Source organism: Aquarana catesbeiana, linkage group LG04, assembly GCF_042186555.1.
Source record: "Aquarana catesbeiana isolate 2022-GZ linkage group LG04, ASM4218655v1, whole genome shotgun sequence".
Lineage (NCBI taxonomy): Eukaryota > Metazoa > Chordata > Amphibia > Anura > Ranidae > Aquarana > Aquarana catesbeiana.
In genome coordinates, this window is record NC_133327.1 from 148,825,607 (window position 1) to 148,969,785 (window position 144,179).

Here is a 144,179-nt window from a genome sequence, read left to right on the forward strand (position 1 = left end):
AAATACACACTGTACACATTTGAGCACATTTGGACATTCTGCTATTACCTATCAAGATAATAATAGGATACAAAAACTTGAAACAGTACCATTTGAAAGTATACAGGCAGGCCCTTGCACTACATGCTTTGGGGAATTCATCCATACATCTGACCACAAAAGAGGTGGGTATAGTGTGTATGGGTTTGGCAAAGTCAGCAGATAGATGATTGAGGATAGATAGAGAATTGGTATCAGCTGACTTAGTAGTTGGGGGGAGGGAGGGTTAATAAAAATGATTTGGGGACACTACAAAAAAAAGCCTCTGGCACTCTGCCTGAATTTAAAGCACAAATCAGATTTCTAAACATTTTAGGGGGTGTTTGGGGTAAAGCACTACTATGGAGCTGATAAAATACATTGTTAAGTGACTACATGAGGTGAATATAGGGCCAGAAGAACATGCTGGGGAAGTTAGTGAAGGCAAATATGTATGAAGGACTAAAAAAATAATGACATAAAAATCTAGCATTCATGAGAACAAAGGGGACATTCACAGCATATTCCAATCATGGTAATTAGGGAATGAGGAAAGAAATACAATATATAGAGAACTGGTCACGCTGAAGCAACCAATTCTTGGTCCATGAACTCCTCCCCACCCTGTTCATGGACTGGACTTGTGTCAAGGTCAGGACCTCAACACCAAGCCACCGCACAGCACGAACTTTACGAGGAGTACGTATACGCAACATTGCTGGAAAACGGTCGGCTGCTCAGAACGAAGTAACAGAACGCACTGAAGAACAGCAAGGCCTGTGAAGAGCGACCTGAAAAACAGTAACGAACGAACAAGAACACAATGACAAAGTCACGCGGAGCTTGCTTGCACGCACTGAAGAGCAGATACAAACCCATAAGCACAAACTGAACTGCAGAAAACGATCTGAAAGCCACAAGTCTGAAAAAGCGCGAATCGTCTCTCACCAAACTTTTACTAACACGAGATTAGCAAAAGGAGCCCAAAGGGTGCCGCGCTTGGTTCTGAACTGGCCTTTTCTAGTCTCGTCGTACGTGGAGTACGTGACCACGTGGTTGGCGATCGGAAATTCCGACAACTTTGTGCGACCGTGTGTACGCAAAACAAGTTTGAGCCAACATCCGTCGGAAAAAATCCGAGGAATTTGTCGTCGGAATGTCCGATCAATGTCCGACCGTGTGTACGGGGCATAACACATAGGTGGTATTATGTTCCTTCAAAAGTACATAAGAATAACACTGTCATCTGAATGCTGGAGAGATTGTGGGGGCAAGGGAACACATGCCCATATCTGGTGGTATTGTCCAATGATTCAACTCTATTGTTTTAAATACAATTAAGATGATTAGCAATTCTGAAATTGGATAGGATCCCTGGCAGTGATTATTCCATGCTACTGGCGAGACAAGGAAAAAATATAAAATGTCTGTTGTTCCATTTTTGTTGAAGCAAGGCATTGATCCTGAAATATTGGAAATCAAAGAAGATTCCAACTATGTTGGAATGGTTTACAAAGGTAGACAGAACTAGATTAATAAAAGAGCTGATAAATTTATAAAATGATTCAAGATTACAAATTATTCAAGATTCTACGGAATATGGAGAAGTTGGTTTGAGTTTAAACAATCTTTGGTTTACATAAGAAATCTAGGGAATGAAACCGTATTGAAGGAGGGGAGAAAAAGATCGGTGGAGGAATCCCCATATTAGGAAAATAGACAGTAGAAGGGAAACAGAACGAGCCCTGCCTGGGTGCTTATCTCCCGGTTTCCCGAAACCCCCCACCCCCCGAGCGATTCAGGAAATTCGTTTTTCTTTCTTGTTAATCTCGGGTTACACCTTCTTTCCCCTTTATGGTGTGTAGTCAATGGAGGGGAGAATAACATTTTAATATTTTTATTCAAAACCCTAGATATATATTCACAGTAATTTGGATTAGCGTGCAGTTCACGGCTATAGAATGCCCATAAAGTGCCTGAATGGGTAATTATGAGGAAGGGAGGGATTATTAAGGGGGATGGGTATGAGTGTATGGTATGGGAAGGAAAGGGTAGAATCAGCGGGAAAGTTAAGTTTAACTTTCCATAGCTTTTTACCCTTATCAAGGGTTTTTCTTTTTTATTTTTTGGCACAGATTCATTTGTTTGGGTTTTCCTTGAATTAGGGCACAAGGAAGTAGGGGGTGATGGGGGCAGGGACGTGGGGGGTGGGGACTAAGCAGAGAGGCCTAGTAATCCCTAGATCTACTTGGAATAAAGATCTGTCAGATTATTTGCATTTAGATGTGGGAAGCCTACACCTCTTATGCTACTTCTCGCTTCCTCTTTGGGGAATAACTATTATATATAACGTTGTTATAATAAGGTCCTCGGATGTACACCTTTTATATGTGTTTGTAAGGCCCCTTTCACACTGGGGCGGTAGGGGGCGTCGGCGGTAAAACAGCGCTATATTTAGTGCTGTTTTACCGCGGTATTCGTCCCCTAGCGGTGCGGTTTTAACCCCCCGCTGGCGGCCGAAAAAGGGTTAAAACCCCTCGTATAGCGCGGCTATAGCCGCGGTATTACCGCGGTATAGCCGCGCTGTCCCATTAATTTCAATGGGCAGGAGCGGTTTAGGAGCGGTGAATACACCGCTCCTTCACCGCTTCAAAGAAGCGGCTGACAGGAGATTTTTTCTTCTCCTGCCAGTGCACCGCTTCAGTGTGAAAGTCCTCGGGCTTTCACACTGAACAAACAGCGGAGGCTGTTTAGGGGCGGTTTGCAGGTGCTATTTTTAGCGCAATAACGCCTGCAAACCGCCCCAGTGTGAAAGGGGTCTTAGAGTATCTATGTTGTGTTTGAGATCTAAATGTTTTCTCTTTTTTTGTGCTTGTTTTATGAATGTTGTCTTGCTTTTTTATTGTATTTGTAAACTTTTTCCAAAATTAATAAAAAAAAGTATAAAAAAAATGTATAAAGCAGAATTGAAAAAAGGAAAGAAATTAAAGAAATTTAAAAATTAAGTAGGAAAGAAAGATGAGAGCGAGAGAAGGATAGGTTGAAGAAAGGATGGAAGGAAAGTTGGTCGAGAATAAGTACAGGGAAGGCAGAAATCAAGTGGAGAAAAAAATGGAGAGAAGGAATTATGGAATGGAAGGGGTGTGAGAAAATAAGAGGTAACGAAGGAAAATGAGGAAAAGAATGATAAAGAAGAGAGAGATGGGAGCAGGTCCAGCGCTACCACCAGGCGGCCTAAGCAGACGTCTTAGGTTGCCAGAAATGGAATGGAAGGGGCGTGACAAAATAAGAGGTGGAATAAAGGAAAATATGAGAAGAAGAATGAAAAGAAGAGAGAAATGGGTCTGGTGCTACCACAAGGAAGCTTAAGCTTAGAGCACCTGGATGGAGGGGATGGGGGAATGGTAAAAAATTATTACAGTGCTGCAGATGTATAGGGGTTTATTTACTAAAGGCAAATCCACTTTGCACTACAAGTGCACTGCAATGCATTTGGAAGTGCAGTCGCTGTAGATCTGAGGGGAACATGTAAGGAAAAGCAAAACAGCATTTTTGCTTGTACATGATTGGATGATAAAATCAGCAGAGCTTCCCCTTATTTCAGATCTTCCCCTCAGATCTACAGCGACTGCACTTCCAAGTGCACTTGCAGTGCACATGTAGTGCAGAGTGGATTTGCCTTTAGTAAATCAACCCCATAGTGTCCTGGAGTGTGGAAGTGATACGCGTAGCTATGAAGCTGCCTATTGTTTCCACCACCGCGTGATGTACCGTCCCCTGCACGACCCCCCCCTTTGTTCATCGGGCATGTAGGCCCAGTGTTGTCATGGCGGGTGTCGCTGGGAAGGGCAGCGGGAGCTCAGCGGACCGCCATCTGCTCAGCCTCCCTCCTTTACACAGATTGGCAAGTGATGTATATTACGTCACTTCCTGGATTGAAGCTGTCATTCTCCGGGATCAGTGCTGGGGAACGCAGCTGATGGAAAATGGTCTGTGTTCCATCAGCTGCAGTGGATTAGAGAAGAAACATCCAGGGTCTAATAGACCCCGGGTGTTTCCATAAAGAGAACCTGTCACCTATATGCTATCACATAGGGGGCTATTGGTCCCCTATGTGATAGCAATAAAAGTTATGCAAGAATAAATAAATAAAAATTAAACCAAAAATGTTTTACGCATATAATATAATAATTTAAGGAGACATAAAAAAATTTAAACAATTGATTGATTTGTGTGATACCGAAGAAAATGTCTGGTGCAGAAGCAGTCCAGACACTGAAAAAGTCTCACACGTGAGGTATTGCCACACTCCGAAGGAGCAGCAGAATGTGTTTAGAGGTGTAATTCTACAGTGCCTTGAAAAAGTATTCATACCCCTTGACATTTTCCACATTTTGTCATGTTAATACCAAAAACAGGGTACCACTAACCTTGTCACAGGATACAAAAGGGAAAAGCAAAGAATAGTGGAAATAAAAAAAAGAAGTTGAAGAGAAAAGAAGTAAGCAACACAGAAAAGGGGTGCTCTTGGAGGTTGTATATAGTCTGTTCTGGAACAGGTTGTGAGGGTAAGTAGACCCAAATGGTGCCAAATAGCCAAGAGGTTGTGCTGCTTTTACCTTACAAAGACCTCTGCAAAGGAGACTTTAATATATATGATACTGTACATCTGTGATAAATAACTGGACAGAAAGCCCCCAAAAAAAATCACACCACAGTTTTTCTTTGTAACCAGTAGTCCATGCTGCTCTCTGTATTGGTGATTTGGTCTCTACACCATTTACAGAAAACCAGCTTTCGTGGAGGCTGAAGGCGAAGAAAAAAAAGGCGGAGCCTGGGTGGCAATGAAAGTGGCTGCCAATAGAAATGGAGCTGCCACTTTCTTTGCCCTCTGGGCTCCACCTCTTGTTTCTTCCTCACGAGAGCTGGTCTTCTGCAAAATGGCGGTGGAGACAATTCACTAGTGCTGGCCCCGGACCTCCAGCGAAATATCAGGAAAACGCAAGACCGGGACAAGGGTCTAAATACCGGGAATGTCCTGGGAAATTCTGGACTGTTGGCAACTATGGGTATATATGTATACATACATACATCATTTTCATTGTAGTCTTGAATAATGAGAGGGCTTGCAGGCACAGATCATGCTCTTTTTGTTAAAACCACCTATGTTATGCATTTCAGTGGTTGTCATTAGGATGAATAAGACACTTGGCGCCATCTAGTTAATATTCAGGCTCCCTTACATACTTTGTACAACCTGTGTTAAAATAAGCCATGTTCTTCAACGATGATGTCTGCATATTTTTTGAAAAAACTTTTTGATGCAAAATAGCTTACTATAATGTGTTGTATTGAATCATAGGTATGCCTACTATTTTATACCTTGTGTAATCACATATCCTTCTTTGGGAGGAATATGGCACTTGTGGGCAATTTCCCTTTGTGATTGGATAGGCGTGTGGTGCCGTCACGTACAGACTCAATACCTCCAATTTGCTGCTACTTGGCTCCACCTCCTCATCAGAATCAGGTAGGAATTGCAACCCAGGGGAACCCTTGTCCAAATAGGGCGATGCATCTAAAATGCTGGATTATTTAAAGATATAGTTGTACTTTATGTGTATGTACTGTGGATTTTTCTGTACACAAGATATTATTTGTAAAACGTTTTTGACATGTGTTCCTTTATTTTTTTCAGTAATCATGACACCACGCCATTTCCTGAAGAAGCCACCTGGCGAAACATGTTGGAATAAAGGCAAAACGTTGGAAACAGTAATGTTACACTAAAAATATTGCTCCTTGTGCTTTGAAAATCAATATTTTGTATACAATGCTTTTATCGTCTCTTTTTTACTTATGTGTGTAAATAAAAATGTATTCTTTTTATTAATTGTTCTTGTTCTATGAATATGTACAGATTGCACCCATAATGTCCCATGTCTCTTCCCTCTCCCTGCTTTATACAAATATAAAGATATCTATCTTTAGCCTACTTGGTTCTTATTACCAGAGATACAGTATGTCTAGCTTTTGGATAGCTGCCCTGGAAATTTTTATCTTTTAAATTGGTCTTGAATTTGAATGATGACCAGTGTTAAATGTAGGCCTTGCATACACTGGAAGTTTTTCAGCTCCTCCTAGAGGCATCTGGCGTTTTTGTTCCTGCCTCTAAATGCCCCTGCATGTTAGCCTATGTGTCCATGCATGCATAGGGGTTGATTTTCAAAAGGCAAATAGTCTTTACTGCAAGTGTCCTGCAAGTGCAGTTGCGCTAGTTTTGAGGGGACGCACTGTAATGAGGTTGAAGCTCTGCTGAATTCTATCATCCAATCATGTGCAAGCAAAAAATGCAGTTTTTCTTATTTGCCTTGTATGTTCTCCTCAGATCTAGAGCAATTGCACTTGCAGTACACAGACTATTTGCCTTTAATAAATCAACCCCATAGGCTTTTAGAGGAGGAAAAAAAAAAAAAAAACTGCCAGCGTGTCCAGGAGCAGCGGAGTATTGGCAGAAAAAACACTTGACACTTCAAAATGCGCAATAACACTGGGCACATTTAATGCCTGAGCGTTAATTCATTTTAATGGCCAGAATAAATTATTAATTTGGCCAATGAAATTAATTAAAGATCAAATGCTTGATGTGGCTAGATGTTGCTAAATGCGCCTAAAACCGTTACACACTTTAAAAAGCGTCAAGAGTTTTTTCTGTCAAAATGCCCCTGCCAGGAGGAAAGCCATCTAGGAGAGATAGAAAAACGTCACGTGTGCATGAAGCCTAAATGTGTCTGGCCTTTGGATATTTAAGACAGTTCTCTGTTTACCTTTTCTTGCTTTTAAAGGCTGTACTTCTTAATAAAGAACATACTAGAAGTATGTCTATTTGAACTGATTGTAAGTATAACTAGTAAAAATGTGTGCTTCTAATGCATGGAAGCTTCATTGTGTGTGTAATACTCTTCTGGGGACGGGGGGAAGTTATAACAAATGGCTCTCCCCAAACAGGATAGTGCTCTCAACCTATAAGTGAATAAGAGATGCAGAACTTTTGCTAAGGCTCCATTCACACTTGTGCGATTTGTCATGCTACTTTGGACATTAAAGACACATGACAAATTGCACACTATTAATTTCTAAGGCACCCATTCAAATCATTGCGACTTAAAGTTGCAGCGGATTGAAAAAGTACCTGCACTACTTTGGTGTGACTTTGATCCACAAAATGTAAACTAAACTTGAATCAAAATTGCATCAAAGTTGCCCTGGAAATCGTGCGACTTTGGAGATGTGCTAGGAGCCTAAGTTGAAGAGTAGTGTGACGGACTGCCTGGCACCTCGCCTGGGTGCTTCTGCCAGGATACTGCTTCTGCCACCCTGGAATCAGGTATTATAACTGCTAATTGCATCCAAGAAATAGACAACACTAGCTTAGGTGCAAACTGGAACTCTTTATTGAAAACTTGCACAAAATGTATACCACACAAAATCAAATAAGACCTTGATCACATTATCCTAAACAATGCAAACTTTAAACTGTAATATCTTCAGTACACCTAACAGTACATCTAATGAACAGGTAGCAGCTAACAGTAACCTAATTAAACAGTGACCCAATTAACAATAAGCTAATCAAAAGCTAGGCACCTTAACAAGCCTTGATTAGTCAGGGAGACCCCCCAGATAGTCCGGCACCAGCATTTAAGAAGACCCAAGGCTGTCCAAATCTCATTAACCAGCTATCTTTTCACATGCATCTTCTCACTGAGTTTCAAGTTGGCAGAGACCATTATGGTTTCCTTGACTGTTAAAAGTGGTAATAACATGTTATCTTGCATTATATAACAGGACATCTTCCTGAATGCAACAAAAAAAAGAAAGCTGCGCAAAATCATAAATAAAACAGTGAATAGATACCCGTGAGACACTCTAGGTATCGTTGCAAGTGAATAATAGAATTAAATAAACAATTCTCAATAAAGGTTAAAATATTAACAGGCCAGTGAAGAAATCCAGTGAATTCTAACCGGAGGGCAAGCTTTAGCAAGCCTGTATAGTGAATCAATATCCAGATTCCATTCCAGCAGCAGCAACTCTCTATGGTCAACACCAACAGCAAGCCAGATCTAGAAAGCTAATCTCAGTTTGACTGGCCTCATAATTGAGAAAAATATCTCTAGTATTGGCATTTAATTCTCCAATAAAGAGGTCCAGATCAGCTTGGCTGCTATCCCATAGGAGGAGGATGTCGTCTATGTACCTAGCCCATAACACCACCTGAGGTTTCTGATGGGCATAGACAATATCCTACTCCCAAAGGGCCATGAAAAGATTTGCCAGACTCGGGGAGTATTTGGCCCCCATGGCAACCCCTCTATCCTGTCTATAGAACTGGCCACCAAACCAGAAATAACTCAGAGATGCCACAAATTGGAGCAATTCCATGATAAAGGAAATTTGTTCGTCAAATAAATCCGAATCCCGCCTTAGGAAATATTCGATGGCAAAGAGTCCCAAATCATGTGGTATCACTGTGTATAGTGATGTGACATCCGCCGTCACCAACCATAACCCTGCCCTTGGAGTATCAATGGAATCAATGCCACTCCCGATCAGGCGTCCCGGGGGGGCAGGTGGGATGTTTATGAATCTTCGGTAAGTAATAAATTACCAGTGTACGTGGTGCTTTAGGCACCAGGTACAGATTTTCTTTCTTGTTTAAGATACCCCATTCGAAGCCTCTCTGGACCAAAACCTCTAATTCTTTTTGATACTTAACCTTAGGATCTGACCGAAGTGGGGTATAAGTATCAAGATCACCTAGAATTCTATGCATTTCTCCCAGATAATCTTTCCTGTCAAGGATTATAATCCCACCCCCTTTGTCAGCCGGTCTAATAAGCAACCCCTTGTTCTCACATAGGGAGTTAAAGCGGTTGTATACCCGCAATTTTTTTTTTTTTTTTTTTTTAACCCTGTAAAGCAAAAGGCATAATGAGCTAGTATGCACTGCATGCTAGCTCATTATTAAATACTTACCTTAGAACGAGGCGTCAGTATCTTACCTGGTCCACGCCGAGGGAGCTGTCATGCCTCAGCGTGTCTTCCGGGTATCGCGGTTCCAGCGCTGTGAGTGGCTGGAGCTGCGACGTCATCACTCCCGCGCATGCGCGCAGGAGACTTCTTACTCGGCAAGGTCCGGCAGCTGCCGGGCTTCAGCCAAGAATCCCCTGTGCGCATGCGCCGCTGCAGTCAGCGGCGCATAGCAAGGGGAATGGTTTAGGAGATATTTTTTTTACCTACAGGTAAGCCTTATTATAGGCTTACCTGTAGGTAAAAGTAAAAAAAAAGGCTATACAACCGCTTTAAGACCGGCCACGATTTCCTTATTAGTTCTCACCCTCTTGATGGGCATTTGATCCAGATCCCTCAGTACTACATCCCTGAAAACCTTCAGGGAGGGAGCTAAGGCCCCTGGGGGATTGAATAAGGAAGCATTGGAGAGTCCTGAGTGTCGAAATTCAGTGGGTAAGGTTCTATCAGTATGGATGGGATTAGAAGCCATATATCGTTTTATACTTAACCTCCGTATGAACTTGTGCCCACGAGGAGGTGCAAACTTTAACCCCTTACTCAACACAAGTTTTTCAGAGTCGGTCAAGACTACTTGTCAGGGAAGACCAGCCAGTACCCAAGATGGCCGACAGAGAAGACGACTTGTGACCTCAGCCCCTGTCAGAACACCCCCGGTGCATCTGCGTGCGTCCGTGCGTGCAAATGCGCACGCACATGGCTAAGAAGGGCACGCCAGTACTCGAGATGGGAATCCAGGACAGCCTGTTTGTTCAGTTAGAATGCCAGTGCGCCGGCGCACGCGCACCTATGACAGCCCTTGGCGCCCAATAGGCTATTTAAACTCAGTCTGTGCTTTCACCCAGTGCTGTCCGTTCTACAGCGTTCCTGTGTGTTCCTGTTTGCTTGCATCTGATACTTGTACCTGTTACCCGTCCAGTCTTGCCTCTGACTCCATTGTTTGCTGCCTGCATCTGACCCGGCTTGTTCTGACCTCTGCACCTGCCTGCTCCTTCCACTACCTCGCTGCCAGCCCATTACCGACCCAGCCTGTGTCCTGACTATGCCTCTGCCTTCACATCTGCTCCTGACGTACCCGCCAGTGAATGACCCGGTCTGCCTAACCTGCCTCTTCTGCTAGCTGGAGAATCCTGCTGAATCACCGTGCCACCTGCCACTGTTTCCAGTTCCACGGTCTGTGATCTGTCAGGCACTCGTGCGACTCCTGTCTGCTTTATCAGGGGGCCTGAGTCAGAGGAGTAAGAGAGGCTGTTCCCTGCATATCGGGCTCTACCATCAGGTACGTGACAGCAACGGACAGCCATGTCTGAGCCTGCGCAGGGACCCTCTCCCATGGAGGAACTTTGCCAGCACCTGGCCGGCCTGGCACAAGCTGTCAAGGACTTACAGTGGGGCTACACCCAGCTGGAGGGACGCTTACAGACTCTGTCGGACTCTGCAGCCACCCAAGGATCATCACCAGCATCAGCCTCGTCACAAGAATCCCCTTCTGCTCCTGCAGTGGTTATGCCTGCACCTGAGCCCAGGGTACCAACCCCAGACAGGTTCCTGGGTGAACGCAGCAAGTTCAGAGCGTTCCGGAACGCATGCGAACTTTACTTCGTCCTCCAACCCCGCACTTTTTCTTTGGAAGCTACAAAAGTCGGCTTTGTGATCTCTTTGCTGCAAGGCAAGCCACAATCCTGGGCCCATCGCCTTCTGGAACAGAAGGCCGAATGTTTATCGGACTTAACTACATTCTTCAGTGCCATGGCCCAGCTGTATGAAGATCCCCAGCAGATGGTTTCAGCAGAAGCAGCCCTTCATACACTACAACAAGGTTGTAAGGCGGTGGAAGACTACGTTTCAGAATTCAGACGATGGGCCTTTGACACCAACTGGAACGACGCCACCCTACGCTACCAATTCCGCATGGGCCTCTCCGAACCGCTCAACGATGAGCTAACGCGGGTAGGTGTACCCTCTACCCTTGAAGCCCTGATTGATCTATCCATTCAGATCGACCGCCATCTGAGAGAACGAAGACTAGAGAGAGCAGCAGTTCCATCCCGTCCGGTATGGATGTTACCCCGGGTACCCAGTTCCTTCAATCCTGCCCCACCAGCTCCAGCCACTCCCGCTCCTGACGCTCTGGAACCTATGCAGCTCGGCCTGCTGCGCCCTTCTCTCTCCACCGAAGACCGACAACGCCGTCGCCAGCAGAACCTGCGCTTATACTGCGGGGGATCTGGACATTACGTGAGGTCCTGCCCAGTGAAACCTCGTAAGTCCCTCTCAACTACTTCTGCCTCGCTAATGCCAAGTTTGCTTAACAACTCCGCTCACCTTACCTTTCCCATCTCTTTACAGCTGCCAGGAAGGACTATTCAGACTACCGCCATAATTGATTCCAGAGCCTGCAGCTGTTTTGTGGACTTAACCTTTGCTGCCAGACATTACATCCCATTGCAACCTAAAGCACAGAGGCTCTCGGTTCACCTGGCCGATGGCTCCATCATTAAATCTGGAGCAGTCACTCATGAGACCATTCCTCTGCTTACCACCATTTCCAAGGACCACCAAGAACTGCTACGTCTGGACGCCATTGCTTCCCCTTTGTTCCCGGTCATCCTTGATATGCCCTGGCTGATGGCCCATAACCCCCACATTGACTGGTCTAAAGAAGGAATTAACTTCATCTCCACTTACTGCACCCAGTACTGCCTACAGACCCCCTGTGGTGTACCCGCTCCGCTATGCCTTGACACAGACTCTGAGATCAATCAGCTTGTGCCCACAGTCTACCATGACTTTCTAGATGTGTTTAGCAAGAAAGGAGCAGAGATCCTTCCTCCTCATCAGTCTTATGACTGCCCTATAGAGCTTCTTCCCGGAGCCAAAGTCCCTTTCGGGAGAATCTTCCCCCTGTCCGAAAGCGAGCTGGTAGCTCTAAAAGACTACATCGATGACAATCTAAGAAAAGGGTTCATCTGCCCTTCTACATCTCCAGCTGGGGCAGGGATTTTCTTTGTTGACAAGAAGGATCATTCGTTACGGCCCTGTGTGGATTACAGTGAGCTCAACAAGGTTACGGTGAAGAACAGGAAGCACCTACATGGTTAACAGAGGACGGAATTAAAATTAGACTTGAGAAACTTAACATTAATAAATCACCGGGACCAGATGGCTTGCATCCGAGGGTACTTAGGGAACTCAGTCAGGTGATTGCCAGACCGTTGTTCCTAATTTTTACAGACAGTCTATTGACTGGAATGGTACCAGCTGATTGGAGAAAAGCCAATGTAGCACCAATATTTAAAAAGGGCCCAAAAAACATCCCTGGGAATTACAGACCAGTTAGCCTAACATCAATAGTATGTAAACTCTTGGAGGGGATGATAAGGGACTATATACAAGATTTTAGTAATAAGAATAATATCATTAGCAGTAATCAGCATGGATTCATGAAGAATCGTTCTTGCCAAACCAATCTACTAACCTTCTATGAGGAGGTGAGTTGCCATCTAGATAAAGGAAGGCCCGTAGACGTGGTGTATCTGGATTTTGCGAAAGCATTTGACACAGTTCCCCACAAACGTTTACTGTACAAAATAAGGTGCGTTGGCATGGACCATAGGGTGAGTAGATGGATTGAAAACTGGCTACAAGGGTGAGTTCAGAGGGTGGCGATAAATGGGGAGTACTCGGAATGGTCAGGGGTGGGTAGTGGGGTTCCCCAGGGTTCTGTGCTGGGACCAATCCTATTTAATTTGTTCGTAAACGACCTGGAGGATGGGGTAAACAGTTCAATCTCTGTATTTGCAGACGATACTAAGCTAAGCAGGGCAATAACTTCTCCGCAGGATGTGGAAATCTTGCAAAAAGACCTGAACAAATTAATGGGGTGGGCGACTACATGGCAAATGAGGATCAATGTAGAAAAATGTAAAATAATGCATTTGGGTGGCAAAAATATGAATGCAATCTATACACTGGGGGGAGAACCTCTGGGGGAATCTAGGATGGAAAAGGACCTGGGGGTCCTAGTAGATGATAGGCTCAGCAATGGCATGCAATGCCAAGCTGCTGCTAATAAAGCAAACAGAATATTGGCATGCATTAAAAGGGGGATCAACTGCAGAGATAAAACGATAATTCTCCCGCTCTCAAGACTCTGGTCCGGCCGCACCTGGAGTATGCTGTCCAGTTCTGGGCACCAGTCCTCAGGAAGGATGTACTGGAAATGGAGCGAGTACAAAGAAGGGCAACAAAGCTAATAAAGGGTCTGGAGGATCTTAGTTATGAGGAAAGGTTGCGAGCACTGAACTTATTCTCTCTGGAGAAGAGACGCTTGAGAGGGGACATGATTTCAATTTACAAATACTGTACTGGTGACCCCACAATAGGGATAAAACTTTTTCGCAGAAGAGAGTTTAATAAGACTCGTGGCCACTCATTACAATTAGAAGAAAAGAGGTTTAAACTTAAACTACGTAGAGGGTTTCTTTACTATAAGAGCGGCAAGGATGTGGAATTCCCTTCCACAGGCGGTGGTCTCAGCGGGGAGCATCGATAGCTTCAAGAAACTATTAGATAATCACCTGAATGACCGCAACATACAGGGATATACAATGTAATACTGACACATAATCACACACATAGGTTGGACTTGATGGACTTGTGTCTTTTTTCAACCTCACCTACTATGTAACTATGTAACTGTTATCCACTTCCACTAGTTCCCGAACTTTTTCAGAGACTTGGTTCTGCTACCATATTTACAAAGCTGGATCTTCGGGGCGCTTATAACTTGGTGCGCATTCGAGAAGGCGATGAATGGAAGACTGCCTTCCGCACACGATTTGGGCATTTCGAGTATCTCGTAATGCCCTTTGGACTCTGCAACTCCCCGGCCACTTTCCAGCACTTCATTAATGACGTCTTCCGAGACTTCCTGGACTTGTTTGTTATTGTATACCTTGATGATATACTAATCTTTTCTTCCTCCCTAGACCACCACCGCAGACACGTCAGAAGCGTATTAGCTCGCCTTCGACAACATGGATTATACGCCAAACCCAAGAAGTGCGAGTTTGAACGCCAGAGTATCCAATTCCTGGGCCTGATCATTTCCACCGAAGGTATCAAGATGGATCCCCAGAAAGTCACAGCTATCTTGGACTGGCCTACTCCCTGTGACAAGAAGGGTGTTCAACGCTTCATAGATTTTGCAAACTTTTACCGAAAATTCATTCGGAGGTTTTCAGCGATCATTGCCCCCATTACGCAACTCACCGAACAAGGTTCCAGATTCCGTTGGTCTCCAGAGGCTCAGATGGCCTTTGAGGCGCTGAAGAAGTTTTTCACTTCCGCACCCGTTTTGAAGCACCCCGATTCGGCCCTACCTTATGTTTTAGAAGTGGACGCCTCGGAAACAGCGGTTGGAGCTATCTTGTCCCAAAGACAGGATCCCAAGGCCCTGTTGCACCCAGTCGCATTTTTCTCTAGTAAACTGTCAAGCGCAGAGAAGAACTATGACGTTGGGGATCGCGAACTTCTAGCGATTAAGGCAGCACTAGAAGAATGGAGGTATCTTCTTGAGGGAGCTGCACATCCAATCTTAATCTATACAGACCACAAGAATATAGAATATCTAAGGACAGCAAGGAGACTGAGACCCCGTCAGGCCAGGTGGGCACTTTTCTTTTCTAGATTTACCTTTCATCTGACATACAGACCCGGATCCAAGAACATAAAGCCAGATGCACTATCACGCATGTTCAGCAAATCTCAAGAAGTCTCTCCCGGACACGATCCTGTCCTCTGGGAATTTCCTTCTTCTACAAGGGGACTTAATGACCCAGATCAAGCAAGCCTCAGTGGGGAGTTCTGTACCACCCGGGACCACCTTACGGACAAGGGAGGGGCTACTCTGGTATGAGGATAAGATCTTTGTGCCGGAGGATCTGCGAACGGCCACTTTGGGTATGTGCCATTATCACGCACTGGCAGGGCACTTTGGTGTCAGCAAGACCTCTGAACTTGTGCAGCGAACATTCTGGTGGCCGGGGTGGCGAAGGACTGCAGGAAATACGTGGAATCTTGTACTACTTGTATCCGTAACAAGAACAGCAAGTCCAGGGCCTGGGGTCTGTTGAAACTACTACCTGTCCCGAATAGACCGTGGACAATGATCTCAATTGATTTCATTGTGGAGCTGCCCCCATCCGAGGGCTACAGTACTATTTTCGTGATCGTCGATCGATTATCCAAGATGGCCCACTTCATTCCCATGAAAGGCACTCCCTCTGCACAAGAGCCTGCATGGATTTTCATCAGAGAAGTTATAAGACTCCATGGGGTTCCGGCAAACATCGTTTCTGACAAAGGGGTCCAGTTTACCTCCAGATTCTGGAGATCCTTGTGTGAATCTCTGGGGATTGAACTTTCATTTTCTTCAGCCTGTCACCCGCAAACTAATGGACAGACAGAAAGAACCAAACACTGGAACAATATCTACGCTGCTTCTCTTCCTTTTCACAAGACGACTGGGTGTCCCTACTTCCCTTGGCTGAGTTTGCCTATAATAATTCTACTCACTCAGCCACGAAGCAATCTCCTTTCTTCGCGAACTATGGTTTTCATCCCTCTTTTCTGTTTAATAACATTCGGTAATGCCCTGTACCCGCTGTACTTGAAACGTTGGATTTCTTTACTCCAACAATAAACTTACAGGAGACGATGGCCAAGACTCAAGCTTACAATAAACAGATCTTCGACAAGAAGAGAAGAGGGGAGCTAATCCTGAACCCGGGGGACCAAGTCTGGTTGGCTACAACGAACCTGAAATTAGCCTGTCCCTCAAGGAAATTAGGTCCCAGATTTGTAGGACCTTTTCTTGTAAAGAGGCGGATTAACAATGTCGCTTATGAACTTGAACTACCAGAGACCTTCAGGATCCATCCTGTGTTTCATATAGCCTTACTGAAGCCCGCCATCCCGAACCCTTTTCCGGATCGGAATACAGCGCCACCCGAACCCGTGGTGGTAGCGGTGAAGAAGAATTCGAAGAAGAGGCGATCTTATATTGCAGGAGAAGGAGAAGTCAAGTTCAATATCTGATTAAATGGAGGGGATACGGTCCTGAGGACAACTCGTGGGAACCAGAGGCCAATATCCATGCCCAAGAACTGATCCAAACCTTCAAGAGGACTTATCCTGACAAGGTGGCCAGATTGGGCATCCGGAGGCTGCCCGTTAGGGGGGGCAATGTCAGGGAAGACCAGCCAGTACCCAAGATGGCCGACAGAGGAGAGGACCTGTGACCTCAGCCCCTGTCAGAACACCTCCGCACATGGCCAAGAAGGGCACGCCAGTACTCGAGATGGGAATCCAGGACAGCCTGTTTGTTCAGTTAGAATGCCAGTGCGCCGGCGCACGCCTGTGACAGCCCTTGGAGCCCAATAGGCTATTTAAACTCAGTCTGTGCTTTCACCCAGTGCTGTCCATTCTATAGCGTTCCTGTGTGTTCCTGTTTGCTTGCATCTGATACTTGTACCTGTTACCCGACCCGGCTTGCCTCTGACTCCGTTGTTTGCTGCCTGCATCTGACCCGGCTTGTTCTTACCTCTGCACCTGCCTGCTCCTTCCACTACTTCGCTGCCAGCCCATTACCGACCCGGCCTGTGTCCTGACTACGCCTCTGCCTTCGCATCTGCTCCTGACGTACCCGCCAGTGAATGACCCGGTCTGCCTAACCTGCCTCTTCTGCTAGCTGGAGAATCCTGCTGAATCACTGTGCCACCTGCCACTGTTTCCAGTTCCACGGTCTGTGACCTGTCAGGCACTCGTGCGACTCTGCACTCCGGCGCCTCCTGTCTGCTCTATTAGGGGGCCTGAGTCAGAGGAGTAAGAGAGGCCGTTCCCTGCATATCGGGCTCTACCATCAGGTACGTGACACTACTGTACTAAGGTTGAATATCCCATCACCTGTTATGGCCTTTTTCTTTTTAGCTCGTAGCCTCCTCCCCCCCTCTAGATGCTCTCTTTGATCTACCGACCTTTTGGTACCCTGATTGGGTTTGTGAAAACCCCAATGTTGGTAGACCTGATTGGATGGACCCGGGCTGGCAAACCCACCAGAGTTACTAGGCAAAGGGTATTGTGAGGGACTATCACCTCCTATATGATCATATTCACCCTGAGGGCCCTCTATATCACGTAAGGGGTAGAAATTGTTATATGTGCTATCATTATACTCAAAATCATTTCTCCTTTCAGGTATACCGATAGGGTCGAACTGGTAGGATTCCAGGACGTGCCTCTCAGGCTGGCTGGGCCTAGGCCCATAATTAGGACCATACCCATAATGCGAATTCGCCCCATAATCTGGGCCGCGGGGAGGTGGGAAACCCCCATCAATGTTATTATTGTACTGCTCTTGTATCCTAGTAGGGGGAGGATGCCCCTGATTTAACCCAACATTGCCATGGGTATTGCCACGACCCCCACCAGAAACATTACCTGCTCCGTGGGGGCGCCGTGATGGCAATGATATGTGGTTGGGTGGTGGCCCACCTCTAACCACATATCATTGCCAGCAACGATACCTAGAGTGTCTCATGGGTATCTATTCACTGTTTTATTTATGATTTTGCGCAGCTTTCTTTTCTTTGTTGTTCTTTCCCCTTTGGGGAATTCCCATGCCGTTTTTATCAATGAACTTCTATGTGTATTGTCGGCAATGCAATAGCCGCGGGTAGTTTTAAATGAGTTTTTTCCTTCAAAATGTCATTTTGCTGTCAGACTGTTCTAAACACAGGAAACATGCGCCCCTTTACAGGCATACTATAGACACCCCCCAGGTACGAAATTTAAAGGGATATTACACTTTTATTGTTTGACTTTAAGCATTATTAAAATCACTGCTCCTGAAAAAACGGCCGTTTTTAAAACTTTTTTTTGCATTGATCCATGTCCCCTGGGGCAGGACCCAGGTCCCCAAACACTTTTTATGACAATAACTTGCATATTAGCCTTTAAAATTAGCACTTTTGATTATTCATGTTCGTGTCCCATAGACTTTAACGGTGTTCGCGTGTTCGAACGAACTTTTTTCCTGTTCGCATGTTCTGGTGCGAACCGAACAGGGGGGTGTTCGGCTCATCCCTAGTGACCACTAAACATGAACACAGTATTACAGACTTCTGGTATAGTGCTGTAGCCAAGGGTTAACTACTATAGTTATTATAGTTGAACAGTTTGTTGTTGTTTCAAATGTGTTTGGCTCCCTCTAGTGGCTGCTGGACTTTGGTAGGATTTTTCCTTATCCTTTGAGAAGGAATGCAGCAAAGTATTGTGGGAGATGTAGTTTGGAGTAGGAAGTGACTCTGTTAGCTGGATCAGCCCTGAACTACATGACAAACAATGCAAAGGGCGCAGAACTGCCTGTTGGGAGAAGTGATAAAAGGGGAGGCGCAGCCTGTTATCAGCCTCTCTGGACACCATTCAACACCTGCCAGCAGGAGGTCTGTGTGTGACCAGGAGTGAGAGACTGTGGCCTATGCAGCGGAGAGCCGGATCACCCGCCTCTGAGGGATCTCAGAGAACATCTTTGCCATCCTAGCAAGCGGACCGGCCTGTGCTTCAGAGCAACTGGAAGCCCCTGCATTTCAGCCCATCCGGAGTTGCAGCACGGCGCGGCGGCACCATCTTCACCAGACGGAGACACCAGGAGGGGATTCTGGATGGAGCCTCACAGCCCTTAGGGTCTATTGTGTTGAGAGGGCAGTATTGCTGAGTGAATTCTTTCTACAGACTGCTGGTGAGACTTGTAGTTCCATGAAGGTGAATCTACTTTTCCACAGGCATCATACAGCTGGACTTTGGGGCCTTGTCTGTTCCCCTGCGCTGCAAGGTCAGTACTGTTATTGCACTCACATATAAAGAGGAATCTACAAGTGGTGATATTACTTAATTTAAGCCATCTTGAGCAAGTCTTTTGCCCTACAGTCATTTATTTTCGTTTATCTTTGTGGATTACAAATACTGCAGTTTAAACATCAGGCTGGCTGAAGATATCCGGAGTTGAAAGAACATTTGCCAGCTTCCTCTTTTCCTAAGCATTGCTGCTACACTCATAAGTTGAACTCTGAATTACAACCTAGGGGGAGCCATTGAGTATATGCTAGACATTATGCCATGTTTCTGAATGTAAAGATTATATACTGTATTTTGGTCTGTGTGTTGAAGGGAAGGTATTTAATATAGGTTGTGAAGATATTGAGTACTTATCCCTCTGTGCACCTGTTCACATATACTCCTTAAATTGACTATAGAGGTATAAGTTCTGTATATGTGCCTTAACTGATAACTGTTGCCAATCATAATTTGTGTTTATTCATGTTCTTCATTGTGTTCCATTGCTTATTTTAGTAAACTTTCATGAGTGGTTCAGTGATATTGTGTGAGTTTCTCATTGCTAACGTCACATTGCAGAATGGAAACCAAGGTGTCAGAGGTAAGAGAGGATCTGCCGAGTCGGGGTAGCCAGTGGGGTATAGAGTCAATCAGCAGCCCTCACGGGGTACCGCTACAGTGCTATAACAGACTGGTATAGTGTATATTTGAAAAAAGGGAACATATATAGTTCTGTCATCAGTCTTTAGATAATATGTATACCCAGAAGCTATGGGCAACAATAATAAACTTTCAAACATATAAGCACTTGCCTAATAGCCCCTGCTTCTGGCCTGGAATCAGCAGCAGCTTTTCCATGGATAAGTGGTCTCAGCTCCTCTCTCTCTCTCTCCACCTCCTCCTTCTGGGGTTTTTAACCTAACCTTTCAGAGACAGCAAGTGCATACATAATTAAAGTGGTTTTAAAGATAATTTTTTTTTTACCTTAATGCATTTCCTGTATTAACCACTTACCGACCGGCCACTGTATATATATACGTCATCATTTTGAAGATGGATATCTCGGTAACGGCAGCAGCTGCTGCCACAACCGAGGTATCCATCTTTAGGGCCAGCAATTCTGTACACGATAATGGTGGTCACTGTGGCGGGTTCTCCGTGAGATCACCGTTATCGGCGGCGGGAGAGGTGCCCACCCCCCTTCCACCGCTCTCCCGCGTCCTCCGCCGCTTACCGGAGCCGTTGGTAGTGGCGGAGGCGATCGGGTCCTCTCACTTCCTAGGTATGGAGATGAGTGAGGCTAAGATGGCCCCTACCCGTCTCCATACCATAGGAGGGCGGAAGCGACGTCATGACTTTTTAAGGGTAAAAGTTTGATGCCATTCCACGAGCGGGCGCAATTTTGAAGCGTGACATGTTGGGTATCAATTTACTTGGCGTAACATTATATTTCACAATATAAAAAAAATTGGGCTAACTTTACTTTTGTCTAATTTTTTTATTCAAAAAAGTTATTTTTTTTTCCCAAAAAAGTGCGCTTATAAGACCGCTGCGCAAATATGGTGCAAAAAAAAGTATTGCAATGACTGCCATTTTATCCTCTAGGGTGTTAGAAAAAAAAACAATATATAATGTTTGGGGGTTCTAAGTAATTTTCTAGCAAAAAAAACTGTTTTAAACATGTAAACACCTAAAATCTAAAACGAGGCTGGTCCTTAAGTGGTTAAGGTCAAAAAGTTTTACCACTTTATGTATCTACCCCCCCCCCCCCCCCCCAACACATACTTAAGTCCTCTATCGATCCAGTGCTGGGCTTGGATGCAGGTCTCCTCTCCTCTCTTTCACAGATTTCTCTGAAATCAGTGGGAGTCGGGGGCCCACACAGTAGAGGAGGAGCAGAGAGCACTGGCGGGGGGCCCCAAAAGAGGAGGAACGGGGCTGCTCTGTGCAATACCACAGAGCAAGTATAACATTTTTATTATCTTAATAATAAAAAAAAATGATAGCCTTTAGAAACACTTTAACTCTGCATATGTAATAGGCATTAGTATTGGAAATATTAAGGAATATGAACCTTTTTCTGCTTTATTTGTGAGCAACCTGTGCCCACCTGGGGATTTTTTACTGCCCTGCAGCCTTCACTTCACTGGGAAAAGTTGCCATAGCAACCAGTAGAATGGTCAGCAACTGCTCCAGCATCTCCTACAGACCAAACTTATTTTATTGTAATCTAGGTTTATTCTATCAACAGTAGATGTGGCAACAGAAAATGTGCAGAGTGGGGCAATCCGTATCAGCTGGTGTCAACATAGTGTCTTCGTCTTTTTTTTCTGTTACCTTTTCTTCATCCAAGATGCAGAAGTCCGTGCAGGGCTATACCACCATGCCCCATTCTAAATTATTCATTGACGTTTGCTTGTCATTCTAAAACGCTCAATTCACAAAAGCATTACTCATACAGTATGTTAAATTACTTTGCATTACGTGCTTTTTATCAATACGATTGATTTTTCATTTCTCTTTAGGCAGTACCACATGAATTAGCTGACTTTACGTCATACTTGCTGTTAAAATCAATTTATGTGAAATTGTGTTCCAAACAACTGGGAGAACTAATTACAGTTATCCTGTGGTTTTAGGTTGTGTTATTTGCGTTTGTCTTTTCATGTAATCCCAGACAAACTCAATACAAGAAAAAAAGTCTGCCTGTGAGAGACCTTGTTAATGCTATAAGAACACCCGGTGTCTTGCCATTGTGTACAATTTTTTTTTTACATTGAACTGTTTTTAGCAATCTTGTCAGTAGAGCATGGCTTTCCCAACCCAGTTTGTATTCCTCCTACAAAGCTTATTCTGTTTGATTTGTATGCCTGTATTTTGACTACTTCAGCTGTCTATGTTCTGAGTCTGAAGCATTTAAAACAAGCTCATGGCTGTTTTGTTCAGCTAGCACACAGCTTTAGTGTAAAAATTATCCTAGGGGGTTGTATAGCTGCCTAATCAATTTTACAGTGCTGCCCGTGTGCCACCACCTTTCTACCTTCATTCCTTTGTGGTTCCCGAGCTCTCCAGTTCTTCCCATGAGCCCAGAACCACAACAAATGCCCTCAGGATGGCAAGTAGGAGGAAACTGTGAAATATCCATTCCCATACCTCCCAACTTTTTGAGATGGGAATGAGGGACACCTATTAGCAAAAGTATGTGGGCATAGGACACACCCCCTGTCATGCCCCTTAAAGAATAATTATACAAAAAAAAAAACACCCGGGGCATGATGGGGTGGTGACGTCATAAGGGGGAGTGGCTTCCATATGACGTCACCGGATGGCCCTGCCCCATGTCTTTATAAGTCATAGCACACGGCGGACCTGGCTTTACACCGGGAGAGAGCGTCAAGGCAACATCAGAAGAAGAACAGAGGGAAAAGACAGCTGAGAGAGGAGACCCGGCAGAGACAGAAGACAGTGGACAGAGGGAGAAGAACCGGAGAGGGCTAGAAGACATCAGCGGAGAAGAACCAAAGAGGGGAAAAGAACTGGCAGAGGCAGAAGACATCAAGCGGAGGAGGGAGAAGAGCTGGAGAGGGGAGTCAGACAACACACTGGCTGTGTGGTATATGTGACCACAATCTCCCGTATGCTTCATATATCTGGGCTATGGGGTAGAGTGGCAAGACGGAAGCCTTTTCTTATGAAGAAAAACATCCAAGCTCGGCTAAATTTTGCAAAAACACATCTGAAGTCTCCCAAAAGCATGTGGGTGACAGAAACCATGAATCAGACTGAGACAGAAGTACAGTCAAATCACACTTGTTTAATAATAATAAAAAAAGGTAAACAGAGTAAACGTAGTCAAAATATAGCCAGAGTTCAGGAACCCGAATGGATAGTCAGACAAGCCAAACGTCAGGGAGCCAGAGATGAATGTAGTAGAACAGCAAGCAGGATATGGAGCCAGAAGGGATGTCAGCCAAGCAAGTCTTCAACAGGAACACAAAAAAACATCTCTAGAGATGTGACTAAGGCGAAGGCAGAGATCATCTGGACTGAACGGCTTAAATAGGCAGGACCGACGAGCAGGATCATCAACAGGTGAGTCACTGTGGAGAGATAGGAGCTGGCAATTAGCTGACAGCTGAGCGGCCAGTTTAGAGAAGGAAGGGCCGGACCCAGCCCTGACAGTGGGAAAATGTGTTATGGTCTGATGAAACCAAGGTTGAACTTTTTGGCCATAGTTCCAAAACATATGTTTGGTGCAAAAACAACACTGCACATCACCAAAAGAACACCATACCCACAGTGAAGCATGGTGGTGGCAGCATCATGCTTTGGGGCTGTTTTTCTTCAGCTGGAACAGGGGTCTTAATCAAGGTAGAGGGAATTATGATCAGTTCCAAATACCAGTCAATATTGGCACAAAACCTTCAGGATTCTGCTAGAAAGCTGAACATGAAGAAGTTTATCTTTCAACATGCGATCCAAAGCATACTTCACCAGAAGAAGATTAAAGTTTTGGAATGGCCCAACCAGAGCCCAGACCTGAATCAAATTGAAAATGTGTGGGGTGATCTGAAGAGATCTGTGCACAGTAGATGCCCTCGCAATCTGTCAGATTTGGAGTGTTTTTGCAAAGAAGATTGGGCAAATATTGCCAAGTCAAAATGTGCCATGCTGATAGACTCATACCCAAAAAGACTGCATGCTGTAATAAAACCAAAAGGTTCTTCAACAAAGTATTAGTTTAAGGGTGTGCACACTTATGCAACCATATTATTTTAGTTTTTTATTTTTACTTCCCTCTACCTAAAAGATTTCAGTTTGTTGTTCAACTGAGTTGTACAGTTTATAGGTCACATTAAAGTGGGGTTCCCATTTAAAAAAAAAAAAAATTAAAATTCAGCAGCTACAAATACTGCAGCTGCTGACTTTTATTTGGACACTTACCTGTCCTAGGGTCCAGGGATGTGGGGGATCGAAGCCCCGCTCGTCCCCCCCTCCGCTCGGTGGCGCCGGCATTCTACCTGTGGGCGCCCGGCTGTGGCTTCACGCGTTGCGCGCTGTCACTGGCCCCGCAATCATCTGGGACCGGTCACATGTCCCAGATGATTGACAAGAGGGAGGGGAGAGAGGCAATCTCCCTTCCTGCACTGAGGGAAGTGATGTCACCAGCCCAGGCACCGAAAGAGGCAGACTACGAGGGACCCCCTAGCAACAGGCATTTAGAGGTGAGTAAAAAACATTTTTTTCTCCAAAAATTTTTTTTAAACACGTTACTAATTTTTTTTTGGGGTGGGAACTCCACTTTAACGGTGGAAAAAGTTCTAAAATTACCGCATTCATCGGCGTATAACGCGCCAGCGTATAACATGCACCCCAAGTTTAGGAGGGAATTTTAAGGAAAAAAACTTTTTAAGGAAAAAAAAAAAAACTTACATTTAAATTGCCATCAATGCAGCCTTATCAGTGTCCATCTGCAGCCTTGTAGGGTCATTTTCAGCCTTTCAGTGTCATTTGCAGCCTTGTGTCATCTGCAGCCTTGTGTCATCTGCAGCCTTGTGTCATCTGCAGCCTTGCCCAGTGACACTGCAGCCTTTTAGTGTCACTGCCGTTTTTAAATATGATGCCGCCAAGACTCTCGGCGGCTCTTGGCTGCTTTCGGCTCCTCTCGGAGCCCTGTGGGTGGAGCCGAGCGCGGCCGACATTCATACATAGCCAAGTGTACTCGGCTAGGTTCGGCTAGCTCTGATCACAGTCACGCCCAGTCCCTGTGTTATGTCCATCTTAGGGCGGGACTGGGCGTGACTGGGCGGAGCTAGCCGAACCTAGCCGAGTACGCTCAGCTATGTATGAATGTCGGCAGCGATCGCTCCTCCGCTCACAGTTAGCGGGGGATTGGCGTATAACACACACCCGCGATTTTCCCCTGATTTTAAGGGGAATAAAGTGCGTGTTATACGCCGATAAATACGGTAATTATCTTTATCTCATTTTTTTACATCACAGAAACCTGACATTTAACAGGGGTGTGCAGACTTTTTATATCCACTGTAATGTTTTGGGGGTTTAAGTAATTTAATAGCCACAACGGAAGATTTTAATGTGTATGAACAATTGAAAAATTGCTCTGGGGGGGAGTGGTTAAACCTATATGTTATCATCACCGAAAGTACCTGTACCTGATGCATGCTGCATCAAAAAAATGTGTGTATGCTTCAGAAAGCTACATGTCCCAATCCCATGATTCCTTGGGACATGTAGTGATGATGTTGCAACAGATTAGTACTTGGATGTATAAATAGTCTGCCTATTAAAGACCATGCATGTTTATGGGTTGTGAAAGACAAGTCAAGAGTGCAAACCATCATCACTTCCTACAGGCCTGGAGCAAAGTTGGGTGGGAACAAAAATGGTTAGCAGCAACCACTGGTCTCCAGCAGAAGTTGCCTCCCTGAGCCAAGAAAATACACTTTGCGGGAGGATTGCTGCTCTGTATGATAGTTATGAAAAGGAAAGACACGGTTTTCTAAGGAAAGAGATTGCTTTTGGATTTGGAGATTCTTTGTGCTACCTGGAATGCTATTTTAACCTATCAAGCCACCAGGTGATACTGCAAGCAAAGAGGAAGTTACATATCCAAGTCATCAGGAACCCCAAAACACCCACAGTATCTCACAAATATCAAAGCACTGGGAAAGTTGGCTACTGTGGGCTAAAAAGAACACTGATAAAGTAAACCGAGTAGATTTTCAAATATTATGACAAGTGGAATATTTCTAGTTTCCCAACGAGAGAACAAAGCAGAATCTATTTTCTTTTAGATTCCCCTCTCCAACTCAAAATATGTAGGGAGCAGGCAGGGGAGAAACATGAACTATACAGCTCTAAAAACAACAGGCTTTATGTGCTTCCTGGATATGAACCTAAATGTTAATATTTATTACATTTTTACCTGACTAAAAAAGAAAACATTTTTAAATTGTAATTTTAAATCCCAAAACCATTGTACATCTAGAGGATGCCTTACTGACCATAAGGCAATGATATGGTCAAACCCAGCAACTTTGTTTTATTATATCTCTGGCTGCACCATCGTCTCAGATCACATAACACACAATTCCATACACCAAACATAAAATGTCACCATGGCAGTGTTTCATTGCACTCAAAATAAATCCATCACATTAGGATTTCTTCTCACAATACAAATTATTGCCAAACAATGGAAGTGTAAACATTGATCCCCCTCTGTAAGAGGAAGGAAAGTGAAGCACAAGCACCAACATTGGAGTAGTGGTGAAGAAGGTTTAAACGAAGACATTTTTCCCACAGCATCAAGTGCAGAAATAAACTGAAAAAGACAGAAAGCAAACAATTAGAAAATATAATAATTATAACTATAGTCCGCACTGAAAAATATTCCACGTATTCATAGGAAAACATCACATACAGTATATAAGCACAAAATGGTGGTCCACCTTCCAGGAAGGTGACAAAGCTACAGGGCCTGAAGTAAATTTGTTGTCACCCTCAACAGCTGCACAAGGTACACTGAGAAGGGGTGTTCGCATTGTCACCGATAACACACTCCAACCACCTATCAATGAGAGCCCTTAAACATGATCCAAGAGGGCACCCTGTGTCCAGAAGAAGTGATTCAGGATGCCTTCTTGGATCCCACCTCTCAGCTCTGGTGGATTGAATACCTCAGTCGCTCCTGTGATGACACCACAGGGGGAAGGGGAGGACCTTGTACTACCTAGGAGATAGTAACTTAAATAAGAAATCAAACACCCCACACCTATGTAGTTAGCACAGCCAAGGCCCTACATAGGGCAGAAATCCCTGGGTGAGATAGTCCAATTACCCAGAAGAGCCAGCTGTAGTTGTCCTGTCTCATTAAACATGGTCTAAGTGGACTGAGGTCATGATCTAAATGGAACGGGAGTGGGATGCAAAAAGACTTTAGGCCAGGGAAAGTGTTCTCTGTCATGAATACTAATACCCCTGGGACTTCTAGTGACACCTGGGTGAAGTGTACATTGCCTGGATATGCAGCTGCAGCAGTCCTGTCTCTGGAACAACATTCAGGAATCATGAGTTGGATGCACAAAGCCTAATGGGCAAGTCACAGCCTTCTGGGTGAGTACTAATAACCTCGGAGAGTAACAGAGTAACATAAAGGAGCTGGATTCAAACACAGTGGTGCTCCAATGGAAAGGAGAGGAATAATAAGGGAAGATGTCTTAACAGTGATGTGCAATGTGTGGCTTTCACATTTGACTGTTGCAAACCATCCACTATTATGCCAAGTGACACTGGATAGTATGTCTATGTGATGTCATGTATCATGGTCATCTCTCAAGTGCAACAGTGCAGAAATTAAAATTTGTGTGGACATTCCTTTCTTGTGAATATAAAGGCTAATGGTTGGGGATGTCGTAGGAAGGCCTATGGCAAGGAGCTGGGCACAATATGAAGAAGGCTAAATAACTACCAGCAGTGGGTTGTTTTCAAATCCAAGAAGAAGCAGGTTTAGCAATTGGCACCAACTCACAGGCAATCAGAAGTCCCCTTACATCTCGATTACAAGCATTCTTGCTGAACATTGTAGTTAAGTAGTCAAAAAAATATGTTTGGGATTTTATGTGATAGACCAACACAAAGTGGCACATAATTGTAAAGTGGAAGGGAAAGAATAAATGGTTTTCAATTTTTTTTACAAATAAATATCTAAAAAGTGTAGCGTGCATTTGTATTCAGCCCCCCTCGTGTCAATACTTTGTAGAACCACATTTCTGTGTAATTACTTCTGCAAATCTTTTGGGTATATCTCTACCAGCTTTGCACATCTAGAGAAATGTTTGCCCATTCTTCTTTGCAAAATAGCTCAAGCTCTGTCAGAATGGATGGAGAGCATCTGTGAACAGCAATTTTCAAGTCTTGCCACCGATTCTCAATTCGATTTATGTCTGTACTTTGACTGACCATTCTAACACATAAATATGCTTTGATCTAAACCATTCCATTATAGCTCTGGCTGTATAATTAGGGTCGTTGTCCTGCTGGAGGGTGAACCCTCACCCCAGTCTTAAGTCTTTTGCAGACTCTAACAGGTTTTCTTCTAAGATTGCCCAGTATTTAGCTCCATCCATCTTCCCATCAACTCTGACCAGCTTCCCTGTCCCTGCTGAAGAAAAGCATCCCCACAACATGCTGCTGCCATCACCATGTTTCATGGCGGGGATGGTGTGTTCAGGGTGATGTGTTAGTGTTAGTTTCCCGCCACACATAGGGTTTTGCTTTTAGGCCAAAAAGTTCAATTTTAGTCTCATCTGACCAGAGCACCTTCTTCCAAATGTTTGCTGTGTCCCCTACATGGCTTCTCGCAAACTGCAAATGGGACAACTTATGGCTTTCTTTCAACAATGGCTTACTTCTTGCCACTCTTCCATAAAGGCCACACTTGTGGAGTGCACGACTAATAGTTGTCCTGTGGACAGATTCTCCCACCTGAGCTGTGGATCTCTGCTGCTCCTCCAGAGTTACCATGGGCCTCTTGGTTGCGTCTCTGATTAATGCTCTCCTTGCCCGGCCTGTTAGTTTAGGTGGATGGTCATGTTTTGGTAGGTTTGCAGTTGTGCCATACTCTTTCCATTTTTGGATGATGGATTGAACAGTGCTCACTGAGATGTTCAAAGCTTGGGATATTTTTCTATAACCTAACCCTGCTTTAAACTTCTCCACAACTTTATCCCTGACCTGTTTGGTGTGCTTCTTGGCCTTCATAATACTGTTTGTTCACTAGGGATGGACTTTATGTTCGGGTTGAACATGAGTTCGACTCGAACATTGGCTGTTCGACGAACAGCAAACAATTAGGGGTCTTCCTGGCAAATTCAAAAGCCGTGGAACACCCTTTAAAAGTCTATGGGAGAAATCAAAAGTGCTAATTTTAAAAGTTAATATGCAAGTTATTGTCATAAAAAAGTGCTTGGGGACCTGGGTCCTGCCCCAGGGGACATGTATCAATGCAAAAAAAAGTTCCAAAAACTGCCATTTTTTCAGGAGTAGTGATTTTAATAATGCTTAAAGTGAAACAATAGAAGTGTAATATTCCTTTAAATTTCATACCTGGGGGGTGTCTATAGTATCCCTGTAAAGTGGCGCATGTTTCCCGTGTTTAGAACAGTCTGACAGCAAAATGTCATTTCTAAAGAAAAAAAAGTCATTTAAAACTACTTGCGGCTATAATGAATTGTCGGTCTGGCAATACACATAAAAGTTAATTGATAAAAACAGCATGGGATTCCCCCACAGGGGAACCCCAAACCAAAATTTAAAAAAATAAATGCATGGGGGTCCCCCCAAATTCCATACCAGGCCCTTCAGATCTGGTATGGATATTAAGGGGAACCTCGCACCAAAATTTTTAAAAAATGGCGTGGGGGTCACCCTCAAAATCCCCTCTCCCCATTTACGTAAACGGGTGACCCCACCTCCTCTGACAACACGGGGAAAGCCATAGGGAAGTCCCCATGAAGTCCCTGTGCATCAGGGGGGGGCAGGGTCACCGGGTGGCCCCGCCCTCAGTTATATAAGAACTGTCAGAAGAACAGAAGCGTCAGAACAGAAGAAAGAAGAAGAACACCGAAGGAAGACCAGAAGAAGATGGAAGAAGAAGCGGGGGGAAGAAGAAGACATTAATAAAGGAACTGTCAAAAACAGTCTATTGACTTTAACATTTTTGACACTTTTTTTGTGAAATGGTAGGGGTACCCCATTACCAATTCACACAGGGGGGCCGGGATCTGGGGGTCCCCCTGTTAAAGGGGGCTTCCAGATTCCAATAAGTCCCCCGCCCGCAGACCCCCACAACCACCAGGCAAGGGTTGTGGGGATGAGGCCCGTCATCTTCCCCATGTTGAGGGCATGGCATGTGGCCTGGTACGGTTCAGGAGGGGAGGCACTCTCTCGTCCCCCCTTCTTTTCCTGCGGCCTGCCAGGTTGCGTGCTCGGATAAGGGTCTGGTATGGATTTTTAGGGGGACCCCTATGCCATTTTATTTTTACATTTTGGCGCAGAGTTCCCCTTAATATCCATACCAAACCTGAAGGGCCTGGTATGGAATTTGGAGGGATAAAAGGGGATATTGCGAGCCACAATGGTATATTGCCTCAAATGTGGAAATCACCTAGATGCCCGCGCAGAACACGTTTCATATGCCATGCAATACAATGTATACAAAAGATACGCTGCGCTAAGATGAAAATGTAAATCTGGAGATCATTAATGCATATGAGGTATACTGAAAATACCGCATAAGCGGCTTATCCAGCCACAGCAAGGCACAAAGGATATATGTATATATATAAAAAAAAAATAAAAATTTTTAAGTAATTATAGGGTGCAATGTGTAAATAGTATACTAGATGTATACCATTAGAATAAGAGTAGCGATGATTAAACTACTAACTGTATATATAAAAAATGAAAAATTATTTATATAATCTGAAATTTACCGTGTAAAATATATATGTAAATAATATCACAGTGATAAGTGCAAAAAATACAACAAAGTGCCAAGTGCCACACAATGAGTGTGAATATCAAATCCAAGATGTGATACGTGGTTATTAAAGTCCAATTTATGAAAGAAATGCACGTAAAGTCCATAAAAACAGTTCATAAAAAATCCAACGTGCGTGCATTAATCTTAGTGTTTAGTGCTCAGAATTCCATGCTCAAGTGCCATCCAATGACCCCCCCGGGGACAGCCGCTCACCTCAGAGCGTGCGACTCAGCTGTGAGACTGAATCTAAACACGCTTATGAGCCATCCCACGGCTCAGTGATGGAATCAAGATACACAGTATTCAGCAGCAGCTCCACATTTAGGAATAAAGGAAAAGAAAAAGAAAAACTGGATAGTGTGATATCGTTTATGTTTATTGGAATAAAAGCTCCCCACATTAGGGTACTCACATTTGCAAGGTGAATATCATGTGACCTGGCTAGCTCTGATAACAAGTAATTATTCTGTCCAGCATAAAAGACACAACTGAGCATGTGCAAGTTGGCAACTCTGCCTGTGTTAGCTGGCTTTCCCCAGATAGACAGTGCAGGAGGGAAGGACCTGTGCATACAGGATAAAACAGCCTTTTTACACAATACAGAGGATTAACCCCTTAAGTTCCACAGTGAGTATAAAAAGCATGCTATGGTGCATATACAGATTTTTACTGTTGTGGGTTTAGTAAAACTTTAAAGTACACACAGGTGGACTCTATTTTCTAATTAGGTGACTTCTGAAGGCAATTTGTTCCTCTCAATTTTACTTAGCGCTATCACTTTTCAGATATTTATTTGTAAAACATATTTAGAAAACCGATTGTCATTTTCTTTCCACTTCACAATTATGTGCCACTTTGTGTTGGTCTATCATATAAAATACCAATAAAATACATTTTTGTTTTTGGATGTAACATGACAAAATATGGAAAATTTCAAGGGGTATGAATACTTTTTCAAGGCACTGTATGTACAGTTAGATCCATATATATTTTGACACTGGCACAATTTTAGCTTTCTTCAGGTATTTACCAAAATATATTCAAGCTTTAGTTAACAAAATGTATATGGGCTGAAAGTGCACACTCTCAGGTTTAATTTGAGGGTATGTACATCCAAATCGGAGGAAAGGTTTAGGAATTACAGCTCTTAAGATTAGCCAACCCCCCTTTTTCAATGAACCAAAAGTAATTGGACAATTAAATCAAAAGCGGTTTCATTGCTAGATGTGGGCTACTCCTTTGTTATTTCTTTATCAATTAAGCAGGTCAAAAGTCTGGAGTTGATTCTAAGTGTGGTATTAGCATTTGTAATCTATTGCTGTGAACCTACATCATGCGTTCAAAGGAGCTGTCCATGCAAGTGAAACGGGCCATTGTAAGGCTTCAAAAATAAAACAAATCCATCAGAGATATAGCAGCAACATTAGGAGTGGCCAAATCAACAGTTTGGTACATTCTGAGGAAAGAAGAACGCACTGGAGAGCTCAGCAACATGTAAAGGCCTGGACGTCCACGGAAGACAACAGTGGTGGATGATCGCAGGATCCTCTCTATGGTAAAGAAAAACCCATTCACAACATCGACAAGTGAAGGACACTCTCCAGGAGGTGGACATATCATTATCAAAGTCTACAATCAAGAGAAGACTTCACCAGAGCAAATACAGAGGGTGCAAACCATTCATAAACCGAAGAATAGAAAAGCCAGATTAGACTTTTCCAAAAAACATCTAAAAAAGCCAGACCAGTTCTGGAAAAGTATTATTTGGATGGATGAAACTAAGATTAATTTGTACCAGAATGACGGGAAGAAAAAAGTGTGGAGAAGGCTTGGGACAGCTCCTGCTCCAAAGTAAACAACGTCAACTGTAAAACATGGTGGAGGCAGTGTAATGGCATGGACTTGCATGGCTTCCAGCGGCACTGGGTCATTGATGTTTATTGATGATGTGACAGAAGACAGAAGCAGCTGGATGAATTCTGCAGTGTTTAGAGATATACTGTCAGCCCAGATTCAGCCAAATGCAGCAAAGTTGATTGGATGGCACTTCACAGTACAGATGGACAATGATCCAAAACAAACTGCAAAAGCAACCCAGGATCTTTTGAAGGAAAAGAAGTGGAATATTCTGCAATGGCCGAGTCAATCACCTGATCTCAACCTAACTGAGCATGCAATTCACTTGCTGAAGGCAAAACTAAAAGGCAGAAAGACCCACAAAGAACAACTGAAGACAGCTGCAGTTACAGCCTGGCAAAGCATAAGAAAGGAGGAAACACTTTCCAGACTTCAGGCAGTCATTATCAGTAAAGGATTCTCATTAAAATATAAAAAATTAACAATTTATATATTTATGATTATATTCATTTGTCCAGTTGCCTTTGAGCCCCTGAAAACGGTGGAACGTGTATAAAAATGGTCTGCACTTCAAATTCACTTGCATTGTTCGTTTTAATTTTATTCTGGTGGCATACAGAGCCAAAAGTATGAAAATGTTGCCTGTATCCAAATTTATATGGACCTAACACATACACACATTATATATATATATATATATATATATATATATATATATATATATATATATATATATATATATATATATATATATATATATATTGTGGCAGATTGTTTCCCTGCCAGGGTCTAGAAGGAGGTTGTGACCCAGAATTCTCGATTGGACAGGTTGAGGGGCTCCAGGTAGCTTGTAATATGAAGAGGAAACTGGCTTTTCAGTTTCCTCCTTTTTTAGAAAATTCCACTTTGGGACCTGGAGCCCGGGGATTTTTGAGAGATCTGGGTGGGATGAAATCCCCAGTCCTGGGTCCTGATTTTGAGAACAGCCAGCATACTAATTGGTCAGGTGTGTGCTGGGCTTTTAGTAACAACCTGACCATGGTTCTGGGTTCCACCCTGGCAGATAGGAAGTCTGGCCAGGAGTCAGGAGGACTCCATGGGGGAGCCAGTGCAGCAAGAGGCTGCTAGCTGTGTGCACCAAGTTGGTCGGTGAAACAGTCTGTAGGAGACAGACAAGGGCCTGGCGTGTAAGGCCAGAGCAGCAGTGCTGCAAATGAGAGCCAACTAGGCTGAATGTCGTTTTGTTGATAGAAAAAGGAATGCTGAAACCCCTGCAAAGGAAACCTATGTTTGTTTGCTGAACTTGCTTTTAATAAGAATGGGCAAACAAAGAAGAAACAGCAAGTGGTGGTGTCCTTAAAGCTCTACATTTGATGCTAGTCCTTTACATTATGGTGGAGAAGTGCTTTGGGCACAATCCAAGATCCCTGCAATCAAGTTCATCTGTTTATATGAACTGTGTGTGTTAGTGCTTCAGACTGCACAATCTGTGTGAACCTGCAAGAGAAAAGCAACGTGCTTTAAAGAGGCAGTGCTCGAAAAAAATTTTTTGCTGGACTATAAAGTCGTTCTGGAGTGACCGAGTATGGGGCAGTCAAAGCTCCTAAAAGAAGCAAGGATCGCTGAAATGAAAGACAGAGCTCTGTGGCTGGAGGGATTGTTACCACCTGATCAAGCCCCGTACATGCCTGAACAGAGTTTGCCAAGGAGAAAGAGGGCTGGTGTTGTCCCTAGCAACAGTGGTGCACAGATGACTGAGTTTGGAGTCCACCAAAATTTGAATCTGCAGTGGATTGGTGCAAGCAGCACCTGGCAGCTCACAACCAAGTTAAAGAGGAGAGCAACCCAACCCTTAGTGCAAGGAGAGAGCGGCTGGATGCTCATACCTGGGAGAGGGGTGTTGTTGCCCCTGGCAACACTGGTGCAAGTAGGCCAGCTATCAAGGTGCAGAGGCCTAAAATGGAAAGCAGATGCAGTGTGGGAAGCCCTGACAAGACATGGAACCAAGTGCGCTGTTTGCGGTGCAGTGAGTGGGGGCATCCAGTCTCCAAGTGCCCTTTATCAAAGCAGAGGTCTGCATCTGTGTTTTGGAAGCCTGCTCTGAGTACCAGGAGTGAGCAACAGGCTTACCAGAAGTTTTAAAGGAGTGCAGTTGCCCATAGCGACAAATATGATGTCAGGTCGGTGGCCTTCAAGACAAACATATTGCCTACAGAGGATTGTGGCAAGTTTAAAGCAACACTTCTTCATAGAGAGAGAAGTCTATGAGTTTGGGAGAGCCAGCAAAGTGCAGTTGAGAGAGTGCCATCTTCCTTAGCAACAGGAGAAAGTCTCCAAGTACCATGCCAGGAATGTGGTCAACTGGGGCATGGGATCTTTTCTTGTCCCACCTTGTGGAATATGGCTGCTGATATTGTTGCTGGGCTTAACGCTTCGCCTGCAAGCCCGGATTCCTGTGTTAAAATGTTTGCAGTCACCCCTGCCAACAGAGAGGAAATTCTTGTTGTGCCTGCTGTAGTTTTATCCCGTGGCCACCAGAGGGAGTGGGCCAGTAGAAGTGCAGTACAAGAAAGTCAACGTACTCAAGTGAACATGGCAAGACCTGTTACACTGATGGTTAAGACTGTTGCTGTTGAAGTCATGGGAAAGACTGACTGTGTGATTGTTCACACTGAAGTGGAAGTGATCCCAGAGGGAAGATCCACTGTTGGTGCAGAAAAGGACTTGCCTCACTGCAGTGCCCTGTCCAGTGGGGAGGCAAATGTTAAAATTGAATGTGATAATGTGGTGCTTAATGAGGTAGGGGTGATATGCTATTCCCCTTAGCAATAGTATATAAGGCTGCAGAGGTGACCTTATAAACCTCAAGGGAGCTCTGTGTGTTGGAGCCAGAGGTTGCCTGGGACAACTGTGGTGCCACTCTGATGGATAAGAGGGTACTTTACCTTGGTGATGAGAATGTGTCAAATGGTAAAACTAAAATGTCTGAAATTACTTGTGATAATGGGTTACTGCGGCCTGTCACTGCTGACAGCAAAAGTCTTCATGAGTTTAATGAAGTGACAACCGAGCAAGGTGGTGAAGTTATGGCATTGCAGCCTGCTGTGTTTAAAAATGTTTTGCCACAGGTTAGTTTAAACAAAAGTGATATGTGCAATGTTTCTGCTGTGGAGCCACTCTGTCCTAGGTCTCCTTTGGCAGTTGGAGTGGTACTGCGTAATACCTCTGATAGGAGCACAGAGAAAGTAGACTGAGACAGATGGGCAACAAGTCTGTTGGCTTTATTGAAAGAAGGCACAGTGTGTAACAGTGGGGCGGACACAATTTCTGCTGTGCTGAATGGAGGGACTACAGAGAAACTTATAGTCCAGGGTGTGTTTGTTGCTGCAGAAGATATCCCTCTGGAGATGGAAGGGCCAAGTGAAATTGAGCACATAGCAGAGGTTGTGCCTACAACCCATAAAGAAGTTAATGGTGTGGTATACCAAACTAATGTTATCCATAAAGAAGACCTGGAACAGATCATTGACACTGCGCCTGTGAGTTTTGTAGTGACTCCCGCACCTGGCTGCGCTCTAGGAGAGCACCAGGTTATTGCATTGGATACCGCCAGTGGGTAGGCGGTACTTTTAAGAAGCACCACCTCTAAGGTATTAGTAAATGAGTCTTTCCATATCCCAAGGAACATGAAGGACCCCAGGAAGGTCTTAGGTGTAGAATCACGGTGCCTTTTTATGACATATGCTGAGAGAAATATTAAAATGTTGGAGTGTACAGCCGGTGTATATCCTGCCATCCTCTCCTGCATTTGGAGAACTTGTACCACGGGTTATGCATAAATGGAGCTGGATGTTACAGGCTGTACGATGCAGAGATTGCAAAGTTGGAAGCATTTAATGCAATTGTTGTTAGTGTGGAAAGTTGTCTCACCGTGTCCTGGATTGCTTCATACGGAGATTGTGTATGAGAGGCACTCTGGGGTACCGATAGTCTGGGCGGAAGTGCCAGAGGGCTCAAGTACATGTGATGTGGTTGGGGTCATCAACTTTGAAATTAGATGGTGAGGATCAGGTATCAGGACAGTTGCTGGAGGAGGATCATGTGGAAGCGACGTTGCCATGGGAAACAACCACTCCGCATTGTACGATTCCCTTCCAGACACTGCCTTGCAGAACTCTGGAGAAATTAGTTCTGATAAATGTGTTGATACTTCTGATAATGTGGAAAAGTGCAACGCACTGGTAAATGTTTTGGTTATCATGGGTGACAACAAAAATAAAGGTAGACCTGATGGTCAAGGTGGAGTGGGTGCTGCTAAATTTTAAAAATGCAGGAAGATGAAAAATGGTGTGACCGACCCAGAAGAGGGAATAGGTGCACTAGAATTAGGCCGCCTACAGGTTCAGGAGGGTAATTTTGGGAAAGATTTCCAGAGGTCCAACTCCCCAAGTTGTAAGAGTAAAAGGTCTGAGGACAATGGCCCACAGCTTAACAGGGTGTTATTAAAAGAGTTTAATTGCAAAATAAAAGAGCCCATGCGTAATACTGAAATGTTTAAAAGTGTGGCCCCTAGGAGAATGAGCAGATGGCGCTTTTGGAAGCACATCTGCAAAAAGTCACAGGGGTATCTTTGTAGTACCCAAGTCAGTGTAGCAGGGGGGCACAGGGAAAGTCACCTGATAAGATTGGGTTTAGCCCTTGTGAGTGATGACTGACACACAGGTGCCAATTTGAAGAGGTTTGGCTAGTGTGTTACGCCTTTCCGAGGTCGAAACAGGGGGGGAGGATATGTGGCAAAGCGTTTCCCTGCCAGGGTCCAGAAGGTTGTGACCCAAAATTCTCAACCAGGCAGGTTTAGGGGCTCCAGGGAGCTTGTAACATGAAGAGGAAACTGGCTGTTCAGTTTCCTCCTTTTTTAGAAAAGTCCACTTTGGGACCTGGAGCCCAGGGATTTCTAAGAGATCTAAAAGAACAGCATACTAATTGGTCAGGTGTGTGCTGGGCTTTTAGTAACAACCTAGCCATGGTTCTGGGCTCCACCCTGGCAGATTGGAAGTCTGGCCAGGAGTCAGGAGGGCTCCACGGGGGGAGCCAGTGCAGCAAGAGGCTGCTAGCTGTGTGCACCAAGTTGGTCGGTGAAACAGTCTGTAGGAGACAGACAAGGGCCTGGCATGTAAGGCCAGAGCAGCAGTGCTGCAAGTGAGAGCCAACTAGGCTGAATGTCGTTTTGTTGATGGAAAAAGGGATGCTAAAACCCCTGCGAGGGAAACCTATGTTTGCTTGCTGAACTTGCTTTTAATAAAAATGGGCAAACAAAGAAGAAACAGCGAGTGGCAGTGTCCTTAAAGCTCTACATTTGACGCTAGTCCTTTATGCTACCTGTTAAAGTTCTTCAGCAATAAATCCTAAAAAGACATCGCCTAACTTGAATTGTTGGAGAGTGTGGGACTGTGCTTGTGTGATTGGCAGGCTCTCTACTATTTGGGAGAACCTGGGCATATTCCAAGCAGCTTCTGACTATAGCAACTGACAGAAGATTGTGAATTTGGGGTGTTTCTATGGACTTTCCGGTGTATGCATACAAGAGAGGGGGGATACAGTGTCTGTCAGCTGTGACAAACTTCTGTTCAGCTGCCAGTTGTGGGTGCATTTTTGATGGGTAAGTGAAGAGTTAACTCTCAGCATGGGAGAGAGTTGCAGAAGTGTCTAACCTGTGTCTCCTTGAAAGAGACTGAGTTTTTTGCAAAGGAAGCGGCTGCCAGTGAGCAAGCATTTTCTGCTGGACAACTGAGAGTTAACCTGCACAGCAGGAGAAGTCCAGTCTGGTGGGAAAAGCTTTGGTCAGTGAAGGACAGAACTGCAAGCCGGGTCACATGAGCTCAGCCTGCCACAGAAGACTGCACACTTAGAGCGGAAGTGAGAGCTCCAAGATGGCCAACGTTCGTTTCTTTGGCGGTGATGACACTGGGAAGTGCCGCATCCCCAGGGCACCTGGACTGGATGGCTAAATGGCAAGGCTGTTTGATGGATACTGGAGTATACTTGGTGCACCATGGATGCTTTGCGCTGGGCACCGTAGGAGAAACAAGCATCCATACCTGGTTTATGGAAGGTGCCAGAAGTTGTACTAGACTTTGGGGTACAGAGTCAGTATGATATATTTTCTTTTTTTGGCAGTGGTAATCTAGATTATGCTAACCTGTTACTACTTAACTGATTGTAGAGTTTTATTTTGCTCAGGTAGGATGTGTTTCTGGTTTCATGATGGTCAGCTGAGACCATCAACATGTCAAGTTATTCTATACCTATACGAATATATCTCACGTATAGGTTTTCTGCACCATTTACTTTTTGGACACTAGATGTCAGTAAAATACTGAAAGTAGCTTTATGAACTTTAACCCCATACCTCAGGGTTATATACCGTTTATATGTCATTGCTTCCCTGGAAGATCATCTCTGTGGAGATAATGCTCAAATGCTGGATTGAAATGTGGTATGCAAATTGTTGATTGTGTTCTCTTGCAGATGAACAGCAGCAAGAGATATGCACTTTAGATATTGTTTATTGATGCACTAACATAGGTGTGCGCAGCTGTGCCGGGAATCACTGTTGGGCGCAGGATGACCAAGAAAAGAATGAACCCTGAGAACAGGATTGGATTATTTAAAATGGGGCAGTAATATTTATCCACAATATCTCCCAGTTTATATGTAAAGACTATTCTTGGTTTGTTTGATTCTAAACTCAACATGTTAGTTGAGAGAGCTGATCACATTGGCCTCTGGAACTGGGTAGGAGCCGGACAGTCTACTCCTACTATAGTTTTTTTGCCTACTAGGCTGAGGAGGGGGGAGATCACTGGTTGTATTGTTAATTGTAATTAGCTCCTGCTATTGTGAGAAGGTGTCCTGTGTTTATACTACTGTGTGAAGCTCGGTGACCACAAGTCTGTGACCTAAAGGTCATGTCTCTGAGTCACCTAGTCTGGGTAAATGATTTAGTAAACTAGCTCATGTTAATTAGGTTTCTGGTTACAGTTGTATTGTTAGAGTAATATGAGCAGGAGGGGGGAACCTCCTTTTTAACTGTATATAAAGACTTGTAATTTTGGTTCTAAAAAAAGAGTCTGATTCCTGTTTGACCCTCCGTACAGAGCCTCGTCTCGTACTTGGGGGGAAGAATTATTCGCATGGGTTTCTTGTTCGGCTAATTGGAGTGTTCGGTAGCTGCCTTTGTGTTCAGAAATGGAATGTCCTAAACGGCTTTAACCCCTTTCATACTCAGGGTGTCGTTACAGGCCCTACCCTGTTTCCCCGAAAATAAGCCCTACCCTGAAAATAAGACCTACAAGGACTTTAAGTAGGGCTTATTTGGGGGGTAGGGCTTATATTGCAGCCATCACCGACAATCACGCTAGGTCTTATTTTTGGGGAAACAGGGTATATATATATATATATATATATATATATATATATATATATATATATATATATATATATATATATATATATATATATACACACATATACACACACACACACAGTATCTCACAAAAGTGAGTACACCCCTCACATTTTTGTAAATATTTTATTCTATCTTTTCATGTGACAACACTGAAGAAATTACACTTCGCTACAATGTAAAGTAGTGAGTGTACAGCTTGTATAACAGTGGAAATTTTCTGTTCCCTCAAAATAACTCAACACAGCCATTAATGTCTAAACCGCTGGCAACAAAAGTGAGTACACTCCTAAGTGAAAATGTCCAAATTGGGCCCAGTTAGCTATTTTCTCTCCCCGATGTCATGTGACTTGTTAGTGTTACAAGGTCTCAGGTGTGAATGGGGAGCAGGTTTTTTAAATTTGGGGTTATCGCTCTCACTCTCTCATACTGGTCACTGGAAGTTCAACATGGCACCTCATGGCAAAGAACTCTGAGGATCTGAAAAAAAGAATTGTTGCTCTACATAAAGATGGCCTAGGCTATAAGAAGATTGCCAAGACTCTGAAACTGAGCTGCATCAAGGTGGCCAAGACCATACAGCTGTTTTACAGGACAGGTTCCACTCAGAACAGGCCTTGCCATGGTCGACCAAAGAAGAGTGCACATGCTCAGCGTCATATCCAGAGGTTGTCTTTGGGAAATAGACGTATGCTGCCAGCATTGCTGCAGAGGTTGAAGGGGTGGGAGGTCAGCCTGTCAGTGCTCAGACCATACGCCACACACTGCATCAAATTGGTCGGCATGGCTGTCATCCCAGAAGGAAGCCTCTTCTAAAGATGATGCACAAGAAAGCCCGCAAACAGTTTGCTGAAAGACAAGCAGACTAAGGACATGGATTACTGGAACCATGATGAGACCAAGACAAACTTATTTGGTTCAGATGGTGTCAAGCATGTGCGGTGGCAACCAGGTGAGGAGTACAAAGACAAGTGTGTCTTTCCTACAGTCAAGCATGGTGGTGGGAGTATCATAGTCTGGGGCTGCATGAGTGCTGCCGGCACTGGGGAGCTACAGTTCATTGAGGGAACTATGAATACTAACATATACCGTGACATACTGAAGCAGAGCATGATCCCCCTCCCTTCGGAGACTGGGCAGCAAGGCAGTATTCCAACATAACGACCCCAAACACACCTCCAAGTTGACCACTGCCTTGTTAAAGAAGCTGAGGGTAAAGGTGATGGACTGGTCAAGTATGTCTCCAGACCTAAACCCTATTAAGCGTCTGTGGGGCATCCTCAAATGGAAGGTGAAGAAGCACAAGGTCTCTAACATCCACCAGATCCATGATGTTGTCATGGAGGAGTGGAAGAGGACCCCAGTGGCAACCCGTGAAGCTCTGGTAAACTTCATGCCCAAGGGGGTTAAGGCAGTGCTGGAAAATAATGGTGGCCACACAAAATATTGACACTTTGGGCACAATATGGAAGTTTTCACTTAGACATTAATGGCTTTGTGTTGAGTTATTTTGAGGGGACAGCAAATTTACACTGTCATACAAGCTGTACACTCACTACTTTACATTGTAGCAAAGTTTCATATCTTCAGTGTTGTCACATGAAAATATAGAATAAAAGATTTACAACAAGGGTGGGTGTACTCACTTTTGTGAGATACTGTATATATATACACACACACACTATATATATATATATATATATATATATATATATATATATATATATATATATATATATATATATATATATATATATATATATATATATATACACATACATACACATACACACACACACACACACACACACACACTCTTAATACTCTTAACACTCTTATACACATGTAAAAAACAGAAGGGCAGTGGACGGTGTTTTTTATTATTTTATTTTTGTATTATTTTTTTACAATTTTATTTTGATTTTTTTTTACCATTTTTTTTAGGGGCCCCATTGGGGGACTTTGGTAAAATCTCAGCAAGGGAAATCTGTGCCCCAGGGCTGATTAGGGTGTGCCCAGGCACACCCCCTACGCACACCTATGTGAACTAATAATTGCTATTAGTCAGTGGTAGGGTTGTACCAGATAGGCTGTATATTAATATGTGATTGTCACATGGTGACTGATTGCCTGATGACACCATCAATGTAAACTATTCAGTGTGAACTATTTTTGCACAAAGTTCTTGTATGTGGAATACCACATATTCTGCTGTAACTATGGTAATGTTTACTTCCCTTCCCTATGCCCTATTATACCAGCATACGCTACTCTCGGGAGCAAGAGCTTTGTGCAGTGACATGGCCCATAAGGACAGGGCCAGATTTTTAGTGGGGAAGGTGGTGGGGGTGTAGGACCCTCTTTTAGTGGGGCTGCTTGGATTAATTTTAGTTTCTGGCTCCACTATAGTTGGTGGAGCATTGATTGTGTTGGTCTGTTAAGGGTGTCCTGAGCTGAGAGTTTGATTACTCCCTCCTGTCTCTGAAAGAAGCTTCCAGAGCATAGGGCAGGGAGATTTATCATGCCACAGCCAATCCCTGGAAGGAGGCATTCAGAAAGTGGCTGGGGAGGTGATACATGCGCAGGAGGCCTGAGCAGAGTGTTCTTCTCCCTCCAGGGAGGGTTCCAGTTCTCTTGGGGCTGTTGCCTCTGTAGGCAGCTCCACTAAAGACAAGAAGCTTCAGTTTGGGCCTCACCAGCTGCTGGACTGAGGGCCTGGGGAAGATTGCCTGAGGATTACATTTGCTGAAGGGCACTGCAATGAAGTCCTGGGTCTGAAGAAGGCGCTTGTTATCTCCCTCACTAAGGTTTTATATGTGGATGCTGGGTGGAAGAAAACTCCTGGTACACTGTGAGTAAAGACCTTGCTGGTGACTGTTAGTTGTGCAAGTATTAGAAGGCAACAAAGAGCCAGAGGTCACTATATGGACTGCTGCTGTAGGGTTATAGATATACTGGCCATTCCCTCTGACCTCCAGAAGATAAGGTAATTACTAGTGCTTTTGGAGTATCTGTTGATCCTAATGTCGTTTACACATGATCAGAATTTCCAATGGGAAATGTTCGATGTGAGCTAGTTGTCGGAAAGTCCGACCGTGTGTATGCTCCATCGGACATTTGCTGTCGGAATTTCCGCTCATAAATGTTTGAGAGCAGGTTCTTAAATTTTCCGACAACAAACTTTGTTGTTGGAAATTCCGAGCGTGTGTACACAAGTCCGATGCACCAAATTCCACTCATGCTCGGATTCAAGACTGAGACGGAAGCGCTCGGTCTTATAAAACTAGCATTCGTAATGGAGATCGCACATTCGTCACGGTGCAAATTTTGAAATCTTTCATTGCAGCGCATTCTCTTCCTCTTTATAATGCTAGAATAATGAAGTTGCTTTGCTGCTGATATTCACACACAGTTCTGACAAACTGATTTCTTATTATTTCTCGTGATTTCCTGAATAATCTTTGTTTTTGTTTGTTTTTTTCTCAAGATCTCCAGAATAATCTTTATTTTTTGTTTATAGTGATCTCCATGATGTTTTTTGTCATTTTGTGTGTCAAGTTACCACAACATCATTATTATCTTGTATTTATTAACCTCAAAGAGGTTGGTTGGTGTTGTGTCCTTTGTTAATTTGACATTGTATTTTTGAAATGTACCTACAGTGCCTACTCACAAATTGTCCTTTTTGAAGTAAAACACATAGCCAAGTATTTGTCCAAACAAAAATTAAACATTTATTAGGGGTCCTAACAAAATAAAGAGGAAGGCAACGCTGGAGAAACAGTTGGAGTTCGTGAAGCCTTTGTACCACAGGGCAGACATCAATTATTTGACAGGCAAAATTGGTAGCCTGAGGAGTCCATTTAATAGGGAGCAGAATCCGATCCAGGACTCCGAGAGATCGGGAGCAGCAGCAGATGACATGTATGTGCCGAGGCCGTGGTCTTACAACAGCCTACATCTTTTGCCAGACCACACCAAACCCAGGCCATCACTCTCAAGACTTCATTGCATGCTTCCTTCCAGGCTGTGGCTGTGGTGTTGGAGGTGGTGTTGGAGGTGTTGCTGGAGGTGGTGGAGGAGTCATATGGTCCAACTCACAGACGTGGCTTTTATTGGTGAGTTCATCCCTCTCCCCCTTATTTAGGGCCTGAAATGTTACCTCCTCACAGATGAGGCGTTGGCCCACCTCCATTAATTGCATCTTACTGACTGTCATACACGCAAAGGACTCCTGGACACTAGGGGTGGTTGTGAGTACCGCAGTAGCCTGCCAAATCAAATTAGTCGCTGACTCCTCCAGGTTCCTTGCCTTCCTGGTCCTTTTTGTTGGAAGGTGGAGGGGAGGAACCTGGGATTCAGTCAGGCTGCTGGGCACGGCCACCTCCAGGCTGCCACTTTTCACAGCCTCCTCCTGGCTGCCACTTTCCACGGCCACCTCCTGGAGGCTGCCACTTTCCACAGCCACCTCCTGGCTAAGACTTTCCTGTGTATGAAAATGGGATATAGTTTTAGTTTTTTGGTCATCAATCACACACAATTTTGAGCTCATGACTGTTGCAAATTGAATGTTAACAAATAGAAAAGATTATCATTCTGACCCCAGCATTTTTCCTTCTTGTCCCAATTATTTTTGGATACTACTGTCTATTGATATGTAAACCACTTTGTTAAATTAGAAATTAGTGATCAATAATAACATCTAATTAACATCAATAATTTTTTGACAAGAAATATGTTGAACAATGCTATACCTGGCTCAAGCTGGGCTCCTCCACATCTTCTTCCTGGGTGGAAGGCCCAGGTTGTACGTCGGAAGCCTTATCTGAGGTAGAAGGAAGAGTGGAAGGAAGGGTTTAGAGTGATGACCTGAGTTCACTCTGGTCTGATAAAAATCGCAGTCTGTCAAAGTACCAGAGTCTGGAAACATAAACGTCATCTGCTGCTGCTCCTGATCTCATGGAATCCTGGACCTCTTTTGCGCTCCCTATTATACGTGCTCCTCAGACAACCAATTTTGCACTTCAAATAGGTGATGTCTGCTGTGGGAATCACCGGCTTCACCAATTCCAACAGCTGATCCAGCGCTGCCTTCCTCTTTAGTTTGATGTTATAAAATTGGTGTTTCACTTGCCACAGACAGGGCAGCTCCCTGTACTTATCAATGAAGTTGGGGAGGAAATCTTGGTCATTAAATTTATCCATTTTCTCTGCAAAACACAACACAAGACAAACCCTAATGTCAGGCTAAACTCTCCTAATCTTGTCCCAATATAGGCCTCATTCTATAAAAGCAGTATAGGCCACTAACCACTGAAGCCCCGGTTAAAATGGTACCTTCATTTGCATGATCGGCGCTTACGCTACTCCGTCCTCCGCTCACAGATCGTACGTACGACACACGTGTGTTATGCTTTATATACACTATGCATGCATGAAACTCCGCCCCTGACCTTCTTTCTAGTGTATTCCCCGCCCCTTGTCTTTCGGTGCAGTGGGAGAGCACATGGCGGAGAGACAACAGGTGCAAGAGAATAGCAGCAATGATGATGAAAGCCCGGATCCAGAAATGTCCCGATCTAGGAGGAGATTTAAGGCCTCAAATATGTCCTTTGTAGAGATGGTGGAGATGGTGGACATCTTGAAGAGGGCCGACTATGATGGGACGTATGGGCCGTACAGAAACCCAAATGTGAGAAAGGACAAGATCATGACTAAAGTTGTGAGAAGTCTGCAGAGGAATTTTGGGGTACGACGATCCAAGGAGCAATTGAGGAAACGCTGGTCAGACCTGAAATTAAGGGAGCAGGATCAGTACAGAAGGATCAAGAGAGTGCTGCAAAAAAAGTATTTGTCGTGTTTTCCTATTATTATTAGTACTTTAGTGCTGGTCCATGTGCTTTTCTTTACTGCTGTAAAGTTTAAAATGGCAAGTTTCAGGTTCGTGGGCACAGTAATCGTTTGTAGTAAACATCGTTCGCTCGATCACTAATACAATGTTTTTGGCAGATGCAGGTTAACTACATTTGTTCATGCCTATTTGTATTAAAAGAAGTTTAGTATATTGTTGTCTAGATGGGTTTGTAACTAGAATGAAATGCAAACATGATTCAGTGTAAGGAGAGGAGACTCAGCAGCTGTTCACACATCTGGACACAGGAGCACCCTTTTTAGGGTGTCCCACACAGGTGCTCCAGTGGATACTAGGGGTGTCTCCATGTGTGATACTTTACCAAAAAAGGTAAGTATTCCAGCTTTAAGAAAGGGAAAAAATCATGTCTTTAGCTTGGAACTCTGCCAAAACAGACAATTGTACGACACTTCCAAGCAATGCTTCATCTTACTATTTCTTGCCTAAGTATACCTTTTTTTTATTCACATAGGGGAGAAAAGAATCGGGACATCTGAGGACACCAGGAACCCCACTACTCAAGAAGAAGGGGAAATCCCCACCACCCTGAAGAAGATGTGGAGGGAGGAGAGGTTCATGAATTGGGCGAAATAGTGACCACAACAGGTCAGTGTCTGAGACCACAGCTTCAGGTAATAGATGTATGCCTGCATATTTATAATACATGGTGTGTTTTTTTTATTTTTAGGTGATGTGGATGTTGTGGAAGAAGAAACTAATTTCAACAGTGCAAGTGCACAGATCCTCATCAGGGAGATCATGGTGTGCAATCAGGAATTAGAGAAGGTCAAGGAAAACATAATGATGTTGAAAAAAGACTCAGCATCATTGATGTTTTAGGCAGAATCTAAAACGCCCAAAAATTTAAGAGATTGTAGTTATATTTTTTATTTTTACTAAAGTGTTAAAGTAATTTGAAAGCCAAATTTTGAAGATGCACACAGTGTGTCTACACATGCTATCTGCCATCAAGGGATATCAATGTATGTGTTTTTGTGGGTGCAACTCCTTCCTCGCAACTAAAGTAGATGAGAGGAAGGGGTTGCACCCCAGAAACACGTCCATTGATTCCCCATGATGGGAGCTAGCACATGTTGACATTAGGCATGGGATCAGGAGGGAAATCCACATTTTGATTCCCAATTTGTGTGCATCTTCAAAATTTGGCTTTTACAGGGGTGACATGACCCCCATCTAATGAAGACCCACAACATAATAGTTAGCTGAAGAAGAGATTGTCACCCCATGTATCAAATAAATTACGTTTGCACTATGGAGAAAAATGGCCAAAAATAAAAGGCCATTGGAGAACATAGGAGACAGCTAAAAGAAACAAGCAGTAAATCAAATGAAATATGAGTTCAGTTTATAAAACAAAAATGTATTTAAAAAATGTTTTACACATTGTCTGGCATATCAATGGCCCCCTACCCACAAAGTACTCTACATGCCCCCCCCAAAGCGGGTGGGCATGTAGAGTACTTTGTGGGTAGGGGGGCAAAGTGGGTGCTTTGGGGGGGCAAGCCAGGACGGCCAGCTTCAAGAGCCGTCAAGGTTGTTTGATTTTGAAAGCCGGCCTCAGTCCCAACTGAGGCCACATAGTTTGGTGCATTTTTCCTTAGAAAATTATGGAGTATGCAGCATGCAAGGACAATATGATTCAGTTCATATTCCGCCATGTTGATCATTGTGAGAAATAGGTAGAACCGGCTGGCCATTATTACAAATGCATTCTCCACCACTCTACTGGCTCTGGCCAGCCGGTAATTAAAAACCCTCTGGTCCGGGGTGAGGGTCTTTATCGGGAACGTCCGCATCAGATGGTCACCCAGCCCAAATGCTTCATCAGCCACGAAGACAAATGGGAGTCCTGCCACGTTGTCTTCAGGAGGTGGCAAGCCCAAGCCGCCATTCTGGGGACGTCTGAAGAACTCTGTCTGGGCGATGACTCCACCATCTGACATCCGGCCATTTTTCCCCACGTCCACATACAGGAACTCGTATGTCACCGACACCACCTGCCAACAACACAATACAATTAAACCCCTTATAATTGTAATAGTATGACCCCGAGTTGGGGGGGTGGGACTATGTGGATGTGCTTTCCATCTATTGTCCCTCTGCAGTTGGGAAATTCCCACTGCTGGGCAAACTGGGAAGCCACAGTCTGCCATTCCTGTGGGTTTGAAGGAAACTGTGGCGTCAAACAAGAAAAATAAAAATTAGTACTTTTACACATAACATTGCAAGCAGATTAGACACAAACATTCTTGGCCAACATAAATATAACATTTATTTTAACAAGTATTTAAAGACAAAAGTATAAGTTCCACTTATTAGATTCCTCACCCCCTCTGATGGCCCATTATAAAAATTTTAGGTGGGGGGAGATGTTTTATACAGGTAACCCTTTCCACTTCATTGAGAGCTGAATGCATAAATAATGTGTGATACTTTGGCCAGCCCCTCCTTACTTACACTATTGGCAGCCCACTGGACAGGTTAAGCACATTTTTACATTATTGGCAGCCCACTGGACAGGTTAAGCACATTTTTACATTCTGTAATTATCTGTTAAGATAATAATAGGAGAACAAAACTTGAAACAGTACCATTTGAAAATATTCAGGCAGGCCCTTGCACTACATGCTTTGGTGAATTCATCCATAAATCTGACCACAAAAGAGGTAGTTATAGTGTGTATGGGTTTGGCAAAGTCAGCAGATAGAGGATTGGTATCGGTTGACTTAGCAGTTGGGGGGAGGGAGGGTTCTAAATGAGTTTTGCCCCCCCCCAAAAAAAAAATCTTGCACTATTCCTGAATTTAAGGACAACAATAACATTTGGACACATTTTAGGGGGTGTTTAGGGTAAGTACTACAATGGAGCTGGCAAAATACATTAAGTGATTAGGCTAGGTGTGTATGGGCCCAGGATAGCATGCTGGGGAGGTTAGTGAAGGCAACTATGAATGAAGGACAAAAAAGGAGCATTAAAAGCTTCCAGCATGCATGAGGACAAAGAGGACATTCACAGCATATTACAATCATGGTAATTAGGTAATGATGAAATAAATACAATATATTAGCAAACATTAAATACATAGAATGTGGTTTTTAAGGAGAAAACTTACCTTAATATAGTCCTTCTGCAGGACCTGTATGATGGCAGAACAGATCTCTGGAATAATGATACCCAGAGCCTGGGGGGAGATCCCAGTTGAGAACTTGATGTCCTGCAGACTGAGCCTCTCCTCGGGAGTGATGGCTTGCCGCATGCAGGTGTCCTGCCTCATAGTATAAGGGGACAGCAAAGCCAACAGATGGTGAAAAACGGGGTCCGTCATCCGGAGATAATTACTGAAATCTTCCGGATTATTCTCCCAGATCTCCCGCAACAAAGGCATATGAGAGAATTGGTCACGCTGGAGCAACCAATTCCTCATCCATGAACTCCTCCTCGCCCTGTTCATGGACTGGACTAGGGTCAAAGCAAGAACTCCAACACCAAGCCCCTGCACAGCACGAACTCTACGACAATTATGTACCCGCAACATGGCTATAAAGCGGTCGGCTGGTCGGAACGAACAGAATGCACTGAAAATCAGAAATGACCTGAGAAGAATGATCTGAAAATAAGAAACGAGCGGATAAGAACGCACTGAAAAACAGATACAAACTATTAAATAGAACGCACTGAAAGACAGGAACGAACTGACAACACGCACTGAAGAACAGATACGAACCCACAAGCATAAACTGACAAGCAGAAACGAGGCTGAAAAGTGCGAATCGTCTCTCACCAAACTTCTACTAACACGAGATAAACACGAGATTAGCAGAAGGAGCCCAAAGGGTGGCACACTAGCTACTGAACTTCCTTTTTATAGTCCCTTTCTTACGTGTTGTACGTCACCGCGTTCTGGACAGTCGGAATTTCCGACAACATTTGTGTGACCGTATGTATGCAAGACAAGTTTGAGCCAACATCCTTCAGAAAAAAATCCACGGTTTTGTTGTCGGAATGTCTGATCGTGTGTACGGGGCATAAGCCTTTCTCCTGTTAAAGTTCTTCAACAATAAATTCTAAAAAGACATCCCCTAGATTGAGCCTGAATTGTTGGTGTGTGTGTGGGACAGTACTTTTGTAACTGGCAGCCTCTGTACTATTTAGGAGAACCTGGGCATATTCCAAGCTGCTCCTTAAAGGGTAACCACTGCTTCGTTTTATCCCATATTAGCTTTGGATATGCTTCACATACTTACTTATAAGGATGATGAACAATAGTGAACACACCACTCCCATGACAATCATCATCTGTGGAAAAACAAAATCATTGGCTGACACATCCTACTAATTATGATTCATGTCCTATTGCTTTAATTATCAAATTTCATGAGAGTAGGAGACAACTGGTTAATTTTTATAATACAGGATTTATACACATCATTTTGCACAGCGCTTTACAAAGATTCTAAATGAATGTTTCTCTGCATTTTCTCATAGGGTAACATGTTTTTCATTGATGCTGTAAAATAGTTTATAAAATGTGTTTAATCAAATAACAGAGCCATGGAATACACAGCACGGTATCACAAATGTCTCCACATGTGTGGTAACTTTTACATAAGTGAATTTTATAATATAATTATTTTGACTCTATATAAAGCTTTGAACATTTTGGGTTTACTTTTGGATAGAGTATGGATCAGGTTATTAAGTATACCCTGAATGTATGCTGTGAATGCATACAGTCCTGTACAAAAGTACCACTAAGATGTACATACATCCTCCATGTACGATAGCCTGTCATGGATTTTGATAGGCTGTTGGCAGCACACTGTATACCCCATCTGTGCCTCCTGGGCACTAAAATATGCCCATTTTATATACTGTACAGGCCAAAGTGCCCATGTGCATGAGGCCTATTGGAAGATACTGGGACAAGTGGAAGAAAATGCCCACAGCCTGCGGGAGAGGAAGATCAGGTAAATAAGTCTACTGTTCCAAATCCAATGGACAGAAATGAGCAGTTAGTTGAATTTTTAGGTTTCCTTGAGTTTGGCTTTAAATAACCGCATGGACAGATGCCAGACCTATAGGATTTGTAGTTGCCAGGATATCCAAAGAGAGCAAAAAAAAAAAAAAAAGGATTTCTGACCCTCATTTTCAGTGATGGTAAAGGTATTTAGAATCTGAAGCAGACAATAGCCCTGTGAGCAGTGATATCGCTTATATATCTAGCTCATCACTGATGAAAAAAAAGATGACTAAAAACACAGTGGTAGTAAATTACATTACAGGCGGTCCCCTAGTTACAAACATCCGACTTCTACAAACGACTCCGACTTACAAACGGAGGGAGACAACAGAAAGTGGGAGAAAATCTGACCCTAGGAATTGAAATTCACTCCTGTAAAGTCGCGTACACACGGGCGGACTTTTCGACCGGACTGGTCCGACGGACCGAGTCCGGCGGACAATCCGATCGTGTGTGGGCTTCATCGGACCATCAGCGGACTTTTCCAGTCAAAAGTCTGACGGTCTTTAGATTTGGAACATGCTTCAAATCTTTACGTCGTAACTCCGTCGGACCCAGAAATCCGCTCGTCTGTATGCTAGTCCGACGGACAAAAACCGACGCTAGGGCAGCTATTGGCTGCATAAGAGTTAATATGGGAAAAAGGTGTCTCCACTGAAGCTTTATCACCAATCCTTGTTTCCATAACAACCTAAAATTTTCAAAATCCAATTGTCATTGGGACAGAAAGTGAGGTGAAATCTTCTGAACAGGGGCACAGACAGCAAAACAAACTTTACAGGGGTGTTAACCCTTCCCTATGCTATCCAAAAAGTTTAAATTTTTTTCTGGCTGGAGCTATACTTAAAAAAATGTACCTGTTCCGACTTACAAACAAATTCAACTTAAGAACAAACCTACAGACCCTGTCTTGTTTGTAACCCGGGGACCGCCTGTACATGGTTCAAAGATCAATATTATAATAATCTATAGTAACCCATGAGAAATCACTTTATTAGTCTGAATATGTTGACCCTATGAACCCTCATATTCGACTGCTTACTTCTGGTAACATTATTACTAAGTTATTAAATAAAGCCCAGTAGGGTCTCTCATCATTTTACTTCTATGACAAATTGTAGAAAAAACATTTTATGATGACTGGACTGTAAAGGATTTCCTACCAAAATGTAAGTACTGTATCCTGAATTTTAATAAATTTATATAGTTCATGCAGTACTAGGTAAATGTGAAAAATGATATCTTTGTTTAAAGAAAGATATTTATTCTCCTAAGTCACATTATCATTGCACTAAGCCGAACATTCCTGAACAAAGCCTAAAAGAGTTGCATGGAAAATGCTCGTCTGACAAAAGGGAATTATGAGAAGGACTTGCTGACAGGACTCAGTGAATATCTACACTATATGACCAAAAGTATTGGCACGCCTGCCTTTACATGCACATGAATTTTAATGGCATTTCAGTCTTAGTCCGCAAGGTTCAATATTGAGTTGGCCCACCCTTTGCAGCTATAACAGCTTCAACTCTTCTGGGAAGGCTGTCCACAAGGTTTAGGAGTGTGTCTAAGGGAATGTTTGACCATTCTTCCAGAAACGCATTTGTGAGGTCCGGCACTGATGTTGGCTGAAAAGACCTGGCTCCCAGTTTCTGCTCTAATTCATCCCAGAGGTGTTCTATCAGGTTGAGGTCAGGACTCTGTGCAGGCCAGTCAAGTTCCTCTACCCCAAACTTGCTCATCCATGTCTTTATGGACCTTGCTTTGTGCACTGGTGCGCAGTCATTTTGGACCAGGAAGGGGCCATTCCCAAACTGTTCCCACAAAGTTGGGAGCATTAAATAATCCAAAATATCTTGATATGCTGATGGCTTAAGGATTCCCTTAACTGGAACTAAGAGGCCAAGCCCAACTTCTGAAAAACAACCCCACACCATAATCCCCCCCCCCATCCACCAAATGATTTAGACAAGTGCACAAAGCAAGGTCTATAAAGACACGGATGAATATGGGCTCCAGGCAGCCATCTTGGGAAGGCCAGCATCTCCAATAGGATGCTGAAATTCCAGGAAATTTGGGTGGCCATCTTGATACAGAAGTGCTTAAATAGCGTTTGTGTTATTCAGGGTGCCCACAGTGTGGGAGTAGGTCTAGGATAGAGCCCTCCTTGTTATGGAGAGAGTAGGGGCAGTGTTTGGGAGAGGTACCTGATAAGGAGGGAAAGAGTAGGTTTCCCTTTACAGCAGGGAAGTCTTTAAGGCAGGGCAAAAGGGGCAGCTGCCCTGGGCCCTGTCATTGTTGTGGGGCCCAAAGCAGCTGCCTCATAGTTGCCAACTATCCCAGTTTAAATTCCCTCGTCCCATGAAGTTTTAGTCCTGTGCTGTGTCCTGATATCTCAGTGTGAAGTGCTGCTATTAATGCTGCCCAGCTCTGCCCTATTGTTGTATACAGATGACCCACCTGCAGACCCAGTGTTTACATGTAAATAACTGGCATTCATATGTAAATAAAGGTGGCATTCATATGTATATCATGCCCCCCTGCAGTGAGAAGATGTGCTGTAACCTCTAGCAACCAATCAGTGAGCAGTATTACTGTACAGTAATCTCTAGCAACCAATCAACAAGCAGAAATAATGTGCTGTAACTTCTAGCAATTAATCAGTGAGCCTTAATGTGTGCTGTAACCTCTAGCAACCAGTCAGTAAGCGGTAATGATATGCTGTAACCTCTGGCAACCAATCGCAAGCTCTGCCTGTTCTGATACAGTAAACTGATTTTAAGTCTAGATGCTATTTATTGTATGTCTCAGAGCGGGTGGAGAGTAAAATTGCATGGGGGGGGGGCCCCCCAGAAAAATTTTGCCCAGGGTCCAATCAATATTAAAGATGGCCCTGCTTTACAGGATATATCTTTTGCCAACTTCTTGGAACAGTCTCCCACCACCAGCCAGATAAACTGCAAGGATTCTGGAGAACTCAGGACAACCCAGTAATCTGGAATTACTCCCCAGGTATTCTGTGGTCTGTAAACTCATTGTACATTGCTCATGAAAAAATGCCTTGTTGACAGACATTACCTTTCTGATTGAAGAAGTGTGTAACCTGCAACATATGTGGTGCCATTTCTGTTAAATCCTTTATTTTATAGTTTTCCACAATATAAATTATTGTTTAAGTATCAACTTGTGTTGACTACCCACTTTTTGGGTATGTTGGTCAAGCCATGCCCACATGTAGCTCACCTAACATGTAAACATCTGTACTTTTCCTGTAGGTTCTTGACCAGTGAATAAAAAAAATTGCATACAGCTTGTTTAGTTCGTGATAATCAGGAATCATCATGGGTAGATAGGGGATGCGTCATGAAAGCGCATTTTTTATCTTTTTGTTAGGGCAGTACGATCTATGAACTTTAACTAGTTTAAGAGTCTTGTGAGTTCCTTAGTACCTTTCCCCTTATTGTACATTTATTAAGTATAAATAAATAACTACCATCAAAATCTAGCTTTATTCATAAAGGATTTCCACTTTGTTGTCCTCAGATTAATGCTTCTCACCTTGCAGTTCTTCCACCAGTATTTCCTCTTAAGTTTGGCTGCACTTGTCTCAAACTGCGAGGCCCCGGCCTGAAGTGCATCTGCCCTGTTATCCAGCTCTGACAGCTTCTGATCACGATCTAGGACCTTGTCCACATTTACACGCATGATGTCCACCACCTGCCACCACCATCAGCAAAACAAAAAACACAGACATCATCATCAGAGAAGTTAATGTGGCGCAAATGACAAAACAGCACAGAATAAACTTTGTGTCCCAGTAATTTCATTTGTTAAAAGATGAAGGTTTTATTCCCAGAAAGACGATGTTATCAACAGTACAAGAAATGTGGAATAGCAGAAAAATAATAGCATACCAAAAGTGGCAGTAAAATAGGATGATACATGAAATAAATAGAATTTAATTACATTCAAGAGTAAATATTTTAGGCTGGCCATGCAGTAACAGACACTCTAATGTGCTAGAAGAGTAGTACATTTTGTGAGGACAGGTAAATTTCCAGGTTTGGCTGGCAGCCAAACCTGGCTGTGTTTTGAACTGGGCTGGGAGTGGGTCAGGGTAGTGCTGGGTGATTCACAGGTAGTATCACCAGGACCTCCCACTTCTCTCCAGAATGTTCTGGTGTTTTCCCGAAAGAGAGGTGGAGCTGCTTGGGGTATCTTGAGGAGCCCTGACCAAACCCCAATCTGGGTTGGCAGGGGGCAGGCCTCCTTAACCACTTCCCGCCCGGCCCATAGCAGATGACGGCCGTGCGGTGGTTCATTTATCCTGACTGGGCGTCATAGGACGTCCAGCAGGATAACACGGCGGAGGCTCTTTACCACGTGATCAGCCGTGTCCAATCACGGCTGATCACGATGTCAATAGGAAGAGCCGTTGATCGGCTTTCCCTCACTCGTATCTGACAGATGCGAGTAGAGGAGAGCAGATCGACGGCTCTCCTGACAGGGGGGGTCTGCGCTGATTGTTTATCAGTGCAGCCCCATCAGATCACCACACTGGACCACCTGGGATCACCACTAGGACCACCAGGGAAGGGGGCAACATGTGGATGGCCAGGTATGTATCCCATGGCCATCCACATGTGCCCAATCTGTGCCAATCAGTGCCCACAAATGGGCACTGATTGGCACCGTTATATTGCAGTGATGCCCAGCAATGCCACTCTTAGGGGCATCAGTGTCATCAGTGCCACCCATCAGTGTCCATCTGTGCCACCTGTCAGTGCCCACCTATCAGTGCCCACCTATCAGTGCCCACCCGTAAGTACCCATCAGTGCCACCCATAAGTACCCATCAATGCCACCTACGAGTGCCCTTCAGTGCCGCCTATGAGTGCCCATCAGTGCCGTATACCAGTGCCACCTATCAGTGCCACCTATCAGTGCCCATAATCAGTGCCCGTCAGTGCAGCCATATCAGTGCCCGTCATTAAGAAAACGTACTTATTTACAAAAATTTTTAACAGAAACAAAGAAAAACTTGTTTTTTTTCAACATTTTTGGTCTTTATTTGTTGCGCAAAAAATAATTGTTAGAGTACAGTGTAGCATGGCCGTGCAATTGTCATTCAAATTGTGACAGTGCTGAAAGCTGAAAATTGGCCTGGGCTGGAAGGTGTCTAAGTGCCTGATATTGAAGTGGTTAAATACCCAGGGTCAGCCCAGCTGGGGAGGAGTTGAATTGGGTGGAAGATGGAGAGTTCGGCTGTCGGGGCATTTGAGGGAGCTCCCCAGTCTGGGGGGGGTAACCTTGGGCCTGGGCTCGGGTGCGGACGGTACCCTCTTACAACCTACAGAGGTGTCCTGACCAGGAGGCACAGGAAGAGCAAGAGAGGACAGCGGGAGAACACTGCCAGGCAAGTCTCCAGGAGTTCCAGAGGCAGCCAAGAGGGCTGGTGAGTGTTCACACAGTCGGGAGGGCTGGGAGGCACACCTGAGAGGACTGAGAGGCAGCAGTCTGGGATGGGTGCAGAGTCAGTCTGGAGGATTGTGGTGGCAAGGGCAGTGGAGAGGGGCAGCTGCAGCCAGGAGGGCTGGAAGTGTCTGAAGAGGTGGTACTGAGAGCTGTAGCAACAGGGAAAGCTAGCACTGTTTTGGGCCTGGCTAAGCCAGTGTCAGGCCTATAGTGCTAGCTGATCCAGGAAGTGCAAACAAGTGATGTGCTGGAGGAGTAAGGAGTGATAGTCTGCAAGCAAGGAAGTGCAGGCAGATAAGAGGAGATTGTATATACCGTGGTGTAAATAGTTGGTCCCAAACTTTGATTGTCAATCACCTGGGCATCTCATAAGTTCCTCTCCTCTTCCAAGTTAAATTCCCTCAATAAAATACAAAAAAAAGAAGTGCAAGGACTGCTTTCTTGTCTCTGGATGCTTGAAAAATGTGTGTGCCTGGGCAGGGTGACAGACGGACCACTACAACCCCTACGGGGGTACCGCTACAAACGTGCTGTTTCTGATTTGAGCATCTCTTACAATAACTACATAGCATACAGGACACATCACAAGCTAAGATGTAGCTCTTAATAACCGAGCCCTATAGCAATATAGAACCATTTAGCCCTAAAAATTGTATCCTGAAGCCTGGTAGACACTAATAGTTCTTTTAAACCTGCTGGGTTCAATGAAAAAAAACCTGACAGCTCTGGTCAGAGCTGCTGTACTAATGATCCAATGTTAGTACAGCGATCTCCCCCGCTGAGCTGATGTGTTCTGACAAGGGGACTGCCCCCCAGCCAGAAAACTCCAGTCAGCACCCTCAGCAGTGGCGGCCCATCCATTAGGGGTGCCGCCCCCCATCCATGCATCCGGCTCCCTAATTTACATGCGGGGTGCCGGACGCATGGATTCTAATGGGTTTTTCTTAGAGCCAGAGGCACTAATAGGCTTCAAAAAAAGGTGGGCTCTGCGCCCCAAGCCCACCCAGGTGTGACAATAGCGAATGAATATTCATTATTGTCACACTGATTCTCAAGCGGGTCTTGAGACCCATTTCCTGATTGCCCGAAAAGAGAAGCAATTCTATTTGCCATGGAGGAGGAGCACGGCCGCCATGATGCAAGGCAAACCGCCGCCCGGAGGAAATCGCTGCCTGCTCCATAGATGGGGTAAGTGTGGGCCTGATTGACCTGCGGGGTGGGGTTTGTGCGATTGACCTCCCCCACCCCCAAGAAAAACCACCAGCGGCCATTAGCTGAGAGTGCTGAGCAAGAGGCGGTCAGCTGCTGGTTTTCCAAATGCTCGTCCGACAGAAGCCGGCCAAACAGCTGGCTTCTGTCGGACCGGCTGACACACATGGGCCAAACATTCCCGACATTCGGCCTGTGTGTACAGGGATTTAGAGTGCATAGAAAGCCAAAACTGTTTTTCTAACTTTTGTGCCCATTAGGGAGATTCACCTTGTCTTTTAGTCCTGGTGAATGCTGTCACTGGGACTTAAGCCCCGTCCACATGGGCCGAATGTCGGGAGACATCAGCCGATTCAATAAGAGCCTGCCGACATTCGCCTCGTGTGTATGTCAGCTAGTCCAACAGAAGCCAGCTGGAAAACCAGCAGCCGACTGGCTCCCGATTAGCGCTCTCAGTCAAAGGCTGAGCCAATGGCTGAGGGCACTGACCAGAGTGTTCTGATGGGGGCCGTCCCCCTGTCAGAAAACAGCAGCTCAGGGGGTGAGACAGCTGTACTAACATCAGATCGTTAGTACAATGGCTTCGACCGGAGCTCTCAGGTTTTTTTTTCGTTCAACCCACTGTGTTAAATGAAAATAAACTATTAGTGTGTACCAGGCTTGTGTGCCAGTTACAGCAGTGCTGAGCTTTATTTTTGTACCTACTGACAACAACGCTAATGATTACTATTGCTGCCACTGACATGAAGGCTGAGGGTTATTATTGCTGTCACTGACTCCAAGGCTGAGGGTTATTATTGCTGCCACCTACACCAACAGTGGGCCTTTTTTTACTGCCAAGTTCTTTAATTCAGCTCCTCAAAACAGTTCCAGACTGAGAAGGACCATCCACATTTTGACTCCACTCTGTCCTGTGTACAGGGGTCATCACTAGCCACCATCACCAGTCACCATATGACTGGTGTGGCTGTGATTAGGGACAGTGACTGATGACAGCATGTAAAATAAAAAAAAATAAAAAAGTAAGCAATCATTTTTATGAATGGCATCCATTCATGTTCCATTGTGTATAATTGTGATAGCTGTGATTGGCCCTGTACCATGTGATCACCATGACCAATCACAGAGATTACAATAGAAAACAATGAATGGCTACGAATGACAAGCCACTGTGTACAACTGAAATGCAATTGCTGTTATTGGTTACAGTGATTACATTGCACTAGGGCCAGCCTGGTACAATGATCTATCTTCTATCTTTCACTGGACACAGCAGATCACTGCTGCGTGGCCCCTAGGGCATGCATGAGGCGCGTGAGTGGAGGACATCATATGACATCCTCCCGGGATAATGGTACTCCAGCCTGGCCATATTATTATAGTAGGCTTTGTGGTAGGTGGTTAACGCTCATTTACTGATTTGTAATGGTTTGTAAATCCTTTAATGTCAATAGCCTGCCCTGGGTTTACTTTAATATTTGAATATAAATCCATTTGAATTCATCACAGTTTACTTTTTCTTACTTCTTCTTCTTTGTATGTATAGAACCCATAATCACCCATTGCTTGCGAAAAGTACAGTAGGTGCCAATAATGTAAAAGTGTAAATACGGTAATACAGATACACAAAACCCAAAATAATACATATAAGCTAGTACATGCAATTACACAGCAAATTGCCTATCACAAAGTACTGCTCAGACATACAGTATGGAAAAATATGGTGTAGAACCTTAACATTTAAAAAAAAACAAAACAGCCTATTTAGGAAATGAGGTCTTCACATGAACCGATAGCTAAAAGACGCATATCTTGGGTTATCATGAACTGGTACTTGTCAAATCACTGCTCTTTGTATTATTCAACACTGGCAATGTGATTATAATGGTTAAGGCCTGGTTCACACCTATGCATTTTTTTTGTGCATTTTCTGTTTTGCAGAGAAAGGACCAGGGACTTGTTTCTAGTTTTTGGTTCCATAGACTTCAATGAATCAAAAGTGTGTATAGAAAAACACAAAATGCACCTGGAATATGCAAAATGCAACCTGCATAGGTGTGAATCAGGCCTTAGAGATCAACAGAATTGTCAGGTCATAACAATGTGACAAATAAGGAGAAGATCATTAAAACTCTGCGATACAAATAAGAGGGTGGTGACACACAAAATTGACACAGAAAATGCATGAAGAATCAAAGATGAGTATAAGGACACTAAAAAAGAAGGCTGGAATACAATGATCACCCATACAAGAGAGGAGTATGTGAGTGGATGGCTGCATCCATCAAAAAATGCAAACATAACAGGTGTACTCCTAGCTATATTTAGAATGAGAGTAGCTTATATAAAAACTGTCAATAACCCATTATTCATTAGTGAACTAGAATTCTGCAAAATTATTTTTTTTCTCTGCAATTTAAAGGCTTAATTCACCTTTAAAAAAATAATAAATACACACATTTTTGCAGGAAAAAATTGTGCATTATTTTTTTCACAGGAGCCTTCAAAGCATTGCACCTACGTTCAATGCATTGCAGGTGCGATACAAGGCTCCAGCTGACACTTCCTTCAGCTCCCTGCCTATACTGGTGTAGCGCTACCCATAAAGGAACCTCTTAGTTATTTGGGTTCTCTGTCCCGCGCCTTGACTCCAAAAACAACCTCATTCCCGCTGACACACTTGATTTAACGAAAGTTATTGCATGCACTTATAAGAACACACATATAGATAACTTTTCCTTGGCTGTGAGTTAGTACCAGGAAATAGTCACAAGGCTGTTTAGTGGTAAATTACCTCAATGTATTGGTACAGGTTAGAACGAATGATGGTTTAAGAATATATGTACATACAGGAAGTAGATTCAGACACAGTCTGCTAGACAGTAATGTCAGAGTAACCTAGAATAGAGTTCTCTACCATTAGACTCGAATCAACGCATAAATCAGCAAAGTCAGCAATAAACAGTGCATATAAGCATGAACTGCAACCTGAATAATAATAATATAACTAGTTCAATAGAGTGCGCTCAAGGAGAATGGCTATCATATGGTGCAATGTCCCCTGAGATGTACCTCTTAGCATAATAGGTAAAGGTCTCTGTGTAGCAGCGGTAAAGGGGCAGTCTTTAGTCCAAACTCTTCAGCCGGCTAGTGTTAGTTCCCAATTATACTAATGGTACACATGAGAACAGTCCCAGTCAAACCTGCAGGCAGCAATAAGGCTACTAAATAGCTGTATGGTTAGTTCTTAAAGGGCGAAGTCTCTCTAGCAGCAGATAGTAAATCCCCGACCACAGCAGCGCACCTTTCCCAGTGATATTGCAGCTCACAATCCGGTCACATACAGCAATTGGTCCACTCTCTGCTCTGCACCCATGTGACTCTGTTCACACCACCAAACTCAGTGGCCTGGATCCTGCTCAGGCCACCGACATGCAGCAGTGATGGTGCACCCTGGACAGCGATGTGCACTCTCTACTCTCCCTTATGGCAAGAGGAAGCTATATTTTGTACAGCCTGGGAAAATGCAACTCTATCCCCTCCTCCTGGCAATCTCCTCTCTGGGGAATGTAGTTCAAAAGTTCCTGCTCGGCGGCTCCCTCCTTTTGCTGATATAGCTATTAACTAGTTCAGCAATGCAGGACAGCAGCTACAGAGAGCAGCTGCAGCCAGTGTTTCTCTCACTCTAAATCTTAGCCAAGCACCTGGCTACTACACTGGGGTATCGGCTTTCAGTTGGAGTGCTAAAAGAAGTATCAATTGGGGGGGAGGGGTTGTATTTGCACTATGTTACAGCCTAAATTTGGGTGTTTGACCCATCCAGAAATGTAGAATACCTGCAGAGAATAGACTAGCAAAGCAGTGATATTTCAAGACACAGTCTGTCAGAAAGGTGTGTAGATGCTCTTCTACCCATTTTTTTATGTAAGTAAACCTGTGGTTAGAGGATCACTTTAGGTAACATTGCAATTTTCTTTAATTTGCATACTTTATAATGCACTACATAGGGCACTTTTAACATGACAGAGCAGTAACCCACTACAACAGATCTTACTTTTCAACAGATTAGTGCAGTGGTAACAATGAACTTTGCTTGTTGATTGCTTACTAGAAAATACTGCACTTTGTGCATTGCGGTCCAAATTAATAAGCCAGGCGCTGTCATGCTAAACAATATGAAAGCTCTAAAATAGTACTTCTCTTTGCAGCATATAGTGCACTTGTGAAATATATTCTAAAACCTTTATCACTGGAATTACCAAATACAGTTTCTAACTTTCCAACTCTTCTGCAAAAACATTTAATCATTAGGCAAACTTCAACCTGTCCAACAGAGGGCCACATTGTTTGCTTCCGCCTTCCAATTGTGGCTTGTGTCCAGGTTGCTAAGCAAGTGGTTTACCTAAAATAAAAAACATGTTATAATTTCCTGTTCTGTGCAACTGTATTGCACTTGTCCTGACCCAACACCTCCCCCCCAGCTCTTCACTGGGAAGATCAGTGTACTGCTTTTTCTTTGCCTCCTGCTGACATGCCTCCCTGAAGTTTCTATACCAACTCCTCCAAGCCCCTCATGCAGATGAGAACAGAACAAAAGAAAAAAAAAAAGTTCCTTTGAGGAAGTCACGGGTCGCGTGACGAAGTGCGTTAGTTGTGGAGCCACGTGACGTCATCACGACTGGAACCGGAAGTAAGTAGCTGTACACTTGATGTCAATGCTGGTTCTCAAGGAGCAATGATATATTTTGAAAGGAGGCGATAATTCTATGTGCACTGGATGGAAGTGCCTTTATACTTGTTTTAACCACTTGCCGCCCGCCATATAGCAAAATGACGTCGGTAAAGTGGTTGTGTTAACCTGACTGAACATCATATGACGTGGTCAGGATAACAAGCCACTGAGCGCCCCCGGGGGCGCGCATCGCAGCGATCGTTGTCGCGGCGTGTCAGTCTGACACACCACCACTCCGATCTAGGTAAAGAGTCTCTGACAGAAACTCTTTACCATGTGATCAGCCGTGTCCAATCACGGCTGATCACGATGTAAACAGGAAGAGCCGTTAATCGGCTTTTCCTCACTCGCCTCTGAGAGACCCATCAGTGCAGCCTTTCAGTGCCCATCAGTGTCGCCTATCAGTGCCCATAAGTGCCCACCAGTGCCACCTATGAGTGCCACCTATCAGTGCCGCCTATCAGTGCCTATCGTCAGTGCCCATCAGTTCCACCTCATCAGTGTCATCTCATTGGTGCCACCTCATCTGTGTCACCTTATCAGTGTCCATCAGTGCAGCTTATCAGTGCCCATCAATGAAAGAGAACACTTACTTATTTACAAAATTTTATAACAAAGAAAAACTTTTTTTTTTTCAAAATTTTCGGTCATTTTTTTATTTGTTTAGCAAAAAAATAAAAACCGCAGAGGTTATCAAATACCACCAAAAGAAAGCTCTATTTGTGGGAACAAAATGATAACAATTAAATTTGGCTACAGTGTAGCATGACCGCGCAATTGTCATTTAAAAAGTGACAGCACTGAAAAATGAAAATTGGCCTGGGCAGGAAGGTGCAAAAGTGCCCAGTATTGAAGTGGTTAATAAAGGGATGATTATATGAATTACTGCACGATAAGAGGCTGTTTTATTCTTTTGGAGTGAATATTCCTGAGGTTAAAGCTAACCAGCGAGGCTCAGTTCACACTGCCGCGACTTGGGATCTGACTTGTGAGACCCCAAGTTGTATGACATGTGAAATCCCATGTTAGTCAATGAGAGCTGTCTTGATTAGCACTACTGAATTTTCTCCGACTTTAGAAAAGGTTCCTGTACTACTTCAAGGTGTTTTCTATCCAACTTGTGCACATAGACTTTAATGGAAGTCCCCTCCAAGTCAGATCCCCATCTATATTGATGTGATTTGGATCCAACATTACAGGAAGGTCACCCAGGCATTCCCTGAAAGTCGCTTCAAAGTCACATCAAAGTAGTAATCGTGTCGTATCAAGTCACCGTACGTCACGTAACTTTCAGGTTGCAGTAGTGTGAACCAAGCCTAAAGGAGGATTGAAGACCATTTTTTATTGACAAATTGAGTGAATACCTGTAGCAAATGCCAGCCCTGGTGAAAGGGCAAGGCACATATTAACTGTACCTTTGCGTAGGTCATATACACAGGTAAGCGGTTTGAGTCGATGATGGTGGCTGCACGGATTGGTTAAGGATGCAGGAATTGTTCACGGATTTGGATGGAATGAATATTTGGCAGAATAATATTGATTTTCACTCTATTGGGTGATATATGGACACCTTAAATAATCACACGGACACTGGTTTGATATTATGTGATTCATATTGATATGAAATCATTACACTGATTGGCTTTGTATTGATTTCCAGTTGCGCTGTGCTTTTTTTTTTTTTTCTATATTCTTTTTTGATGTGGGAACAAATGACAGTCAATTAGAGGCAACATATAAGTATATTTATAAGTATATTGGTTTTTGCACATTGTATGTTAATGCGGGATGTTTTATTTGTTTTTTTACACAGATCATGCACTAAAAGGGAAGTTCAGATCTGTTTCAGACTTGACTGCCTACAACAGACAGAATAGCTTTATAGAGGCAAGTTGTTGTTTAACCACTTCAGCCCTGGAAGAATTTACCCCCTTCCTGACCAGAGCACTTTTTGCAATTCGGCACTGCGTCATTTTAACAATTGACAATTGCGTGATAGGGAATAGATTTATAGCATTTTTATTATTATTATTATTTTTTTTTACTAGTAATGGCGGCGATCTGCGATTTTTATCATGACTGTGACATTATGGTGGACACATCGAACAATTTTGACACATTTTTGGGACCATTGGCATTAATACAGCGATCAATGCTATAAAAATGCATTGATTACTGTAAAAATGTCACTGGCAGTGAATGGATAACACTAGGGGGCGATCTAGGGGTTAACTGTGTTCCCTGGGAGGTGATTCTAACTGAAGGGGGAAGGCACTGACTAGAGGAAGTGACGGATCATGGTTCCTAGCTAATATGAACACATGATCTGTCACTCCTGTCAGAACAGAACAGGGAAGTGTGTGTTTACACACACTCGTCCCTGTTTTGTGTCTCCTGCTCACAATCGCTCGTGGCCGGCGGTCATCGCGACCATTGGCCACGAGCATCGCCCCCCCCCCGCTAAGCAGCGGGCGCGCGCCTACTATACCGACCCCGCGAGCCGACGTATAGCTACGACGGCTCGAGCAGAGGAGCCAACCTGCCGCAGGCTATTGTATTGTACCCCATTGTACTTTCCATTTCCTTTTTAACAACAAGGTTGGTCTTTATTGAGAAGACATCACATACCAATTAACAGTCATATATTGAGCTCTTATGTACAATCCAGGAGTAAGCAAGGTAAAATACAGAAAAGAGATAACAAAATCAGTATAGGAAGGGCAAATGAGCCGTACAGGTCGGTACATTCAGCGTTACATATAACTTCCCAGGTGCCCATGTTCTATAATGTTCAATTAAAAACAGCATCCCTTGTCCGGGGGGGGGGGGGGGGGGGGGGGAATTGCGTCAGCTTATACCATTGTCACAATATCTTGGGGCGGTGCTTTACTCATTATGCGGTGGAAGTATTAGAATTGTTCAGTCCAGGGTAACCATATCCGACTGAACTTCTGTGGGCAGCCTCTGTTAGTGTAGGTCATCTTATATAGGGGTAATACAGCATTTATAGTGGAGTCCCAAGAATCTACCTTTGGGGGAGTTGGTGAAGCCCACTTCTTAAGGACTTCTTTCTTGGCATAAAACAGCAACAATGAGATGAGTATTTTTGTATACCGAGGTCTCTGATCATCCTCATGTATGCCCAATAGGGCCAGTTCAGGCGACACTGGTAACGTCAATTGCAAGCGAATATTAATACTTTCAAAAATCGCTGCCCAAAACTTCTTAATAAGGGGACAGGTCCAGAACATATGCAAGTATGTGCTATCAGGGGATCGACATCTGGGGCAGTCCGGAGACTAGGGATGAGCCGAACACCCCCCTGTTCGGTTCGCACCAGAACATGCGAACAGGAAAAAAGTTTGTTCGAACACGCGAACACCGTTAAAGTCTCTGGGACACGAACATGAATAATTGAAAGTGCTAATTTTAAAGGCTTATATGCAAGTTATTTTCATAAAAAGTGTTTGGGTACCTGGGTCCTGCCCCAGGGGACATGGATCAATGCAAAAAAAGTTTCCCCAGTAAGATTATAGAACTGCGAGAGGAGAGAGGCCAATCTGGGGGCCAACAGCTCCTGATGCATTGAGTAAAACTCTATGGGTATACCATCCGGACCAGGGGCCTTCCCTGCCTGCATGCAACCCATGGCTTTCTGAATCTCTTCCAGTGTTATGTCTTCATCCAGAGCTTTGCTTTGGTCTGGTTCAAGAGTGGGTAACGGTATGAGGTCTAAATAGTCAGACAGGTCAATAGCTGTATAATTAACCCTAGAAGAGTACAACTCTTGGTAAAATTGTAGAAATCTATTACTGATTGTCTCAGGGTTGGTCAAGAGTGTACCATCTGTGTCCCGCAGCCTACCTACATGAGTCGTTGCATATTGTCCTTTGGCCAACCAGGCTAGAAGCCTACCATTTTTGTCCCCGTATTCAAACACCCTCTGGGCGCTATCCAATATAGATTTCTTAGTAAGGTTCACTCGCAACAGCGTCAGTTCCCTAATGGTGCATTGCCAAGAGATGTAATTATCTGAGTTCGGGATGCTGACATATAGTTGTTCCTTTTCCCGGGCCTGTTCCTCTAACTGCCTGAGAGACTGCCCAGACACCCTTTTTCTATTTGCAATTTTCCTAATATATTCGCCTCTCAACCAGGCCTTAAATGCATCCCATGTTGTTAGTGGTCCAGAGGAGTCTGCATTATTTAGCCAATAATTGCACAATGCCTCGGGCGTCTCCTCTTTAATCTCTGTGTCCATAATCCAGTATCTGCATAGTCTCCACAGCCTCGGCCCTCCAGGTGGAACCGCCTGAACCGTGACCACCAAGGGGGCATGATCTGAAATGCCGCGGGAGAGAATCTCAGTGGACACAATCTCCCTCAGCAGGTCAGATTAGGCAAAAGCCATATCTATGCAGAACAACGTCCAATAGGTAGTGGAGAGGCAGGTAAACTGGGTTTCCGAGGGGTGGAAATGGCGCCAGAGATCCGTCAAGTGGAAGGAGGACGCCCATTGTGACAGACCTGTAGTAGTAGGGAGCAGGGCGGAGCCTGTCCAACTCATTAGACATGACCAAATTAAAATCCCCCACAAACAGCACTCTACTGACATCATATTGTATAACAGTTTGCATCAGGGTGTGAAGTAAAGTAGTATCAGCAGGAGGAGGCAGGTATATCCCTACAATTACATATGGAGAACCAGCTATTAATGCATGCACAAGAACATATCTGCCTCCGGGATCAGTTTTAACTGCCACCATTTGGAAAGACAAGGATCTATGCACCAAAACACTTACTCCTCTAGCGTAGTTGGAATAGGAAGCATGATAATGGGCACATACCCAGGCTCTCTTTAACCCTAGGATCCTGGCCCCTATTAAGTGGGTTTCTTGCAAAATACATATTTTGGGGTTATGTTGCTGTATGTATTTAAGCACTAGGGACTGTTTGATTGCTGAGTTGAGGCCTCTGACATTCCAAGACAGTACTGTAAAATTAGCCATATTTCCTACACAGCCATAAATGAAGGATACCAGAATGTTGATACTCTGGTCACATCCGTAGGTGCGCAGCCCTCCACCAACCATTGTTTCCCAGAGCCCGCCATTCTATTAGGGCGTGGTGACTACACACCCCCGGACAGCCACATGTTGCATACATCAAATAGCTCACATCGACCAACCATGAACAGTAGTAAACCTAAAAATAATAATAAAACAACCAACTTACAGATGGAAACGGCCATCCAACTCCCCCCCCCCCCCCCCCCACCCCGTGCACCCTCAAACATCGAGGGGCACATGACCCCAGAAAAATTTCCTGAACAATCCAATAAAAATGTATCAGGAGGCGTGGGCCCGATTAGGACATTCCAAGTTTGTATCCAAAAAAAAAAAAAGGAAAAAGAATTTCCCACTGGTTGAGTTGCTGGAGAGTCAATAAAGGAAAAGGAAAACTTATGTAGATATGCAGGATATGACCCAGCCAAGCAGCTGGGTTACGACAATGTATTTGCACAAAATCCGTTGTACTGGTGCTTCATTACGGGTTACTGTACAGGGAGGGCCACATGTAGCATGAGAATGAACTTAGGAAAAAACAGGTCTATAGGCCCAACTGTATCCAAATGCTCTCCGTGACCTAAGTCTGGGTTTAGTCTGTATACGACAGTGACCCTACCTCCACAGTGCAGAGCCCCGACTCCAGCCTCAGCGGCCCCAAACAAAAGGAAAAGGAAAAAAAAATTTTTAAGGGCTTAGAGCAGCTGGTGAAAGGGCATCACGAAGGCAATGTCTCCAGCCACGGCCGGCTTCTTTAGGGCTGGTGAAGATCCTTACCGTCTCCCCATCGACTACACGTAGCTTGGCTGGGAACAGGATACTATAGCGAATCCCCTTGACTCGAAGAGCCGCTTTCACAGCGTCAAAAGACTGGCGCTGCCTCTGTGTCTCCAACGTGTAGTCGGGGAATATCATAAGCTTCATGTTACGGTAAGGGATGTCGCCTGCTGTGCGGGCTGCTCGCAGGAGCTCGTCTCTATCCCGGAAGGTTAGCAGTCATAGGATTAGTGTACGAAGGGGTGCTCCCTCTGGTCCTGGCCTCGGCGGTACACGATGAGCCCTTTCCACCATAAAGTAGGATGATAGGTGCCCCGTGGGAAGAACCGATCGTGGCAGGTCCTCCATGAAGGCAGCGGGATTGCGCCCCTCAACTCCCTCCGGGAGCCCGACAATGCGAAGGTTGTTCCTCTTGCTCCGGTTTTTGGCATCCTCTGCCCGATATTCCAACGTCTTAACCTTCGTTTAGAGTGCTCTGATGGAGGCCTCATGGTCGGCTACAGTATCTTCCGTGTCACCAACCCACCGCTCCACCACTGTTATTCTGGATCGGATCTTGTCCAGGTCTTGCCTCAGCAGCCCCACGTCCAACTGTACAGCCTCTATCTTGGACGTAAGCGCTGTCTGGCACATAGTTATAGCTGCCATTACCTCCGGTATGCCTGGTGGAGCTGCCTCCTCGTCAGTCTGCGATGCCATATTGCAAAGGCGCTGTGTAGGCCGCTGATCCGGGGACGGGGGTCACTGTAGCCTCAATGCTGGGTGGAAACTTCAGCTTTTTGTCTCGTTTTGGGCCTCCAGAGGCTCTAGAAGGCATGCAGAAGCTGTCAGTCCAATAATTTGCTATTTACCCCAAAAACGGATCTATAAATGGATTCTTCGCCAGCAGAGCTCACAAGGTACGTCTGCTCAGTCCACCATCCCGGCCACGCCACCTTCTATTTCTTCTTAAGTATAATCTGTTCATTCTCATTACCTTCTATCTTTATACTAATTATGAATGTTATGTCAGGCCTTGATCATGAATCTTGTCTATAGCTCTCTAGGTGCCTCATTTAGTCTTCTCTCACGTCTCAATAGCACTTCCTCCTCCTACTTTTCACCCTACCAATACTCAATGCCCGGCATGCGTGTTACTCCAGCAATGTCCCCCAATCTCTGAATAATATGTATCCAACCAGATATTAATACTATAACAATGATTTTCATTTTGAAACTGCCCAAAAAAGGAAGAGAGGAGAACATGTTTGTAGAACAAATCAGGAGAGCAGCCGAGGGTTTTAATGCTCCTTCTATAGACACAGTGGAGTAAGTGAGCGTGTTCAATAGTTATCATTTTAGATCCAACATGTATTGGTATTGTTTAAAGTATTTAAATTGTGTTGTGCTCTATATACTAATGATAAATGCAAAAAGTATCCAAAAAAAAAATAAAAATATGTGTTTAACGTGCTATACAAAAATAACTATAATTAAATTAATACATAAAAAAATTGTAATTAAATATTCCTGTTGCAAACAATTCTAGTGCAAAAATGGTGCAGTCCAAAATAAAGTCCATGCAAGCTGCGATTAAGCCCCTTGAATCCAATTATAATCCACATGTAGTGCTTCTCACTCCATGCACTCCTCATAGGGCTTATATAGCAAACAATGTGTCACCACAGGGTACTCCCCCCCCGCTCCAGGAATATTCTCACCTGGTATAGTGTAACCTATACAATTAAGCAAGGTCAATGTAAACTTTGTAAACTTAGCCTCTCTCGGGATACAAACAGCTCACGCCAAGCTTCCTCGTTGCCGTCTCCACATAGACAGCCAGAGACATCTCTTCGGGTGCCTACCTTATAATTGGTAGCTGCTGCTTTATTCAACATAACTGTTGTCCATGGGCAGCTGCTGGGTGCTTGGAAGCGACGTCAACGTATGACAAAACATGTAGGGTGGAGCGACACACTGACGTCACCGTAACCCTTGAGTCTCAGAAGGATGGGTTTTTGTATGTGTGCTGTCCAACGCATACTTTTTTAAGGCGCTTTATATGCATCTGAGTGCATTGCTGGCAGTTTGACAGGGTCTTCGAAGGGATAAAACATGGGAAAGTATGCGTGTTTTTTCTCTGATATATGGTTTAACCACTTATGTTCTGTTTATGTTTTTGGATGGTGAAATGGTGCACCCATGGATGGCCAGTGCACCCATTAATGTGCCCCATCGGGCGACAACTCGGTTCAGAGACACTGTGTACAGAGCCAGTCCGAGTATCTCCAATCCATGTAATTAATGTGATGACCAAATCACAGTACTCACAAATGTAAACAGTGTAGCATTTGGGGTCCGTTCACACCTGAGAGCTTTGGATCGCGGGTGGAATCGGCGCGATTCCATAATCACGGCGAAATGTGGAGCGCATTTGGGATGCCATTATTTCCTAATGGGTGCGATTTAGCCGTGATCATCGAGACACAAAACATGCTACAATCGCTCCTGGCTCTGTTCCAAGATTTGGTACATGAGCTTTTTTTGAGCGGAGGGAGGCCTATTCAAATGAATGGTGCCGCTCCAAAAACGCTCCACTTAAAAACAAAAAAAGGGTAAAAAAAAACATGCTGCAGCAGCTGTCACTGCACAGCCCTCAGGTGTGAATGGAGCCTTACATTGGAGATCCTGCCCCTTCCTCTTACAATGGAGGAAAAAGGAACTACTGAATGAATTGTTCATTAATTCCAGTACAGTGGATCCCAAGTTTTTGGTATCAATTTGAACCCCCCCCCCTTTCCCATGTATATTAGCCCCTTCACCTTTATACATGAACCCCCTCATCTCCATACTCTCGCTGTATATGTCCTGTACATTAAACCACTCACCTTCTCCTCCTCCCTCTGTGTATGACCTGTACATTTATTGTATGTACTGCACCAATACCAGAGCCTTATGTTTTAACCCCCTCAATACCAGCCTGTTTCTCCATTTCCAAAAAAAGTGGCAAAAATTATATCAAATTGGAGTGCCTGCTTTAAAAAAAAAAAAAAAAGTGAGCCAGTTTTGGGGCGGGGGTATGGTTTTGTACTGTTCTGGTATTTTTGATATGTTTTATCAGAAAGTAAGGGAAAATATTTTGTTCAAAAATTGTAGTGTTTTTTCCATTATATAGTAAAAAATAAAAAACAATGGTTAATAAATACCACCAAAAGAAAGCTCTAGTTGTCTAAAAAAAAAAAAATATATATATAAAAATGTATTTGGCTAAAATGTCACATTGATAGAATAATTAGTCAAAATGTCACAGTACTCAAAAACTTAAAAATGGCCTAGTAATAAAAGGGTACTACAGACTATTACTTAAGTGGTTAAAGTTTGGAATACATTTAAAAACAAAAAAAAAAACTTTCATGTTGACCTCAATGCTGCAGCATTGATGTGATGCTGAAGCTGTTCGCCATCGGCTCTTAGACCAAGAACTGAGAGATCACATGACCACAGATTGCTCACTTCTCGGGTCTGCTTGGAGCGGAGATCAGTGACTGTCAGTCACTGTTTTTCACACTGCCCCTCCAATGCTCACTGGAACGTTGGACAAGAACGGATAGGTGCAACTGGCTTCAAGTCTCAGCTATGCACTGTCAATTAGGCAGCTTGGCAAATTCTGACATATGGTCAGGTTCCTTTAAAGGACATGGAGCGGCTTTTCTGACATCAGATGATAGCAGGCAATAGCTCGCTATAAGCTGACTCGCTGACTCTGTCATAGGAGAGAAAAGTTAGTGTACTCCTGTGACCTACAAGAGAAGTAAAAAAAAAAAAAAAAGCTATGGCCTTACATCTCTTTTAACCGCTTAGCGACCACGAGCATTCTACTGTGGACGAATGGCCGCCGTAGGCAAAATGATGTACTGGTACGTCGCTGCCTACTTTTGGGTTTAGGGCACATGCATGTGTGCCCCCCCACAGCTGGGAAATGCTGATCGGCTGTGTACATTTACAGCCCAGAGCTCTGTGTTGACATTCAACACAGAGCTCTGTACACAGGGAACATCAGTTCAAAGCAGTAATGAGAAACTCAGAGATCAGTTAGTAAAAGCAGCACACTGTACACACAATTTCACATAGTTAGGCACATATTTAACCCCTTGATTGTCCTAGATGTTAGCCCTTCCCAGCTAGTGTCATTAGTACTGTGACAGTGTTTAGTATTATCACTGATCACTTTATTAATGTCACTGGTGATTGTAAAAATATCACGTACTGGACATGAAAAGCTGTAGCTAGTGGCCAGGTTGTTTGAGAACCTTAGGGCAGCCATGACAGCTTGACTAACCGTGTAACATTACAGAAAAATCTGAACTCCCTCCCTCCTCCCGTGTGTCAGTAATTCATAGTTTTAAACTTCAAAGGAAAGGTTATCTCAACAGAGAAAGCAGAACCAGGCTAGGTCAGTGAAAACACCTCATGTTGGCCTGGCAGGATGTTCAGGCCTGTCATAAAACTGTCACCCTCTCAATTCAGAGAACCAGCAGACACCGGTCGTAAATACCTGAATGCACATAACGCTTAAATAAGTATGAAATTTCAGCATGTTTCATAACTTCCAAATTAATAAAAGCACAGCCATAATATGGACATATTTAGTTTCCTCAGATAATGTGTAACATTTCAAGTCCAGACACCCCTATGTCAGATCATATGGGAAACCTCCTACGTAAACTAGACATAGCATGTTTATATTTGTTTTGAAGGAAATCTCACACTGAAGAATAATATTGATATTTGGAGTCTGTAAACACTATAGATGCAGAGATATGAATATGCATCAAAAAGTGTGCCTGGGACATGGTCATGAGTGTAGACACCTCCCAGCAACCAACCCCTAAACAAGATGACCAGACGATTGGTCACTGGTCACTGTCAACACCCCCTTTGATTCGACAGAAAAGAGGAGAAGCCAAGACAATGGTCAGTTCTCCTTTTACCATCCAAGCAGAACATCTGCCGAGTTTGAGAACTGATTACCCAGCTCATCGATCAAACTCTGATCAACCCTCAGACATTAATTGCAAGTATTCTTCCTCCCCAATTCTACCTTATTTCTTTGTGGCTGTATATTGTCTTTATCTCTTTGAAACATCTTTTTTCTGTAAATGTTTTATGTACCCCAGCTTTGACCTTTTCATAATAAACCTTTATGTTGACAAGTGTTAACCTTGTCTCTAAAGCTCTTAATGAAAGCTATAAACGAACCTGCAACTTAAAAGAGCGCTACTGTTGTAGAGCAGTGTTTCTCAACGCCAGTCCTCAAGGCACCCCAACAGGTCATGTTTTCAGGCTCTCCATTATTTTGCACAGGTGATTTGATCAGTTTCACTGCCTTAGTAATTACCACAGCTGTTTCATCTGAGGGAAATCCTGAAAACATGACCTGTTGGGGCGCCTTGAGGACTGGAGTTGAGAAACACTGCTGTAGAGTAAGGCCTCTGAGCAGACCTGTCTGTGGTAGCAGTGTGTGTTGCAGACGCTTATTCTGAAATCATAATTGGTATTGCTAAATTGATGGAAGTCCTGACCCTTCCTAAACAAACGTCAGTGGTGGCAGTTAAAGGGTTACTTACGTAACTAGCCCAGTGACAATCGCTGTTATGCAGCGTACACACGATCGCACATTCCGACAACAAAATCCATGTTTTTTTCCAACGGATGTTGGCTCAAACTTGTCTTGCATACACACGGTCACACAATGTTGTCGGAAATTCCGAACGTCAAGAACGCTGTGATGTACAACACGTACAACGGCACTAGAAAAGGAAAGCTCAATACCAAGTGCGCCACCCTTTGGGCTCCTTCTGCTAATCTCGTGTTTATCTCGTGTTAGTAGAAGTTTGGTGAGAGACAATTTATGCTTTTCAGCCTTGTGCTTTTCAGATCATTACTGCTCTTCAGTTTGTACTTGTGGGTTCGTATCTGGTTTTCAGTGCGTGTAGTCAGTTCGTTCTTGTCCGCTCATTTCAGCTCGCTCTTCTCAGGCCTTTCTGTTTTTCAGTGCTTTCTGTTAGTTCGTTCTGACCAGCTGATCGTTTTGAAGCCATGTTGCAGTTACGTACTCGTCGTAGAGTTCATGCTGTGCAGGGGCTTGGTGTTGGGGTTCTTACTTTGACCCAAGCCCAGTCCATAAACAGGGTGGGAAGGAGTTCATGGACGAAGAATTGGTTGCTCCAGCGTGACCAATTCTCTCATATACCTTAGTTGCGGGAGAGCCGTGAGAATAATCCTGATGATTTCAGGAATTATCTCCGGATGACGAATCCCAGTTTTTCACGGTTTGTTGGCTTTGCTGTCCCCTTATATTACAAAGCAGGACACCTGCATGTGGCAAGCCATCACTCCCGAGCAGAGGCTAGTCGCCACGTTGCAGTACTTGGCGAAAGGGAGAAGTCTGCACTTGTGAAATGCAAATCTTCTTCCACAACATCCACATCACCTAAAATAAAAAAACACACCATGTATTATAAATATGCAGGCTTCCATCTATTACCTGAAGCTGTGGTCTCAGACACTCACCTGTTGTGGTCACTATTTCGCCCACTTCATAAACCTCTCCTTCCTCCACATCCTTAGATTGTGGTGTGGGGATTTCCTTTTCTTTAGGAGGTTGGGGGTCCCTGGTGTCCTCAGATGTCCCGAGTCTTTTCTCTCCTATGTGAATAAAAAAAAGGTATACTTAGCACACAGATATTTTAGGGCAGAAATAGTAATATGAAACATTGCTTGGAAGTGTCGTACAATTTTCTTTTTGGGCAGAGTTCCAAGCTGAAGCCATTTTTTTCCCTTTCTAAAGCTGGAATACTTACCTTTTTTGTACAATTTTCACACAAGGAGACATCCCTAGTATCCACTGGAGCGCCTGTGTGGGACACTCTAAAAAGTTTGTTCTGGTGTCCCACACTTGTGCTCCTGCATCCAGATGTGTAAACAGCTGCTGAGTGTCCTCTCCTTACACTGAATCAAGTTTGCATTTCATTCTAGCTACAAAACCATCTAGACAACACTGTACTAAACTTATTTTAATACAAATAGGCATGAACAAATGTAGTTAACCTGGATCTGCCCCAAACATCATATTAGTGGGCGAATGAACAATGTTTACTACGAACGATTACTGTGCCCTCGAACCTGCAACTTGCCATTTTAAACTGTACATACAGTAAAGAAAAGCACATGGAGCAGCATGCAAGTAATAATAATAATAGGAACACACAACTTACTTTTTTGAAGATCTCTCTTGATCCATCTGTACTGATCCTGCTCCCTCAATTTCAGGTCTGACCAGCATTTCCTCAGTTGATCCTTGGATCGCTGTACCCCAAAATTCAGGCGCAGACTTTTCACAACTTTAGTCATGATCTTGGCCTTTCTCACATTTGGGTTTGGGTAAGGTCCATGCTTCCCATCATAGTCGGCCCTCTTCAAGATGTCCACCTTCTCCACCATCTCTACAAAGGACATATTTGAGGCCTTAAATCTTCTCCAGGATCGGGATGTTCATGGCTCCGGGCTTTCGTCGTTGCTGCTGCTGTCTGCATGCACTTGCTCTGTCTCCGCCATGTGCTCTCCCACTGCACGGAAAGACAAGGGAATGGGAATAGACTAGAAACAACATCTGGGGCGGGCAGAGTTTCACGTGTGTGCAGTGTATATAAAGCGTAATACGCGTGCGTCGTACATACGATCTGTGAGCAGTGGAAGGAGTAGCGGAAGTGCCGATCGTTCTAACGAAGGTACAATTTTAACTTGGTGCATCAGTGGCCTATACTGATTATAGATTAAGGCCTATATTGGGACAAGATTATGAGAGTTTAGCCTGACATTAGGGTTTGTCTTGTGTTGTGTCTTGCAGAGAAAATGCATGGCTTCAATGATCATAACTTTCTCCCCCTATTCATAGACAAGTACAGGGAGCTGCCCTGTCTGTGGCAGGTGAAACATCCACATTACAATCATAAACAAAAGAGGCAGGCAGCGCTGGAGAAGAGTTGGTGAAGCCGGTGATCCCCACGGCAACCATCCCCTATTTAAAAGCCAAAATTTGTGTGCTGAGGAGCACTTATAATAGGGAGAGCAATAAGGTCCAGGATTCCATGAGATCAGGAGCTGCAGCAGATGCCATTTATGTCCCCAGGCTGTGGTACTACGGCAGACTGCGGAATTTGTCAGACCAGACTGAAGCCCACTCTTCTTTCCATGCTTCCTTCCACCACAGCTGAGGCTTCCGATGTCCAACCTGGGCCTTCCAGCCAGGAAGAAGTGGAGGAGCCCAGCTTGAGTCAGGTATAGCATTGTTTAACATATTTCTGGTCGTAAAATTAATGATGTTAACTAAATGTTATTATTGATCACTAACTGCTTATTTAATAAAGTGTTTTACATATCAATAGACAGTAGTGGCCAAAAATGTTTGGGACAAGAATGAAAAATGCTGGGGTCAGAATAATAGTCTTTTCTATTTATTAACATTCAATTTGCAACAGTCATGTGCTGAAAATTGTGTGTGATTGATGAACAAATAACTAAAACTATGTCCATTTTTCATACACAGGAAAGTCTCAGCCAGGAGGAGGCCGTGGAATGTGGTAGCCAGGAGGTGGCGGGGGAAAGTGGCAGCCAGGAGGTGGCCCGGCCCAGTAGCCTGACCGATTCCCAGGTCCCTCCCCTCCGCCTTCCAACCAAAAGGCCCAGGAAGGGGAGTAATGTGCAGGAGGCAGCACTTGGGCTGATTCGGGAGGCTAAGGCGGCCCTCAGAGCCACCCCCACTCCTCGGACTTCGTCACAGGGGGGGTCGAAGTGATGAAACGCGTCGGGACATGGCTACGCGGCAACGCTGAGACGGTGACTCCATATGTATGAAGGAAGCTATGAGGAGATCGCAACACCGAGTCACCTGGCATGCTTGGAATTTTAACAAGGCGATTTTGAATCTTTTATGATGTAAGTGCATTACTTTTAACAAACCTATTATCTTAAGGTATTTTTACACTATTGGAGGCTCTGTCTCAATTTCTATGCCCACATGTGGAGAGTGTCTTTGTTAATCATGATGGAGATTGGCATGTAAAAGCGGCTCTTCAATAACATCTAATAAGGCGATAAGTTGGACTGTATTACCATATTGATTTGCATATGTTGGAGCATATATATTTTTTTGATATGCCATATGGACACTTTTCATTATGTATGGGTGTTTTATGTTGATTATTTCATAATAATATTTAGGAGATTTGTAGATTAATTTATTGCACTACTGTGGAATTATTTGTCTCTCTCTCTCTTTTTGACATTTGTTTCACCTCATTTGCAGGCAGCAGAATACATTTTGGGCAAAATTTATGAAGAAATTTGATGTTTTACAATTTTTATTAGATATGTTTTATAGCAGAAAGTAAAAAATAGCTATTTTTCAAATTTTTCCAGTCTTTTTTAGTTTATACCGCACAAAAATAAAAAACCCAGAGGCGATCAAAGAGCACCAAAAAAGCTCTATTTGTGTAAAAAATAAATATATTATATAATAAAAAATATATACATATAAAAATATACATATAAATTTTATTTGGGTACAGTGTTGCATGACTATCGCCATCGCCAGTTAAAGCGCTGTGCCGAATAGCAAAAAATGCCCTAGTCAGGGGGTATAATCTTCCGGATCTGAAGTGGTTAAAGTAATTTTATGGTCTAAAAGGTATGAGAGCGTTGTTGGACAAAATGTGGATTTGGCAAAATGGTTAAACAGAAGTCGGTTTAAAAAAAATTCAGAATTCATTTGAGCTAATATAATAATATAATATCATATCATATGTAAGCAGCACGCTGTCCTGCTGTTATTTTGTTTCTTTTACTGCCACCTAGTGTGGAGAGAATGAATTGTCACCAAATGAATGTTGCTTGAAATTACATGCATTAAAAAACTTGCAGCAAATTATGATTTCATTTTTCTCAGGAACAATACACAATTGAGGGTCCCCACATGTACACCGGGTAATGTTTTAGTGCTTGTCATTATCATGTTAAAAAAAATAAAATAGCCTTGCTAGTGTACCCTATTCAAGAAAGTCCTAGAAATATTAATTTATACAATTTTTAGTTCAATTTATCTGACCTCTTTACCTCTCCTGGACCCTAGCTGGATTACTGTACAGTAAGTTGCACTGATGAAATGAAATGCGCTCAAGGAAGCTGTTTGCACAATCGAATATATGGCAGATGCCATGAAGTGCATCAGTGGTTGATGATGTTGGCACTACATCATGCTATGCTAGGATCTCAGCTATGGGGAAAAACTGCAAGCACTGAACTTATTCTCTCTGGAGAAGAGACGCTTGAGAGGGGATATGATTGCAATGTACAAATACCGTACTGGCGACCCCACAATAGGGATAAAAATTTTCCATGCAACGGAATTTAAAAAGTCACGCAGCCATTCACTAAAATTAGAAGAGAAGCAGTTTAACCTCAAACTGTGTAGAGCAGCTGGAGGTCCGCTAATTGCATATCCCTGGCGTAGAGGGTTCTTTACTGTAAGAGCGGTAAGGATGTGGAATTCTCTTCCACAAACAGTGGTTTTAGCGGGGAGAAGCGGTAATTTCAAAAAACTATTAGATTGGCACCTTAACGACCACAACATACAAGGGTATACAATGTAACCACTTTCCATCCAGGCCAATTCTGACATTTCTCTCCTACATGTAAAATTCATCATTTTTTTCCTAGAAATTACATAGAACCCCCAAACATTATATATGTTTTTTTTAGCAAAGACCCTAGAGAATACAATGGCTGTTGCAACTTTTTATCTAGCACGGTAATTGCACAACAATTTTTCGAACACTTTTTTTTGGAAAAAAAAAAAACGTGCTTTCATGCTTTAAAAAAAAAAAAAAAAAACATTAGAGTTAGCACAATTTTTTTGCATAATGTGAAAGATGAAGTTACGCTGAGTAGATAGATACCCAATCACGTTTCAAAAATTGCACATGCTCGTGGAATGGTGCCAAACTTCGGTACTTAAAAATCCCCATAGGCGATGCTTTAAAATTTTTTACTGGTCACGTTTTTTGAGTTACAGAGGAGGTCTAGGGCTAGAATTATTGCTCTCACTCTACCGATCGCGGCGATACCTCACATGTGTGGTTTGAACACCGTTTTCATATGTGGGCAGGACTTGTGTGAGCACATGGGGATAGGGGCGCTTTAAATTTTTAATTTTTTTTATTGTCAATTTGACTTTGCTTTTTTAGTTTGACACTTTAAAAAAAAAAAATTTGATCACTTTTATTTATGTAAACATCCCTTGTAATAGGAATATGGCATGATCATTCCTCTTTACAGTGATATATGAGGTCAATAAGACCCCACATCTCACCTCTATGCTGGGAAGCCTGAAATAGAAAAAAAAAAAAACGATCTCGGCTTCCCAGCTGAGGTGGCGCCATTCGTTTGAATGCAGAGGCCTTCCGAACGATCATAGAGACTCCGGCGACCATCTAGTCCACCGGAAATCTCTATGGTCACCATCCAGGGACGGCGGATCCTGTGTCCGACTCACCGATGGAAGCGGTGAGTCGGTAGAAGCACCGGCGGGGGGGGGCATCCCCTCTCACCGCCCGTAAGAACAATCAAGTGGCAGAACAGCTGCTATGATTGTTCTTATGGTGTAGGGAATCACTGGCTGAAAAAGCCAATATCTAGATGATGCCTGTAGCTGCAGGCATCATTCAGATATCCCCGCACAAATTCAAGGACGTCATATGACGTACCTTGGGCGGGAAGAGGATAATATTAACATAAAAACACATACATAGGTTGGACCTCACCAACTATGTAACTATGTAACTATCATACCTAATGGTTAGCTTTTATCTGTTCACAATTTTTATAGTCAAATACGTTGCACTGCTTTTAGATTTTTAAGAAAGTGGGGAAATCTTCTGTTTTTTAGAAAGCTTGTCCTGTTATTATTTTATAGTCTCTTTTCACCTGGGGCATAGCTGTGAGAGGTGCGGAAGGTTCCACTGTTCCTGTGCCCATCATATAAAGTGACTTAAGGTCCATACACATGATCAGAAAATTGTATGAAAAATACAGCTTTCAAAGCGATTGTATGATAATCTGATCGATAGTACACAGCTTCCAAGAGCCAATCATGACAATTCATGCGAAAATATTCGATGGGACAAACACGAGAATTTTTCACGTACAATACCAGAAGGTATGATTTTATCAGTATAGTGGTCATTTGAAAATACAATACTAATACACTACAACAAATTACATCACTTCTGAATTTTTATTTTGATGTATGAGAATTTTTGTACTTTAGTAACCCATTCATTTTCGATATGAGACTAGCATGCAAAAAACAAAAAAAAAACAAAAAAAAAACATGGATGATCATTCATCTGATAATCTCATTGTGTGTACCAGGCATTAGTCACAACTGCTCCTACCCTCCTTTTCCTTGGTTTGTTACATCCTTCACATAATAAAGTTGTATTTTTCCATATCCTTATATTCATTTTCCCAGACTGTTGTCTGCTATTTAATGGATTCAGACAATGAAAGAAATCAGGAGGAGATTAAACACAACACAATTGAACTTTCTCTCTTACAGTCATCTCTATCCATTCTTACTGTATATTCATTTGTATGCACTTTTTGTGTGTTGTTCCTTGTATTTCAGTGTGTTCTCTGTGTCACATACAGAATGATAGCTTGGCCTCTATCTTTCTGAAAATACTTTCAGTATGTTGGCCTTTCTGATGGGTATATTCCATTGGCTGTCCTCTGTATCCTCACCAAAATAATAAGCCCCAGCCAGTCTTTGCACAGGATACTTCAGCCCCTAGTATGTGATTCTGAAATCAGGCAAAGTCAACTTTAAATTGTATAGGGATCCCATATATTATTAGACTCTGAATAGAAGAAGAATAGGAAACTTTTCAGATTTGACATGAGACTATTAGGTTTTTAATTACATCTGTCTTATATTTAATGGGTCTTTGTGTGCCACTTGGTGCCTATACCACCAGTGGATACATTGGCTTCAGGGTTCCAGTGCAATACATACAATCTGGTATGTTCAAACCACAATTGCAAAGAAGAGTGTTGTAATGCAGTTACCAGATCAGCCATGGTAGGTGCAATCAGATCAGTGAGATATAAGTTTCACGTGGTTCCTGTGGATTATTGGACTTTGCTGTTCTCTTTATTTTATAACTCTGTAAATGTCAATGCTGTCATACCTCATCGACTTGAGCCTGAGTTTGAAGCAATTTACGGTTACTGCTTGGTGGAAGACCTCCTGAGCTTGACCTAATCACAGAAGAACACAATTAACCAATATGAAATTCAATTACCAGTACCAACTTTAGACACATCTCAGCAGGACTTTCACACGTGTTGCTCTAAATGGTACAGGTGAAGTTATCTGTAATTTAAAAACATGTTCAAATACGGTTAGCTGATAAAGATTACCTATTTTCAGTGTTAATAATCATATATTACTTATATTATATATAGAGGTGTATATTATATATTGCAAAATGTAATTTTAAATAGCGGACTTGTAAAGAGTCAGTCCACATGCTACAGTGTTAAGGGCTTCCTGCCCATGTTTGATCATCAAATGGAGCAGCAAAGCACAGTGGTTAGTTCCAGCAGCATTCAGCAACAAACTCACATTCAGCCTCCTAGCACAACCCCCCCCCCCCCCCCCCAAACAAAAATGTCCCCTCAGCAGAATTCTCCTCCCCCTTCACCATATCACCTCATCTAGCACAAACCCCCTAAACCCCCCCCCCCCAGCACAAATCCTCTACCTCTATCCCTACTTCCAACAAAAAGCCCCTAAATCACCAATACTAGCAATTATTACCCACTGATGCCTTTGAATGTCCTCTCCTAGCACAATTCTTCTCCCCCCTTCAAAATATCATCTGATCTAGCACAATCCCCCCAAATCTCCCCTCCTAGCACAAATCCTCTACCTCTACTCCCCCTCCCAACACAAATCCCCCTAAATCACCAATCCTAGCAATTCTTAACCACTGCCGCCCCCAAATTGCCCCTCCCAACACAAATCCCCTCTCATTCAATCTCCTTGCAGTGCCCACCTCACATGAAACCACAGTGCCCAGGGCAGCCGCCCCTCCTGCCCACAGCTTGTCCTGGCCCTGCACCTACCCACAGGGTGTCTGCTTTAATCACTGCATAAATACACACTTTTAGGTCTCAGTTGCCTCAGTCTCATGGAAATAGGGAGGTAGAGCAATGTAAAAGAAAAAGATAACTGTGGAAAATCCTACTACAAGCTAAGCCAAGATCCAACACTTAAATACACAGATGAATTACATTTTAAATAAGAGAGCTGTTTTATCTGCCAAAAGGATTTGTATTTATGTCAATCTAAGTCTGAGACGTACACAGCTCTGTCACACAGCATAGCCCTGTCTGGCAGGGCCGAAGACCTGAGTTATCTCTGCTACAGTTAAGTAACATTTTACAGGTCCCATCACCACCAGGGATGAACTAAGGGATGCTCAGCCTGTGACTGTACAGTGAAGGAGAAGCAGCACACTGGTGAACTTAGGTGTCCATTTAAGAAGCAGTGAACAGCAGTGATCCCGAGGATCGCCACTGATCACAGTCCATAAACGGTTTATGAAACAGAGATAATCGGGGAGAACACGTTTGAACATCTCCGCACACTGAGAATCCACATTGTCTGACACAGAAATGACCAGTTTATGAAGCTGCGATCTCAGCACTTCACTGGTGATCTGTGTTAGAATTCACACTCCCCGATTCACCTGCTCAGAGGTGGAGAATCGGGGAGTGAAGAGAGAATCCTGGGGAACTGAGGAGGAAGAAGGAAGACAGTAACCATGCCCCCTGGTCATATATATATATAAACACGTGTGTGTGTGTGTGTGTGTATATAACGTGTGTGTGTGTATATATATATATATTTATTTATTGTGTAGGGGAACTCTTTATTTTATTAGCATTAACCACGCCGTGTACTGAGCAGTGATAATTTATCACTGCTTAATAAACTGACATCTCCGTGTTTGTGAATTTCTGGTACTGTAATCTTGTAAAGTCTCACAAGATTCCAGTATCAGGGGACATTCTCCACTGTTTGAAGCGTTTGTAGATCGCTTCACTTCACAAAAGGAGAAGCGATCTACAAAGCTTTATAAACAGGCATCCAGAGGAGAACGATCTCTGAGAATGCTGGAGAATGGAGCAGTGACATTTTTTCACTGCTTCATAAACGGACACCTTTGTTCTTTGTCACTCTCCTCTTATCAGAATGCAGTTGGTCATCACAGAAAACTGTGGATTTCAAGGGGCTGATGCCAAGTTAAATTCTGGTACTTAAACTGTGTGCAGTGTTAAAAGCAATACAGGTAAGGGTGCATTATTTAATACAGAGCTGCATTTAAAGTCAATAGAGGGCAAGGACATACTGTAGCTTTCTACCTGTTAACATTGAAAAAAATATCTGCCTGTTTTTTGTCTTTGAGCGAACATGAGTGTGGAAAATTTAAAATACTTTATAGTTAACAAAAAAGTGTTGCTTTAAAGCAGATCTGTTGTATTTACAGACATTGATGTTGGTTCTGCATAAACCAATAAAAGAAATACTGCGAGAATCCCTGAGAAAAAATACCTGCAGTCACCTTATTTACTGCTGTATAAATAGATTCTGGAGGAGGAATCAGAATTGCTGCTTTGTTTTGAGATAAAAGCTAATTAATCTAGACAAGGATGAACTTCACACCAATAATTAGCTGACATGAACACACTTCATCACACGTTCTCTGGGAGGTGATGAGATAAAAAAAGCATGCTTTATATCTTTTGTGTTCATTTAAATCCCATTCCATATGCATAAAGTTAGCTGTATTAACCAATGACTAGGAACCAAACTGACATTTTAGACCCTGCTGTAGCTCTCCTGTTTTGGTTGAGGGGTCATCTTTAGTCTGATCACTAAGGGCCTCCTTGTTTAGGTAAGCACCATATAAAATAGGACAATGGTGAAGAATTGATGGTTGTTGGCAGGGCCGGTGCTACCACTAGGCAAACTAGGCAGCCGCCTAGGGCGCCCTACTCCCTAGGGAGCCCGGCCACTGGTGTTCCTACTCTCTTCTCTCTACAGCAAGCAACTAAGTCTCAGCATCAGCAGGCAGCCGCCGCTCTGTTCGCACATAGTGTCAGAGGTGCAGCGGCGACGGCGGAGGACTGTGTCTGTGTCCCGAATGAATGGAAGCAAGCAAACATTCATTGATGGGCACTGGTAGGCTGCTTTTGATGGGTGCTGGTGAGGCTACATTTGATGGGTGCTGGTGAGGCTACATTTGATGGGTGCTGGTGAGGCTACATTTGATGGGCGCTGGTGAGGCTACATTTGATGGGCGCTGGTGAGGCTGCATTTAATGGGCCCTGGTAGGCTGCATTTAATGGGCCCTGGTAGGCTGCATTTAATGGGCCCTGGTAGGCTGCATTTGATGGGGTCCTGGTGAGGCTGCATTTGATGAGCGCTGGTGGGATGCATTTGATGGCTGCTTCATTAAAAAGGTGGGGTATACATGGGCAGGGAAAAGGGGGTGGGTTCAGGGGTGAAGCCGGGGGGGGGCAGAAAAATGAAGTTTCGCCTAGGGTGTCAAAAATCCTTGTACCAGCCCTGGTTGTAGGTGGCAGAGGTGGAAAGCAGAGAGGGTGGACATGTGTTCCTGATTTAGGCCATCGTTCCCCTCTAGGGAATGCTGGAACTTCCCCTACCCCGAAGTGGGCAAAACCAGGGTTTCTAGGGGACTATTTGTTAAAGACTGTTGGAGTGGCCAGAGTCATGCTAGTTCACGTTCTCTCCCTTGCCAATTAGGGGGGGGGGTGTCCTATACCTGGGGAACCTTGCATGTAACTTTGCCTGATGAGAGATGGTGGTGCCCTAGTGAGCTGGCCAGCCACGTACCATGGCCGGTCTGTACCATGTACCCAGTATCCCCGAGACCTTGAAGCTGAGGGGTTGAGCCTGGAGGGACAAGGATGGCAACCACAGGGGATGGGACCCTGTTAGCTATTTGTATCTACCAAACTGGTGGTTCCCTGATAGATTCTGTAGGCCATAATAAGTAGCCAGCCCTTGGGTTTGAGGTCTCCTAAGTCCCCAGCAAAGATGTTCCTTACTTCCTCTAGTTTTGGGACTGGTTTGTCAACCACCTGTAGGGGGCATTACATACATGTGACTTTCTCAAACATTTTTTGGAGGAGGACCATCCAGTTCAATGCATTTTAAATATTTGAGCAAGACGCATTTTCTGCTTTATAAAATATACCCCTGTAAGCAGGCTAAAATTCTGGTTAGTGAGATAGCTGCCACTCTTCCCAGACAGAGTCTGCTGCATGGGAAAGAAAACACAAACAATCCACAGCATGTAATCTCCTGCTGCTTACAGAGAAGGGGGAGCAGTTCCACCCCGAACAACAAACTTGCCTGCTGTCACATCCACCTTGTAAGGGGATTGCTGGCAGCTGCAGTCTGCCCTAAAGATACCAGCCCTGGATTCCACCACTATGGACTCTGCCATAGATGGATGCTTGCCTGTGCAGCAATGCTGGGGCAGCCACAAGCTTGAGTTAGGGATGCTGGGAAGAGACTGTGCACTTTGTTCTGTTATGTTACCCTGTTTCCCCTAAAATAAGACCTAGCGTGATTGTCGGTGATGGCTTCAATATAAGCCCTACCCCCCAAATAAGCCCTAGTTAAAGTCCTTGTAGGTCTTATTTTCAGGGTAGGGCTTATTTTCGGGGAAACAGGGTAAGTCTTATTTGGAGGGTAGGGCTTATATTGCAGCCATCACCGACAATCAGGCTAGGTCTTATTTTAGGGGAAACAGGGTAAGAGTTTTCAGTAAAGCTTTTGAAACTTTGACCTTGCCTGGTCTGAAGTTGCTAAAGGAGTGTATGTAAGTAACAGGCACACAGTCTACAGCATGGGTCATTAAAGCCCTTTGGGGTATGAAGATAGCAGAAGAAGTGTGAACCAGAGTAAAGCAAGTGATTACCAAGGGTAACGTAGATTTTAACAAGCAGCCTATTGTTAAGCGTGTGCCTGTGACAGGTGGGACAGCCTCTTGCAGAGAGGGAGTTGTTTTGGGCAATCTCTCCAGAAATGGCACGTGTCCCATAGCAACGGAAGAAGATCTGCACCAAAATGATTTCCCTGTACTCCAATGGCCTCCACAGGCACCTGATCTCATCCAATAAAGCACATTTGGGATGTAGTGGAACGGGAGATTCGCATCATGGATGTGCAGCCCTCAAAATCTTTGAGGAATGTTTCCAACACCTTGTTGAATTAATACCACAAAGAACTAAGTCAGTTCTGAAGGCAAAGGGGGGTCCAACCTGATACTAGCAAGGTGTATCTATTAAATTGGCCAGTAAGTCAGTAAGTGTGTGTGTGTGTATATTATATATATATATATATATATATATATATATATATATATATATATATATATATATATATATATATATATATATATATATACATACACACACACACACACACACACACACACACACACACACACTATATTGCCAAAAATATTGGGACACCTGCCTTTACACGCACATGAACCTTAATGGCATCCCAGTCTTAGTCCGTAGGGTTTAATATTGAGTTGGTCCACCATTTGCAGCTATCAAAGCTTCAACTCTTCTGGGAAGGCGGTCCACCATGTTTAGGGGTGTGTCTATGGGAAGGCCTGGCTTGCAGTCTCCACCCTAATGCATCCTAAAGGTGTTCTATTGGGTTGGAGTCAGGACTTTGTGCAGGCCAGTCAAGTTCTTCTACCGCAAATTCACTCATCCACACTATATTGCTAAAAGTATTGGGCCACCCCTCCAAATCATTTTGTGGAGAGGGATTATCGTATGGGGTTGTTTTTCAGGGGTTGGGCTTGGCCCCTTAGTTCCAGTGACGGGAACTCTTAAAGTGTCAGCATATAAAGACATTTTGGTCAATTTCATGCTCCCAACTTTGTGGAAACAGTTTGTAGATGGCCCCTTCCTGTTCCAACATGACTGTGCACCAGTGCACAAAGCAAGGTCCATAAAGACATGGATGAGCGAGTTTGGGGTGGAGGAACTTGACTGGCCTGCACAGAATCCTGACCTCAACCCGATAAAACACCTTTGGGATGGAAATAAATAAATAAATAAATTAAAAAAAAGAACACCTTTGGGATGAATTAGAGCGGAGACTGCGAGCCAGGCCTTCTTGTCCAACATCAGTGCCTGACCTCACAAATGCGCTTCTGGAAAAATGGTCAAACATTCCCAAAGACACACTCCTAAACCTTGTGGAAAGCCTTCCCAGAACAGTTGAAGCTGTTATAGCTGCAAAGGGTGGGCCATCTCAATATTGAACCCTACAGACTAAGACTCTGACGTCATTAAAGTTCATGTGTGTGTAAAGGCATCCCTATGCTTTTGGTAATATAGTGCATATATTGTAAGATTGGGGTGATCAGATTCAAGCAGTGGGTGCGTTTTCAATGAGTGTGCCGGTCCAAAACTGTATTTTTAAGGGTCTGGTAGCCCACTTTTATTTAAAAGAACAGAAAAGTTCACAAAATACATTAGTACCCCACACAGGGGGTTCCACCATTACTGTAACTTGCACAATCATTCTTCATCCTACTGGCTTACTCTCTTGCCACATGGCTGTTTCAGGCATCAAGCAGAGGCCTTAGACCTGCTCCTCAGACCAAAAGACTTCCTTAGAGTCAAGATCTCTCATAGCTTACTCACGAGCAGCACCTTGCTGCTTTGTCACAGATTAAATCTGCCCCCTGCAGACATGCACGCTCTAGGTGGCCCATGAAGCCTCTCTAACTCCTGGAGAGGTTGGGAGTCCACCTAACTCCCCTGCACAGATCTCCTGTCTGTTGGGTGGAGCCCTGAGCCATAGTCAGGTAACAACTAAGGTTTGATGCACATCTATGCATGTTGCTTTTGAGCGTTTCTGCAGTGCTTTTTGCGGTGCTTGTCGCCTTTTTGGACACACGTTTTTACTACGATTTTTCCGCGATTTGCATTTTTTTTTTACACAGTTTATAGCTGGTTGCCAAGGAGGGGGCCTGGAAGCGATGAGTCAGCTGGCTTCCCGCTCAATGTAAAGAAAAAAAAAATGCTGGCTAAAAAAAAAATTTTTGTGAAAAAACCAGCGTGGGGTCCCCCCCAGGTCCATACCAGGCCCTTGGGTCTAGCATGGATTTGGAGGGACCCCCATGCCAAAATTTTTTTAAAAAATGGCGTGGGGGTCCCCCCAAGATCCATACCAGACCCTTATCCGAGCATGCAGCCCGGCAGGCCAGGAAAGGAAGGGGACGAGCGAGCGCCCCCCCCCTCCTGAACCATACCAGGCCGCATGCCCTCAACATGGGGGGATTGGTGCTTTGGGGCAGGGGGGGCTCTGTGCCCCCCCACCCCAAAGAACCTTGCCCCCATGTTGATAGGGACAAGGGCCTCTTCCCGACAACCCTTGCCCAGTGGTTGTCGGGGTCTGCGGGCGGGGGGGTTATCAGAATCAGGAAGCCCCCTTTAACAAGGGGGTCCCCAGATCCCGGCCCTCCCCCCTATGTGAATGAGTATGGGGTACATTGTACTAAAAGTAGTGTAGTGTTAAAAATATAGTAGATAATTTTTGACAAGTCTTTTATTAAAAAATCTTTTTCTTCTTCTCCGCTTCTTCCTCCGGTCTTCCTCCATATTCTCCTGCATCTTCATCCTCCGGTCTTCTCCTTCTCCCCCTGCTTCTTCTTCTGCTCTTCTTCTGTCTTCTTTATCCGGTGCTCTTCTTTCTCTGCTGCCGCTCCAGCCGATGACCCTCCTCCAATGCTGCGTCCTGCTGATCAGTCGGTGCCGATGTCCTGCATTTCTTAAATGATGATGGGGGCGTGGCAAGCGGATTAAGTCATCTGGAGGCCACGCCCCCTTTTGACGTCATGGATCAATCATGCCTCAGGCGGTGATGCCACAAGGAGGTGTGGCCTCCAGATGACGTAATCCGATTGCCACACCCCATCATTATTTAAGAAATGCAGGACGCCGCATCGGAGGAGTATTGTTGGTGGGAGCAGCGGCAGAAGAAGAAGAACACCGGACAAAGAAGACAGTAAGTAGAGCAAAAGAAGAGCGAAAGAAGAACACCGGACAAAGAAGTCAGGAAGTAGAGCGAAAGAAGAAGAACACCGGACAAAGAAGACAGGAAGAAGAAGGAAGAAGAAGGAAGAAGGAAGAAGAAGGAAGAAGAAGGAAGGGGGGGAGGAGGAGGAGGAGAGCAAGAAGAAAGAAGATTTTTAATAAAAGACTTGTCAAAAACTGTCTACTGTATTTAACACTACACTACTTTTTTTGGTGAATGGGTAGGGGTACAATGTACCCCATACTCATTCACATAGGGGGGAGGGCTGGGATCTGGGGGCCCCCTTGTTAAAGGAGGCTTCCAAATTCCGATAAGCCCCCCGCCCGCAGATCCCGACAACCACTAGGCAAGGGTTGTCGGGAAGAGGCCCTTGTCCCCATCAACATGGGGGCAAGGTACTTTGGGGTGGGGGGGCGCAGAGCCCCCCTGCCCCAAACACCCATCCCCCCATGTTGAGGGCATGCGGCCTGGTATGGTTCAGGAGGGGGGGTGCTCGCTCGTCCCCTCCCTTTCCTGACCTGCTGGGCTGCATGCTCAGATAAAGGTCTGGTATGGATTTTGGGGGGACCCCCATGCCATTTTTTAAAAAATTTTGGTATGTGGGCGTCCCCTCCGAATCCATACTAGACCCAAGGGCCTGGTATGGACTTGGGGGTGGACCCTACGCTGTTTTTTTTCATGATTTTTTTTAGCTGGCATTTTTTTTTTACATTGAGCGGGAAGCCAGCTGACGACTCATCGGTTGTTAAGGACGCAGCGGTCGGCTTCCCGGCCCCCTCCTTAGCAACCAGCTATATACAGTGTAAAAAAAAGAAATAAAAAAAAAAAAACGCAAAACACCAATCGCGGTAAAATCGCAACAGAATTGCGGTAAACACGCGGTACTTGCGTTTTGGATGCGGGTCCATTGAATTCTATTACATGCAAAATGCTGCATTTTGTGGGAAAAAAGTCCCCGACCCTTTCAAAAATCGCAGAGGCACAAAAATGCATCGATATGAACATGTTCCATAGGAACTCATGTTAAAAAATGTCCCTGCATTTCTGCAAAATGCATCAAAAAACGCATTAGTGTGAACCGAGCTTAATAGTCCAGCACACAGCTGTGCATTCAGCGTGCCTGCCTCTCCAAAAATCTGGTGTAATATATATATATATATATATTATATATATATATACACACACACACACACACACACACACACACACACACACAAACACACCAGGGTAATTAATCTTTTACACGGGTCTTGTAATGTATGTTGTTGGTATTACATATGGAAGGACATGTGAAATCTACTGTAAGATAACTTGCTTCATTTTCTCTGCCTTCCTCCAAACACATTTTGCTGTAGGTGTAATCAGCACGCTGAAAATATCTCTTGTTAACTCTAACTGTGATGTCAGCCTCTGTGAGGGGGTTTGTGTGAAAATCCCAATTAACAGATACCCATGTGACCAGAAAGAATATTTAGTAAGACAGAGCAAAATATTTCCTATACAGATCATCCCAAAGTGACCAAGTAATTATTTGAAAAATTGTACATTAGGGTCCAGAATTAAAGGGGTTGTAAAGGTAATTTTTTTTTTTTTTTTAAATAACAAACATGTTATACTTACCTTCACTGTGCAGCTCGTTCTGCACAGAGTGGCCCCAAACCTGGTCTTCTGGGGTCCCTCGGCGGCTGTTTCAGCTCCTCCCCGCAAGCATTAACCACCTTAATGCGAGCTCCCTCGCATGGTGGTGAGTGCTTGCGGGCGCGCTCCCGTGATACAGCCGGCGGCTATAGCCGCTCGCTGTATCACTCGGCCCCGCCCCCCGGCGCGCCGCGTCATCGGATGTGATTGACAGCAGCGCGAGCCAATGGCTGCGCTGCTTTCAATCCATCCACTGCAGCCAATCAGCGACCAGGCTGGGCTGCAATGGAGATGACGAGAACGAGCAGCGAAGATTCGAGGTGTCAGGTAAGTAAAACGGGGGGGCTGGGGGCGGCGGTATTGTCAAAAGTTTTTTCACCTTAATGCATATAATGCATTAAGGTGAAAAAATTTTTACCTTTACAACCCCTTTAAGCCCAGTCCTGCAAGGTCATGATGCCATGGAGTGGATTTACAAAAAGCAAATAAACTCTGGCCTCTTTTCCCCCAGAGCTTTGTGAATGTGGTGACACTGCTGAATCCATCATCCAATCTTGTGCAAGCAAAAATGCTGTTTTTTTTTTTCCTTGCACCTTATTGGGTATTCTTTACAAAGTGAAGCTTTACCACATTTACATTTACTAAGGAAAAGTAGTGCAACTGCATTCTATTTGCAGTCTATTTGACTTGAGTAAAACCACTCCAGTGTGTTTTTATTTTATTTCTTACTTCTCTGCTATAGTAGAATCTGGATTGCTATTCATCTGTGAAGGAACCCAAGGGCCCAGATGTTGCCTTCTCCTCTGTACTAATCTCTCCATTGGCCTACCATTTTTGGCAAGATACAGTTTAAACATTTAATTATACTTTGACTCTGACTGCCCATTTATACCTCCTCCTCAGTCTTTAGGTAAACACAATCAAAAAAATAAATCCACTTAAAATTTTTCCACTTCTTTGGACATTGTGTTTGAGCAACGCGCTCTAGATGTCTCTTGCGCTGCTCCATTTCTCTGGAGCTCTCTTCCACAATACACCAAATACCCCACAGGCCTCCAAATGTGTAAAAAGTATTTACCAAGCTCACAATTGTTTTCACATCACCTAAACTACATTAGCATCTCCCACCACATTTACTGCCACCAGATCCTCTTACATTTTTGTATACATCTTTTTGGTTGCATTCTTGTCCCATTCCAACTGTTACCTGTTTGAATAATAAGGGTCTGTCGGGAACTCCTTGGGACAGGGAAAGATGTAAATGGATTCATGTACATTTCAAACCAATATGTAACATGTTGTACTTTATAAATAATAAATATAAAGAACAAATGATAAATACCAATGCATCTCATTATTTTGTACAACTCTGCTGAAAGTGTAAGCTCTGTATATGTGGTTCTGGGAACATCTGCAGTGATGTGGATTCTCCAGTGTATGTGCAGGGATACATAGTGACAGATTAACCCCTGGGTACATACAATGTTCACAGAGTATTTTAACACTGTGTATATGGATAAAAAGAACAATGACAGACAATGAGTGTATAGACAGAGAAAACAATTACAGGATACTACTACTGAACATATGAATTCTAGATTCTGTAACTGGTGAATCAGTATTTAGCGGTGAGGAGAGAACAGTAATATGAGTGTCAGCACTGGGTACATGAACAGTGGCAACAAAGATGGATTATTAGCACTGTATGTATGAGAAATAGGTCAGCATTTAAATGAGGAGCACTGTGCAGTAAGAAGAGAGTTCAGCATTGAAAGTATGACACACAGTGCAATGTAAAAGAGGAGCATTGTGCAGAATGGAGAGAGAGTTCAGCACAGAGTGAGGAGCACTGTGCAATTGAGAGAGGGTTAAGCACTAGAAGTGTGGGGCACCATGAAGTTTAGAGAGGGTTCAGCACTAGAAGTGTGGGGCACCATGAAGTTTAGAGAAGATTCAGCACTAGAAGTGTGGGACATCATGCGGTGTAGAGAGGATTCAGCACTAGAAGTGTGGGGCACCGTGCAGTTTAGAGAGGGTTCAGCACTAGAAGTGTGGGACATCATGCAGTGTAGAGAAGATTCAGCACTAGAAGTGTGGGGCACCATGCGGTGTAGAGAGGGTTCAGCACTAGAAGTGTGGGGCACCATGCAGTTTAGAGAGGGTTCAGCACTAGAAGTGTGGGACATCATGCAGTGTAGAGAGGGTTCAGCACTAGAAGTGTGGGTCACCATGCAGTTTAGAGAGGGTTCAGCACTAGAAGTGTGGGGCACCATGCAGTTTAGAGAGGGTTCAGCACTAGAAGTGTGGGGCACCATGCGGTGTAGAGAGGGTTCAGCACTAGAAGTGTGGGGCACCATGCAGTTTAGAGAGGGTTCAGCACTAGAAGTGTGGGGCACCGTGCAGTGTAGAGAGGATTCAGCACTAGACGTGTGGGGCACCATGCAGTGTAGAGAGGATTCAGCACTAGAAGTGTGGGGCACCATGCAGTTTAGAGAGGGTTCAGCACTAGAAGTGTGGGGCACCATGCAGTTTAGAGAGGGTTCAGCACTAGAAGTGTGGGGCACCATGCAGTTTAGAGAGGGTTCAGCACTAGAAGTGTGGGGCACCATGCAGTTTAGAGAGGGTTCAGCACTAGAAGTGTGGGGCACCATGCAGTTTAGAGAGGGTTCAGCACTAGAAGTGTGGGGCACCATGCAGTGTAGAGAGGATTCAGCACTAGAAGTGTGGGGCACCATGCGGTGTAGAGAGGGTTCAGCACTAGAAGTGTGGGGCACCATGCAGTTTAGAGAGGGTTCAGCACTAGAAGTGTGGGACATCATGCAGTGTAGAGAAGATTCAGCACTAGAAGTGTGGGGCACCATGCGGTGTAGAGAGGGTTCAGCACTAGAAGTGTGGGGCACCGTGCAGTTTAGAGAGGGTTCAGCACTAGAAGTGTGGGACATCATGCAGTGTAGAGAAGATTCAGCACTAGAAGTGTGGGGCACCATGCGGTGTAGAGAGGGTTCAGCACTAGAAGTGTGGGACATCATGCATTGTAGAAAGGGTTCAGTACTGAGAGTATGGACAGCTCCTAGAGTTCTACTTACATGGTAGGGATTCTAGGCAGATCTTGGCTCTTCTCTCCTGCAGAACACAGATCTGTGGATGGTGTCTGTAGCTCCAGATCAGAGTGTGTTACAGATGGAGAAAAAGGCGTAGACGGATCTTCATTAACACATTTCTAGGTATAGACAGAACAGTAGACTCATGAAGTGGCAGCTTAATTCACACAGTATCTGAGGACAAGCAGAATGTGAAATTACACATTTTTTTTTAGGAGTGAAACATCACGTTTTAATGACATCCTGGATCTAGGATTGGTTTCCCCAAGCAATAGGGGGATTGAAAGTTTAGTAAAACACAAAACATGACTTGGCTTACAAGAAGGCTGTTTACTATTAACCAGTGATAAATGTCGGGCAAGGATGTGGCTATAGTCACAGATGTATGATTTATCCAGGCAATAAGGCTAGTAAAAAAAAACGGTAGGGTGAATGCTCTGTACAGGCAGATCACAAATCCCCAGCACATTGTGATAAAAACAGTGTGCACATGGTTTCAGTTATTTTAAAGCGAAACTGCAGGTCGATATCAACCAGGATCGATTGCAGTACAAATGAGTTGGCAAGGAACATTTTGATAGGAGGAAAGATCAGAGTGGCCAACTTTATTGTCCAGTCACAGACTTGGCTTGGTTTCTTAACTTCAGCAAAGGAAAATTAGGTCACCCACTTGACTGATGGGTACACTGTAGTCATAAAGGGATGGACATGGTCAGCAACAATACTCAGGTAGGCTGTGGCATTTATACAATGCTCAGTTGGTACTAAGGGGCCCAAAGTGTGCCAAGAAAATATCCCCCACACCATTATACCACCACCACCACCAGCCTGAACTGTTGATACAAGACAGGATGGATCCATGCTTTCATGTTGTTTATGCCGAATTCTGACCCTACCATCTGAGTGTCGCAGCTGAAATCTAGACTCGACAGACCAGGCAACGTTTTTTTCCAATCTATTGCCCAATTTTTGTGAGCCTGTGCGAATTGTAACCTCAGTTTCCTGTTCCTAGTTGACAGGAGTGGCACCCAGTGTGGTCTTCTGCTGCTGTAGTCCATCTGCTTCAAGGTTCGATGTGTTGTGCATTCAGAGATGGTATTCTCCATACCTTGGTTGTAACGAGTGGTTATTTAAGTTACTGTTGCCGTTCTATCATTTCGAACCAGTCTGCTCATTCTCCTTTGACCTCTGACATCATCAAGGCATTTTCCTCCACACAACTGCCGCTCACTGGATATTTTCTCTTTTCGGACCATTCTCTGTAAACCCTAGAGATGGTTGTGCGTGAAAATCCCAGGAGATCAGCAGTTTTTGAAATACTCAGACCAGCCTGTCTGGCACCTCCAACCATGCCATGTCGAAAGTCACTTAAATCCCTTTTCTTCCCCATTCCTATGCTCGGTTTGAACTTCAGCAAGTCATCTTCACCACGTCTAGAGGCCTAAATGTATTGAGTTGCTGCCATGTAATTGGCTGTTTAGCAATTTGTGTTACCAAACAATTGAACATGTGTACCTAATAAAGTGTCCGGTGAGTGTATATTTCAATTGTCTGTGCTATGTTTTCTTTAGCCTTAGATAGATAGGAATAGCTTTTCCCATTTTCCTCCTGCATGAGCTGTGCTAAAGGGTAGACGAAAACACAAAGCTTATGAGGGCATAGGAATTTGAACTGTTGCTAAACATATTTTTTATACTAGACCTTAAAACAACCGTCTTATCCAAAGTTTACAGAAACAGTAGTAAAATATAAATCAGTGAACAACGAATCGGCATGGTAACGTCTGCAAAGGGAGATCAGAGCAGGTGTTCCTGCATTTGGGAAAAGGAGTTCATTTGGTTATGTGTACTGTACATGCTGAGGGGATAGAAAGGTTCTTCAGTTGGTTATGTGTACTGTACATGCTGAGGGGATAGAAAGGTTCACTATAAGACATAAGAAAACAATAGAGAATAAAGGGATCCAACACTGTACTATCTCAAACTGCTCCTGCAGTAACCTTTGCATGTGAGTAAGTAGATCCCATGTCCATTCTTACATGCCCTCCTAATAGCCAAATTAAATGCCCACATTACTGGTGTAGTCCTTAGTGATGGTTTGTTTACTAACTAAAACACTGGAGACAATGACATTAAAAGGTAATAAACTGCATCCACAACAATGTGGGAGAGAGAATGAGTCGGGCCTGTGATGTAGAGGAGCCCATCCTTGGCCAGATACAATTAGTGAATTAAACATTCTTACTGGGCTGGGTAATTTCATTAAAGGAAGCTGAATGGACAATTATATCTGGAATAGAACATCACATTGAGGAAATGAAGACAAATCAGTGCGGGGAGCAGGCAGGAGGACCCACAGAAGAACATTTAATAAGAGTTCTCAGCAACTCTACTCCTCATACTGAAGGACCCGCGCTGCCAGCCACAGCTCATCATCCTATCTGAGGACAGCTGAACTACGCAGGCAGGTTTGTGCTATTTACAGGGACAGGTGGGTCTGCAAAGGGACTAGATTCTATCATAGGTTATACTTTTCTGTGATATCATTATTAGCTACCACCACACTGAACTTCACTAGGAGGGGGGGGGGGGTGTTTGCCCTATCATTTTGAAAGGAGTGTAAGGTCATGGACACATGGGCTTCAGCTCAACAGCAATGTGTAGAGCAAGTTTATGCAATACATTGTTAAAATTTTCAGAAAGCTTCAAGCATCTTTGTTGAAGATATTAACTACTGCAGCTCTGGAATGACCCCCCCCCCCCTTCATGACCAGGCCATTTTTTGCTATTTTGCACTGTGGTACTTTAACTGACAATTGTGTGGTCATGCAACACTTTATATCATTTTTTCACACCAATAGAGCTTTCTTTTTGTGGTATTTGATTGACTGGGTTTTCTATTTTTTTATTATATAAAACGGGAAAAAAAACATTTTGAAAAAAAAAAAAAACATTTTTTACTTTCTGTTACAAAACATTCAATAAAAAAGTAACATTTCATAATAACTTTAGGCCAAAATGTATCTACAAAAAAATCCCAATACATGTATATTAATTGTTTTGCCTGAAAGTTATAGGGTCTACAAACGATGGTATATATGCTGGATTTTTTATTTATTTATTTTATACTAGTAATGGCGGTGATCAGCGACTTATAGTGGGACTTATAGTGGGACTGTGATAGTGCGGAGGGCAGTCTCACACTTATGCCCTGTACACACGATCGGATTTTCAACAAATGTACAACAAATGTTCGATGGGAGCTTGTTGTCAGAAATTCCGACTGTGTGTAGGCTCCATCGAACGCACAAAATTCCACACATGTTCGATGGGAGCTTGTTGTCAGAAATTCCGACCGTGTGTAGGCTCCATCGGACATTTTCCGTCGGAATTTCAAATTAGATCTCGAATTTTCCAACAACAAAATCCGTTGTCGGAAATTCCGATCGTGTGTACAAAATTCCGACGCACAAAATTCCACGCATGGTCGGAATCAAGCAGAAGAGCCGCACTGGCTACTGAACTTCATTTTTCTCAGCTCGTCATACGTGTTGTACGTCACTGTGTTCTTGACGTTCGGAATTTCCGACAACATTTGTGTGACCGTGTGTATGCAAGACAAGTTTGAGCCAACATCTGTTAGAAAAAAATCCACGGTTTTGTTGTCAGAAAATCCTATCATGTGTACAGGGCATAACACTTTGTGGGAACTAACCAACTGACTTACTGGCACTGACTTTTCCAGTGACACCAGTACAGTGATCAGTGCCAATAATATACACTGTCACTGTACTAATGACACTGGCTGGGAAGGGGTTAACATCTAGGGGCAATCAAGGGGTTTATTGTGTGCCTAACTATCTCCCTGCTTTGCAGAGAAAAGAAACAAAGTGATCGTTCCCTCTGTACAGAGCCCTGTGTTGATTGTCAAAACAGGGCTAGAGACTGTGATTGGACACAATGACACATGAATAATTGGCCGGTATCTGTGGACAAACTCCCCCTGTGTCAAATCACAGGGGAGCAGGCAGGTAGGGGCGGGCGCCCGAAACCCAGAAACAGGCAGCGACGTACAGGTATGTTGCTGTGCCTGTAGAAGCTACCATGTCTTAGTGTATGTACTGGGGTGGGTTGGCGAACATTTAAAGCAAACTTCAGCTCCAGTTTAGGAAAGTCAAACATGGATAGTGGAAGTGTTGGCCATGATTCTAAACAAGCTGCGATCAGGCTTCAGTTGTCTTTTAACAAGTTTCAAGTAGTGCTTAAGGTGAAGGTATGGACAAATTAATCCCATACAGCTCTCCAATACAGGCACAGTTTTCCCAAGTTGAAAAATTCTGAACCCACCAGAAATCCAGTGTGCTCCAACCTCCCAGTGCTGCACTAAAATCTCATGCAGTGTCGTCAGCCCTGGCCACTCTTTTTTTTGTAGATTACAGACAACCGCCCCACTATGTGATGAAGATGAGAAGAGGTCACTATCACACTTCCTGTCCTAAGTTGACAAGGTTGTTCCTCCAAAGATACAGTACAGTGAGTGAGCATTTTCACCTTAGGATGGAAAGTGTTTTACTGGCAAGATCACCAGGTGAAGAAATAGAATGGGTGTTGTAAATCAGGATTTTTATGCAGTAATCCTACAGAGCTTCTTTTACCCCAGGACTAACACTTAACATGAGTGGACAGAATAAAAAGCCAGTGAATGGCGACAAGGCGATGAACACATGTGTGGACAGAAGTGCTAGAAAGAAGAGGGAACGGATAATTAGGAAGAAGATTTCATCCTTGGCTGTGCTCTGTGGATCCCTGAAGACTCACAAGTATGATCTCAAAATCCAATTATACTCATTGTATTCAATTGTCCCTCATTTGGAATCATATTCCTCTTTCTCCCTTTCTTCCCAAGTTGTCCCTCTTTTTAGTCTGATGTATAGGCTTCTATAAAAAGGTACTGTTTAACTTCCAAAATAGTTTTTCTACTTACTCTACCCTTCTTGTAAACAGGGATGTATCCATAGGGAGAGATCGGCCTTACTTTCTGCTGAAAGGTGTCCCTCTTTCTCACGTCAGAAAGTTGGGAGCTTTGTATAATTTTTATCACAATGTCACAGTAATTGCATAGGGATACTCTACAGAAATCAGACAACTGTGCCTGGTTTTCTAAGGCCCCTTTCACACTGGGGCGGTTTGCAGGCGATAAAAATACCGCCTGCAAACCGCCCCAAAACAGCCTCCGCTGTTTGTTCAGTGTGAAAGCCCGAGGGTTTCACACTGAAGCGGTGCGCTGGCAGGAGAAGAAAAAATCTCCTGTCAGCCGCATCTTTGGAGCGGTGAAGGAGCGGTGTATTCACCGCTCCTAAACCGCTCCTGCCCATTGAAATCAATGGGACAGCGCGGCTATACCGCGGCTATAGCCGCACTATACGAGTGGTTTTAACCCTTTTTCGGCCGCCAGCGGGGGGTTAAAACCGCACCGCTAGCGGCCGAATACCACGGTAAAACAGTGCTAGAAATAGCGCTGTTTTACCGCCGACGCCCCCTACCGCCCCAGTGTGAAAGGGGCCTTACTGAAAACTCACTAGAAGGTATTTCTGCATTTTTTTGTTCGGCTGTGGTGGTCTCATATTCATCATTTCATAAACAGAGCTGCAGACACTAGAGAACAGACCCACTTCATACACGAGCACTGAACATGAGATGAATTGTGGTCCTGTGCAGTCAGATTGTCCTCCTGCACTTATCTTCTATTAGTAGAGTGATGGACCACCTAGCACCCTGCTTGGGTGCTTCCGCCAAGATACAGCTTCCCCCACTCTAAAACCAGAAACCAGGTATCATAGCTGAGCATTGCACCCAAGAACTAGACGACACTAGCTTAGGTGCAAACTGAAACTGACTTTATTGTAAATTCACACAGACTATATACCACACAAAATCTGGTAAGAACTTGATCACATTATCCTAAACAATGCAAACTGTAAACAGTAATATCAGTACATCTAATGAACGGCTAACAAACATCCCAGAATGGTTCGGTAACAAGGTAAAATGGACACAATGCCAATCACATCTCCAAGAGGATTAGCAGACAGACAGAAACAAGAGGTGACTCAATTAACAATGGGAATTCACACCTAGGAGGCACACAATGGGGAAATTATGTCATGAGAGAAAGACACCATAGTAAACAGATTATAGCAGGAGACCCCAGACCAGGGGGGATTGAAACTGTCAATGGTGGTTTGGGCATAGAAACCCTAAATCTGTATCCGGTTCCTCCAGTTCTCAGTCTCTGCCCCCCACCCCAAAGCACCTTGCCCCCAAGTTGATGAGGACAAGGGCCTCTTCCCGACAACCTTAGCCGGTAGTTTTCGGGCTCTGCAGGCGGGGAGCTTAATGGAATCTCGAAGCCCCCTTTTAAGAAGGGGGCCACCAGATCCCACCCCCACCTTATGTGAATGGACATTGTACCCCTACCCATTCACTAAAAAAGCAGTGAAATGTAATAAAAACATAAGACGCCGCCAGTTACCCGCTAATTAAAACATGTAAAAAGCCGCTCTTGTTCGGTTGTCCTCATCTGTTTTGTTGTCGCCCGCTCTCTGCCAACTCTTATATAGCAATGGGGCATGGCCATCCGATGACATCACCCCGAGAGCCCACCCCTTGTGGCAAGGGGCAAGCTCTCAGAGTGATGTCATCGGATGGCCACACCCCATTGCTATATAAGTCGGCAGAGAGCGGGCGACAACAAAACAGATGAAGACATTAACAGAAGAGGAGCAACTTTTTTAAAAAATTGGGTGGGTAACTGGTGGCGAGGAAGAAGACAGCAGCATGAAGAGACAGTGGTGGCTGGAAGAGGTGGCTCGAGGAGAAGACGGTGGGAAGGAGAAGATGGCGGGAAGAGACGGCTAGAGAAGACAGAATTATTAATAAAGGAATTGTCCACAGCCCATTCACATAGGGGGGGCCAGGATCTGGGGGCCCCCTTTTTAAAGGGGGGCTTCCAGATGCCGATAAGCCCCCGCCCGCAGACCCCTGACAACCACCGGCTAGGGTTGTCTGGAAGAGGCCCTTGTCCTCATCAACATGGGGGCAAGGTGCTTTGGGGTGGGGGGGCATCCCCCCCATGTTGAGGGAATGCGGCCTGGTATGGTTCCGGAGGAGGCACTCGCTCATCTTCTCCCTTCCCTGACCTGCCAGGCGGCATGCTCAGATAAGGATCTGGTATGGATTTTGGGGGGAACCCCATGCCATTTTTTTTAATTGTGGGGGGGGTCCCTTCCGAATGCATACTAGACCTGAAGGGCCTGGTATGGACCTGGGTGGGGAACCCCACACCGTTTTTTTCTCAAATTTTTTTACGGGCAAATTTTTATTAATTTTTTTACATTCAGCTTTCAGCTGGGAACCCCGCTGACAGCTGACTCATCGGTTGCTAAGGACGCGGTGTCTGGCTTCCCAGCCCCCTCCTTAGCAACCAACTATATACAGTGTGTTTTACAGTGCGTTTAAGGAGGAAAAAAAGTAAAACGCAAAATGCATGAAAACTGCATGCGGCCCATTGTTTTCAATGTGCCTGTACAACCAGGTGCATAAACGTGCTGCATATAGAAGAGTAGAGGAAAAAATACGGGGATCTGAGTTGCCGGTCAGTATTTTCTGCATTTACATTTGTAAAATGTTAAAATTCCATTCTGAGAGTTAGAATTGATTTTACTTGTGTACACGCAAATGCATGCAAAATAAAATACATTTTGGCCAGAAAGACTGATATTCAAGCATCAGTACCGTGTGTAAGTACCATGACATACAAAACTAGTGGTGCTATTCCCAACACTGTACGCTAGATACTCTTTTCCAAGATTTCATGCTGATCCTATGGCTTTTCCACTTCATAAGTAGCTGAGTAGCAAACAAGTATGAATGTGGTAGATCTATAAATCCTGATGTGTGCTTGTTTCAGTTCAGAAATGTTCTAAGCAGTGAAGCTAAAGGTTTACCAAGAGGATATGGACACAGGACTGGCAGCACAGTTCTTTCACAATTTTACAAATATTTTCACCTCCAAAAAGGACCAGGGCATCCAGAACGGATACTTCAGCTTTTAAAATATGCAGTATCTTTCTTATATTCTATTGGTAAAATTTTTTTGCTTGCGTTCCTGGTTCTGCACAGCTTTTGTGGCCATTATGAGGGGGTTTCACTCTTCCAACACCCCAAACCCCCAGGTAGACGGGAACAGAATTAGGTACTATGGCAGGGAGATCTCGCTGCTGGGAGTGTTGCATTATTTATATATATATTATATATATACACACACACACACACACATGCATACACACACACACACACACAAGAAGCCAGGAGCCTTCTGAGAACAATATGATCCATCAGCAACTATATCACTTTTAGGTGCATTGACCCTTTACATAAATGGCTTTGAATATAATGTTTCCATTGAGAAGTATGTACTGTATGGATAGTGTTCAGAAAATATAGGAGCTCAGGACTTAACTCAGGCAATAACTCTCCCTGCATCTTATGCCTTTCTGTAGAGGGAAGACACATGTACCAGAAGACAAGAAGAAGCCATTGTGTAGAGCTGGACACAAAGAGCACAAAATTAACCAAGAGGAATCATACTGCGGCCAGCTGGAGCGTTCCAGGAAAATGTGTGCACAGTGTGAGATCATCACCTGCAAGAAATGCGACACTCTGCATGCAGATTCTCTCTTTGTAGCACACAGCTTGCTTGATCATTATGACCACAGGGGTTTCATTTAAAAAGGTATGTAAAGGTATTTTTTTTATAAGTTTTGTATAGAGAAGGGAAGGATTAGACACCCTGTTATATATTACTGTCCATGTCTTCGCTGGTGGGATTCTCCCCTTTTTTTGTTCTTGGGATCGTGGTCATAAAAACAGAAAATGGTGGAAATTCAATATGTTAGAGTTGATGCCAAAGCAAGAGGAATTTTAATTGGGACACTTGTTCCAGTGACAGCTCTATAAGATAGGAATTCCATACACTGAAGAGATTTTCTCTCATTTCTGGTTTTGTCTTCATAAGAGGAAGTGAACAGAAATTCCCCTAGTAGGACACAGGAAGCAAAAAATAACCTGACAGGGGTTTTTCAACCCTTCCCTACTCTATTTAAAACAAAAATGATTTGGGCTTTACATACATTTTAATACTGGCCATACACTGATACAGTATATTTAGCTATGCGAGACATCGAATCATCACTATTAATATTAAGGCACCAAAAGAGTAAAAGGATCCTTGAACTCAAAACCGACATTTTGCTTTTATCACAAATGTATAAACTATTCCTTACCCACTATTCCCAGACACCGTCTTATTTTGTACGGGAATGGGAATTAGAACTGGGAATGAACTTCACGCTCACCCAATTGCAAAAACATCACAAAGCTATCTCATGTATCATCTATTAAGACCCAGGAGTTTTGTTGCTGGGACCAATCCTATTTAATTTGTTCATAAACGATCTGGAGGACGGGGTAAACAGTTCAAGCTCTGTATTTGCGGACGATACTAGGCTAAGCAGGGCAATAACTTCTCTGCAGGATGTGGAAATCTTGCAAAAAGATCTGAACAAGTTAATGGGGTGGGCGACTACATGGCAAATGAGGTTCAATGTAGAAAAATTTAAAATAATGCATTCTATACACTGGGGGGAGAACCTCTGGAGAATCTAGGATGGAAAAGGACCTGGGGGTCCTAATAGATGATAGGCTCATGCAATGCCAAGCTGCTGCTAAAAAAGCAAACAGAATATTGGCGTGCATTAAAAAGGGGATTAATGCCAGAGATAAAATGATAATTCTCCCGCTCTACAAGACTCTGGTCCGGCCGCACCTGGAGTATGCTGTCCAGTTCTGGGCACCAGTCCTCAGGAAGGATGTACTGGAAATGGAGCGAGTACAAAGAAGGGCAACAAAGCTAATAAAGGGTCTGGAGGATATTAGTTATGAGGAATGGTTGCGAGCACTGAACGTATTCTCTCTGGAGAAGAGACGCTTGAGAGGGGATATGATTTTAATATACAAATACCATACTGGTGCCCCACAATAGGGATAAAACTTTTTCTCAGAAGGGAGTTTAACAAGACTCGTGGCCACTCATTAAAGTTAGAAGAAAAGAGGTTTAACCTTAAACTATGTAGAGGGTTCTTTACTGTAAGAGCAGCAAGGATGTGGAATTCCCTTCCACAGCGGTGGGCATTGATAGTTTCAAGAAACTATTAGATAAGCACCTGAACGACTGCAACATACAGGGATATACAATGTAATACTGACATATAATCACACACATAAGTTGGACTTGATGGACTTGTGTCTTTTTTCAACCTCACCAACTATGTAACTAGTTACAAATTTTTCTCCCACTGGTAAAAAAAACGCCTTCACGATTAACCAAGATCTTTCTGGGAGCAGATCCCAAATGTTGGTGAGGTTGCATCAGCAAGGCAAATTTTTGCATGCCCCAAAGACCCCAATGGCAGGGTCCCAAAATCCAAAAAGTTTGAGAGAAATATTTTCCTTGGATTTAGAAAACCACTCCTAAGCCCACCCAATTCTCTCCCCACCACTGTCCATTTCATGCTACCCCTTCTTGCTTCAAGTTACATAAAAATAGCGTTACAACAATACCTTTTAAATGCGGCAAAAAGCCTTATACCCACATTTTGGAAGCAGACCCAGTGCTCCACACTTCAGGACTGAAAGGGAGAGGTAGAAAAGGTCATGGATTCGGAAATATGAGTTCTTATCCCCAAGGATAAACAAAACAGTTCCATAATATCTGGTCTGCATGGATGTATTATTCATTTGAAATAGACATATTAGACCAAAATAAAGCTGCCATTTGACCTTCCTAGATGCATTTATTCTGTTTGGCTTTGTATCTTTTAAACACCTTTTTCAATGCAGAGGTCAATAATTTCCATTTTATGTTAAGATGTTTACACATTTTGTTGATCAGCCCTTCTAGTCCCCTTGCAATTAAATGTTGTTCTGTGTTAATATGATTATGACACCAATGCTGTATCATATCTGACTGTATGTACATGCATTGTATGGTTGCACATGATTGCTTACTGAAATGATTGACATGACTCAGCTCTTCTTTTTCTGTAACTTTTATTGTTATGTACTTTTAAAAATCGTTAATAAAAATAACTTATAGAAAAAAACTAACATTGCAGCTGTGGATGAAGACTGATGAGCTAATTCACCAACAAATGTATTGTTTTATGAGACTTTATTGCCCTTATAGAGCTCCTAGCCCCTCTACGGATGTCTCAGTATTTAGGTTATAGTCTCTGTAATTTAAAATTAATGGGAAATCCAAAAGGTAATGAGAGAGTCAGCCAAAAGATACAGGTGTGTGGAAGTGATAATTCAGAATCAGATATCTCTTCAGGAGCAGGTTGTCTAGATGGCCTTCATATCCTGTATTTTGAGGGTTGCAAAAAGAGGTGCTAGGACCTTTTTGAATACTCTGGGAGCAGATGATAGCCTGAAAGGCACTACAACGAACTGGAAATGACTACCTTGCACTGCAAAGTGTAAGAAAGTGTTGATTAGGTGGATAGATAGGAATAGACAGGTAGGCATCTTGGATGTCTACAGATGCCAGATAATGCCCTCGTCTCAGAAGCAATTACTGACCTTGTGGATTCTATGTGACATATTGGAGTTTGATAGGGTTTGTTGAGGGATTTGAAGTTGTAAGTCCAGAATAGATCTAATACCCCCGTTGGGCTTTGGTACTGCAAACAGATTTGAAGAGAACCCTTTTTAGTCTGATTTGTGGAGGTACTGGGAACTATGCCCTGGAACAAAGATGGTTTAGAACATTCTGTAGAAAAAAAACTTTTCTCTTGTGACCTTTATGAATTGGTCAACTGCTTCCCCAAAAAGACATCTGCTTGCGAGGGCATGCGAGTGAGAAGAATTTTGCAGACAACTTCAGCTGGCTAGGTTTTGATTTAGAAGATTCTGTGCATGTGAATAGAGAGAAGGGCCATTCTGGAAATTGTATTTATTACATGTTCTAGGGCCAGAGTTGGCAACCCGTTGATCGCAATCTTGTCCCTGCCTTGCCGACACACACCTGGCAAAGTTGCATAGGTAAGCCACGAGTGCTGGAAACCTGTCAAAAGTCGCTAAAGGCATTCCCCACCCAGCAGCATGCCCTTTGCTTATGTGTGGCTGTGGGGCAGGGGAAGTCTCTGCTGTCTATGCAGTGGGGTTTGGGCTGCAGGGCGAGGAAAGCCTCTGCTGCCGAAGACAGCGAGCGGGTGGAGCAAGGAAAGCCTCTGCTGCCAATGACAGTGTGCGGAGCGAGGAAAGCCAATGCTGTCAATGACGGCAGGCAGGCGGAGCGAGGAAAGCCTCTGCCACCAATGACAGTGGACAGATTCTGGCTCTTTCAGAAGGCACCCAAGCTGGAGTGTATTGTGCTGATCACTCACTCCTCCTCAGTCCATCCAAGCGCTTATGGGTGACATGTGGGATGGTCGAGAGAGGAGGGCTGGCTGGGGTCAGCACTAGAACAGTTAGATCTGACACAGTAATGTGCATATCTTTGCATCAGATAACAATTTTTGTGTCATCCTGAGCCCCCAGTGGTGTAATCTCCAAACTCCTCAGTAATGTGCCCCCCAATACCCTCAGTAGCGTGTCCATCTGAGGCCCCCAGTGGCATGTTCTCCTGACACCCCTCTACCATGTCTTCCTGACCTTTCCTCCTGAGCTCCCTGTACATTGCTCTGCTGATACCCTGTCCTGTTCACCCACGTCCTACTGCCCTACACACTACTGAGTCCTGTACAATGTCCTACCCGCTACTGACCTCGGTACACTATCCTACCTGCTAAAGACCCCTGTACACTGCCCTATATCCTATTGGCCTCTGTACACTGCCCTATCTGCTACTGACCCCTGTAGACTGCCCTACATCCTACTGACCCCTGTACACTGCCCAACCTACTACTGACCTGTGTACACTGCCCTACCTGCTACTTACCTCTGTACACTGCCCTAATACTGACCTCTGTACACTGACCTACCTACTTCTTACACTGGTCAGATTTTAGAGCAGAAGTCAACTAATCAAGCAAGTCAGCCTGCAGTTCCAGATGTTGATAGAGTGAACAATTACTCACCAGTCATTGTGAATGAAAGTGAATGGCGAGTTTCTGGCTGAAGCAAACTTTTAAGGTAGGCTACATTTGTATTTTTACAATGACATTAGTTTTAATATGTTTTCTAAGTTTTCACCATGCTGTCCTTGTTACTTTTCATTGGGGGGCTTGCTGGTTAACTTCTTAAAAAAAAAAAAAAAAAAAAAAAAGGTGCCACACCCCAGGGACCTATGATCTCTTCCTTGTTGTCCAGGTAGATCTCCACCTCTCAAAGGTTGCCTACCCCTGTTCTAGTTCATCCACACACACAAGAGCAGAGCAGAAGGTAAAACATGGTCCTGGAATACAGATTGACTATTACCTTAGTCTAGTTTGCTGCAGTTTGACAGAATGAAATTGCAGCAACAGCTGGTTGCTGGGCTGGGCCTGCAAGAATAAAGAGATTCTTTAGAAGCATCTTAAACTTTTTAACTGTAGAATCTTTGATCAAAGGAACATTTTCAAATAGTACAGTGAGATATTTAAGACTGAGACTACAGGATCAGACTTTTTAGTGAACTCTTTCCACCAGAGAGGGAGAGCTCAGCAAAAAAATGTTTGGAGCAGTGAAATCTTTTTTCTGTAGTTATCCATTTATTATACAGTATATTGCCAATTTTATTTGTTAATTTGTTCAACAAGCTCAACTCACCAAGTTCAGCAAAGTGTAACTTCAGTTCCCCTGCTTTCTGAAAGCTCCAACAACCTGTATAAATTCTGTACTTTGTACAGCTGTAAAGAAGAAAAGACTGCAGAGAAACAAGTACGACTTATGTAGGAGGATTGATTTAATCTCTGTGTATCAGTCCAGTCACTTCACTGGGTATATGTAAAGGTTAGCGAATCCTTGTTACGCCTAACCTAGGTGGATGGCGGCATGCACAGACGCAGTGGCTGAAGGCGGCTACTCCCTTTGATGTGTGCAAGGCTAGCTGGCTGTGTGTGTCGGAGTGGTTCCAGAGCAGTGTGTGGCCTGGGCCGAGGAGCAGGGGAAGAGAACGCAGCTAATAGCAGTTAACTACTGCTGTGACTCTTCAGGAAGCAGACACCGAAAAATTAGTACCCAAGAAAGTGGGATTGGTGCTGCATGGGGCCAGTGAAAGAACTCAGAGCACTCTATTATCATCAGGCTGCTGGTGGCAGTGCACTGCTGTTTGTGGAGGCTGCGTTGCCCATAGCACTGTGTGCCTGATCTGTCAATTTGGTGAGCTTAATTCAGTGAGCTGTCAAAATGGTTCTTTATGTATCTTGGAGCAGGTTGGGCTGCATAAATAAAATCATCAATATCATTAATGTAACTTCATACCTAGAGAACAAATCAAACAGCCAAAACCAAACTCATTATTGACCGAATGTTACCAACTGGCCATTGAAGGCTGTGGCTTGGTATTGATGACTCATTGATTATTCAAGCATGAGCTGCAGAATTTCTGTTACGATGGATAAAGTGTCCTTTATTTTTCATCTTTTTGGCTATGCTCTATTATTTGGAACAATTTTTGCAGAACGCAGAGCATGTGAAGGAAAATTTCTATTAGGCAGCAAGGAGTTATTGGATATTAGATCACAAGGTAACATGTCAGTCTTGAGCGAACCGTTGGGTGGTTCTATAATCCTATTGGACTTAGCCCAGTATATAGGGGGTACCGTACCACCAATTGCTTTATCTGGGAAATGGAATAGAATGGTGATCGTTATTGTGATATATATACCACCAGAAGCAGATACTGCAATGGTTTTGGAAACACCATCAAATGTGATAGGCAAATAGCAGCGTACTCATTCTGATGGGGCTCTTGCTGTTGCAGTGGATTTTAATCAAATAAATGTGAAGTCTGTACTCCCAAGACTATCATTTTGTGAGATGTACTACCAGAGGAGGAAACACTTTAGATATGTTTTTTATTCCAACATTAAGTAAGCTTATAGAGCCATTCCACTATCTCATCTAGGTTGGTTGGATCATCTTTCTTTATATTTTATCCCAGCATACATTCCCATTAAGTAGAAAACAATCCTAGGTTGTAAGACAATTAAAACATGGCCAGATGACTCCCTTTCACAGTTGCAGGATTGCTTGGAAAGAACAAATTGAGATGTATTTGAGCAACAGGATTTAAATCTGTATACAAACTCAGTGTTGCGTTATAAATACTTGTGTGGATAATATAAGCGGATTAGAGTTTTTCCAAATCAAAAACCCTGGATGACTAAAGAAGTATGGTGTCTTGTAAGAAAACATAACGGTACTTTTAGGAATGGGTACATGATCATGTCTAGTGTTGCAAGGACAGATTTGAAGAGAGGCATAAAGGAAGCAAAACTGGCCTATAAAAAGGAAAATTGAAGAATACTTCAATAGAAATAATGCACGGGATGAATGGAGGGGCATACAGCACATTACAAACTATACAAGATACATTCAAATGGAAGTAAACTTAAGTGTTTCACTGGCTAAAGAGCTGAACATTCTTACATGCTTTGAGGTTATACTACCCTGATGTGATACAGGGCATTCATTAGGCACAGATAACTTTACACTCATTGTACAGGAACATGAGGTGAGACCACTGTTGAGCCCTGGTTCACACTGAAACATTTTGACATGCGATTTGACATGTAAATCGGTGGCAATTGCCGTCAATGGCACCATCCTAATCAGTGTGACGCCGCAACTGCGGCACTGCACCGATTTCAAAAAGTAGTTTCTGTACTACTTTTTGCGATTTCAGGCTGCGAGTTACATTGACATCTGTGCAGATGTCTCTGAAATCGCAGCCGAAATCGGGACTGACATTGTGCAAGTTCAGCTTCATTCTCGCAGCTCAGTGTGAACCTGGGCTTAAGGCCATAAACATGATGACGTGACGGAACACTTAGGGTATGGCCGGAGTATACCGCATATGAGCCGATAACCCACAATCTATGAATACTTTGCCCATATCTTGTACTATGTGACTAAGATAAGGTTTTTTAGTCTGCATTGTATGATGGTACGTAGTCATGCAAATGGTAAGATTAAACCTTCTTCTACTTTTCCCAGCAGAAGTAAAGCTACATTTCTGGTAAACAGCTAAATACACAAAGGACAACCACATGTGGGAGCTGTATTACCTACCAAAGGATTTGTATTTTTGTTCACAGTCCTGAGATGTACATAGCTCTGCCAGACAGCACCATCAGACTGGCGACCCGACCATTCACTATTGCATTTGAAGTGTTACTAAACCCACAAACAGTAAAATCAGTCTATACAGTGCCTTGAAAAAGTATTCATACCCCTTGACATTTTCCCCATTTGTCATATTACAACCAAAAACGTAAATGTATTTTAAGTGATATGTGCTACTTTGTGTTGATCTAATTGTGAAGTGGAAGGAAAATGATAAATGGTTTTCAAAATATTTTACAAATAAATATGTGAAAAGTGTGGCGTGCATTTGTATTCAGCCCCCTTTACTCTGATACCCCTAACTAAAATGTAGTAGAATTACCTTCCAAAGTCACCTAATTAGTAAATAGAGTCCACCTGTGTGTAATTGAATCTGTTTAAATACAGCTGTTCTGTGATTCCTCAGAGGTTTGTTAGAGAACCTTAGTGAACAAACAGCATCATGAAGGCCAAGGAACACATCATACAGGTCAGGGATAAAGTTGTGGATAAGTTTAAAGCAGGGTTAGATTATAAAAAATATCCCAAGAAATGAACATCTCACGGAGCACGGTTAAATCAATCATCTGAAAATGGAAAGAGTATGGCATAACTGCAAACCTAGCAAGACATAGTCAACCACCTAAACTGACAGGCTAGGCAAGGAGAGCATTAATCAGAGAAGCAGCCAAGAGGTCCATGGTAAGTGGCAAGCAGAATTACATTGTTGAAAGAAAGCCATAAGAAGTCACGTTTGCAGTTTGTGAGAAGCCATATGGGGGACACAGCAAACATGTGGAAGAAGATGCTACGGTCAGATGAGACCAAAATTTTACTTTTTGGCTTAAAAGCAAAATGCTATGTGTGGCAGAAAACTAACACTGTACATCACTCTGAACACACCATCCCCACTGTGAAACATGGTGGTGGCAGCATCATGATGTGGGGATGCTTTTCTTCACCAGGGACAGGGAAGCTGGTCAGAGTTGATAGGAAGATGGATTGAGCCAAATACAGAGCAATCTTAGAAGAAAACCTGTCAAAGTCTGCAAAAGACTTGGGCAGAGGTTCACCTTCCAGCAGGACAGCGACTCTAAGCATACAGCCAGAACTACCATGGAATGGTTTATATCAAAGCATATTCATGTGTTAGAAAGGCCCAGTCAAAGTCCAGACCTGAATCCAATTGAGAATCTGTGGCAAGACTTGCTGTTCAAAGACGCTCTTCATCCAATCTGACAGAGCTTGAGGTATTTTGCAAAGAAACAAAAGGGGGGGGGGGGTTTCCGGCGCTCCACAACATGTGATGTCTAAGGTAAATAGTACAATGGTAGCTATAATAGCACATTAAAATAAGGCAGGTAAATTCTAGAATGAGGAGGCAGCCATCCTCAGAGGGTGTCCATTACCTCTGTTGATAATCAATGTTGAAAAAAGGAGGGGTGTGGAGGCGCCAACTGTGGTAGCTTGTTTATGCAAAAATAAAAGTTAGTGTAACAATTACACTTACTGGTTCGCAGGGTGGAGGTGTTTTGAGATGGAAAGTGTCCTGGGATGTGCTGTTATCTTGTTTCCGGCTCGGATTTCATTCCTTCAGGCATCTGGGTGTGGAGTCTGTACACAGGCTGAACCGCTGCATCCAGTGCATGGAAAGCTCCACGCTGACCACTCTGGAGCGCGGAAGAGGAAATGATGTCACTGATGCACGGCAAACGTCCAGGCTGGTGTTGGGGATACTATCTGTACTATCCCTGCATTATCCCCAACACCAACCTGGACGTTTGCCGCGCACCAGTGACGTCATTTCCTCTTCCGCGCTCCAGAGTGGTCAGCGTGGAGCTTTCCATGCACTGGATGCAGCGGTTCAGCCTGTGTACAGACTCCACACCCAGACGCCTGAAGGAATGAAATCCAAGCCGGAAACAAGATAACAGCACATCCCAGGACACTCTCCATCTCAAAGAAACACCTCCACCCTGCGAACCAGTAAGTGTAATTGTTACACTAACTTTTATTTTTGCATAAACAAGCTACCACAGTTGGCACCTCCACACCCCTCCTTTTTTCAACATATTTTGCAAAGAAGCATGGGCAAAAATGACACTCTAGATGTGCAAAGCTGGTAAAGACATACCCTAAAAGACTTGCAGCTGTAATTGCAGTGAAAGGTGGTTCTACAAAGTATTAACTCAGGGGGGCTGAATACAAATAAATGCCGCACTTTTCATATATTTGTAAAAAAAAATTAATCATTTTCCTTCCACTTCACAATTATGTGCTACTTTGTGTTGGTCTATCACAAAAAATCCCAATAAAATGCATTTATGTTTTTGGTTGTAACATGACACCATTTGGAAAATTTCAAGGGGTATGAATATTTTTTCAAGGCACTGTATATGCAGTAAAGCATGCTTGTTATACTCACTATGGAACCTAAGGGGTTAGTCCTCTGCATTGTGTAAAAAGGCAGTTTGTTCCCGTCTTCTCTGATCCTCCTCTTCTTCCACTGTCCCCAATCCACCTCCTGCTAAGACAGAGCCTTTGGAGTCACTCTGCACATGCTCAGTTTGTATTGCTAGATGGTAGTATTGCTGGTGTGTATTGCTAGAGTTTTTTTTTTTCTTGGGAAGAGGTGTGTGATCAGCACAGGGCCAATCAGCACTGTCCAGACAGAGTGTCAGGGATCCTGTAGCCTCATAGGACAGCCAGAGTAGAATGAAAACCCCTCTTACAAGCTTTAACCAGACACTAATAAAGTGTTTAACCAGTTACAAGACTGCTATATACTGCTGATGAGAAAAGGTATTTAGCAGTTTATGTTTACTAAAACTATTCCACCATGTCCATGTTCTGTGTACTGTGGGAGACCAGATATACAATGCTGTGAAAAAGTATTTGCCCCCCTTTCTGATTTTTTTTTTTTTGTGCATTTTTGTCACACTTAAGACTCGGATCAAACAAATTTTTATTATTACACAAAGATAACCCGAGTAAATACAAAATGCAGTTTTTAAATGATGGTTTGATTTATTAAAGGCAAAAAAGCTGTCCAAACCTGCCTGGCTTTATGTGAAAAAGTAATTGCCCCTAAACCTAATAACTGGTTGTGCCACCCTTGGCGGCAACAACTGCAATCAAGCGCTTGTGATAACTGGCAGTGAGTCTTTCACATTGCTTTGGAGCAATTATGGTCCACCCTTCTTTGCAGAATTGTTTTAATTCAGCCACATTGGAGGGTTTTCCAGCATGAACAGCCTGTGTAAGGTCATGATACAGCATCTCAAATGGATTTAAATCCAGGCTTTGACTAGGCCACTCAAAAACCAAAATTTTGCTTTGAACCATTTGGAGGTGGACTTGCTGTTGTATTTCGGATCATTGTCCTGCTGCATAACCCAAGTGCACTTGAGCTTGAGGTCATGAACTGATGGCCCGACATTCACCTTTAGGATTTTCAGGTAGAGCTCAGAATTCATGATTCCATCAATTATGGTAAGTTGTCCAGGTCCTGAAGCTGCAAAGCAGCCCCAGACCATCACGCTACCACCACGTCTGACTGCTGGTATGATGTTCTTGTTATGAAATGCTGTATTCGTTTTCCGACAGATGGAACGGGACACACACCTTCCAAAAAGTTACATTTTTATCTCATCAGTCCACAGAATATTTGCCTAAAAGTCTTGGGGATAATCAAGATTTTTTTTTTGGTGAATGCGAGATGAGCCTTTGTGTTTTTTGGTCAGCAGTGGCTTTGGCACTCTCCCATGGATGCCATTTTTGCCCAGTCGCATTCTTATTGTTGAATCATGAACACTGATCTTACCTGAGGCAAGCGAGGCCTGCAGTTCTTTAGATGTTGTTCTGGGTTCTTCTATGACCTCCTGGATGAGTCGTCGTCATGCTCTTGGAATAATTTTTGTAGGCCGGCCACTCCTGGGAAGGTTCACCACTGTTCCAAATTATCTCCATTTGTGGATAATGGCTCTCCCCGTGGTTCACTGGCATTCCAAAGCCTTATAAAATGGCCTTAAAACCCTTCGTAGACCGATACATGTACATTACTTTGTTTCTAATCAGTTCTTGAATTTTTTTTAGATTGTGCCATGATGTGCGGCTTTTTGTGATCTGTTAGTGTGCTTCACTTTGTCAGACAGCTTCTGTTTATGTGATTTCTTGATTCAACAGCTCTGGCAGTAATCAGGCCTGGGTGTGGCAAGGAAAATTTAACTCAGCTTTCCAAAAAATTGTGGGTAATCACAGTTCATTCATGATTCAGGATGGGAGGGGGCAATTACTTTTTCACATAGGGCCATTCAGGTTTGAACTGCTTTTTTCCCTTCAATAAAGTAAATAAAAAGCTGCATCTTGGATTTACTCGGGTTATTTTTGTGTAATATTAAAATTTGTTTGATGATCTGCATTATTTAAGTGTGAGAAATATGCAAAAAAATAAAAAAAACAGGAAGGGGGCAAATACTTGTTCACAGCACTGTAGTGAATTCAGGGTCTTGGGTTTAGTAACACTTTAAACAATGCAGCTCAGATGCTAGCCCCCCATCAACCTGTTATTAGACAATTAAGTAAAAGCAGCAAAGAGATGAGGTCTCTTCTCCTATCAGCATGTTCCCTGTGCATGGGTCATGGACTGATTGGCTCAGGGGCCTAATCCTACCTCTCTATAAAAATTACAAGAAAATTAAAGTCAAGACAGATTTAGGTACATAGACGACTTGTATTTAAACATGCATTTTTTTTTTTTATTCATTCATGACTGCATTAAAAGGTGTTTTATATCAGCCTGGACTTTACTTTGCCCATTAAGGGCATAGAGACATTGTTTCTGCAAAAGGGGACCATTAATCTGTTTATGATCACCTTGCTAATCAGCACTGTCCGTGACCAGAGGAGCAGTGATGTCACTTCCTTGGTTATTTGACAGTGCTGGGAATAGAGATTTCCTACTATAACAAAAAGCAAGATCCTCCCAATGGCTTATACTGCCGTGTATTAGCCATTGGGAGTATCTTGCTTTTTGTTATGTACGTTATTGGGCTAGCAGCACGTTGTTTACAACCAGGAGAGGTGGGTTCCACATTTTCTAATAGTTTCCTACTAAGCCCAAGCACTGTCATGAGGTTGTTGCATGCTCCATCATACCCGAGAGCCCAGGTAATGTGGCCTGCTATGAGAGGAAGGAGCAGCAGGAGAAAACAGACAAAGCGAGTATAAGGGGGCCCTTTGAAGATAGATTTTCAATTTTATCTGTATGGGCAAGGTTGTAGTAGCTCTGAGTCACAAGAACCTCTCTGACTATTTCAGCTACACAAGAGGTTTACAAGTAAACAGGCAGTGCTGTGCTTTTATAGAAGAAAGCCTTGTATGCTCTGCAAAATGATTATCACGAATGTAGCTTTTACTGATATATATCTGTAAAAATAAAGATTATTCTATAAATCAGAACAATTACATCAGTTTATACACTTGCAAACATTAAAAAAAGACGAAAAGACAAATTGTACTTGTCTGTAAAATAAGCATGTGGATCCTTAGCTTCCGATTTAAGGAAACAACTGATTGACATGTAGAGTGATAACATCCAGAGCAATGGTTATGTTTATTCAACATCTGAATCAGAAGGTGGCGTGTTTTTCTTACAGTGTAAAATTGGTTCAGTTACATTCTTATTAAGACAGCAGTATAATCCATAGTATTTACACAAGTCTATTTCCAGTGTAAAGACGTGTGTGCAACACAAGCAGGCAGTAGTCATGGAATGGCCTGTGCAGTGCAGTCTCTGTAACCTGCCACCAGCTACTGGTCCTGCACAAAATAGAGCATCTTCATTCATCTGGGACAGAAATGATGTCCTTTACAAACTTTCAATAAATATAGGAAATATGTGACTGTCAAATCATAATAAAAATAGTCTTTGTCTTTATAAAACAATAAAGGTTGGAATAAATAAATTCTCTCAATTAGATTTTCTTTCATTTAAATCTATTCAGTGGTCAGTCACATTGCACCAAGTCTTTCCATGGCAATAATTGGCAATTTACATCCAAGTCTAGCTGCAATAGTCTGCTTTGCATAATCCAACACAGTGTCGCTTTTTCTTCTTGGTCTTCTCATGGAGGCTTCTCTGAAGAAGTGCTGGAAGTTCCACCAGGGTAAGGCTTAAAGCAGAACTATAGACAAGCGGTTTAACAGATAGCTGATATGCATCTGCGCAGCCAATCCTGAGATTCACTCACCCCCTGCCAGACAAAGCCAGTTGCCTGACCATCTTTTTCCAGTGTAGTAAAAGCAGTACAGCTTGGTCAAGAACCTGCCCCAGGCTGTGATTAAGCAGTACAGGAGCATCAGCTCACTGATTAGGTCATCTCTGTGCTCTCTCCTACCAGTATATTCTCCATGTCAGACTGACAGCGCTTGGAAATGCAGTACAGCCCCATTTGCTTTCAGGGCTGCACTTTGTACTACAGGCTGGAAGAGTAGAGAATTACAGAAGGGTAATATAAAAACACAGATTAGGATAGTACTTACAATTCATGTAAGGATTTTAATAACTATAGTAAATATGGGCCTTTTATACCTGCCTATAATTCTGAATAAAGGCACAAGTTTAAATCCCAAATAAGAGAAAAATAACATTCATATTTTGCAAAAATAAAGAGACTGCTGGGCTGTCAAAACTAAAATCAAGTTTACCAAAAACTGAAATTTTAGTTCTAGCAGGCACAGGTGGGTTCACCCACCGGCTTCATGTCACCCTGGGTCCTCAAATAGGTCCTGGGTCTGCTGCAGTCTCACTCTTCCTGCTGTACTCCTTATTTAGGAGTTTCCACAAGGAGTCTGACACTGACTTGTACAGACTGTTGGAGTGTGGTTCTAAGAACTCAAGTGCAGAGATTTTGCTGGTGGAACTCCCACGTGACTTTTAAAGCTGGTGGCTGATTAAAGCTGAGGGTGTTTGCCAAAACTGAAATATCTCAGGTGGGTTGGAATTTTGACCCTAATGTATGACTTAAAGAAGGTTTACCTTTGTTCAGAAATACAGTAGCCCATTTCCTAGCCTCCTTACCTGATCTACTCATGTCTTATTTACCTCTGCATGATAGCACAATTACCTTCCGGGGCTTGGAAACTTCTCCAGAAACAGCTTCTCCTGTGCATTGACTCCTTACTGATTTTAATGGTAAGGTAAAACTCCTACACTAGACACACCAATAATACCAGTAAAGTTCATGAGAAGTTAATGCAGAGATGCAGCCATCGTTGGAGTGCATTTTCTTCCTAGGAGGGTAAACAGGGAGAGAGGTGGCTACTGTTGTCATGGATAGGTATGCAAGCATCTGGTTTGGTGGGGGGGGGTAGATTAGAGGGCTAGTGAGGGCACGATGGTCAGTTTTTGCCTAAAAGTGAACTTTAAAGCTGCAATCCACCCAAAAGGGAAGTTCCGCTTTAAGCACTCCTCCACCCCTCCCCTGACACATTTGGCATCTTTTTGTTGGGTGGGGGCGTACCTCATCTTGACAGGTACCTGCTCCCACTTCTGCTCAGATTGCTGGATCCTGGGAAGGCAAGTGTGTGTTTATTAAACTTCAGCAGCTACACTTTTTGTAGCTGCTGGCTTTTAATAAAACACAAAAACGCCTGGAGCTCCGCTTTAAGCAAGTCCTTTAAAATATAATATTTTTTTTTAGGTACATTTAAAGTGGCAGATATACTTTGCTTAGTGTTCTTCATGCAAAGCTTTTCTAGCAGGCTAAATAATACTTTAAGAGAGCTTTGCATCCAAGCACTTGTGGGTGGAGAGAATTGTTAGGTGATGAACAAGTGGTAATTCTTATCCTCCACATTAAAAAGTAGCTCTGGGCATTTAATCAATTAACTACTAATGCTTTCAAAGAAATATTGAAGCTGGCCTAGTGTCAGAAGGCACATTCAGTTCACTGTTCACCTGGGCTTTTTATAACCTCACTGTAGTTGGGCTTTATATGATTCTATCACTGGTCCATTTGTGATCATCGTGCTAGGAAGTATATTTGGAATGGCAGATTTAGAGTGGGGTTGCTGTTTGACAGTAGAGTGTACCAGACACACAACAGAAGGAGTTGGGAATAGTGCAGGGGACAGAAACAGCGTTGGCATAACCAATGCACAGCTTGGTAGACAGGAATGGGTGCATGGGATGACATAACAATGGCAGAGCCACTTGCTATCCTAGAACAGAGGTGTGCAGTAAAATGGCTTACCTAGAATTCTAGGTCTTCGGCAACCAGATGATTTGTAGCAGACCAATGAACTATAGCAATGCCTGTAAGTCTTGGACAGATAGACCATGCTTTTCACCTACAGTTCAAGTCTTAAGTTTCTAGGCTCAACTGGGGTGATCCTTTTAAGAGGTTTGAAGCTTTAGATATAATAAGTCTGAATCTAGACCTGGATAGCTGCTTTTAATATATATATATTATATATATATTATATATATATATATATATATATATATATATATATATATATATATATATATATATATAAACACAATCTAAGAATAATGAGGAGCTTATGTATGAAAAATGTACAAATGAAAAAAAAAAAAAAAAAATTTGTCCATAGCAACCCATCTACCTCTAACTGCCATGTGCAGAGTCAAAGATTAAACAGTGGTTTTGAATGGTTGCTATTAGCAACAAAAAATGCCTTTGCCTTATTAAAGCCTATATTTTGACTCCTTATAGTTTCAATACTTGCTGCCCAAAATGCTACCATGCAATGCAGTCAGGGTATTAAGTGAAGGGGAACGCTCCTAGACCAAGAACTCTATGAGAGGAAGGAGCAGCACTGAACAGTTCTCCAGTCAGATTACATGCAGACAGCCCATTCTCGGTTTCTCTCAAAATGACCTTTAGTAAAATGCAGTGCAATACTGAACAGATAGGGTCAGGGCAGAGAAACGGATCCCTCCCCAGCCGAAAATACGAATTTTTCCTTCCCTCCCACCCCAATCTGTTCAGCTGAAACTAAGGAAATACCCAGCACTTCTGCAAATGTAGAAACATGTTGGAATGGAAGCCAATTACCATGCACCAGCGCCATAACATAGGGAAAGTCCATAGCCCTGTGTATTCTACAATTTGAGATTGCACAGGGCAACTTCTCCTGCTCCTAACAGCTGAAAGAAGTGGCAGGGGAGTGAAGTAAATTTTGGGTATATGCTGCTGGAAAAGTGGAGGGGGTGTAGGTGTAAGTAAACCGCTCGTTTTTGTCTACAAGGACAATTCACAGCTTCATTTTAAACTGAATCCTCCTTTAACTGCTTGTCTACCACCATAAGTTATTGATTGGACAAATGGAAGAATTTTATTTCTACAGTGCTGTTTACAAACAGCACTGCAGAAATCACCTTCAGGTGGCCAGCACTTCTGTTAACGGCTGTCATCTGACACAGGCACAGTGTACAGTCAACCCAAGTGGCTCTGTACCTATTATCAATTGCAGCAATCACAAATGTAAACAGTGCATAGTTTACATCTGAGAGCCTGCCCTATCCATCATTGTGAAGGAAGTATTTTATTAATTGAAAAATACATAAATGAAAGCAACAGCAGCAGAAGGTCAATAGTAAGGGATTTTACTTCACTGTTGGAATTTTTTTCCCCCCTTTAGCCCCCCCACCCCCCTTCTCCATTACATCTCATCTCCAGCCTATCTCTAAGCGAGCTGTACATCTATGATATTTCTATGAACCGCTTTACTTCTCTTACCCTGCACATTAAGCCCTTCCCCCACTGTATTCTGCACATTAACCCCTTCATCTCCTGTGTGTGACCTGTATCTAGTGCACCAATACCAAGTGCCGTGTTTTAACCTCCTCAGTACCAGCATTTTTTCATTTCCAATAAAATCTGGCAAAAACGGTATATAAACTGGAAACTAAAAACTGAAAAATGGCCTGGTAATGAAGGGATATTACGGGCTGGTATTTCAGAGGTTAAAGCAAAAAAAAAAAAATAAAAACAATTGTATTAATTGTAAGGTAGGGAGACAACTTTAATTCTGAGGGTGTTATCTGGCCTCCATTAAAATCATATCTTCATAAATATATTTTTTTTAAGTGAAACTTCACCCTAAAAGGGGAAGTTCTGCTTTATGTCCTCCTCCCCCCTCCTCTATCACATTTGGCACAATAACGGTTTTTGGGGGTGGGTACCACCAGGTAAACTTTGGCCCTACAACTTGTAGCAGAACCACAAGTCCCATGAGCCATTGCAGGACTGACAGCCACAAGCATGACTCCCAAAGGTATAGGCATTATAGAACTTGTTTTGCAACAGTTGGAGGGCCACAGTTTGCCTACCCCTGGGTCTAGGCAATCCAAGCAGACCTTCACCCCCCTCCCCCTTTGCATGCAGCCTTCTGGGACACATCACAAGTCCCAGAGGGCTGAGGATCCATTCGCAAAGTGCAGCGTGACTCACACATTTGCAGCTGGCTGTGAAGTCACAAGGAGTCACAGCTGGATACCCTTGGTAAACATGCGGGAACCAGCCCGGGTGAGGACAGCACTGGATCCCTGGACAGGTAAGTGTCTTTTTAACAAAATTCAGCATCTACAGTATTTGTAGCTGCTGACTTTTATTTGTTTTTTCTTTCTTTCCCTCTTTAAGCTGTAATTGGAGACCAGCCAAACAGAGGTGAGTAGGCAGCAGGAAGTGAAGCCTTGGTACCAACCAAATTATAACTGTTAATATATAATCTGTAGTGATTTATGCTGAATATAGGATTTCTACTATACAGCTTGCAATTTCATTTACTTTAAGAATCATTCAATTTAAAATGGCAGAGATCTTGCAAACCTCTATGAGCAAAGCTAATCAATGTTCTTGAAGTTGAAACATCATTGGAAGACATGAATGCTGGTAATGCCAAAAATATGTGAAATTGTGACATAGCATTCCCCCCCGTGACTCATGTCCAGCCATTCTTCAGGGCCAGGGGCTGGCAAATACAGTGAATGCTGTTAGTGTGGCAGTGTGGAGCTGGAATTACTAGGAAGACCGGGAGTAAAAATTTAGTACAACGAACTGTACTTCCATCTCATATAAAATCAGGAACTCTTGGCTTGTTTGATATTATAAAAACAGATGTAGATTAAAAATAGATTAAAATAACAAAAGGGCTCAACTACAATAGCCAGGAAAAAAATGTGCAAAACCAGAGCCTCACTAAAATGCCTGGAGGGAGACTGTTCCACCATCTGTGTTACCAAGGAAAAAAAAAAAAAAAAAAAAGAAAAGAAAAACACCACTTTCCACTTATTCGTGGAGCTCAAGACATCAGAAACCAGCAGACTATATCTTGATGTTCATATCTGCCATCAGCACTGAGTTACTATGCAGAGATTCACTCATCTTACAGTGGGTCTCTTGAAAATCCTCTTTCTTCTGAGTGTCATTGGTACACTGCCATTGGATTGCAAGCTTTGAAATATCTCACGTGCAGCCACTGGCCAACTCGTTCATCGTACAGGAGCAACTTGGAGAGGCCAGAAATGTAAGGACAGCCTTGTCAGGCACAAAAGTGGTCATCATTGTTTTGCTAGGACTTGTAATCCTTTCGCATAGTGTGTGCCATCCAGTTGACTTTGGTTGTCCAACTTTCTTTCAGAGCCTCATCAAACTTTTGTTTAAATTGTTTAAGTGCTTCATCTTCTGTCTTCCCCAGAGCCAGAGAATCCTGAAATCAAACAGTAACAATGATAACTAGATAAAAACAGAAGTTTAGCTGCTTAAAACTTAATGTCAGTTTTTTTATCTCTGTAATGTGGGGGTGGGGCTATATGAGTGTACACTAGGGGCAATCCTAGCAGTGTCCAATCACCTGAAGGTTGCCTGCATTTAACCCATGATCTATGAAAACAAGCCCTGTGTCCTGTACTGTAGGATTAAGATACAGATGTTTGGAATTGGGGGTGTTGTGTACTGTTCACATACAGGAGGCCACTCACTTTACCTTGACATACTGAATATCTTTCACAGAGCTTAATTCTGGGAGTCCAGCTGTCAGCATGAGTGCAAAAAGTGTGATGATGAGGTTTCCGTTCCTGCGCAGGATCAGATAGGCATCCTGGCAGCACTGCCGGAATCTGCAGACGAGAAGCACAGACAATGAGTTTCACATAATACTAGTGCTTCATGCAAAACTACTCCTAGCTCAAACAAGAAAATAAAAAAAGACCCATATTGAAGAACTGTAGACTTAACCCTAACTGGATGACATTTCGTTTTCTAAAGAACCATGCATCTTAAGCATTTTTTTTTTTATAATAAAATACTTTTCATCTTTTTTCATCCTTTGTCAGATCTCAGTTTTGCCGGTCCATTTCCTGTCTACTTGCATGCCTGCATGGTTTTCCTGATGGTTACACGTCTATGTAATCTGTGTTGAAATAGCCAGTTGTAGTCTCCATCAGGAATCTATGTGACAATGTAGTAGAACAATTTCAAGACAAGGACAGAGTGTTGACCTATAACAGAAAAAGCCTGCACAAGCGCCATCATACATCAGCAGGATCACAAAGTAGAATTTTAATGAAAGCTGCAGATTTTAAAATATTGGAATTTAATTTTAAAATTAGCTTAACATGTTAAAGCTTAAATGAGATAGGAGGAGTAATAAAATTATTTGGAGGCAGTCTGAGATGCCCAACAATACAAGTATTGGTGATTTCTGAGGATTTCAGGAGTTTAGAGTACACTAGTCTGGGCACTCTAGTAGATTTCTGGGATATAAGATAAGCCAATGCAAACAAGTATGTACAGCAATAAAGAGCAGTGGGCTGGAGAAGAAGGATCTCATCCAGCAGTATTTACTTCACAGCTTAAAGATATCCAACCTGTTAAATTCTTCTGTATTCCCGGACTTTCCTTGCTGGATCACATGGATGAAGTCGTAGGTGAGGATGAAGGGTCCACGCTCCCTCTTAATTTTAAACTTGGACTTGAAATTCCCAAGAATATGACCAAAATCAATGTGAAACAGCTGAAAAGAGGAGAGGGAACAACCACAGCATTAGCCAGCAACATGGGTATTGCATCTATTTTGCTATCACAATATTATGCATGGGTATTACAAATCATACAGTACTTAGATTGGTGGCGCAGTGCAACAGGGATCCTCAGATAAGTCAGCTACATTGAGCAAAATGATAAAACTCAACACTTTTTGTGTTTGCCCCTATTTATCATGAGCTGAACGCAAAGATCTATGACTTCTTCTCCTTTGCCGAGATAAACCATCCACCTCACAGGTGTGGCAAATCAAGATGCTGATTAGACAACATGATTATTGCACAGGTGTGCCTTAGGCTTGCCACAATAAAAGGCCACTCTAAAATGCGCAGTTGTACTGCTTGGGGGGGGGGGGCACGTGGGGGGGGACGAAAACCAGTCAGTATCTGGTCATTTGCCTCATGCAGTGCAGCACATCTCCTCCGTATAGTGTTGATCAGGTTGTCGATTGTGGTCTGTGGAATGTTGGTCCATTCCTCTTCAATGGCTATGCGAAGTTGCCAGATATTGGCAGAAACTGGAACACGCTGTCGTATACGCAGATACAGAGCATCCCAAACATGCTCAATGGGTGACATGTCCACGGAGTATGCTGGCCAGCTTCCAGGAATTGTGTACAGATCCTTGCAACATGGGGCCGTGCATTATGATACAAAATGAGGTGATGGTCGTGGATGAATGGCACAATGGGGCTCAGGATCTCGTCACGGTATCTCTGTGCATTCAAAATGCCCTTGATAAAATGCACCTGTGTTCATTGTCCATAGCATACACCTGCCCATACCATGATCCCACCGCCACCATGGGCCACTCAATCCACAACGTTGACATCAGAAAACCGCTCACCCACACAACGCCATACACGCTGTCTGCCATCTTCCCTGTACAGTGAAAACCTGGATTCACCCGTGAAGAGAACACCTCTCCAAAGTGCCAGACACCATTGAATGTGAGCATTTGCCCACTCAAGTCGGTTATGGCGACGAACTGCAGTCAGGTCAAGACCCAGATGAGGACAACGAGCATGCTGATGAGCTTCCTTGAGATGGTTCCTGACAGTTTATGCAGAAATTCTTTGGTTATGCAAACAGATTGTTGCAGCAGCTGTCCGGGTGGCTGGTCTCAGATGATCTTGGAGGTGAAGATGCTGGATGTGGAGGTCCTGGGCTGGTGTGGTTACACGTGGTCTGCAGTTGTGAGGCCGGTTGGATTTAATGCCAAATTCTGTGAAGCGCCTTTGGGAGATGGCTTATGGTAGAGAAATGAACATTCAATTCAAGAGAAACAACTCTAGGGAACATTCCTGCAGTCAGCATGCCAATTGCACGTGCCCTCAAAACTTGCGACATCTGTGGCATTGTGCTGTGTGATAAAACTGCACATTTTAGAGTGGCCTTTTTTTGTGGCCAGCCTAAGGCACACCTGTGCAATAATCATGCTGTCTATTCAGCATCTTGATATGCCACACATGTGAGGTGGATGGATTATCTCGGCAAAGGAGAAGCGCTCACTAACAAATATTTAGACAGATTTGTTAATATTTGAGAGAAATAGGCCTTTTGTGTACATAGAAAAAGTCCTAGATCTTTAAGTTCAGCCCATGATAAATAGGGGCAAACACAAAAGTGTTGTGTTTATAATTTTTCTCAGTATATATAGAAGACAGCACTAGACTGCATGGATTGGTAAATAGTTGTCTCTTAAAAGTCAGCAGCTACAGTTTTTCCCAGAAGGTACCCGATTTTATTTATCAAGGCTAATACAATGGGAATGTAATCTAATGAAATCAGAGATCTCTATGCATTATGCTGTTCCTATGAATGAAGATTCATAGAAAATGTATTATCCTTTGTCCATGAACTGGCAATGCACAAGCATATCTTTTCTGAACATATGTCCCCACTGGCAATTGCAATTTATGCAATACTGGCTGAACAATAGGTTTAAGATAGTTCCTCACCTGCCCAGTCTTTCTCACCATAATGTTGTCATTGTGCCGGTCCCCAATCCCAAGAACATAAGTAGCTACACAGTAGCCAGCACAGGATAAGGTGAATTCCTCAATCGCTCGCTGCAGGTCATCTCTGAAAGTAGACAACAGGATGGGCTCGTAACTAACATATTAATTTACACAAATCTTGAATATGAAACAATTGGATCAGAAACAGAACTATAACTTCAGGAGGATTATTGGGGACTGCGATCGACATAACTATTTTATTATTATTATGGTGGGTCAGGCAAAGGCTAAAAACAAGCTCATAGCTTTAACGTCAAAGTGCTGCCCCTTCTTCCAATCTCACTCTCTTTGTGGTCTCTTGGTTCATCTTTCTGTTCCATGAGCTTAGACTGCTGCAGGGGGGATCAAGATTAGCCAATAGGGTAGGAAGCAAGGGGAAATTATGCCAATAGAAATAAAAATAAATAATAAAAAAAAAAAAACCAAAAAAAAAAACAGAACCAATAGCTTGATGGGCGTTCTAACCATTCCCTACGCGAAATCCAAACTGAAAAAAAAGTTTTGGCTATAGATGTGGTTTAACACGCAATTAAAGTTTAACGTATGACAGTCTGAACAAGTCCCACATTCCATTACTATGTTATGCCCAAGCCTCTAACAAAAATTTTTTATTGGTCCTCCCCTAACTAAGCCAAATACTCCTTCATTCGTGTCTCGAAAGCTCTCCCTCCCAGACATTGCAGTTCACAGTGAGAGGGTTTCAATCCAAACAGCAGTGGCCATGTGCTAATTGATAAGCTACAGGTTTGGGAACAATGACAAATGATAGCTGTGCCCTCTGCAATGTCTTTTCATCTTCCTGTAAAGTAAGAAGGAACCCCCTACATGAGAGTAAAACATAGAAAATTGCCCAGCGATCCTTTTCCTAGATTAAGAACCTAAATGATAAGCTTACATTTGCTGGGGAGCCTGGTCTCCTGAGCAAACGTGAGCTGGATTATTTGACAGTCAAGGAGTTTAATATCCCCATATTTTATATTATTCCGAAGGTACACAAGTCCCTTGTGAACCCCCCTGGGAGACCTATTGTCTCTGCCGTAAAAGGCCCACTAGAAAGGATTGGGAAATACCTTGACAATCTACTTAAAGAAATGGTGATTAACCTTAAATCGTATGTCAAGGATACATGTGATGTTCTGGGACGAATCTCGGAAATCAGCCTGGAGGAGATCTTACTCGTAAAGATAGATGTAGAGGTCCCTCTACACATCGATCCCTCATGAATGGGGGATTAAGGCAATAGAGATCTTCCTTGAAAGACACTTTCCAAACCATGGACCTCAAAATGAGTTCATGGTGGACCTCTTAACTTTTGCCCTGGATAATAATTTCTTCCAATTTCTGTCCAGTTTTTACCAGCAAACCAATGGTATCTCCATGGGAGCCCCGTGGGCTCCAGCGTATGCATTATTCCATCTGGAGCTATGGGAGGAGGACTTGGTTTACACCTCACAGATGTACCTGAGCCACATACATACGTGGCTCAGGTACATCGATGACATGTTTGTCATTTGAAGAGGTGATGAGAGGTTACTTAAGGAATTCATTTAAATACTGAATGTAAATGACCGCAACATCAAACTTACCTTTGTGTTCGATCAAGAGAGAGAGGATTTCCTTTTTGGACCTCTCGATAGGCATCAGGGATTTGTCCCTTGTGACTCACACATATCGTAAGGAGACCTCGGCAAATACTCTGTTGAGAGCAGACAGCCACCACCCACAATGGCTGAAGGTTAGTATCCCGTACTGGTCAATTTCTCCGCATTAAACGCAACTGCTCTAATGCTGGGGATTATAGACGGGAAAGCGATGAAATGTACAAGTGCTTTCGGGAACATGGGTATTCTCACAGATTAGAAGAGCGAAGCGGAAAGCAGCCGGTCGGGACTGCTCTGCCCTTCTAAACAAGACGGTTAAAACTTTATCCCCAACCCCTGAACCAGGCCCAGTGAGGATCATAACCCAATTTGGTACACAATGGGATACGGTTAGAAACATACTCCAAAAACATTGGGGGGTTCTCACCAATACCCCTGGTATAGCTCAGATAGTAGGTTCCACACCAAAAATGGCGGCAAGGAGAGCTAGGAATTTGGGTGAAAGCTTAATACAATCTGAACACATTAGAAGTATGGACACAACCTGGCTATCGCAATTTCAGAGAAGGGGATGTTTCCCTGTGGACATTGCCAGGTGTGCCCGTATGTACACAGAACAGCAACCTTCAGTGACTCCCAAATGAAAAATAGTTTCCAAATTAGGAACCTTATCAATTGTGCCACAACCAAAGGTCATCTACATGATAACTTGTCCTTGTAATAAAATCTACATTGGCAAAATCAAACGCCAATTGAGAATTCGTTTGGGGGAACACATGAGGGAGATTCTTGATAAAAACACTGATGAACACGTGGCCAGACACTTTGCACAGTTCCACAAGGGCAATCTGTCTGGCATGATGGTTAAGGGCATCTATTCCCTCAACCTTTCATCTAGAAGAGGAGACTTTGATCAGGTTCTCCAACAAAAGGAAAAATGGTGGATCTTCCGTTTAGGTTCACTTATACCGTTGGGCCTTAACATTGAATTAAATTTACAGCCTTTTTGGAAACCTAGGTAGCAATCCCCATGGGTTATTCTATTCCAAGGGGACCGGTCATTATGTCACTGTGTTGTCTAGTTCCTGTGTATACGTATATGTGTCACCCCATTATCCTGACCCCTGTCTTTTTTCCTGTGTCATCAACCCTATTGATCCCCCCCCCGCCAAACCCGGGACAGATTTCCCTAGTTCCTAAGAACATTGGCTCCCTGTTTTGGAGCTAATGTTCTTTGTTGAAGTTTTTTGATAAGAAAATAATAATCATTTGATATTTTCTGATGCATGTATTTTGTACCCATTTGACACTGTGCATGTTTTCTATCAACCTACCATTAAATGTCCCGAGGTGGGATAATTACTGCTAGGAGGCAAGGAGAACAGCAATAAAGCGAGCTTTAGTCAATAGAAAACGGAAGTCCTGTCTCTTCACAGATTTGGTGCTGCTCCTTTAAGAAGCCTTGTTTGAAGGTGGGCGTATCAGAGGAATGGACGTTGTTAAAAGGAGCCCTCGTACACCGCCACTACGTCCAGATGAAACTACACACTGTTTACTGTGAAACGTCTTGACGTTGCTTCCGCCCGGATGCCACGGCATCATCCCCTGCGGCGCTCGTGAGCCTGTGCACTGAGGAAAGGGTTACGATTGCCGGTTTATGGCGAATGCAAGGTGGTAATCTGGCATGCCCCTCTGCGAACCCTAACCGATTCCTGTGGGAACATGTAAGCAGCAACTTATCGGCTTTGCAGTACTGCACTTTTCCATGTGATATCTCCTGGATGTTCAATTGATTTCCCAGGAGATGGAAAAACAAGTAAGAGTGCACCGCTCCAGGAGTACATATCTCACAGACTGACTGAACTACTTGTTAATGGGAGCGGTAACGTATTGCCTCTGCAACATACCAGCATCTTTCTAATACAGCACCTGTTTATGTCCACCATTGAAAACTATAGTCTATAGGGGACTCATCCTAATAGGTTCATCTCACTAAGGGTTTATATTTACACCTTTGCAAGGGAATTTGTTATTTGTTGATGGACATTCCCCTTTTTGACTCTCCAGCTGTCATAGTAACCAACACTCTACAAGTGGCAACATCAAAGGACTATTCCCACATATAGTCATTATAGGATTTTGATCCTTTTCCTTTCATTCCCGTCCCATTTCCCTTCGTTGGCTCGAGCCCCCAGGGGGTTGGTTTTAGTTAGCAATTGCTAGATACATTACTTACTGCTGCGGGCTAGACTGACACCAATTTGGCATCCTGACGTATTTGTTTAAATTTATGTTACATGTTGTATTGTCCCCCTTATCTGTGGTTGTTTTTGACCAGCTCATTGTGGCTTGTCATCATTCTGAGCATGGGCTAGTCTATTAAGTCTTGTCAATTTATCTCCATGTTTTATAATATATCAATAAATTATTATATTTTGATAGTACTTTATTAGTGTTTACTGCCATTAGGTTAGCCCCGATTCTTTTCTGTCCCCTTCTGCTTGGGATATATGTGGCTATAGTTTTTTCGGGGCTGAATCACAGCCACTATAGTATATGGTATATAGTTTATACATGGTTATCCAAGCCTCTTTTTCATATATTTAGCATGAGAGTGGCAACTCTGCAGTGAATTGAGAAGCAGTGCAGCATCGTTGCCACCCTATCACAAGAAGCTGCATTAAGTGGACTTCATCAGCAGGCTCCACAGGTATTTGTGCCACTCTGAATAGGGGCCATGGGAAAACTAAGTGCACATACACTTATAATTAAGTGCTGCAAAAAAATTTTCTTAAACGGAGTCCACAGTTCTAGTACAAGGACCTCTGTGATAACCCGACAAGAGATTTAAAGCAAAAATGAGTGTCCTAAATGAAGGTATTAGTAACCTGCAACAATTCTGGGCTGAGAAGTGTGTACACAATAAATCCTGGAATACAGTATGAAGAGCCATGCTAAGAATGGCTGTATGCAGGTTTGGCACTTCGATCTGAGACTTTTGAATTCAATCCAGAAAGTATCAATTACCCAGCATTGTACTCTTTGATCCAGTTAAGTAGAGCATCCTTGTTGAAGGCAGCTGCTGCTGCAAGATTGCTGCTGTCAAGCTGGATATCTGCAATGGTTTCGGCTGCAGAAACTACTTCTATCATACCACATCGATCTCCTGTTGCCAGGCACCCATAAGGCACTATTCTAAAACATACAGTAAAAAAGTTGTGTTAATGATATTCGTAATCAGTAAGAGCCACTTGCATGAGAAAATGCTGTACATCATAAACATCAACATTAATTGGGCACCAAAATAAAAAAAAATAAAAAAATGCTTTTAAATTTACAAAAATTAACAGTATGTACTACTAGCCATACTAGCTTGGTAAATATTTACTCCACATTTACTCCAAAATCATTCAGTGTCATTAGTGGAAAGAACCTGTTGTGTACAGAAAAAAAAAAAAAAATCATGTTACCCACACATTCTGCCCATACATTATACAATTTTCTTGTTAAATTTCCTTTAGATTTACCTTCAACTATGTATTGCAAGGGCCTGCCTGATTGCATACAAATTAAAAGTGTTTAGGCTTGACCTCATATTATATAGTTTTGGTAAATCTAAAGGAAAATTGTACAAGAAAATTGTATAATGTATGACCACACCCAAAAACTTACTGCCACCTTTAATTATAACTTCTATTTCATATATGTTGACCTCCAGTTTACATCTTTTTAAATCGGCTACTTACCAGTTAATTTCAGATTCTGTCAATAGAGATTGCTGTGCCACAGATTATCAATAGTAAGAACTATTCTTACAAAATAAATGCCACTTAAAGAGGAACTGCCGTCTGCTCACATAATTTGTTATAAAAACATCTTTACCATTCTGAAGCTTCCTTCCAACAACTTTGCATATTATTTTATATACAGTATACTGTGACTCTGTACTTGCCAAATATGCTGCAGAAATCTCCCTCCACTGAGTCTGGCTGCAACCATTTTAACTGTGGGCAGCTGAAGCTGCTGCCTGTTCACTTCCTGGAATTACACAGAGGCACACCTCCAGCTCTGCAGCTCTCATTGGCCCTCTTATGACTCATCCCCCCTCCCTTCCTGGCAAACTCATGAGAGTGAGAGAGATGTGCATGATGTCATAAACCTAGGCTTTTTACTAAATAAGAAACAGGAAGTGTGCTGTATAAGGTATTTACTGGCAGAAAAAAACATGTTTTACTATCCAAAGTTAAAACAACAAGGGCAGAAGATTTCATAGATGGAAAGTTGACAAAATGACTGAAGGTCCGCTTTAAACAAGCAACATCTTTGAAGATTTACCACTTTTATTGGCTCTAAACACATAGACATTAGAAATAGGTTACACATGAAGGTATAATTCCTGGAAAATTCTTTAATACATACGTGTATGGATCTAGATTTTGGCACCCCACATAAACCAACGGCATCGCCTTTTCTATTAATTAGACACAATGGGGGTTATTTGCTAAAGGAAAATCCACTTTGCGCAAGTGCACTTGAAAGTGCACTTGGAAGTAAAGTCGCTGTAGATCCGAGGGGGACATGCAAGGAAAATAAAAAAACAGCATTTTAGCTTGCACATGATTGGATGATAAAATTAGCAGAGCTTCCCCTCATTTCAGATCTACCCCTTAGATTTAGAGCGACTGAACTTTCAAGTGCACTTGCAGTGCAAAGTGGATTTGCCTTTCATAAATAACCCCCAATAGCTGATCGAATTTAAAGTGTATTTAAACCATAACAATTAACTTATCTTGTCTGTGCCCTTTTGGCCTGATAAATAAACTGTTAAAGGGGTTTTGTATATCGGTTCAATAACTTTAAAACAGACCCTGACAGAATTCCTGTGAGCTGATCATGTCCTGTCCTCTCTGCCGACTTAGTTGGCACTGTACCACAGAACACCTTCACTCTATACTATGAGGAGAAGGAGAGGGGAAGGTGTTCTGTAGTCCTAACACACTGTGGGGGTCATTTACTATAGCGCTAATTGTGCGAATTAGCGCTAATCACAGTAATTAGCGCTAATCACGGTATTCACTATAGCGCTGGTGAGCAAATACTCCCAAAATCAAATTTACTATATAGTAAATATAAACCCTTACTCTGCTAAAACCTGGAGGAGAATTGCACATAGAAATATTGTTTAGAGCATGATATAATTTCCTAAATACTACTAAAATATGCGGTATATTATTTAAAGATAATCTGCTTTTAAACTGTGTGAAAAGGTGATTTCTACACTGAAATATATTTAAAAGTCTGAGAAGAGATAAATTCCACGTTTTTGTACAACTAGGGTGCCAACAACTGAGCATGCTCAGACCTGCAAATAGCTCTCATTTTAGCTCCAGTGTTTCTTTTGCAGGGCGCTATAGTAAATACGAAAATGAGCGCTGAGTAAAAGAGCATTTTTTGGAAGTGAAAATCGGCGCTATTATAGTCCAATGCAGTTTTAGCCATTGATTCTAATGGTACAATTGTAACTTTCACAAATAAATCCTTTTAATGTTGAGATGAAATGCATCTTTCTCTGAAATAAATTTTCCTTTGCAACATTGTTGCTTCTACTTAAAATATTTTGTTTTTAAGAATGCTAGAATGTGGAATGTTTTGATAAAAAATATTTGTCTCTGTCACTTTCACTTGTTACTCTCCATCTCACAACAATCTTTACCCCAACTCACACACAGGTTTCTTTACAAACCACAAACAATACCATTGCTGATGCAAATTTAAAATGAGTCACAATTTTTTGTGCTTTTTATTATTTCCAAATAATCATAATTTGAGCCCAAAAAATGTGATATGTGTACCAACATCAGAAATCAAAATGCAATTCCCAAAAATTTGAGGGTAATATCACTATTCTACACGGACCCACAAAAAACACCAAATATCAAAAAATAAATCAAGAAGAATAACTCTTGAGTAATGTAATTCCATCACCTGCATGTCTAAAGAAATGCAGTATTTATGAGTATTTATGTGTAGGAGGTTTTCACATGTGTCAGCTCTGTGGCTTAGAGATTAGAACTTCTGCTTAGCATCCCTGAGCATCTGGGTTCAATTCCCAAACATGCTGCTTCATGTAGAGAACTTGTCTCATCTCCCAGGTGCTAAAACTAAATGTAGTATTCATGTGTAGAAGAGTTCCACCACCATTGTAATTCTTGCCAGATACACTATCCAATCAAAAGTATTGGGACGCCTGCCTTTACACACACATGAACTTTAATGGCAGCCCAGTCTTAGTCCGTAGGGTTAAATGGCTATCCCCAAACTGTTCACACAAAGTGGAAATTGTCCAAAAAGTCTTGGTATGCTGATGCCTTAAGAGTTCCCTTCACTGGGACTAAGAGGCCATGTTTCTATAATCTTGCAGATAAAAATGTGATGTGTTGCCCGTATTACACTGAAAGTAAAGCTGTGTCTACTCTAAGGTTTAGACAAATTTTAGATTGTAAGCTCCTATGAGCAGGACCCTTAAAACCCAATTGCTAACTGTTCTGCTAAATGTAGCACCATATATCCTGTATAATTTTTTTTGAAGCTAGTAAATGAATGAACATAATGTTGTTTCTGCTGGCAAAATAAAAGTAAATTGAGCTTGTTGTTTTTTTTTCTCTTTTCTTTTTAATTAGTTTTGGGGAAGTACAAGATCTTTTACATCTTAGGCTGCTTTCACACTGGAGGTGCTTTAAAGGTGCTAAAAATAGAAAAGAGCCTCTCCTCTCACTCCAACGTGAACTGGCCCTGACCCTAGGTTCACATCTATGCATTTTTTAGTGCGTTTTGCAGATTTCAGAAACACTCTACAGTCCATTTAACATGGTTTCCTATGGTACTAGTTCACATCTATCCGTTTTGCAGCCAGTGCGTTTTTGGAAATGGTCGGGGACTTTTTTCACGGGATTTGCGGGTAATAGATCTCAATGGAACTGCACCAGAAATGCAACTGTTGCGTTTGTGATGTGATTTTTGATGTGTTTTGTGGTTATTTTTTTTAACACTGTATATAGCTGGTTGCTAACCAGGGGGAGGGGGGATGGGGGGGGGGGGGGAAGCCAGCTGCCGTGTTAACGACCAACGAATCTTCAGCTGTCAGCGGCTTCCCCACTGAAAGTACAAAAAAAAGCCAGCCAAAAAAATTTGCAAAAAAACTGCATGGGGTCCCCCCCCCAGGTCTGTACCAGGCCCTTCAGGTCTAGTATTTGAAGTATGAGAGTTAAAGTATGGATTCAGAGGGGAACCCCCCCATGCCATATATTTAACAAAAATGGTGTGGGCCCCCCCCCATTGCCAGGCCCTTTGGGTCTGGTATGAATATAAAGGGGAACCCCCACATCAAAATAAAAAAAATGCATGGGAGTCCCTACAGGTCTGCTAAGGATATTAAGGGGAACCCTGCAACAAAATAAAAAAAAAAAAAAAAAAAATGGTGTGGGGGGTCCCCCCAAAATCCATACCAGACCCTTTTCCAAGCACGCAACCTGGCAGGCCGCAGGAATAGAGGGGGGGGGACGAGAGAGCGCCCCCTCCTCCTGAACTGTACCAGGTCACATACCCTGAACATGGGGAGGGTGCTTTGGGGTCCCCCCAAAACACCTTGTCCCCATGTTGATGAGGACAAGGGCCTCATCCCCACAACCCTTGACCGGTGGTTGTGGGGGTCTGCGGGCAGGGGGCTTATCGGAATCTGGAAGCCCCCTTTAACAAGGGGACCCCCAAGCATCGGGTACATTGTACCCCTAAACAGAAATAAACAGATGGTGCAGCGCTAGAAAAAACAACCATAATAGTCCATAAACATTCAGTAAATCCAATCGTTCAGGTGCAGTGTGGCTTCATGCTGACATCTCAGTGATTTTCAGTGAACCCTCCACCAATGCAAAGGATGGCCTCTCACCTTGTAGCAGGGACCCTTTGGTTATAGAAGGTCACAAAAGCTTTCCCTTACGGGTCAAATAAGGATGGAGCACAGCCGATCCACATCCGTCAGACAGCAGTGTAAAAACAGGCATATGACAGCATAAAGGCACTTTCCCAGCGTTTATGTTGATATGGAACAGAAAAAGTACAACATAGTGCTCTCTGTATAATACAATTTATTAAATAAAAAACAGGTAATTCACTCACAAGCAAGGCACTTCTCCAGTGCTGAATTAAGCAGCAATAGATCGTGTATGAAACAAAAGATGCGTGATGGCCGCAGGTGACGTCACGATGCTTCCTCGTTCATACACGATCTTTTGGAGAAGTGCCTTGCTTGTGAGTGAATTACCTGTTTTTTATCTAATAAATTGTATTCGCGTTCTCTTATCCCCCCCCCCTTTTTTCCTGCGGCCTGAATTTTGGGGGGGACCCCTATGCCATTTTTTTCTTTAAATTTGGCATGGAGTTCCCCTTAATATCCATACCAGACTCGAAGGGCCTGGTATGGACTGGTAGGGGGAACCTACGCCGTTTTTTTCTTTGATTTTAATTCTATATTGCCGGGAACCTGCAATTTTAAATGAAATGCTTTCCTGGAAATGTCATTTTGCTGTGGTACAGTAATAAACACAGGAAAGGTGCGCTACTTTACAGGCATACTAAGGACCCCCCCCCAGGCATGATATTTAAAGGAATTATTCATTTTTATTGTTTCACTTTAAGCATTATTAAAATCACTGCTCCCGAAAAAACGGCCGTTTTAAAAACATTTTTTCCAATTGATACATGTCTCCTGGGGCAGGACCCAGGTCCCTATATACTTTAATGGGCAAGAACTTGCATATAAGCCTTCAAGGAGAACTTGGAATTTTGCAGGTTCAAGCCCCATTGACTTCGACTACATGTTATCTGACAGGCATTTTTGCCCGCAATAATGCTGGTTTTCATTTGCATTAGCGCTCAGTTTCTGAGAGTTGAAGTCTTACTTGTTTTTTCGGCGCTATTTTCTGGGACTGCAGGATAATTTTTTGGCGCTATAGTAAATGACAGATACAGTACAGTGAGTGAACGCTGTCATCCTAGGATAGGAAGTGTTTCTCGTAGGATGAAAAAAAAAAAGTGAAAAAGTTAATACAGTCATTGCATTTAAGGATTGGTAAGCTGCAATATATCATGGTTTTATTAGTTATCTTGGATATGCTTTAATATCTGAATTACTTTTACCACCAAAATTGTACAAGGGATGTCTGCCCAAAGTATAACTAAAAGGCAAAACTTTTTTTTTTTAGATTTGGATAGAAAGGCAAGGGTTTTTTATTGCAGTCTGTGTCCATGTTTACTTTTTGAACTGAATTAGTGAAATAAATTAACTTCTTTGATGATATTCTAATTCTTTAAGATGCACCTGTACATTGCAAGGATTTTAGCAAACGCCATTTCAGATTTATTTTCTGTTCAGAAGATAGTAAACCTTGCTAGTAATTTCAGCAAACTGAGCACGAAGTTACAGGACTGCATTCATTATCACCATCTGATCAGTTTCAGCGTTGAAGAAATATAGCACCCCTGGCACACTATAGGAGGCAAAGTCTTTGAAAGCATTTGACCAAAATTAAACAATTTCAATGGAAGCCGGTAATCTGACTTTGGCTCTGTGCCGATTTCTGGGAAAAGCATCAAGCCAAACTCACAATTAGGAAATGAGTTTTGCAAGGATGTTTTTCATACACAAACACTGTACAAAATGCTTTCAGGATGCCATATCTCCATGTAAGAAACATTATCATGATTTTAAGAAAAATTACAGCAGATGAAGACTAAAATAGAAAGGTATATTTAATAACTAACGCTTAGTCTGGCTTGTGTATCAATTATACAAGTTTCCAATAAGAGGTTAATAGTGGAATATGGTACACAAGACACCCAAGATGTATAAATGTAGTCATCACAGAAGTTCACTCTGTGCTATCTAAACCTGACCGGGATAATTACAACAAAGGTATGTATCTCTGCAGCTGCTGTTAGACTGAGCACTGCATAGGTGACAACTTCATTCCAAGGTCACAGTGCCACTTGGCATTATTCCGTGACCATTTGTAACATCCACACTATAGTGTTTAAGGAACTAAGGCCAGTAACTTCCCTTCCAGAGGCCAAGAGATGACAGCAAGAGTCCCCAAAGGAGCAGCGAGAGGGGAGTACAAAAACATCCTCGTCAGAGGTTTTGGCAGAAGTCAGTATGAGGGTGATCTGGACTGCAGAGAAACATTGAACTGATCAAGCATCTCAATGTAAAAGAATGTATAGCCAGATCGAAAAATAATACTAGGACTGTGCCGTGTATACCTGCTTCATTGATCAGGAATACATCTGGTTGGCCAGTTAGTTACTGATGAAGAAACATTAGGATCCTGCCATGGGCAAAAGGTGCTGGTGAATTCAGAACATGGTATAGCAGCAGAAAGGAAAAGTGAACACCTAAAAAGGTACCCACCGTCTTAAAATGGTGGCTGTATCTTGTCTGTGGGAAAAACAAACAATCAACTGAGCAAGTTATGACAAAGTGGAATCAGCTCCTGCTCCAGCCACTATCACAATCCTAACAGAGACTTCATATACAGTGTCCTTCTACAACTGCCTTGACCTCATATTCCCCTACCTATGCACTCAGCACACCCTCTCCAATATTTCTTTTCCTCTCTCTGATCACTACCTTATTAGTTTCACTCTCTCCTTGTCTGCCTCCTTCCAACTACCAAACTATTACCCGTAGAAACCTTCACCATCTTAACCCCTCTCTTTTTTTCTGCTACAGATTGTCTCTACAACAAAATCTCATCCTTGTCCTGCCCCAACTTGGCCACTTCTGTCTAAAACAGTTCACTGTCATCCACCCTGGATACCTTCGCCCCCCCCTCACTACGCACAGAATTAGGCCCCGACCGCTACAACCCTGGCAGACAGACAATACCAGAAGCCTTAAAATACGTAGCCGTGCTCTTGAGCGTCTGTGGCATAAAACTAAGTCACAGCAAGATTTCAGCCAATATGAATCTGCCCTCCAAAAATACCATTCCTGCCTGCACACTGCCAAACAGACCTACTTTATGACTCTCATTAACACTCTCACACAGTCCCCGTCAACTCTTTTGTACCTTTACCACTCTACTTCGTCATCCATTACCCCCACCCACTAACTTACTCACTGCCCAGGAGATTGCTAAACACTTCAAAAATAAGATTGAGACAATTCGTCTCGAGATCTCTGCTCTACAGACATCTCCCTCACTTTACACTCCTTGTCCTCCTGCACAATCAATACTTCCCTCTTTTAACCCAGCTACTATAGAGGAAGTCACTAAACTTTATTCTAATGCCCACCTAACCTCCTGCCCCCTGGACCCTGTTCCTTCTCAAATACTACGGTCACCATCTGACTCAATCCTAAACTCCTTAACTCATATCTTCAACCTCTCACTCTCTACTGGCATCTTCCCCAACCCTCTAAAATATGCGCTAGTCACTTCCATACCAAAAAAGGCCACAGACCCCAATCTTAACAAGCTAAGACCCATCTCTTTACTCCCTTTTGCCTCCAAACTCCTTGGACGTTTAGTCTACAACCGACTGAGCGACCACCTCATTGAGAACAACCTTCTTTATCCCCTTCAGTCTGGATTTCACCCAAAGCACTCCACAGAAACTGCCCTCCTAAAACTCACAAACGACTTACTAACAGCCAAAACCAATGGTCATTATTCCATACTCTTACTCTTGGACCTTTCTGCTGCCTTTGATACAGTTGACCACCCCCTCCTCCTCAAAAAACGTAATTTGCTTGGTCTCCATGGCTGCACTCTCCGTTGGTTTGAATCTTACCCATCTCATCGCACCTTCAGTGTCACTTACAACTCCACTTCCTCTTCTCAAACTCCTCTTGCCGTTGGGGTCCCCAAAGGTTTTGTCCTTGGACCTCTACTATTCTCAATCTACACGTCCTCCCTGGGTCAACTGATAGCCTCCCATGGCTTTCACTACCATTTATATGCTGATGACACCCAAATCTATCTATCTCTCTGCCCCTCCGCTCACCCCATCAATCTTCTCATGCTTTACTGATCTACTAACAGACATATCAACCTAGATGTCAAACCACTTCCTCAAACTTAATCTACAAAAACCGAGCTCTTAATATCTCCTCCCCCACGTGCCCCTTCCCCTGACTTCTCTGTCAAGATCAATGGCACATCTATCAGTCCATCCCCACATGCTGGGGTGCTAGGGGTAATCTTAGACTCTGAACTGTCCTTACAGCCCACATACAATCCCTGTCCAAATCATGCCACCATAGCCTCCGCAACATTTCTAGAATACGCCCCTTTTTAACTAATGACACCACCAAGCTTCTAATTCACTCCCTGGTCATCTCTCGCCTCGACTACTGCAACTCCCTCCTCATTGGATTACCTTTACATAGACTATCCCCCCTTCAGTCCATAATGAATGCCGCTGCAAGACTCATCCACTTTAGCAACCATTCAGTGTCCTCCACCTCTCTGCCAATCCCTCCACTGGCTTCCACTCACCCAACGAATAAAATTCAAAGTACGAACAATAATTTACAAAGCCATCCATAACTCTGCCCCAGCTACATCACTAACCTAGTCCCAAAATACCAACCAAGCCGCTCTCTTCGGTCATCCCAAGACCTCCTGCTCTCTAGCTCCCTTGTCACCTCCTCCAATGCTCGCCTCCAGGATTTCTCCAGAGCTTCTCCCATCCTTTGGAACTCCCTACCCCAATCTGTCCGACTGTCCCCTAATCTAGCCACCTTTAGGCGATCCCTGAAAACCCTTCTCTTCAAAGAAGCTTATCCTACTTATAACTAACACTGTTTTACTTCCTCCATCAGCTCATCCCCCCACAGCTATTACCTTTTGCATCAATTGACCCTTCCTTTTTAGATTGTAAGCTCTAATGAGCAGGGCCCACTGATTCCTCTTGTACCAAGCTGTAATGTAACTAATGTCTGCCCTCATGTTGTAAAGTGCTGCGCAAACTGTTGGCGCTATATAAAACCTGTATTATAATAATAATTATAATAATAATAAGAATGTGGCCTTGGCTGAACAAAGCTTTGGTGTGTATTACTAGAGAGTTTTTTTTCTTGCGAGGGTGCATGTGATCAGCACAGGGCCAATCAGCACTATCCAGACAGAGGGTCAGGGGTCCTGCATCCTCATAGGACAGTCAGAGGAGAATGAAAACTCCTCCTACAAGCTTTAACCAGACACTGATAGAAATCACAAAACTGCTCTAACTGCTGATGAAAAGGTATTAAGCAGTTTTTATTTAGTAAAATAATTGCATTACTATGTTCTGTGGGAGACCAGATATAGTGAATGCAGGGTCCTGGGTTTAGTAACACTAAGTTACCGGAGCACTCTGCACTGTTCTTCCGATTGTATACCCCAATGGAGGCCGTATTGCTTCTTTATGATCAACTGTTTTCCTATGTATATGGCAGCTTCAAGGAGCACTAAAGGTGATTGGCAAGAATGGAAGGATATGGCTCAAAGGAGGGACATCCTGCTTTATATGAATTTTCTTGCAGTCATGTAATTGTCTCACAGTAGTTGATAAGACATACAATACCAGAGACTGCAGGTCCAAAGCTACTCTATAGATTCTTTTATTGAGATTTGGAAAAGGAAATCCAGAGCAATACATGGCCTTGTATGAAAACAGTATTTGCTGTGAGTTAATCATACTTCCCCATTCAAGAAATCCACAGGAAGTGTCTCACCTGAGGTCCAGGCCTGCTTCCTTCCATAACATATCCATTAAACGTAGTAACTGGAGGGCTAGCATGTCCTGGCGCAGATCTGTGCAGGGAAAACATTTACAATCAGTTGGACATACTAATCCTGGGAGACCAGTTCTCCAGAACTGTAGGTAGTATTGTGTTTAATTTCTCACCATCCCCATTCTTAAAGATGATCCCAGTATAGTCCCCTCCAAAGCCTTTATTATTGTAGACAATCCACAGAGGTTTCATCTTTGAATCCATGTATTTGCACTTTTCTACACTATTTATACAAGAACAAACAAGATGAGTGACAGCAGAAAGGAAAAATACCAGTTTGTAAGCAGCAGTCATGAGAACATTGTTATAATGCAATAAAGAATATTCAGATAACTGTCTGAAAAAAAAGAATCTGATATAAAATCACAAAAAACCCTTGCACTAAAATTTAACTTGAAAACACCATATTTAGAGCAGTGGTTCTCAACATTTAACAAATCGTGTATAGTAGTATCCATCAAGTGGCTTGTGAGATACATGTGGCTGTCAGATAATTTTATTGTTGCTTACCACTTCAACTTCTAAACAAAGTGTAGATTAGCATTCTTAGTACTAAGAATTATAATGGTTGGCTCACTATTTAACCACATGGAAGAAAGAAGGTTAACACTCACACAAGTTCAGAAAGGGTGACGCTGGGATTGAGGGGTGACTGGATATCGGTAAGCACTTCCCTGTAGGCATTCTGCTTTAAACAGGCATGCATGGTTTCCTTGTTCTTCACCTTACTTTGCTTTACAGCATTCAGCTTGATGAGGCAATTAAGTGTGCGTAGCTTGTTCAGGGCTTCCACCTAGGAATGCAGGAGCAATTTATTAATGCTCTCGAAACCATTAAAAAAACAAAAAAAACCCCAAAAAACACATCTTTGTTTAGCTGTGTTGCTGGACCCAAGTTTCCAACAATTAGACTTTCTTTGGGGGAATATAAGCGTTTTTATATACAGTACATGAGTTATTTCTGTCTCTAAATAATTATGTGACTGTAATGTTACCATGTGCCCTATTAATTCAAAAATTCTATTAAATTCACATACCCTGTCCTCCCCATTTCTCCAATAATAATCTTCTAAGATTAGCTAAACCATTAAAAAGGGGTTAACTTCCCTTCTTAACCACAGATTGCGGGGTGGGTGTTCCTAAAATATAACAAATGCATCAAGAATACAGAAGGAAACAAAGAACAAAAACCACACTCAAATACATGAACAGAAGCTGCACTAAAATATATCAAAATTACTTTTAAAGTGTTACTAATCCCACAACAGTAAAATCAGTCTGTATATGCAGTCAAGCATGCTTGTTATACTCACTGTGGAACCTAAGGGGTTAAACTTCCGCATTGTGTAAAAAGGCTGTTTGATCCTGTCTTCTCTGATCCTCCCCTTCTTTTACTGTCCCCCTACCATCTCCTGATAGAACAGAACCATGGGGCACTCTGCACAAGTTTGGCATGTATTGCTAGAGTTGTTTCTTTCTTGGGAGGGTGCATGTGATCGGCACAGGGCCAATTAGCAGACAGAGGGTCAGGGGTCCTGCAGCCTTATAGGACAGTCAGAGGGAAATTAAAACTCCTCCTATAAGCTTTAACCAGACACTGATAAAAGTCACAAGACTGCTATATATTGTTGATGAGAAAAGGTATTTAGCAGTTTATATTTACTAAAACTATTGGATTTCCATGTTCTGTGTACTGTGGGAGACCAGATATAGTGAATACAGGGTCCTGGGTTTAGTAACACTTTAAAATAACCCTTTGTACCAGTTTCTCCCCATAACACACAATATTGAAAAAAAAAAAAAAAAACCCACAACAATTGCCATGTTCTCCCGGGAAACAATATTCCAAAGAATTGCACATAGTATAATATATCCACAATAACACACTATAATTTATATATTACACACACACACACACACACACTGTACATATACATACACACACACACACCACCTATTAATCACAAATCAAAATTCCCAATATAATGGGAGTATTATCTTCAACCCTGTTGTTGTGAAGCAATACACTTAAGCAGCTTTTGGCTTCACTGACAAAGGCACACTTCCAACGTCTTTTCGTTCCTAACCCAACTTCCTCAGAACCTATGAATGTGATACATCTTGTGGAAGTTCCAGTTAGGAGCAAAACAAGCCAAAGTAATTTCTTGGTGTTCGACACTACCACATGGTTGTGTGACTGGGATGACATTTACTGCTGATCAATACTTGCAATCTCCCAAGGTACTGAGCACTTTTTAAGATCACAGATAGAGAGGATGGACTATCACCTGGCCAGAAGATAAGTAATTATATTCATATATGAATTAAGGGTTTCAATTCTGCTGGTTAGGTTATATGGATACAAGCATGGAGCATTTTGGATATACAATTTGAACAATGCTTCAAGATGGAACTAGTGTCTGTGCCGATAGCATAGCCAGCTACAAAGTACAGTACTGTTGCAAACACCAGACATATGTCAGGGCTTACTATTCTTCCACTAAGATCTTAGTCATTCAAGCGAAGGATGCAGTCCTGATTCCTTGGGTTTACGGGTTTGTCTTACACCCAATGGGGAACAGGTGTGAAATGATTTATTGGATTTGTGTAAGCCAAAAACTGTTTAAGTTGATTGCTTGACACCATTATGTGTTTATGGTAATAAATCCAGTTTTGGGGAATGTAGCAGTTCTTGGATGCTCCAAATGAATCCCTAAAACAAGTGCAGGACACTGTGCAAACAATATCACATATAAATATATATATACATACACACACAGTATCTAACAAAACAGTCCTTACATTTTTCTAAATATTTTATTATATCTTTTCATGTGACTGCACTGAAGAAATGACACTTTGCTACAATGTAAAGTAGTGAGTGTACAGCTTGTATAACAGTGTAAATTTGCTGTCCCCTCAAAATAACTCAACACACAGTCATTAATGTCTAAATCGCTGGCAACAAAAGTGAGTACACCCCTAAGTGAAAATATACAAATTGGGCCCAAAGTGTCCATATTTTGCGCGGCCACCATAATTTTCCAGCACTGCCTTAACCCACTTGGGCATGCAGTTCACCAGAGCTTCACAGGTTGCCACTGGAGTCCTCTTCCACTCCTCCATGAAGACATCACGGAGCTGGTGGATGTTAGAGACCTTGTGCTCCTC

The 144,179-nt window shown here is 43.1% G+C and overlaps 2 protein-coding genes and 1 long non-coding RNA gene across 9 annotated transcripts in view; 1 reads left to right on the plus strand and 2 right to left on the minus strand.

Moving 5' to 3' along the window:
* Positions 1-22,802: 22,802 nt before the first annotated feature.
* On the minus strand, positions 22,803-94,298 carry LOC141139586 (vesicle-associated membrane protein 1-like). Its single transcript, XM_073625863.1, has 5 exons — positions 94,097-94,298; positions 81,394-81,463; positions 54,407-54,565; positions 50,076-50,127; positions 22,803-26,356 (listed from the first exon to the last, which is right to left on the minus strand). Coding segments are annotated over exons 1-5 (300 nt in total). The 5' UTR covers positions 94,099-94,298; the 3' UTR covers positions 22,803-26,339.
* A 2,147-nt stretch (positions 94,299-96,445) lies between these two features.
* LOC141141430 (uncharacterized) lies at positions 96,446-105,274 on the plus strand. Its single transcript, XR_012244073.1, has 3 exons — positions 96,446-96,578; positions 98,771-98,930; positions 102,672-105,274. It is a non-coding gene; the product is annotated as an uncharacterized lncRNA (long non-coding RNA).
* Positions 105,275-118,976: 13,702 nt separating this feature from the next.
* The window catches only part of PIK3CB (phosphatidylinositol-4,5-bisphosphate 3-kinase catalytic subunit beta), a 264,723-nt gene continuing 239,520 nt past the window's right edge, over positions 118,977-144,179 (minus strand). For all 7 annotated transcript variants that reach the window (XM_073625868.1, XM_073625865.1, XM_073625866.1 and 4 more), the window contains 8 exons: positions 141,624-141,802; positions 141,123-141,232; positions 140,950-141,028; positions 130,200-130,367; positions 125,512-125,635; positions 123,377-123,522; positions 122,494-122,626; positions 118,977-122,217 (listed from right to left, as the gene is read on the minus strand). In XM_073625868.1, coding sequence (XP_073481969.1) covers positions 122,080-122,217; positions 122,494-122,626; positions 123,377-123,522; positions 125,512-125,635; positions 130,200-130,367; positions 140,950-141,028; positions 141,123-141,232; positions 141,624-141,802 — 1,077 coding nt within the window. In that variant the 3' untranslated portion in view covers positions 118,977-122,079. The remainder of the gene's footprint in view (positions 122,218-122,493; positions 122,627-123,376; positions 123,523-125,511; positions 125,636-130,199; positions 130,368-140,949; positions 141,029-141,122; positions 141,233-141,623; positions 141,803-144,179) is intronic.

Coding starts and splice junctions, on each gene's coding strand:
- LOC141139586 (XM_073625863.1), bottom strand. Junction 54,566..81,393: donor CTCAGGCTCAAGTCGATGAG/GTATGACAGCAT, acceptor TGGTGGTGGCAG/GTGGTGGACATCATGCGTGT. Junction 50,128..54,406: donor ACTGGTGGAAGAACTGCAAG/GTGAGAAGCATT, acceptor GTTTTTCCACAG/ATGATGATTGTCATGGGAGT.